The sequence below is a fragment of the Aulonocara sp. 'chitande type north' Nkhata Bay genome, linkage group LG20 (genome assembly GCF_057382095.1).
Source record: "Aulonocara sp. 'chitande type north' Nkhata Bay isolate Kocher_YH1m ecotype deep benthic linkage group LG20, A_spYH_male_GT1.1, whole genome shotgun sequence".
Lineage (NCBI taxonomy): Eukaryota > Metazoa > Chordata > Actinopteri > Cichliformes > Cichlidae > Aulonocara > Aulonocara sp. 'chitande type north' Nkhata Bay.
This window is the reverse complement of record NC_141363.1, coordinates 28268031-28412209: the sequence shown is the minus strand read 5'-3', so window position 1 is coordinate 28412209 and position 144179 is coordinate 28268031. Positions and strand designations below refer to the sequence as shown.

General features: G+C 42.0%; 3 protein-coding genes across 8 annotated transcripts; 1 reads left to right on the top strand and 2 right to left on the bottom strand.

Annotated features, from left to right (window-relative positions):
• The first annotated feature begins 46626 nt into the window (after window positions 1-46626).
• On the top strand, window positions 46627-54553 carry pex10 (peroxisomal biogenesis factor 10). Its single transcript, XM_086276748.1, has 6 exons — window positions 46627-46983; window positions 51422-51502; window positions 51577-51980; window positions 52219-52385; window positions 52561-52696; window positions 54331-54553. The coding sequence occupies exons 1-6, from the start codon at window positions 46872-46874 to the stop codon at window positions 54397-54399; spliced, it is 969 nt and encodes a 322-aa protein (XP_086132874.1). The 5' UTR covers window positions 46627-46871; the 3' UTR covers window positions 54400-54553.
• A 305-nt stretch (window positions 54554-54858) lies between these two features.
• Window positions 54859-75048, bottom strand: LOC147305849 (serine/threonine-protein kinase 38). Of its 2 annotated transcripts, none has more exons than XM_086276746.1 (14): window positions 74896-75048; window positions 66296-66433; window positions 65799-65850; window positions 64755-64877; window positions 63359-63442; window positions 63158-63281; window positions 62672-62826; window positions 62334-62445; window positions 60176-60237; window positions 59283-59400; window positions 59066-59189; window positions 58799-58894; window positions 57390-57484; window positions 54859-57301 (listed from the first exon to the last, which is right to left on the bottom strand). In XM_086276746.1, exons 2-14 carry the CDS (start codon window positions 66424-66426, stop codon window positions 57165-57167), a joined length of 1413 nt encoding a protein of 470 aa, XP_086132872.1. In that variant the 5' UTR covers window positions 66427-66433; window positions 74896-75048; the 3' UTR covers window positions 54859-57164. The 2 variants fall into 2 exon arrangements, with proteins under 2 accessions (XP_086132872.1, XP_086132873.1); XM_086276747.1 differs by having other exon boundaries at window positions 62343-62445.
• Window positions 75049-84919: 9871 nt separating this feature from the next.
• On the bottom strand, window positions 84920-118419 carry dennd2da (DENN/MADD domain containing 2Da). 5 transcript variants are annotated; one of them, XM_086277387.1, is made up of 18 exons: window positions 118217-118419; window positions 109935-110001; window positions 109744-109827; window positions 108706-108771; window positions 98565-98612; window positions 98162-98254; window positions 95511-95686; window positions 94967-95107; window positions 93865-93977; window positions 93686-93755; window positions 93525-93602; window positions 90941-91081; window positions 89180-89328; window positions 88146-88317; window positions 87987-88037; window positions 87814-87895; window positions 87487-87732; window positions 84920-85724 (listed from the first exon to the last, which is right to left on the bottom strand). In XM_086277387.1, exons 1-18 carry the CDS (start codon window positions 118244-118246, stop codon window positions 85657-85659), a joined length of 1875 nt encoding a protein of 624 aa, XP_086133513.1. In that variant the 5' UTR covers window positions 118247-118419; the 3' UTR covers window positions 84920-85656. The 5 variants fall into 5 exon arrangements, with proteins under 5 accessions (XP_086133513.1, XP_086133515.1, XP_086133516.1 ...); XM_086277389.1 differs by having other exon boundaries at window positions 118220-118419; XM_086277390.1 differs by lacking the exon at window positions 94967-95107 and having other exon boundaries at window positions 84921-85724.
• Window positions 118420-144179: the final 25760 nt, after the last annotated feature.

Here is a 144179-nt window from a genome sequence, read left to right as displayed (position 1 = left end):
TTATCCAAGAAGAAATGAATATTGACATTCATTCAATATCACTACTGAAAGAAACCCAGCAGACCATGGAGCTCCAGCTGCTGTGACTCTGAAAAGCATCAACTGGTTTACTGGACTATCATTTCTATTAAAACATCCACAAGTTCATATTTCTCAGACTTGTGTTTTTGAGCTGCTACATCCAAATATGGATGCAGAAGTTCACCCCTGAAATAGCAACCTTTAGCACAATGATTAAGGAAAGTTGGACTAAAAAGGTTTCATGACTACACGGGAGGGCATACTGAAAGTAAACGATGGGCCATTATATTCACTTGTATGAGCACTCGAGCTGTGCACATTGAGGTTATAGAGACCATGAACGCTGTGAGCCTGGTCAGTTGTCTCAGATGTTTCATTGCCATAAAAGGGCCGGATGAACAAATTTCACTGGATCCTGTAATGAAGGCAGATGCGACACAGCAGATCCTTAGTTAAAAATTTATCATAAAGACAACAAGTGCACCTGGATATTCAACCCTCCTCACTCTTCCCACATGGATGGAGTGTGGGAGAGGATGATTTGCATCGCTTATACATATTTTAAATGCTCTTCTTCTCAATTTGAATCCATTGCATCTTACAAATGAGAACCTAGTCACTCTGATGGTGGAGGTTCCTGCCATTATGAACTCAAGACTGTTGTCCCAGTGTCCTCTCACCCAGAATCACCCCATCAGTGTTGTTGACACAGGATGGGGATTTTAACATTAACAACCTTTCCAACAAGATGGAGAAAGGAGTATGTGACAATGCTTCAAAAAGAGAGAAAGCGGAATCAAGTTAAGCCCAATCTTCAAGTGGAAGTTGTGCTGTTGAAGGACTCACAAGTGAAAAGAACTAAGAGGACCTTTAGTAGCCAAGGCAGTAAAGTATAGTCAATGCAGTCAAACACGACACTCCTAAGTTTGTGGCTGGTTTCAGAGATAATTTTACTATTCCATTGAGAAATTGATAGTGTTATAATAAATTATACCTGATGGGGAGTGTGTGGTTTGTTTACTCAAGTTTATATAGTAAAAATGGTCAAAGTTAATAGAATCTATGCAAGTATGAAAGTATGAGTATATTCTGAGTTTACAAAAGGGGATAAAGGGGGGAGGAGTTATCTGTTCCTGGACTGGCCAGTGAAATGGAGGTATTTTGTTTCTTATCCTGTGTACAATAAAAAGACAGAGTTTTCTCTTGCTGAGCCAACCTGTTCAACATCTGATTTTAGTGAGCCAGCAACTGCAAAGTATGAAGTGGATTTATCTGAACTGAGTCAGCAGATTTTTGTTTCAACTTGTTTTGTTTCCCTGTTGTGAAAAGATGTTTGGTGTTTCTGAGGCTGCTGGAAAAGATTTTTTGCTTCTGAACTAGAAACTAAAAGGATTATGTCTTATGTGGATGAGCCCTTTGCTTCCCAGACGGCACACTGAAAGACTGTATGTTCAGAACCCACCTCATTCTTTGAATTAGCTGGCAACCCCTAACCTACTCAAGTAAACTTAAGTAAATGTAAGTGTTTGGAAAAATGTACTTCAGTTCTTTTATTGCATCATGTTCATTCATTAATGAGCTGCTGTAACATGAATCAAATGGCTGAACTGCCACCTCAGCATGCAGTCATGTTCTATAGTCTTGCTAATTTTATGCAGGTGTGTTGCCGTAGGAACACACCTGACAGGCCCCAGTCTGTCCCCATGGGAGTACAGGATTGCCGCAGGGCTGTGTGCTCAGTCCACTGCTGTTCACCCTGCTAACACATGACTATACTGCACACTACAGCTCAAATCACATCATCAAGTTTGCAGATAACACAACAGTTGTGGGTGTCATCACCAGCAACAATGAGTCTGAATACAGAGAGGAGGTACAACACCTGGTGGACTGGTGTCAGAATAACAACCTGTCTCTAAATGTTCAGAAGACTAAAGAGATGGTTGGTAACTTCAGGTAGAGCTCAACGACCCACACCCCACTGCACATCATCGGATCTGCTGTTGAGATGGTCAACAGTGTGAAGTTCCTGGGTGTGCACATATCAGCTGACCTCTCCTGGAACCTGAACACCACCGCCATCAAGCCCAACAACATCTTCACTTTCTTAGGAAACTGAAGAACGTCTCCCTCCTCCCATCCTCCCATCATTTTACCAGGGAACCACTGAGAGCATCCTCTGTTACTGCATCACTATCTGGTACGGGAACTGCACCCTCGCTGAAAAGAAGTCTCTGCAGACTAGTGAGGACAGCAGAGGGGATCATTGGAGGCCCTCTTCCACCCATCTCCCAACTCTACGACAGACACATCATCCGATGTGTGAACAGCATACTGAAGGCCACTTTCCACCCCTCACATGCACTGTTCTCCCTCCTTCCATCTGGCAGACGGTTTCACAGCATCAAAACAGTAACGACCAGACACTGCAAGAGCTTCTTCCCCCAAGTAGTCAGAGCCCTCAACTCACTACCACAAAAGGACTGATATACACATACACCTTTACAAACACCTACAATACTCATCAAAAGACTCAAAGCAACAAAAACTTCCACAAATCCACTACAAACTGGACCTGGGAACAATATGCTTATTTGCACACTCAGTCACATCTAAATTATACTACATTTGCACATTTTGCATCGTGCACATGTCTTTGCCCTGTCTCGTCTACAATGCCCTGACCATAACTTGAACCTGGTATTCAATACAATAATCTCACTTTACTGTAATTGCACATGGCCACTTTGCATTGTCTCTGTCCTGTCTTTGTTTATTGTACATAGATATAATTAGTAATAGTACCTTTTCTCTCTTAACCTTACCCAAAGTTAGTGAGTTATTATTCATTTGTGATTCTAGTCTCATATCTCTTGGAGATATATTTTTTTTATTCTTATAAATGAAACGGCATTCCGGTAAGAGATACTGTGTATATTGACAATAAAGACCTTGAATCTTGAATAGTTTCAGGACTCCGGCCTTTGAGGACTGGAGTTCAAAGAGCGTGGATATAATTGTCCGGTGTATTGGTTTGACAGTGTGAGCAGTTGTTGGTAGACGTAAAGCCTATCTTGAACATCCGATGACCTGTATAGTGCACTCTATGTAGTATTTTGTATTGAATTAATTGAAGACTGGGATTTCTAATTAAATGAAAGGTTTTTAAGCATATCTGAGACCAGAAGTTTTGGAGTAAGCAGTACTAGTGTGTGTGTGTGCGTGTGTGTGGGTGGGTGTGTGTGCATGCATGTGTGTGTGTGTGTGTGTGTGTGGGGGGGGTGTCTGAAGAAAAGTCTGGAGAAAAGATAGATACAGGAAATCCTATTAGAGTAAAGGAGGAGATAAAATAAGCCTTTGTGATGCTGTGGATCTCTGTTCAGCAATAACACTTCAATAACTGTAGCCCATCACTGTAGCTGTAATGCAAGTTTCAGGTATACAATCGCATTCCAGATTGTAAACAAACAACCTGCAAAAAAATATGATCAAAAACCAAGTGCTATAAAAATGCTCAAAATTACAAGTATGGTTATTATCGAAGATCACTTAACTTGAAAACTGTCACATCATGAGCAGGTGTGCAGGACTCAGAAGCGGACTTGCATGTAAAGATTCAGAAGGTTTATTTACAGGCAATGAAACAACACAAAAGTCAGCAGAATGTTTCTCAAAGGGAGGGAAGGTGAGGGAGGAAATTGGCACGTTCAATCCAAAAAAAAACCCCACACAACTCTCTCTTTACAGGAAGGCTCTGTCTCACCATTCACCAGGGACAGAACACCGGTGAAGCCCTCTGCACAGGGAAACACACAATTAACTGCCAGAAGTTGCAGGGAGCACAGTCTGTGAGATCAGCCAGGGTGTAACTAACGGGGTAGGCCAACAATCTAGCGATGAATGACTATCAGCCACCACCTGTAGAAGGATGGGTGACTATCCACAGGTGAGCAGGGTGGGGACTCAGTCTGAGTCCACGACCATCACAAACAGAGAGAGGGAGAGAGAGAGAGATCTGTGGGAAGGGCTGGGACCATGACGAAAATTCACCACCAGATGACACTAAATGCTGCACCAACATAAAAAAAACAACTTAATCACTAACTACTTTGGTATTGTAGCCTAGGGTCTTTAAAATTGATTAAAAAAAAACAACAGTAGATAAAATCAGAACAGCAGATAAAATCAGTAGTTAAAATGTAAGTTTTGAAATAGTTACTATCTTACCCAAGGATATTATACATACAGGTTGGATCAGCCAAGATCAGGGGCCACTTACCTTACAAAAAGATGACCTGATCTACTACCTGAGCCACAGCCACCCCTTGCCCCAATACCTGCATAACCTACCCTTCTGGCAACATGTTTATAGCCAGTAATAATGTGGCAGCCACAATATTTGCATTTGTTCCCATGCTTGACTGCAGCTGTAGTAGTCATGTAGGTTCACATGGCGCTGGTAAAGGTTTTGTGGGGATAGGGTTAAAGAACAGTACCACCTGGTGATAACAGGCCTTGTGATAACAGGCCAGGTGGATTTGACAGTTAACCAGTGACATTCAGTCAGGACAAGCAAAGCAAGCAGTGCTTGCCTCGTCAAATGTAAAAATAGACATAAATAAAAATGTACCAATGAAAAGTGATCTGGGAGAGCGCTGCCATAAAGCTCATTGCCTGCCACGTATTTATTATGTAAATCTCTTCTTTACATTGCTGTCATCTTGTGGCCTCAGACAGATATTGTTGCTAAAAGCTTTGCTTATTTCAATCATAACATATTAATACTATTATAGCAGGAATAATATGTTACAATTCTTCATTCAGCCAGGAAAGAGTACAGAAAGATGTCCGTGCAGACATCAGATTAAAGGATCATATTGAAACAGTATGCTTTAATCTGATCCATTTTGTCTCATTAGATTGGTAAATAGTGGAGGAAGTTGTTTTTATTTATGTCTGTAATGGGCTGCAGGAGTGGGTGGCGTCTCTTTCTGTAAAAATCACCACACACCACTGCAATGAACCCAGCAGAAGAAATATGTCCTGTTGGAAATATGTGTTGATCCAAAAAAATGTCATAAGTCTTATTATTATTGTTTTGTAGCTCCGATAGACCCCACAATATGACTTTTACATTTTGGTGACTACTTGACCTTATTTTAGCACAGTAAGTAACACAAACTGTGTCAATAACTGCTACGAATTTAACTGAAAATATTCATGTTTGGAAGGACACTTTCAATTTGGGAACATTTATGTTTTTCATTTCAGTGTTTGTTACCTATATTTTCCAGTGTTAATTTTAACAATAGTTTTAATAATTGGATTATAAAGACTATGATACCAGAACAACATAAAAACAAAGATCTACTGTTGCAAGTGTTGTCCCACATTTCTCTGACATGTTACTTAAACCACGCCATGCTAAATCACGATGATACAATTCCACAGAATGGCCGTCACACAGTCTCCAAGCAGCCAGTGAACTGACTGAGACAGGTTAGGTTTGCAAATGTAATGACGAAAAACCATGATCACATGAAACAGGGAATAAAGGAGCAAAAACTGACAATCTGACAATCATCCAAGCATCTGAAGTATAAAATTAATAAAATCACATTAGCTCAAATTTACAGCCCCAGGGACCCCAGGGGCTATGTTGTTGTGGGGCTTTTGCCCCCTGGTAGGGTCACCCACGGCAAGCTGGTCCTGGTTGAGGGACCAGACAAAGACTGATTCAAAAGACCCTTATGAGTAGAACATCGAGGGAACAGTTCACCCTGCCCAGGATAGAGTTAGCCAGGCCTGGGGAAGGTGCCCGATGGTGAGCGCCTGTTGGCGAGGCCTTAGTCCATGGGGCCTGGCCAGGCACGGCCTGAAAAAGGGACATGGGCCCATCCTCCTGCACCTACAGCAGGTGCCGTAGGGGTCGGGTGCAATGTGTGTTAGGCGGAGGCCAGGAACAGAGGCCCTGGCAGACCGATCCCCGACTACCAAAGCTAGTGATTTGGACATGGAACGTCACCTCTGTGCCTGAGTTAGTCTGTGAGGCTGAGAGGTACCAGCTAGATATAGTCGGGCTCACCTCAACGTACAGCTTGGGCTCTGAAACCAGTCTCCTGGAGAGGGGCTGAACTCTGTCTCAGTCTGGAGTTGCCCTTGGTGAGAGGCAGTGAGCTGGGGTGGGTATCCCCTCAGCTTGCTGCCTGTACATCGGGGTTTCTCCAGGTGAATGAGAGGGTTTGTTCCCTGACACGAAGGGGCAGGGAAAGGGTCCTGACTGTTTTCTGTGCTTATGCACAGACAGAATTTGTAGGTGTAGCCAAGTGGCAGAAAGCTCACACTGAGGTGGTCTCAGAATCTCATTTCTGATTTTTGCAGATGTTGTGGTTCTGTTGGCTTCATCTGGTGATGGCCTCAATCACACTAGAATGGTTCACAGCCAAGTCTGAAGCGGTGGGAATGAATGTGAAGCCAAATCTGAGGCCATGGTCCTCGTGGAAAAGGGTGGAGTGCCCGCTCCGTGGAGTAGTTTAAGTATCTCTGGGTCTTGTTTACGAGTGGTGGGAGAAGGGAGTGGGAGGTTGACAGACGGATTGGTGCCGCAGCTGCAGTGATGCGGACGCCGTACCAGTCTGTCGAGGTGAAGAGGGAGCTGCATGTAAAAGTGAAGCTCTCAATTTACCGGTCAATCTACGTCGCTACCCTCACCTAGGGTCACGAGTTGTGAATAGTGACCAAAAGAACGAGATCGCAGCAGAAATGGGCTTACTCTGAAGGGTGACTGCCTTCTCCCTTAGAGATAGGGAACACCTTGGTGTTCCCTAGGGAGAGAGAGGTCTGGGCATGTCTGCTTAGGCTGCTGCCCCTGCGACCTGGCCCCGGATAAGTGGAAGAAGATGGATGGATGGAAGTTAGAAAAGGTATTAATAATAATTTTACTAATGGTATAGGGATGTGCTGTCTTGCTTTCTCTCTTAGTGATGCATTCAGGCCATTGGAGTCCTGTTTTCTTCCCCTGACTGCCTCAGCCTGCCTAAATGTTCTACTAGAGTGATTAGAACATGCTGTAGGTATTACAGGTACTGTACTGCAGTGGTTTGTATCATATCTATCTAATAGACTCCAATTTGTTCATGTAAATGGAGAGTCCTCTTCACACACTGAGGTTAATTATGGTGTTCCACAGGGTTCAGTGCTAGGACCAATTCTGTTTACATTATACATGCTTCCCTTAGGCAGCATCATTAGAAGACATAGCATACATTTTCACTGCTATGCAGATGACACCCAGCTCTATCGGTCCATGAAGCCAGATAACACACACCAATTATTTAAACTGCAGGAATGTCTTAAAGACATAAAGACCTGGATGGCTGCTAACTTTCTGCTTCTTAATTCAGATAAAACTGAGGTTATTGTACTCGGCCCTGAAAAGCCTAGAAATATGGTATCTAACCAGATTCTTACTCTGGATGGCATTACCTTGGCCTCCAGTAACACTGTGAGGAACCTTGGAGTCATTTTTGACCAGGACATGTCCTTCAATGCACATATTAAACAAATATGTAAGACTGCGTTCTTCCATTTGCGCAACATCTCTAAAATTAGAAATATCCTGTCTCAGAGTGACGCTGAAAAACTAGTTCATGCATTTATTACTTCCAGGCTGGACGACTGTAATTCATTATTATCAGGATGTCCAAAAAACTCACTGAAAAGCCTTCAGCTAATCCAAAATGCTGCAGCAACAGTCCTGACAGGGACTAGAAAGAGAGAGCATATTTCTCCTGTTTTGGCTTCCCTTCATTGGCTTCCTGTTAAATCCAGAATTGAATTCAAAATCCTGCTCCTCACATACAAGGTCTTAAATAATCAGGCCCCATCTTATCTTAATGACCTTGTAGTACCATATCACCCTATTAGAGCATTTCGCTCTCGCTCTGCAGGCCTACTTGTTGTTCCTAGAGTATTTAAAAGTAGAATGGGAGGCAGAGCCTTCAGTTTTCAGGCCCCTCTTCTGTGGAACCAGCTTCCAGTTTGGATTCAGGAGACAGACACTATCTCTACTTTCAAGATTAGGCTTCAAACTTTCCTTTTTGCTAAAGCATATAGTTAGGGCTGCACCAGGTGACCCTGAATCCTCCCTTAGTTATGCTGCAATAGACATAGGCTGCCGGGGGATTCCCATGATGCATTGAGTTTTTCCTTTCCAGTCACCTTTCTCACTCACTATGTATTAACAGACCTCTCTGCATTGAATCATATCTGTTGTTAACCTCTGTCTCTCTTCCACAGCATGTCTTTTATCCTGTCTTCCTTCTCTCACCCCAACTGGTCGCAGCAGATGGCCCCGCCCCTCCCTGAGCCTGGTTCTGCCAGAGGTTTCTTCCTGTTAAAAGGGAGTTTTTCCTTCCGACTGTTGCCAAAGTGCTTGCTCATAGGGGGTCATATGATTGTTGGGTTTTTCTCTGTATCTATGAAGCGCCTTGAGGCGACTGATGTTGTGATTTGGCACTATATAAATAAAATTGAATTGAATTGAACTAATCTGCTCTGTAAACTTGGCTGGACCACTTTAACCAGCCAGCAGAAGACAAAAGAAGATCATGTTTAATGGGGCTGGCAAAGTATTATGAGCACATTAAAATGTAATGAAGACCAGTACACCACCATTGTTGAGGAAATAATCCACATAAAGTAAATTAATTTTATGTTAGAGTTGGGGAACCTACACACTGAATGAACCAGCGATGGGGCAGCTTAGCCCCGTAGCTGTACTCCAGCAGATGACTGCAGATGTGTGAAGACTAAGCATAGCCCAAAACAGAAGATTGTGTTGCTGACGAAGGGAAGATTACTTAAGATTGAGGCATTTCAACAGATTATTTTAGGTACCCTAACACTGACTATGAACACTATAGCACCAGTCCAACATAGTTCTGTAAATACACCACAGTACAAGCTAAACTATGTACTCTGCACTGAACTGCCAAGTATTTTCATGCAACCTTTGAATAATACAAAGTTAGTACACTTCAGTTTGTTTGAATGACATTTCACAGTATGAGAATACATCATTTATCAAAATCTGAAATCTTCTGAAACCCAATATCCGATTTTATAAAGATTGCATTACATATGAGCTTTAGATTTCTAGGTTATCAGATGTTACTGAACAGTCGTTATATCTAAATGCAACCTCTCTTCTCTCGCTCCTGTCCTACCTTTCTTGCATTCGTTGTTCCTTGTCTCTCCCTTAGAAATGCAGCAGCTAGAACTGTGAGACAAAATGCACAAAACATTTGTGTGTTTGCTGATATTCACTGAACTGTTAGAAATTGCTGGCCACCCCATATGGAAAAGAAATAGTAAAAACATATATGATTTACTCATGAAAGTGGCCACTTTCTCATTACTTTCATATATTTTTTTAGTAAGTATACAAAACATAAAAGTTTCATTATATAATTTTTCAAGGGATCTTATATGTGTTTTCACTCTTGTATGCTTTTCATACAAGTTTCATACAAGACAGATACAAACTTTATAAGATTTATATATATCTTTTCCATATGGGACAACACATTACTCCATTTATGCTGGTGCCTCATCGAACACTAGCTAGATGTTGAAGTAATACAACCAAAACTTACAGACATCTGCACACATCCTGGTCCACTTTAACCCCTGGATATAGTGCTATTAATGATACGGAATGACAGAAGATACACCAGTAAGACCAGTAAGCATTTCTGTGTCACTGTTCCCTCCAGTTAGACTCAAAACAGTTTGATGTTTGAAGGCACATAGGGATTTGAAATATCAAATAACTTAAAAGTTTTAAATTGTCTTAAACAGATATTTGTGCAATTTCTTGCTGGTAAAAGTGAAATGTTGTCAAAAAATACTCAAGTACAAACGTTTGTATGAGTATCCACAGTAAGACTCTGTTGGACTCTGAGGACATAGCGCGCATACAGACTTATCATTATCACTTCACTTCAGAAGACAATAACTCTTTGTAAATGTAATAAAAGTCACATTAAATAATCCCTGGTTCAGTGTTTGGCAGCGTGTGGGACAGTTTTCTCAGCTCTGGCCTGAGACAATGATATGGTACTGATCCTGAAAACTCTAAAGGATCCTCTCCAAAAGGTGAAGTTCTGCACTTGCAGTGTTATGCAATCACAAGTATTAACCCCCAGAACAGCACCCAGGAAAACTGGTGGTAATGTCTTATGAATCCACCAGGGGGAGCAGTGTGGAGTTTTGACATTACCTGACGGATGGCATTACTGCCGCTAATCCTGGGATATTAAATTTGTGTGATTCAGTTTCATACTCTGTTTCAGAAATGTTGATCTATGAAAGGGACAATGCAAATGCAACAACGGACACATGTCCCACAATATAGGGTCCAACCTGCTGCAGTAGTTTGTTTGTTAGCAACGAAAATCACGTGCTGACTATGCAATCAATAGTTTATTAACAACTGATGTTGATTTTATACATTTTGGTATCGTTTTTTGGGATTGTGGAATCAAAGCAACATCATCATATGGATGTAGAGGGTGTAAATCCTGCAAAATGTATGACAAACTATGTCTTAAAATGCAGGAACTGGCTGTCCATCCAGGCTTTCTTCAGACTGACAATAAATAAATAAACAACAGTATTAATGGCAGGATTTGTAACATGTATTGCGTAGCTGTCTTAACAGCTGTTTTATTAATAGTGTAAAGACTGCATTATTTTAAAATGCAGTAAATTCCCAGCTGTGAATCCCTTGTATTTTCTTCTTCTTCCACACTCTGCACATCTCTGGTGAATCGCTGGAGTAAAAAACAAGTTTTGAACACGGGTAAGAAAGCCGGCCAGCGTCCAAAGAACAACTCTGAAACACCTTCATAAAGCTTCACATAATAAATGACAGTAGTTGTATTTTAGTATTGATTGGTGGCTTAAGGCTTTTGCACAATTATTGTGCACGATTTCCACAATTTAAAAGTTTAAATATTAAGTTGTAACCTAAAATAAAAATTGTAGGTCATGCTCATAATTCGTTATGGTGAAGAGAGAACTGAGCGTAAAAGTGAAGCAGAGATGCCTCCTGGGTACTTTTCTGTGAGTCCCTTCTGGCCCTGAGGAGGCCTCCGGGCAAACCCAGGAGGCGATGCAGAGATTACACCTCTCACCTGACCTGGGAACGCCTCGCTGTATCCCCGCATGGCAATGTTGGCATGGAAGAGGGGGCTGGAGACAGGGAGGTCTGCTGCCTCAGCAACCCAGCCTCAGATAAGCAATAGAAGATAAACGGATTTATTGCATTTCTTTCTCGTGATGTTGCTTTTTCTTCCAAAATCTTTTCCAGTTATGTCTTTCTTTCTTTTTTTTAGTAGGATAAGAATGGGATGATACTGCTCCTTTAAACAAATTAGAGAAGTGTTCAGATATGATTATTTTTTTAATGAAGAATATCCACTCCCTCTTTAAAACATGATTAAAGTCAGAGATGTGTTATAGCAGCATCTGGCGGTTGATTTTTGTTGGAGCTTTTTACTGAGCTTAAAAGAGACCAGGAGCACGACCGTTTATTGTTCCTGAGTGGATCTGTGTTTGTGATATATCTGGGTAAAAAGAACTGCTGGTTAACTAAACTTCTTTCAGGCAGAACCAGGCTCAGTGAGGGACAGGCATCTGTGACAACTGGCTGAGGGTAAGAGGAAGAGAAGATGACAAAATAGCAAGAAAAAATATTCACAAATCCCAACTTAGGCTGTATAAGAAGTTTTGAAGCTTTACCAGATAAAACTAGAGAGAAATATAAATGCTTATCCTTATCAGGATCACGGAAATAAAATCCAAGAAGTAAATAATTCTATTGACCCAACAAACTGTCCAATTCAGGATTAAGGCTGAGATAAAATGTGACTCGTTGAGTCTATGGCAGGGCTAATAGAGACAGAGAAATGCTCAAACAGACATTCACACACCTAGAGGCAATTCAGAAAAACCAATTAAGTCCACAGACATGCACATTAGATTATTTCTTTGGTCTGTGCGAAGAAGCCAGAGAAGACCACAGAGACACAAGAAGACCGACATCTCGCTGTGAGATACGTGCTAAACACCCTGGTGGCATTGCTAATTTAATTTCCCTTCCTCCACTACATAGTGCCAGCTATATGGATGCAACATGTTTTAAATTCTCTAAAACGTGGTACTCTACGTGCTTGTGGCTTATGGTGCAGTTTTCACACCGATAGTTTATTTACTTTGGTCAGAATCAGTTGATGAATTTTTAAACTTGTAGCTTTTCCTCATGATTTCATTTCTTTTCACACAGAAAAATCCAAGTGAACTCCTAGAAAACCAAAAAGCATGGTCCCATGGCTGAAGGGTGAGAGTCTCAGAGAACCAAAGGCCAGCCACCCAGCACCTGCCGTGAACACAGTTCTAGTGCCCCAGGTGCTCGAGACCTGCCCCCTACACCAAAGAGGCCCAAGGGAGCTGGTCATCACCCACACCAGAACATCCAGTCACACGCCTGAACTGGGTGGGGCAGCAACATCCAGAAGGGTGTGGTAGGGACCATAACCATGCCCCAAAAAAGGGCCAAGCTCAGCATCAGTCCTTTGTCTTGCAGCATAAAGAAGTATGTAATTATTAGTTAACACAAACGTTTGGATATCAGAAGCCGTAGTCGCGTCTCCAGGCCTATCTATCTGGACTCATACGTGTCAACTTGCATTGAATTTCCATAAATCTAAAGTGAATTCCCCTGCTGGGCAAAGTCTTCAGTTGACATGCTTACTGTTCTGTCCTGATAGACCTTTATGTTCTGTTGTTGGGGTTGCTGACAGTAATGCTCTTTGTGGTCTTTCAAAGATTGAGAGCCGTCCATTACCGAAAGCAGAGTCAGAGTCAGGAGCTACAAAGGGAGCAAACAGTGTGTCTCTTAGAAACCTTTAGGCTTTTATCAGTGTCTAAAAGTTGCATCAGCATATTGTGGTTGTTTTTACTGCTGCACCACAGGGTTCATGGGTGCCGAGGGTTCGGTGTCTTTCAACTCTGAGGTCGTTTGAACTTAGACAGGAGCGCACAACACAACAGAAATCTGCATGCTCAAAGCTGTGGTTTCAAACACTGTGATCAAATGAAACCTGTTTTTCAAAACTGAGCAAAGTGTCTTCAGTTTTCAGGATGCTCTCGTCCATTTTAAAGCTACCATGATTCCAACACTCACTGTGCAGTACGATGAGCTGTTCAGACTGTTACTGATCATTACGTTATGTGCTAATGTCTTGCAGTTTACTGGCCTTCTTTCGCTACATAGCATTCAAGCTGAATTTGACAGAGATGTGAGTAAATATACAAACCTGTTTCCAAAGTAAGCTGAGAAACTGAATAAAATGTCATTGAAAAGTAGAATGCACTGATTTACAACTTAGAGCAAACAAACACAGTATAGCCAGTATCAGAACTGAGAATTACACAGAACACAGATTTTCAGAGCTGCTTAAAAATATTTTTTTAAACATATATATAATCTTTTTTAATTAGTGATAGCTGTGAACTCTAGGCAGACTCTGAAACTGAGAAAAGCCTGTGACGTGTGGCATCACAGTTTAGTATAAATAGCTTTAAAGCGTTTGAACTTCGATGGGGCGATAAACCTGCTCATGCAGTGATTTCATATTCTGTTTTTTATGCAGTGGTATTAGAGGCGAATTCATGTTTTTGGACTTTTTGGCCCCTAAATTCTTGAACTATTCACACGTAGAGCCTTACACAGAGCAGCCTGCAGCTTCCCATCATTAGTTCTGAAAGACTCGGGTTCTCTGGGGTACTTAACTAAACAATCTTACTAAGAAACCAAGAAAAGATAATCTTGATTGATTTTTAGCAGTCCATACCTGTGTCACTAGGATCAAATTCAAACTCACGATTGTTTGTTTGTTCTTAAATTAACAAAAAAAACAATACAATTTCTCAGTTTCAATATCTCATGTGCTGTCTTTGTGGGAAAATGGAAATTTCCATCGATTAACTTGATGATTTGCAAGTTATACTGCTACTTACATCTTTGCACAGCTATTTTCAGAATTTTATTTTACACAACAGGTATAGCAGCACATAAAAAATGCTAAATTACATACCTCAACCCTTTGGCATAATGTGGCAACGAGAAAACCTGTTTTACAAGCAGTGGGCAGAAGTTACTGTTCACAGAAACTAACTTAAAGATTGCAACATGACATGATTGTGCGTTAGTAAATCCCCTTGTTTTGATTTTTGCATTATTAAGCAAACACAGAATATTATCATGAAATAAGGTTGAAAGATCAGATAAAGGTTAGTGTATGTTGGTCAAAATAAGAGTTAGTAATTGTAAAAATCATTATTGTATGGCCATCAACAGCCACAGCGAAAAAGTAATCTTAACAGAAAATTCTTTTACTGGCAAAAAAGGTTGCAAACACTTGAAAGTGGCGACAGAATGCCAGACATCTTTATAATGAACAATCCGGTCTTTAAGTCTGACGTCATCAGCTGTTTCCGGGTCCAAACGCTGCTTCAGGTCCCAAAGTCAAACAAACACTGCTGCATCACTGCGAGTTAAAAACTGTCCACAAACTTTCATCATAAACTGATCAGCGTTGCTTCTTTACCAGGTGTAAGAGTTATGTTTAACATCCAGGCATCCGTGAAAACAGAATTTATGAAGTTTAACAGAGTTAGAATTTAACAGGAAGTTAGCTCGCTAGTTTCCACTGTTCCACTGTGTTACTGTTCACAACTGCGGTGACACAGAGTCTAACACAAAACTGCATTTGATTGGTTTCCTGTCTCAATCGTTTCAATTCCTAACTGAAATGGAATCACACATAGTGCATAATAGTTTTGGGGGGCAATGGAAGGTACAGAATACTGTAACCAGAAAACTGATACTGGAGAGATTTGGCAGCCAAAGCTGCTTGCTGGTCTTTACATACAAATAAAGAACCTTGAGTTAACAGTTGTAGTGATTTTGTGCTATAGAAATAAAAGTCATGGCTCTCTGTTTTATCCTTGGATCACAGGAGAATAATAGTAAATCCTGTATGTGCTTGTGCAGAGAAGAAGATTTTATTGGTATTCAAAACAAATCATCAAATATTTAAACTGGGAAAATGTACCAGTGGAAAGATTTGGTAATTTTTAATCTGATGGCAGCAACACTTCTCACAAAATCTTGGACATTTTCTCACGGTGCACCCTCTCCTTCAACAACAATCTTTAAATGTTATAATTTTCATCTTTACTCCTGAGAAACTCTCTAACGTGCTCTTTTCTATACCCTGTCTTCTTAATGACCTGATGTTTCTTGTTAGCACCACTACTTTGTTCCACCTTGTTGTTTTTTGAGATGTGTTACTGTCAAAGTCAAAAGGTCCTAATATTTTTCATGACATAATAAAATGTTGCAGGTTAAACAAATTAACCTGATACATTCTGTTTGTTATGTTTTAATAAAATGCACATTTTAAACTGAGCTTGTATGTCCTGCTCTTCACTGTCACTTGATGACCAGTTTGTCATATTAAAGCCATTTAGCATTCTTGCTCTCAGTCGAACACCTGTACTCTGTGACTCCAGTTTGTCTGCCTCAGCCCGACTCCTGTTTCACTGCAGCTCTAACTGTCTTCCTAACGGTCCCTCTGGTCCTTCATTGTTTTCGCTCTCTAGAATAATGATCCTAAGGCAGCTGGCGCCTCCATTAAGGATGTGCTTCCTTTCAAGCCTGACTTTAGTTGTGTTGAAATCTACTGGTGAGCATATTACAAAGACTGCTGTACAGTTATCCAAAAGGCCATAGGGTCCTGTGGGAAATACACTTATCAGGCAACATTTATCATCAGCCTTTTTCAGATCTGTCGTAGTTTAATCATTTAGTGAAAAACAGAATAATCACATTAGTGCCCACTCTGATGTTGATGGTGCTACAGGAACAGAAGGGTTCAACAAGGGTTCGATCCTGTCAGTCTTGTCTCTGTGTTTCATTCTTTAGCGTCCCCCTCCCCTCCTCTTACACTCACTTTAGTGTCTTCCATGTTAAATCTGTCATGTGTCCGTGATTGCTACCTTCAGTCTTCCGAGCCCATCATGTCGCGGTGTCTCTCTCTTTCCCTGTCTTAAGTCTGGGTCTCTGTTTGTTGTTTCCTGTCCTATTCTGATCCTCGTTCCTTGTTATTATGTTCAGTTTTGCTTCAGTTTTTGCTTCCCCTGTCTCATTATGTCCAATTTTGTGCCCCCCCTTCCCTGATGTCTTTTGTCACAGTGTCTGTGCACTTGCCCTTGTGTCTCCAGGTTTCAGCGGGCCTAGTTTTCTATTTTTCCAAGAGGTTAAAAAGGGTACCTCTCATCACAGGACACTGATGGATCCTGCTCACACTGGACTGAGTTAGAACTGGATATATTCAAATGAAAAGATATGCCCATCCCCCTAAAGTCATTCTTTTAATTTAACAGCCACACTCGCATGAATGGCTTTCATGGTAAATGGCCTGTATTTATATAGTGCTTTACTAGTCCCTAAGGACCCCAAAGCGCTTTTCACATCCAGTCATCCAAACAACTGGTGATGGCAAGCTACATTGTAGCCACAGCCACTCTGGGGCGCACTGACAGAGGCGAGGCTGCCGGACACTGGTGCCACTGGGCCCTCTGACCACAACCAGTAGGCAACGTGTGAAGTGTCTTGCCCAAAGACACAACGACCGAGACTGTTGGAGCCAGGGCTCGAACCGGCAACCTTCAGATTACAAGGCGAACTCCCAACTCTTGAGCCACGTTCAAGGATGTCAGAGCCACAACACAAAGACTAAGTTAAAACTGGAGCCTCTGAGACTGAATAATAAAAATCACTGTGTGGAAACAGAAATATGAGTAATTTCTGTGTCTGCGTGACTCAGTCAATGTCAGAGAGAACGCCAACATTACATCATTTGTTCTTAAACTGAGTTTAAGTGCTTGCAATCCATCCTGCCTTTTTATGTAACACAAAACTCACCTGTTTCATCTGTATAGTTTGTTATCAGAGTATACTGTCCATGTAGACAAATGAATGTTTTTAATTTATGAGTCTGTTGTTATATAAGATGTGTGCCAGCTCTGAGAAACCTATGATGTGAAAGAGCATGGATAATATTCCATGTGGCTTTTAAATGTGGGACATGGTTGCATGTTGCCAGCTGAGCCAGCTTTGCACAGAGAGCATCTGCAAACCACACACTCGTGCTCGGTGCTGGAGCCTTGAGCTCTGTCACCTTCTGTCTCCAAGGGTCATGTAGTCAGAACAGGTTAGGTCCCACAGTGGGAAATGTTTGCTGCACACAGAGGACACATTGGGGGTTGTACCAAGGCCCAGTAAAAAATAAATGAGGATTATTTTGAATTGTGAATCATGCAGATATATAAGTCCACATATAAAAGAAACTGATCTAAAAATGAGCAGAATACAACCTGTTTAAGTACGTTTTGATTCAGAGTCTGTGTGGCCAAACTTGGACTGACTAGTTTCTCCATTTCTTTGGCATTATGAGTATGATTTGAAAAGTGTTTTGACTCCTACTCATCTGGATGGGACATCTCAGATTGCAGCAATTATTCTTGAATCAGCCCTGCACACATGCAGCTATGTGAAAAGCAACAATTTAAAAAAAAATCACAAAAAAGTCAAAAGCATTTGTCTGCTTTCTGATTTTCTTGTTTTTCTTAGTTTTTGCATATTTCTCACACTAAACTGTATCAGATAATTCAAAACATACTAATACTACACAAAGACATCCTGAGTCATCTCAATCTGATTTTAGTGTGGACTCCAAAATCATAATTTTTTTTTTTTTTTTTTAATGTTTTAGCCATTTAGAGGCGGACTTGTGTTTATTGATCACTGTCCTGCTGCATAACCCAAGTGAGTTTGCGTTTCACGGGATGAATTGATGACCCGACATTCTTATTCAAGAGATTCTGGTCGAGACCAGAAGTCATGGTTCCATTAATTACGACAAGTCATTCCTGAAGCAGCAAAGCAGCTCCAGGCCATCACACCACCATCACCATTTCTGACTGATATCATTTAGTTGCTGTCGTTAGTTTAATGCTAGATCTTTTTTTTTTTTTTTTTTTTTTTTTTTTTCTTCCTAAATGACATCAGAAACAGCAGTATGCGACATTACGTGATGGCAGAGCTTCAGTTCATCCTTTGTCTTTTTTTTTTTTTTTTTTTTTTTTTTAATAAATAGGACAGGGGGAATGAATGAGAGAAAGAGGGGGAGAGAAAAAAAGAAAACCAAAGGGGAGAAGAGACGGTGAGAAGGGGGGGGAAGAGAGAGAAAAAAAAAAAAAAAGAACTCCTGGGTCACCTGTATGGAGAAAAAAAAAAAACAAACAAAAAAAACAAACAGAGGAGACAGCAAACAACAAAGAGCAACATAATAATAGAGAAAACAAAGCACCATCACAATAAACTAGCTAGTCCTAGATATCAATATTTACTAAATAATAAACGATATTGTGCAGCACGCAAGATAGACAGCGCACAGTGTGCTTTGAGGCAGCAGCCAAGAAAGCTTTAGTCCGCGTCTGTGTGCATACCTGTGTGGATCAGCATGCTTGCATTCCAAAGGTTTCTCCATGTAATGATCTGCTAGGGAGTGTGGGGGGGCCACAGCCCCGTCCTCCAGGGTGTGAAGCAGGTATGGAGGAGATCAAAACTCCAGACATCCAGAGGCCCCCAGAACACAAGAGACCATGGAAGACCAACAGAGGGGCAGCCGCGCCACTGTTCCAGTAAGAGCTGAGGAGAGTCCCAGATGAGGGCTCGCCCAGCAGCCGCGGAGCAGAAGTCAGGGGGAGTTGCAGTGACGCGCCCGTGAGCTCCGCCGGCCCCCAGCTGTGCCTGAGTGACCGAGCCCCAGGCCGAGAGGCCGGGGGCACCCCACCTCCAAAGGGGCCCGAGCGAGCCCCAGGCCCCAGGCCCCGACAAGCGGCCGCCAAGGAGTGAGCCGGTGTGTACCCGGACGCCCACCCCCAGACACAAAGAACCACCAACACACCGACACCTGAGGGAGTCCGCCACCGGCAGGGGAAGTGGTGGTGGGTGGAGATAGGCCTCCAATTAATGCTAGATCTAAAGGACATGAACTCTGGAAAAACTTCAACTTTTGTCCACAGAGTGTTTTTCCAATAGTCTTGGGCATCATTGTGTTTCAGGAAGTGTGAGAATACCCTGTGTGTCCTTTTGGGTGCAGCAGTGGTTTTCACTTTGAACATTAACACGAAGAAACAAGTGTTTAAAGTTTTAAAAATAAGCCATCTTCTGTCAGTATGGAGGGTGATGTTACGTGTGGTTGGTTGCGGTTGCAGGGCCCAAAGAAGCCGTTGTATTATTAATCCAGGATAATTAACCTAGGGCTTGGCATCCACATATGTGGACATCACATTTTGGGTTGTCTGTCAATTTTGACATATATATATATATATATATATATATATATATATATATATATATATATATATATATATATATATATATATATATATATATATGTATATATATATATATATATATATAAATATATATATATATATATATATATATATATATATATATATATATATATATATTCATAAGTCTTGTTAATGATCTCACTGAGGGGGTTCAGGCCTATGCAGAACAGAACAGAGGAGAAGTGTAGTCGGATGGTAACAAAGAGAGGGAAGGTAGTCAGGACTGAGGGCATTGAACTACCAGAAGGCAACATTGCAGACATAGAGGACAGTTACAAGTACCTGGGGATCCCGCAGGCAAATGGGAACCATGAAGAGGCCGCTAGAAAAGCTGCAACCACCAAGTACCTGCAGAGGGTCAGGCAAGTCCTGAGGAGTCAGCTGAATGGTAAGAACAAGATCCGGGCCATCAACACGTACGCCCTGCCCGTGATCAGGTACCCTGCTGGGGTAATAGGCTGGCCAAAGGAGGAGATAGAAGCCACTGACATAAAGACAAGAAAGCTCCTTACCATGCATGGAGGGTTTCACCCCAAGTCCAGCACCCTGAGGCTGTACGCTAAGCGGAAGGAAGGGGGCCGGGGACTGGTGAGTATCAGCACCACAGTCCAGGATGAGACAACGAACATCCAAGAATACATTGGGAAGATGGCCCCAACTGACCGAGTGCTCAGTGAATACCTCAGGCAGCAGAAACCCAAGAAAGAGGAGGGAGACGAGGAACCATCATGGAAGGACAGGCCCCTGCACGGTATGTACCACCGGCAGATAGAGGAGGTGGCTGATATCCAGAAATCCTACCAGTGGCTGGACAAAGCTGGACTGAAAGACAGCACAGAGGCACTAATCGTGGCAGCACAAGAACAAGCTCTGAGCACAAGATCCATAGAGGCTGGGGTCTATCACACCAGGCAAGACCCCAGGTGCAGGCTGTGTAAAGATGCCCCAGAGACAATCCAGCACATAACCGCAGGGTGCAAGATGCTAGCAGGCAAGGCATACATGGAACGCCATAACCAAGTGGCCGGCATAGTGTACAGGAACATCTGTGCCGAGTATAACCTGGAAGTCCCGAGGTCAAAATGGGAGATGCCCCCAAGGGTGGTGGAGAATGACCGAGCTAAGATCCTGTGGGACTTCCAGATACAGACGGACAAAATGGTGGTGGCTAACCAACCGGACATAGTGGTGGTAGACAAACAGAAGAAGACGGCCGTAGTGATCGATGTAGCGGTTCCCAATGACAGCAATATCAGGAAGAAGGAACACGAGAAGCTGGAGAAATACCAAGGGCTCAGAGAAGCGCTCGAGAAGATGTGGAGGGTGAAGGTGATGGTGGTCCCCGTGGTAATCAGAGCACTAGGTGCGGTGACTCCCAAGCTAGGCGAGTGGCTCCAGCAGATCCCGGGAACAACATCGGAGATCTCTGTCCAGAAGAGCGCAGTCCTGGGAACAGCTAAGATACTGCGCAGGACCCTCAAGCTCCCAGGCCTCTGGTAGAGGACCCGAGCTTGAAGGATAAACCGCCCGCAGGGGCGTGCTGGGTGTTTTTTTTGGTTTTTTTTCATAATAATCTGACAATACTATAATATTGGCCATATTATATTTACATTGCCACAGTGAGTTGACTTTAGTCTCATGAACAACATTAACTAATTGTTATTTACTAACTAATCTTAAATGACTGTTCAGCACAGAAATGAAGCCCAACTATCATGTTTTACAGTCCTGTGGTCTCAGCCTCAGATACTCAACTAATCAAAGTGATGTCATGACAAAAATGAATGACCAACAAAACATTTTTCTCCTTCATTTCTGTCAAACAAAGCTGTATGTAACGTGTCTCGCGGTTAGTATCATGGTTGCTAGGCAACCTGAACAGCGCAACGAAGCGTATACCGTCCCATTTCACAAGCCTCTCACTTCCGCACTTCTCGTACTTATAGTACGCACCGTACGTAGTACGTGTAGTGCACGTACTTCAAGTGTGCAGTCTCTTAATTGGGACACAGCCTCTGTGTTTCATGCAGTCTGTGTCGCGTCGTCTGTGTTCCCACCTCCATGTTTTCACGGTCAGTCTTTGCAGTTATCACCATAGTCTCTGAGTCTTCTTAGTTTGTCACAGTACTAGTTTTCCCAGTTTAGTTATAGTCTAGTTAGTCACGCTATCCCTGCTGTGTTTGTACACTTTGTCTTCAGCCATAATAAAGGCTCGCTTTCTGTTAAGTTCACTCCTGTCTACTCACTTGTGTACGCACCTGGGTCCATCACACACACCACCACACGGCCTGTCTCCGCAGACCGTGACAGAAATACTCCAAGCAGAACTCTGAGGTCAGCTGATTGTTGCTTCTGATTGTTCCTAGAAGCAGACTGAAACACAGAGCGGCCTCTTCAAGTGAGGATCTGTCCAACACTCGACATCTTTGAATCCCGTCTGAAAACTTTTAATTGGGACTGAGTTTTTGTTTTGTGTTTGCTTTACTTTTTACTTTGTACAGCACTTTGGTCAACTTGTGTTGTTTTTAAATGTGCTCATAAATGCATTGATTGATTGATGATTTTTATGAGATTGAGCTGATGAAAGTCAGGTTGATGGACATAGAAAAGGAGAAAATGTAATGAAGTGATTTTTAATGTTTGGGCATAGCTTTAAATCATGTATGAGAAAGGTGACACAGAGAGAGAAGCAACAGTGTACGACCTGATGTAGATGTAAAATTTCAAATTTCAACAGAGACACCAGAGGGATCGAGCGCTGCCAAAACTGTGCACTTACAACTTTTATCCTGGTCATTTTTGCTGTATTCAATTATAAATTTAAGAGGATTTGGATTTCCATTGGTTTCCCAGAGGATGGAATTTTCAGTTGATGCTGGTTTCCTGTAGGACTGTATCTACATGGAACACAGATTAGTGTGTCTAGAGTAGGTAACAACTACTGGAAAAGTGCATAAGGAAGAAAATGAGGAAAACCATTGTGCCCCATACCATACCATTCAGGTATGGTTTCATACAATGCCACGAACATTTCAACATTTTTCCAATAATTCAATGCACTCCTGCACTGATTATCCACAAAAACAAAAGGAGTAATATATTTCTTACTTTCCTGTATTAATGTTTTATTTTATGTGTCAGTGCAGATGAAGAGCTTATACGGGTAAAATAGTCATTTCTGGCAAAAACAATTTTACATCATGTACAACATCAGGTGCTGCACAGCCCGTCCAAATCACTTCATACTACAAACAACTTTGTTTAAATTATGTAAGAGGAGGAAAAAAAGAGGCAGAACGATTCCGAGCTACAGTTTTCCACTTCATTAAAATTTTGCAGTGAGCTCCTAACAAAGACTAAACCACAATTTCTGATCTCATCATCCACTGAACATAGAACTCGTGTAGAAGATCAAGAGGAGGCAGTAGAGCATTTCCTTTACTGTCGTACACAAGAGAAAAGGACTGGAAGCCTTCAGAGCTCTCCATTTTATCAACAGAATTGTGTAAACGAACTTCCAAAGCATCGCAGTTAGCTTTTTAAATCTTTCTGCAGAGAACTAGGAAAAAATAATAGGACTGCTCTTTAATGGAGTTTTTCCCCCCACTGTATGTCTTTCCCTTAGACTGCTGTATAAATGAATGCCAGATTAACTTTAGGACTAATTCTGCATCTTACACACTCGCTCATTATGCCATTCCAACTGAACACAGCGCTTTCAAACAGTGTGGCAGCTCCTTCCCACTAGGCGTTCAGATGTTAATGTCATTTGCTAACTTAGCATTCGATGAATCAATTGCCTATACAGCTTCTGCTGCTAATGTGGAAAATATAACCGTCAGGTGGTAAACCTCTGTGTATACGTCTATGAATGCATACTCCTGCAGACCACAGTTGGATTGAGACACAGGTTTTCAGGATCTGAATAATAATCGGAACCCATCTTATCTTAAAGACCTCAAAGTCCTATAATACCCCAATAGAGCACTTCACTCTCAGACAGCAGGACTACTGTAATTCATTATTATCAGGAAGTCCTAAAAACTCCCTGAAAAGCCTTCAGTTAATCCAAAATGCTGCAGCAAGAGTCCTGACAGGGACTAGAAAGAGAGAGCAGATATCGCCTGTATTGGCTTCCCTTCATTGGCTTCCTGTTAAATCCAGAATCAAATTTAATATCCTTCTCATTACATATGAGGTCTTGAATAATCGGGCTGTACTTTATCTTAAGGATCTCATTCAATTCAATTTAATTCCATTCAATTTATTTGTACAGCGCCAATACACAACAACAGTTGCATCAAGGTGCTTTATAATATAAGGTGGACCCTACAATAATACATACAGAGAAAAACCCAACAATCATATGACCCCCAATGATCAAACACTTTGGCAACAGTGGGAAGGAAAAACTCCCTTTTAACAGGAAGAAACCTCCAGCAGAACCAGGCTCAGGGAGGGGCGGCTATGTGTTTATTATGTGCGTTGAAGGACATATCCTGGTCAAAAATGACTCCAAAGTGTTACTGGAGGCCAAGGTAATGCCATCCAGAGTAAGAATCTGGTTAGATACCATATTTCTAAGATTTTCAGTACAATAACCTCAGTTTTATCTGAATTAAGAAGCAGAAAGTTAGCGGCCATCCAGGTCTTTATGTCTTTAAGACATTCCTGCAGTTTAACTAATTGGTGTGTGTTATCTGGCTTCATGGACAGATAGAGCTGGGTGTCATCTGCATAGCAGTGAAAATGTATGGTATGTCTTCTAATGATACTGCCTAGGGGAAGCATGTATAGTGTAAACAGAATTGGTCCTAGCACTGAACCCTGTGGAACTCCATAATTAACCTCAGTGTGTGAAGAGGACTCTCCATTTACATGCTCAAATTGGAGTCTATTAGATAGATATGATACAAACCACAGCAGTGCAGTACCTGTAATACCTACAACGTGCTCTAATCACTCTAACAGGATATTATGGTCAACAGTATCGAAGGCTGCACTGAGGTCCATCAGGACAAGCACAGAGATGAGTCCACTGTCAGAGGCCATAAGAAGATCATTTGTAACCTTCACTAAAGCTGTTTCTGTGCTGTGATGAGCTCTGAAACCTGACTGAAACTCTTCAAATAAGTCATTCCTCTGCAGATGATCTGTTAGCTGTTTGACAACTACTCTTTCAAGGATTTTTGATATGAAAGGAAGGTTAGAGATTGGCCTGTAATTAGCTAAGACTGCTGGGTCTAGAGATGGCTTTTTGAGTAAAGGTTTAACTACAGCCAGCTTGAAGGCCTGTGGTACATAGCCGATTATTAGAGATAGGTTGATCATATTTAAGATTGAAGCATTAATTAATGGCAGGACTTCTTTGAGCAGTTTTGTAGGAATGGGGTCTAAAAGACATGTTGATGGTTTGGAGGAAGTAATTGTTGAAGTTAACTCAGAAAGATCAATTGGAGAAAAAGAGTCTAACTTAACATCAATGGTACTAAGAGTAGCTGTAGATAATATTACATCTGTGGGATGATTATTGGTAATTTTTTCTCAAATGATAAAAAATTTTATTTGTGAAGAAGTTCATGAAGTCATTACTAGTTAACGTTAAAGGGATTGTTGGCTCAAAAGAGCTCTGACTTTTTGTCAGCCTGGCTACAGTGCTGAAGAGAAACCTGGGGTTGTTCTTATTTTCTTCAATCAGTGACGAATAGTAAGATGTTCGGCTTTGCGGAGGGCTTTCTTATAAAGCAACAAACTATTTCTCCAGGCTAAATGATGATCTTCTAAATTTGTGACACGCCATTTCCTCTCCAGATTACGAGTCATCTGCTTTAGGCTACGTGTTTGAGAATTATACCACGGAATCAGGTACTTCTGATTTGAGGCCTTAGTTTTCACCAGAGCTACAGTATCCAGAGTCGTACGTAGTGAGGAGGTAAAATTATTAACAAGATGATCGACCTCTGTTGGAGTAGCATTCAGGTAGCTGCTCTGCTCTGTGTTGGTACAGGGCATTGAAGATGATAAAGAAGTTATCATCTTCATAAGTTTTCAGGAAACACTGTTAAATGTTCCGTTTCTATGCCATATGTTAAAACAAGATCTAGAGTGTGATTAAAGTGATGGGTGGGTTCTTTTACATTTTGAGAGAAACCAATTGAGTCTAATAACAGATTAAATGCCATGTTGAGGCTGTCAACATGGCAAAATCACCCACAATAATTATTTTATCTGAGCTGAGCACTAAATCAGATAAAAAGTCTGAGAAATCAGACATAGTAAGATGTCACTTCAAAGGAGCACTTCGCTCATGCTGCGGGCTTACTTGTGGTCCCGAGGACATGAGATCCAAAGCCTTCAGGCCCCTCTTCTGTGGTACCAACATCTCCAAGATGGCGCGGGCTCTTGAGGCCAAAACAATAGTGAGAAGCTGCACGGTGGATTTTGAGCAGAAATGTCCCCAGCTTCTGACAGACAGTTTGTAAAATTGACAAAGTTGATGTTCCAGTTCATAAGTTTAACCTGGTTTCAAATAAGTTCATTAATTAAATGAAATAAACCAGTTAAAGAAAAACAGGAAAATGTAAAATAACAACAAAGAATACATTAAATTGGACTGACTAAATGAATAGGCTCACACATAATAAATCGTGTTTGTTTTGTTGATAACAACAACAATGTTGATATTAAATATAAAAAATTACATCATAAATGTAAATTTCCTGCACCTGTCATCGATGTCCACATGACGTCCAACAAAATTACCCAGTCCAAAGGTCAAATGTTGAGTTGGGTCATGGTTGGACGTCCAAATTGTGGACCTGGTTTGGAATCGTATAGACATCTAGAATTGTTCATTAAGCAACAGAACCAATACAGATGTGATGTGCATGTTTCACGTCCTGTGTTTAGTGGGATATTACTAAATCACATAAAACCAGTACTGTCCTGGTTCTGATACATGTCTCTGCTGTCAGGCCAGGGTTGAATTCATTATGCAGCTATCACTGAAGCACAATGAGGAGTGAGAGCAATCACCCTGACTGTCAAATGAAGGCGACCTTAGCTGGCCTGGTCAAAGACCAGCAAGTTGGCCTTTGAAGGTTCAGATTTAGTTTTCTGTGACGTAGTGGATGATGGAGTCGACAAATACTTCACCATCACTGTTAATTTTCTTTATTAATTACTAATGTTTGGTGCATTTACTCTGCTGTGTAACTTTATGACTGGGTTATCTGCTTCATATACAGGGAGTTCAGAATTATTAGGCAAGTTGTATTTTTGAGGAATAATGTTATTATTGAACAACAACCATGTTCTCAATGAACCCAAAAAACTCGTTAATATCAAAGCTGAATGTTTTTGGAAGTAGTTTTTAGTTTGTTTTTAGTTTTAGCTATTTTAGGGGGATATCTGTGTGTGCAGGTGACTATTACTGTGCATAATTATTAGGCAACTTAACAAAAAACAAATATACACCCATTTCAATTATTTATTTTTACCAGTGAAACCAATATAACATCTCCACATTCACAAATATACATTTCTGACATTCAAAAACAAAACAAAAACAAATCAGCGACCAATATAGCCACCTTTCTTTGCAAGGACACTCAAAAGCCTGCCATCCATGGATTCTGTCAGTGTTTTGATCTGTTCACCATCAACATTGCGTGCAGCAGCAACCACAGCCTCCCAGACACTGTTCAGAGAGGTGTACTGTTTTCCTTCCTTGTAAATCTCACATTTGATGATGGACCACAGGTTTTCAATGGGGTTCAGATCAGGTGAACAAGGTGGCCATGTCATTAGTTTTTCTTCTTTTATACCCTTTCTTGCCAGCCACGCTGTGGAGTACTTGGACGCGTGTGATGGAGCATTGTCCTGCATGAAAATCATGTTTTTCTTGAAGGATGAAGACTTCTTCCTGTACCACTGCTTGAAGAAGGTGTCTTCCAGAAACTGGCAGTAGGACTGGGAGTTGAGCTTGACTCCATCCTCAACCCGAAAAGGCCCCACAAGCTCATCTTTGATGATACCAGCCCAAACCAGTACTCCACCTCCACCTTGCTGGCGTCTGAGTCGGACTGGAGCTCTCTGCCCTTTACCAATCCAGCCACGGGCCCATCCATCTGGCCCATCAAGACTCACTCTCATTTCATCAGTCCATAAAACCTTAGAAAAATCAGTCTTGAGATATTTCTTGGCCCAGTCTTGACGTTTCAGCTTGTGTGTCTTGTTCAGTGGTGGTCGTCTTTCAGCCTTTCTTACCTTGGCCATGTCTCTGAGTATTGCACACCTTGTGCTTTTGGGCACTCCAGTGATGTTGCAGCTCTGAAATATGGCCAAACTGGTGGCAAGTGGCATCTTGGCAGCTGCACGCTTGACTTTTCTCAGTTCATGGGCAGTTATTTTGCGCCTTGGTTTTTCCACACGCTTCTTGCGACCCTGTTGACTATTTTGAATGAAACGCTTGATTGTTCGATGATCACGCTTCAGAAGCTTTGCAATTTTGAGACTGCTGCATCCCTCTGCAAGATATCTCACTATTTTTGACTTTTCTGAGCCTGTCAAGTCCTTCTTTTGACCCATTTTGCCAAAGGAAAGGACGTTGCCTAATAATTATGCACATCTGATATAGGGTGTTGATGTCATTAGACCACACCCCTTCTCATTACAGAGATGCATATCACCTAATATGCTTAATTGGTAGTAGGCTGTCGAGCCTATACAGCTTGGAGTAAGACAACATGCATGAAGAGGATGATGTGGACAAAATACTCATTTGCCTAATAATTCTGCACTCCCTGTAGACTGCTGGAACAAACCAGGAACACAAAGACAACAGTGATCCAGAAGAATCTGCTAATACAGAGAATATTCTTCCAGCTGTATGAAAACCACATGAAGTGCCCTATGGAGGGTTATCTCTCTATGGTCAGGTGACACAATGCCACCAACTAATCTGAACAGAATAACACAGTCTGTCTGGTGCTAAGGGGCTTACATACAGGAGACTGTTCCACAGAAACCCACAGAAATACTCATGAATAATTTACTGTGATAGTAAGGTCTATTTAAGAGACTATGTTTCCCATTTTGCAGTTGAGTAAGGAAGGTTTTGTGTAAATGTTTTGTTTGTTATTACAATATTCAGACCTCTGTATTGGGTGTACAACTGCATTCTGGGAAATGAAAGGTAGGACAGCTTGATCCCGTCATGTGTGCTTCACGTTGTTTCTTTGTTTTATTCCTGTCACTCAAACTAAATCATCTCTCTACAGCAGCGGTTTCCAACCTTTTTTGCACCATGGACCGGTTTATGCCCGACAATATTTTCACAGACCGGCCTTTAAGGTGTCGCGGATAAATACAACAAAATAAAACTAGTACCAGTACCAAAAAAAAGATTTATTTATAACACACGTGAAAAGACCCAGGAAAACCGAGTTAACGATAAAAACGATAACAAAATAGCGCTGAAAACCGATAAAAACCCTGAAAACCACACATTTCACACCTGAGCCTCTACTCTTGCGGCCTGGTACCAAACGACTCACGGACCGGTACCGGTCCGAGGCCCGGGGGTTGGGGACCACTGCTCTACAGTATTGTCAAGTGTGGTCCTGTCCCTGAGGTAACATTCATCTGGGCTGATTCTACTTAAATAACACTGAAACAGATAAATATGTAGTATCTCATTACAATAGAAGCATTACTCACAATAGAAAAAGTGTTTGAAATTGTGTGTTTAAGGTTACTGAGGTGAGAATTGAGCTGACCCAAAACGTGAAACAGTTGCATTACATTTTACCTCTGGACTCCTGAACTGTACTGGACCCAAAACAATTTCAAATAAAATTCTCCCAAACCCGACAGAGCTGACCCAAACAGATCCAGGAAACCAAAACAAACACCAAAAGCACCCTGATGCATCATCATTATGATTCATTTAATTTAATAAATAATTCATGATGAGATACATGGGGATATAACACTACTGCTACTGCTTCTAGTAACAATAATAACATCCTCTTCCAGCTTGTCCAAGGTGTTCACAAGCCAACCGAGAGATATAATGATCTAAATAACAATTTAAAAATCGAATTATTAATTAGATTTTTACTAATATAATCTAATAATGTAAAGAAAAAGTCATATTTCCCACCCTATTTTATTTGATTTCAGGAAAATAAACAAAACAAAACAGAGGTTTCTTCAGTAAACCAGTTTTGTAAAAGTCAACATCCCAGCAGGACGCTTCAAGCTTCTGCAGAACATCCAGCGAGTAAAGCTGATTAAGATAAGATAAGATAAGATAAGATAGAACTTTATTAATCCCTCGGGTGGGTTCCTCTGGGAAATTCGACACTTTCGAAATTCGATTACTTTGTGTGAAAGAAATGAGAGAACTGCACCATAACTGTGTTATATATATCTGTGTGTGTTATAATGCTCAAACACCACATTGAACTGGGTTTGGGTTGGGGGTGGGGTGGGGGCATCTTCAGAGCATCTTTAATACTGCCATTGTGCCATCATTTGCATCATCCATCCTTCCATTAACACATTATCTTCTTCATCTGTCACTTATCTTTTCACCCATCCATTATTAGAACTTCTTTCTGCTAACTCAGTCTCCAAAGACTAACCTTCGTCATTTCTCCCCCACTCTGTCTCTGCCATCATCTCATCAGTGGGCTTGAGACTGATGTAATATCAAACCTCTCTACATCCAATAAAGCTCATCTCCTTCTCTGCCTCTTTGTCAAACAGATCAACACTCCATCAGAAACACATACAAGGTGGAAAAGACCTTTGACCTTTGTGACCTGCACAGCACAGTGTGGTCTTCACTGCGTACTGCCATCTAAAACTGAGCTCAGTGTCACTGCTGTCTGTTTTTAAACCACAGTGTTACTTGGTGTCAGTGATCAGTGCTGATTAGCGTGAGGCTAGAGCAGGGGTCAGTAACCCTGGGCACGGGTTAACTGATGGCATGGCCATAGCTGGACTGGCCATTGGGCCACCGGGTATTTGCTCGGTGGCCTGATGATTTTTGTTTGTTTGGTTTTTTTGGGGGGTTTTTGTAACGGTATAAACAATGAAAGGTGTTGGATTGGCCAGATGCTGGCCGGTGTGTAAAAATAACTCAGTTGTTTGGTGGTGGCATCGCGGAGGTTCCACAGATTCAGTAAAATTAATAAGTGGTGGAGGCCAGCAGGTGGATGAGGGAGATCGGAGGCAGGAGGAGCAGAGACCCAAGGCGGCCTCCGGTCCAAGTGTCAGGTGAACTGAACTTCAGGTAAGAAGTTATGACCTGCAGTCTGTCTGGGTCAGATATAAATCAAGTTTAGGTGGAGTTTATTTTCATTGTGCTGACTTTTACAGTCAGTTACAATAACTCATACTGCATACTAGCTAGCATGATGGAGTTTCTATACAGCTGGGTGGGTGCTTTGATGTTACTGATGTTGAACTTTATTTAATTCATAAGGTTAGTTAGTAGAGTTGCCAACCGTCCCGTAAAAAGACGGAATCGTCTCGCATTCAGAGAAATCATTATGTTTCGTGTTTTTGCTGAGAGGGGACGCAGTTTGTCCCGGACTTCAGCTAGAATGAAAAAGACACAAAGGTGGAGTTATTCTTTGTCTTTGCTGCACAGCTGCCTCTTCTTCTCTCATTCTCTCCCCTCTCTCGCCTGTTGCTACTTTAATCATGAAACTGATCAATGATCAGCTGATTGGCTTTTCTCTCTTGTTTGTTTATCGCCCACTTTGCGCCAGAAAGAGTCAACCAGCGGATGTCGCACTAAACAACAGCAGCACGTTTAAGCTTGATCAGCTGTTATTAGAATTTATTTAATATTAATTTCTAGTATCAGCTGATTTTTGCTGGAGCCACAGCTGCAAAAAAGCTGCTGGTCATGATGTCGGTTTGGTTATCTGGTGGATACCAGGAGATGTTCTTACTGAATCATCAGAGCTGAACAGGTGATGGAGAAACAGGTTTACCTTTTAGGTGACATGAATGAGTTGAAGGGACGTTATGAACTGTTTCTGAGAGACAAATAACACCAGGATCCTTTTCTAAATAGCTGACAGCTGGTAACTGTGCAGGGGCGGGTCTAGCAAAGTGTTGCCAGGGGGCCAGGTAGGGCATTAACAGGGAAAGGGGGGCACAAAGAAATACTTTCTTATTTTCATTTAAAATGTCTGGCTGTTATTAAATAATTATCTGAAGCTTACAAACAAAGTTTTTATCTGATGTAAAATGTATAGAAATCATATATATATCAACAAGACTGTACATCACAGTCACAACAGCATTTGTTTTCATTCAAAGGCTTTATGGCTTTAATACCTGGTGGGCCGGTCTTTAGTCAAAATGCCCTGACTGTTTTTTTGTCCAAGTCCAGCCCTGTGCATGACACGCAGTGAATTAATCTGAGAAGGTGCATCAAAAAATAAATGGCCGTGCCAGCGGTGCACATTGCAAATCAGCTCGCATAGACACATTAGTTGTGCCTCTTCTTAATGACGGTATCTTAACTAACAACCCCAAGTACCAGATTCAATTCAATTCAATTTTATTTATATAGCGCCAAATCACAACAAAAGTCGCCTCAAGGCGCTTCATAGATACAGAGAAAAACCCAACAATCATATGACCCCCTATGAGCAAGCACTTTGGCGACAGTGGGAAGGAAAAACTCCCTTTTAACAGGAAGAAACCTCCGGCAGAACCAGGCTCAGGGAGGGGCGGCCATCTGCTGCAACCGTTGGGGTGAGATTCAACTTGTAATTGGCTAAAAATAACTTGGCCTACTGGTAAGAGGGACGTTGTTAGCTTTCCACATTCCGACACTTCAAAAGCTTCAGGAGCTTTCCGCTCAGCACATCATCAGCACCACAGAGAGACACGGATACATCCGTAGACTTGACACACAATGCATTTTTGGGACTTTCAGGCGTATGGACCAATGTTTTATTTTCTGATCAAACCAGAAATCTTTAATGAGCAGCTGGATTTGTCTCGCATTAACTGACTGAGTTAAAGCCAGTTAATGCAACATCGAAGCAGCTGGAATCCACAGCTGTGCGTGTTCATGGAGCTGCATTTTCACCTGCTGGACATCACTACCTGACAAGTTTAACTGTCTTCAGAACATTGCAGAGGCCTTATTGACAGTATTTGGCTCTACATATCTGTGTGAGCAGATTTTCTCTCACATGAGTGTCCTCAGGTAGCCGTCTGAATGCTGGACACTCGGAGACCTGTGTCTCTGAGTGGGAGACCAGAGATCAGAGTGTATTAACAAACATGCCATATTGGCCCAGTTTATTTTTCTTATCATTCTTGTGAGGAGACCATAAATAGCATCTGTATTTCCTGTCTACAGTCCATTTGCTGTTATGGAGTTCTTGTTATGGATAAAAAGTGTCTTTTTTTGTTTCAAAATAGCTGATAAACTATTCACTGATAGCTGCCAACATCTGCGAACAAATATAATTCTATAAAGTGGTTCTATATAATGTATAACTGTTATCATAGAGCGTTATTAAATTTATTGCTAATGCAATCATGACACACTGACCTCTGAGGAAATTTTAAATGGCACTTGCCATCAGAAAGATTGCCTACCCCTGGGCTAGAGTAATGTTTGGACTGTTTCTTTGTGTCATGATGGGCTCACACTGAGCTCTGGACTGACAGTCAGCATATGCTTATACTACATGTGTATTTGCTAAGCCTTCTGCTCTTCAGCTGCAAGCAAACATTTCACTTTTGGGTCCCAAATTTTTGTAAAATTAGTTGATTTTTCTTTCAAATCGATTTAAAAAAAGTTTGAGTCTTAAACGTTAAACTGTGTATGTCTTTATATTCAGATAATTCATAATTCAGAGGATGAATATAACTGAAAAAAGACCTTTACACAACCAAAGAGAGAAGCAAAAGGCAAGCCTCCGCCTAACCTCATGCTGAAGCTCAGCAGGCTGAAGACATAATGAGCAAGTGATGGATTCATCAGAAATGTATGAATCTCCATTCGTCTGCACATTCTCTCTCTGCCTCTCTCAGTTTTAGGTCATTACTAGATTGGAGGCAGGAGTAGACTGTACACATCTGATGTACTGACACGGATAAATGAGCATGAATGGTAACACATGAAAAAGAACTGCAGCCAACCAAAATCTTCCACAGCATCAGCCAGTTTTCTGATGTTAACAATCAAACATAATAATTAGACATCTCAACCATCATGTTACTGTTTAAGCACACCGATAACTTTTCATTATGCCACGCAGCCCCAGTAAACCAGTCCAACCAATTAAATTGTAGCCAAATGCTTCAAATCAAGTACAAATTATATCTGACTGCTTGATGAGCCATAAAAGGAGCAGCAAACAGAACCAGGAGCAGAAAAGAGGAGCAAAGGCTTACTTACTGAATCTCTGAGGCTCCAGCTCCATGCTGCCTGCTGCTGTGGCACTGAGACAACTGACACCAAAACAGACTGAAAGCTCTACGTAGCTCCCTCCCTCACTCGCTCGCTTGCTCGCTCTCCCTTTGTGTGTCTGTTGTGGTCAATGACTTCTGCCATGATAGCACAAAGCTCATTTTTCTCTCTTTTTCATTTTGCGTCCCTGACTGCATTGAGGCTTCTTCACAGCTCTCCTTACTCCCCATCACCGCCCTTCATCTCTCTGTACTCTTCTCTTTCTCATCTCTCTCCAGCCTTGGTTGCTATGCTCACTAGCTGTGTGTAAAATCTGCATACTCCCATGTTACAAGTGGCAAACAGAAGAAGAGTTAATACAACATTCCAGTTGTTATGTGCAATGTTTAACTAATCGTGGCTCAAAGATTTGGCAGTTCGTCTTGTAACCGGAAGGTTGCCGGTTTGAGCCCCGGCTCAGACAGTCTCGGTCGTTGTGTCCTTGGGCAAGACACTTCACCTACCGCCTACTGGTGATGGCCAGAGGGGCCGATGGCATGATATGGCAGCCTCGCTTCTGTCAGTCTGCCCCAGGGCAGCTGTGGCTACAACTGTAGCTTGCCTCCACCAGTGTGTGAATGAATAGTGGAATTGTAAAGCGCTTTAAGGGCCCTGAAAAGCGCTATATAAAAGCAATCCATTAATTTATTAGACCACCTGTAAACAGTGTGTAATACATTTATTAGACCTTCTGTCATAACAACAAGAAAACACAGCTACTTATTCTCAGAGGATGCTGTGCTGTAGTAACACAAGATGAACCTTGAGAGGATTGAATATGGTGTTGAGCGACTGATTACAAATATTTCACTCATTAGTTCTCTCCTTTAATTTCTAGAAAGCCTTAAAGGAACAGAATTCCAATAAGGACAGATCATTGGAAGGAACTGCACATGATTTATTGATATACAGAATTCAGTTATGCTGTCTGGCGATTACATTCTGATAACCCATCCCAGTGGTGATAGGAGCCTACACCCCCAGAGTCTAGATGCTGAAAAGGAAAAGAACTGGAGGAACGAGAGGAAGCAGACAGCACAGACACTAGTAGATGAAAAACTACACCAGTTAGCTCTGTATAAAGCACTGTAAATCAAGTACAGCACATCATTTAATGCTTCGAGCATGAGTCGTACTTCCACAGTGGTGCTGAAACCCAGTCCAGTGAGGGATGACAGAGCAGTGACCAGCACAGCATGTAGAGGTGCTGGCCCAGATGGTGGCAGAGCTTCTCTCTGTTTGTGCTTAGCGAAGTTCCAGGTGGAGGCTAGCCATTGTTGGAAGACTGAATTATGCCGGCTTTAAATTGTGACCCATCCGAACCGGCAGCCGCGCCTACTTCCTGCTTCCAAACAAGCTGTGCATTTAGCCCTGTGTCTTGTGGTGTGCTGCGTGAACAAGTTTACCTTTTGAAATTAATAAAATATCTGGTTGTTGTGAAACTGCAATCCTGTGGCAGCTTTGGTTTTTTTCCTTGGGAACAGGGAGCGGGCACGTTATCCTTCCTTCTTTTTTTGTTTCCCCTAGGCCGGGGTGTAACAGGGATATACACAAATATCCCACAGTGCTGCTAGAAAAAAAAGTTTAAGGGCAAAACACATAGAGTCAAGGCTGCAATTGGCTTAGCGATGTGCGTCATTGGTGCGCGTCCTTCCAGCAGTCTCAGCTAGTGAACCAGCTGACCATTCCAAGCTCTTTTGCACTATTACTGTTAATGGAGGTCCCTTTGAGTGCATTGGCAAGACCTTATCACTTTGATTTAGTTCTGCTGGATTATGCAACACAATATCCTGAGGCAGTGCCATGGCACTAGTTTTCCAAGTCGGCATTCCTAAAAAGATACTGACTGACCGCGTCTCTTAATTCATGTCTCGCACAATAAAGGCGCACCTGTCATAGACGCCCACATGACATCCCAAAAAACTACCTAGTCCAAAGTTCAAATGTTGAACCTCATGTTGACGTCCATGTTGGTCATGGTTGAACATCCAAATTGTGGACCTAGTTTGTACCTGGAACGAAGGACCAAGTACAGACATGGTCTGCAAGTCTATCCAACATCCGGTGTTTAGAGTGGCCAAATTGAAAAGCTAAACATTCTGAATATGTCTATTTTTAGCATAATAAATAATTTTACTGTACTTTAAATATATGTTCATTGTAAACCTTTGTACTGTTATGGCAAATGTTAGTATTATGACCTTTGCGTAAAACAGTTATTCAATACAAAACCATTTTTCATATAACACGATTGTACCAGGAAACATGGTAGAACCTGAAAATTGTAGCAACTGCTTTATGCAAAACAGTTTCTGTACAGTTTCTCTTTGGTCTTGAAAACCTCCATGTTTGTGTCTTTGTACACATGAATTTCTTTTTATTTACTCAAATCTTTCCTTTGGGACTTTTTACACAAGAGTGTATGACACTTTTCCTCATAGACAACCTCAAGAATAGCAATGTACTACTCTCTGTTTTACAAGACCTTAGGAGTTTTTATTCAATGAATGAATACATCCCATTTGCAATAACTGCTGTTACAAAATCAGAGACACCTCTGATAACTAAAACCTGCATGGCCACACCGACAGCTCTGATAATCCATTCATGGTTTTGCTGGTGGGTGGATCAGCAGGGACACCTGTGCTTGTGGTTCAGACTGAAGAATTTTGGTGTGACTGACTTGTTTAACTTTCAGTGGTTTTCTAAGCTGTTTGAGGAAGAAAGACGTGCATACATAAACAGACACACAGCAATGATTGTTCAGTTCAGGACTGAAATTCATTAAATTCATTTGAGAAATGGGATAGTCACTTCATATATCAGGAGCTAGATGTTATAAACCCAAAACCAAAGCAAAGAAACACCATGGCTCTTTCTTTCTTTCCCAATCCCCCTGCCAACCACACAGCACATGCAGACGTGATGGCATCCACTGAATACACCAAAGTTCAAAATGTTTCATGAAAGTGTCCCTCACATAGTGTGGTGCATTACTCTGTCCCTCCAGTTTCATCGTCTCTGTCATGACCCTGTGCCTTCTCGGCTGACTCTGTATGGCTACAAGTGTTTTTGTTGTGCTGCATCTCTCTCCCCTCCCGCACACTGCGCTCTACCGGGGCGGAGTCATGACGGCTCCAGCCCCTGGCTCGGACAACTGCAAACAATCATCTCATCCACTTCTTAAGGCGGCTGCTGAGAGTGCTTCTTCGCTGGATTATTGTGTAACACTCGTCAGTGTCATCGCTAATCTGAGCTTTTTCCCGAGTTTCCTCCCTGTGTCAGATTTCTCGCCAACCTGAGGACCGCCGTTTGGTGAGCTAAAAGCCGGAGTCCGAGCTACCTGAGCTTCAGTGAAGGATTGTGTACTTAGCCATCCCCTTCCCGTGCCTGTGTTCCCCGGAGACCCTCTTCCTGTGCCCCCTCGCCTGTATATATCCGCACCTGGTGTCTGTGTGTAAATGAATTGTGAACTGAAGTGACGGACTGCCTCCGAGTCTCTCCTGAGCCTGACAGAATAATCCAGCCATCGCTATGGACTCGGCAGACCCAGCCTCGGCAGCGACAGCCCCCAAAGCTTCTTCAAGCTACTGCCGTCAGGGAGGAGACTGCGGAGTCTCCAGGCCAGGACCAGCAGACTGAAGGACAGCTTCATCCATCAGGCTGTCAGGAAGCTTAACTCCCTCCCGATTCTGCCCCCTCTCCCCTCTTCTCCTCCATGGTCTCACTGAACTCTGTCACATACACACACACACACACACACACACACACACACACTCTGGCTCACTCACTGGCCTGCACCAGTTACCAGTCACTTTGTGGAGCATTGGACTGCCACTACCTCATAAGACTTTGTTGTTATACTATCTCTTACTGTACATTACTAAATCTCCATTTGCACTATTTGCCTATTTGCACTACTCTGCCTGGTTTACACTCAATGTCATTTACCCTTACCTGAATACTGTATATTGTATATTGTATAGCTTTCTTGTTAATTTGTATTGTATTTATTTAAATTTTTACTTTTTAATTATTTTATTTGCATTTTTTAATCACTCTCTTATATTTAAATGTTCATTGCTATTTCATCTAGGGTTTGAGAGTAACGAAATTTCTATTCTCTGTATGTCCTGTACATGTGGCAGACTTGACAAATAAAGTTGACTTTGACTTTGACTTTGATGTCTCTGGAGGAGCTTCTGCACCGACACGAACAAATGCTAGTAAGGCTCAGCGGAGAAGTGGCATCTCTAACTCAGGCTTTCGCCCAACGGACTCCACTGGCCGACGATCCGCTTCCTGCGGCTCCTCCCCAGGTAACACACGCTCCTGCCGTCACTACAGCAGCCACAGCTACTCCGGCTGCTAGCGCAGTAGCTTCAGTAGCCTCCGCGGTTTCGCTGGATAAGCTTTTACCTTCACCTGAGGTTTTTTCTGGGGAGATGGGAAAATGTGCGGGATTTTTGTTGCAGTGTTCCATGCAGTTTCAATTACTACCTCATGTGTTTGTTACTGACGGGGTTAAGATCGCTTACGTCACCCAGCTACTACGTGACCGAGCCCTGGCCTGGGCCCAGGCCCAGCTGCAGGCTTGCCCCGGAATGTCTTACGATGACTTCCTGTCTCGCTTCAAGTCGGTGTTTGATAAAGGCTCTAGTACGGAGGCTGCCGGCTATCGTTTGATTAATCTGAAGCAAGGTAGGCGGAGCATGGCTGACTTTTCTGTTGATTTCTGGACCCTAGCTGCGCAGACCAAGTGGGGACCTGAGGCCCTGAAGACCACTCTGCTAAATAATATCCGCGAAGAGCTCAAGGATGAGATAATGATGCGGGAGCTTCCTGCTTCTCTAAATGCTTTAATGTCCCTGTGTATTCAGGTGGATGATCGCCTGCGGGCGCGCCAGAGCTCACGAAGACAGCAGTTTCGTGAGCCCCTGGCTTCTCGGGAGCCCCAACCCGACGCACGAGAGGCTAGAGCTTTTGGAACTGAGGAGGAGGTACCCATGCAGCTGGGACGTTCTCGACTCACTCCTGCGGAGCGACAACGCCGGTTTTCCGCGGGTGAGTGTTTGTATTGCGGTCGCATGGGGCATTTCATCTCTGCCTGCCCGGCGCTGGCAAAAGGAGGCGCCCGCCAGTAATTTAGAGGGTACTGGTGGGCGACCTGTCCAGCAACAAGCCTCTTCCCCGTCTCTTGCTGTCTGCAAAACTCACCCTCCGGTCGTTGTCCCATTCCCTCCCTGCGTTAATTGACTCTGGTGCAGAACAAAATTTCATTGATGCGTCGCTAGTCTCAAAGTTCAACATTGGCACACGGCCACTGCCTCATCCTCTCCGCGTGTCCGCCCTGTCCGGTCACCGGTTGCCTGACATAACGCACATCACCCTACCTGTCACACTCACTCTCTCCGGTAACCACGTTGAGAACATTTGTTTCTGTGTGTTTAAGGCACCAGTGACCCCGCTCGTACTAGGTTATCCATGGCTTTCACAACACAACCCACACATCGACTGGAAGAAAGAGCAAGTTATGGGGTGGAGTATGGGCTGCCACATGACCTGCCTTCGGGCCGCCACGCCTTCTGCCCTTTCTTCCCTCCCCGGGAAGCCTTCAAAGTCGCCGGAGCTATCTTCGGTTCCTTCCGTCTATCATGACCTCGCAGCAGTTTTTAGTAAGGATGAGGCGAGCTCTCTTCCACCACACCGGCCCTATGACTGTGCCATCGATCTTCTCCCTTGGGCGCCTCTCCCCTCTGGCCGCCTCTACAGCCTCACACAGCCCGAAAGGGAAACCATGGAGAGATACGTCAATGACTCTCTGGCTGCTGGGATAATTCGCCCGTCATCTTCCCCGGTGGGGGCAGGTTTCTTCTTTGTTGATAAAAAAGACAAGACGCTCCGGCCGTGTATTGATTACCGCGGCCTCAACAAGATCACTGTAAAGAACAAGTACCCTCTTCCCCTCCTGAATTCAGCTTTCGAGCTACTCCAGGGGGCCACGGTGTTCAGCAAACTAGACCTGCGAAACGCTTACCACCTGGTGAGAATCCGGGAAGGAGATGAGTGGAAGACTGCTTTCAACACGCATATTGGACACTTTGAGTATCTCGTCATGCCCTTTGGCTTAACCAATGCGCCCGCGGTCTTCCAGGCCCTAGTTAACGATGTTCTGAGGGATTTTATTAATCGATGTGCTTTTGTGTACCTAGATGACATTCTCATTTTCTCTAAGTCCCAGGCGGAGCACGAGAGTCACGTGAGGCAGGTCCTGCAGCGCCTCCTGGAGAACCGGCTGTTCGTGAAAGCAGAGAAATGTGAATTTCACGTCGACACGGTGGCCTTCCTTGGCTATATCATCTCTCGGGGGGGATCTCAAACCTGACCCTGAGAAGGTCCGGGCCGTGGTGGACTGGCCTCAACCGCCGAACCGCCAGAGGATTCGCCAACTTCCACCGACACTTCATAAAGGACTACAGTAAGGTTGCCTCACCTCTCACTGCACTTACCTCCCCCAAAGTTCCTTTTCAGTGGGACCTCTCTGCTCAGAAGGCCTTTTCCCTACTAAAGGAGAAGTTCACTACCGCCCCCATCCTCCGTCAGCCCAACCTCAGGCAACCGTTCGTGGTGGAGGTGGATGCTTCGGACTCTGGAGTGGGAGCAGTTCTGTCACAGCGATTTGAAGGTACGCTCCATCCCTGTGCGTTCTTTTCTCGTCGTCTCTCACCCACAGAACAGAACTACGGCATCGGTGATCGGGAGTTGCTAGCGGTCAAACTGGCCCTGGAGGAGTGGAGGCACTGGCTTGAGGGCACGGAACACCCGTTCATCGTGTGGACCGACCATAAAAACCTTGAGTACATCCGGTCCGCCAAACTCCTAAATTCACGACAAGCCAGGTGGGCCCTCTTCTTCACTAGATTCAATTTCTCCATCACTTACAGACCAGGGTCGCGCAATGTGAAACCCAATGCACTCTCCCGTCAGTTTTCCAGTACGGAGGGGGACTCCGATCCAGAACCGATTCTTCCAGCTACCTGTGTTATTGGAGCTGTCACATGGGAGATCGAAGCTCTCGTGCGAGAGGCCCAGGATACTGACCCCGACCTGGGCACGGGCCCCCCTCGTCGGTTGTTTGTCCCTGCTGCTGTCTGACCCAAAGTGCTCCACTGGGGCCACACTGCCCGGTTCACCTGTCATCCAGGAGCCCGCCGCACCATCACCTTCCTCCAGCAGTTTTTCTGGTGGCCTTCCTTGGACAAGGACGCCAGGGAGTACGTTATGGCGTGCGCCACATGTGCCCGGAACAAACGTCCCAACCAACCACCTGCCGGGCTTCTTCAACCGCTCCCCACGCCAGGACGGCCCTGGTCCCACATAGCGCTGGACTTCATTACGGGGCTCCCACCGTCATCAGGTAACACCACCATCCTCACTATCGTTGATCGTTTTTCTAAGGCAGCTCATTTCATCGCCCTCCCGAAGCTCCCTACGGCCCTGGAGACCGCCCGGCTGCTCACCACCCACGTCTTCCGGCTTCATGGCATTCCAATGGATATCGTTTCCGACCGGGGACCCCAATTTACCTCTCGGGCTTGGAAGGAGTTCTGCACGCAGATCGGCGCCACGGTCAGTCTCTCTTCGGGCTTCCACCCTCAGAGCAATGGACAGGCCGAGGGTACCAACCAAGAGCTCGAAGCAGCACTCCGCTGTGTCGTCTCTCTCAACCAGACCACTTGGAGCGAGCAGCTCCCCTGGGTTGAGTACGCCCACAACTGCCTGACCTCATCAGCCACTGGACTGTCGCCGTTCGACGCCTCATTGGGCTACCAACCACCCCTGTTCCCGGCCGTGGAAGGTGAGCATACCGTCCCATCAGTACAACATCATTTCCGCAGGTGCCGCCGGGCCTGGCGGTCCACCCAAGCCGCTCTGCTGCGGACGGCGGAGCGCAATAAGGCGCTCGCCGACCGCCGGCGGGTCCCTGCACCTGCCTATACGGTTGGGCAACAGGTATGGCTCTCCTCACGCTTCGTTCCCATTCGTGTTGAGTCAAAGAAGCTTTCCCCGGCATTCATCGGTCCGTTCGAGATCGAGGCCCTGGTCAATCCGGTATCTGTCCGTCTGAAGTTGCCTCGCAACATGCGTATCCATAATGTTTTCCATGTCTCCCAGGTCAAACCCGTGCTCTCCAGCCCGTTGTGCCCTCCTTCCAGGCCCCCTCCGACCCGCCCGGCTCGTGGCTGGGCAGGAAGTGTTTGACATCGCCCGCATTATGGACTCTCGGCGGCGGGGGAGGGGCGTTCAGTACCTGGTGGACTGGGAGGGCTACTGGCCAGAGGAACGTTCCTGGGTGCCCCGGTCGGCGGTTCTGGCTCCTGGTCTGCTCCGCGAGTTTCACCGGCGGCATCCGGGTAAGCCGGGTGGGTCGCCGAGAGGCTCCCGTTGAGGGGGGTACTGTCATGACCCTGTGCCTTCTCGGCTGACTCTGTATGGCTACAAGTGTTTTTGTTGTGCTGCATCTCTCTCCCCTCCCGCACACTGCGCTCTACCGGGGCGGAGTCATGACGGCTCCAGCCCCCGGCTCGGACACCTGCAAACAATCATCTCATCCACTTCTTAAGGCGGCTGCTGAGAGTGCTTCTTCGCTGGATTATTGTGTAACACTCGTCAGTGTCATCGCTAATCTGAGCTTTTTCCCAAGTTTCTTTCGTGCCGCAACTTACCTTTTTTCCTCCCTGTGTTAGATTTCTCGCCAGCCTGAGGACCGCCGTTTGGTGAGCTAAAAGCCGGAGTCCGAGCTACCTGAGCTTCAGTGAAGGATTGTGTACTTAGCCATCCCCTTCCCGTGCCTGTGTTCCCCGGAGACCCTCTTCCTGTGCCCCCTCACCTGTATATATCCGCACATGGTGTCTGTGTGTAAATAAATTGTGAACTGAAGTGACGGACTGCCTCCGAGTCTCTCCTGAGCCTGACAGTCTCATTGTTTGTTTTTTAATGAACAAACATTTTCCCCTCAGGCACTTTAATCAAGTCTTCCTCCCTCAGTGTCACTGTTATCACAGATAAAGTGCCTGTTTTCAGTGCTGTTACTGTCAGTCTCGTCTGAACTGAGCTGAAAACAAGCACCAAGGTAAAAAACAACAACAACAAGCTTTTACAAAGGTACAGCTCCTTTCCCAGCAAACATTGTGATGATGATGAAAAACTATGTTTGTTATGTTCTGTGCCGTGAGGTCACTTTGAAAATGTTGGCCGTTTGCTGTTCAGTCTGTTTCACAGTGAGTGCTCTCTTTTTATTTCTTCTTTATTTCACCAAATAAAACCCATTATTCAAAAAAACTTTTAACTTTTCATAAAGTTCTTCTTCTGTAACGAAACGATTTACATGTGTTAGTTTTTGTGTTATATGTTGTTGCCTTTGTTTATTTTGTTTGTTCTAATGTGTAACTTTACTTCATAACGCCTAAAAATTCAACTTAAATTCTTGTTTTGTTAAATCTGATGAAAATTAACAACCTTTTCAGGTAATAGCATCTCTGCCATTTGTTGCAGGACATTGTCAGTCTGGCCTAATGTCAAATGTGCTGTCCTGTTACTACTTATTATTCCGTCATGACTTAGATTGATATGACAGGTTTGTTCTGTTATGTGAGATGACAGCAACATCAGTGTTACGGAGGCATAGCTAAGGTTGTTGCAAGTGAAGCAGGAAGGGAACACTGATCATTCATTTCACATCTCCCGACAAATGAAACAGCACCAAATATTTGAATCAGTCACGTCACCTCTGGTGTTTCGTAGCCTTAGCGTCGTCGGTCATGTGATTACAAAGATCTGACATAAGCCCCGGCACAGTGAGACGAGACGCTTCGGCTGAGATGAAACAAGCTTCAGAGTCTCAGTGTCAAACATCTTTAATGACGCCTCGTGGACTGTAGCACGTTCCTCTTACTGCATCCACATTGTGTTGGCAAGATGTTGATGTGTCGCTCAGTTGTGCCATCTGCTGGTTGCAAAAAATATTGCAGGCGACCCGGTTAAAAAGCGCTGTGGAGACTAAACTCTGTTCATTCATTCTGACATCTGGACACCAAATGAGTGATAAGGCATTATGCATAAACAAGAATGATGTGCATCATATTTGTGTGTGCAGTGTATGATTTGCAGGTGTGATCATCACATGACAGAAAGTGCTTTAAGTGCTCAAAGTGTTTGTTTTTAGGGCAGAAAGCACAGAATACAAAGAAAAAACTAAAAACCAGCTTATAGCAGGACTTCACATATACTGTAGTGTGCATCCATGTGGGTTTACTGGATATAAATACAGGCTCCATATTTATGCAAAGGTGTAAAGAAGGTTGGTTTTAGGAGTGATTTATGAGGTCAGCCGCTGATGTTGGACAGTCGGGCTTGCATTCTCCACTGGAATTTATCCCAGAGGTGTTCTATCAGGTTAATGTCTGAGTGGGTGAGTGATTACTTTTGGCAGTACAGTTTAAGGTTATGACATATTGTATCACAACTTTTTGGCAGCTGGGCAGACATACCAGTGTGTAATATTACAGAAAAACCAAGGTGAAAGAGAATCGATTGAACTGATTGTCCTGAATTCCCTTCTTTGGTTGTATTCAGTATTTTATTTTATTTTTTTGGGCCCATTGGTGTACCCAGAATAAAGTTGTGCAATATCACCTGTGCAACAGCAGTAGCATGTACAATTGGACTGCTAAATGAACTAGTCGGCCAGTTGAAGGATTTTTCCTTTTTTACAATTGTCGTGTTGTAATCTGGTCAGCTTTTGCTGTTTTACATTTCGAATTCTTGGCATGTGATTTAAAGATCAGCCTGTGAGTGAATATGAAGGGAACTCATTTCTGAATCCAGTGTTCAGAGAATATCCTGCATATACTGAACTCAGTAAAAACTGTTTGACATGCAAAATGACCTCAGTCTTTTTTTATCGCCCTCATGTGAACTGACCAGTGTCAAAGTCTTTACTCAGTAACAGTAAAGTATTACTCATTACTTTACTCTTTACTTTTAAAGTAATGCAGTATGTTCTTTACTATCACCAATGTGAGTCACAGATAACATGTCTAACAGTCACGTGTGCTTGCTCAGGCATTGTACGGTGAATGCAAACACCTTCTTTTGATCCATGATGCCATTAAAACCTTCACCTTCACTGAGTCGCCTGTAAGCTGTATTATATAATTTGACTGTCAGAGAACAGATCTGTGCATTTATGAATCTTCAGCTCATTGACTGAGCCATCATACACTGTGCACTGTCTCAGAAACCTGTTTGTACACAAACACGAGGTTCGTGAAACATGACATGTTTCTGTTGTAACTGTGAAATCTCAGCCTCTCTTTGTGTACTGCTAATGATTTACTCCTTCTCACACCTTCCTCTTTCTATCAGCAATATAGTGATGCTATTAAAAAGGTTGTTGTAGTTTAAAAATGAAAATCTTTCCCTTTAAAGATTAGATGAGGCCAATTTGGCATCCAGACTCATATATTTCAGCATTAATGGTGCTTTCACAAATGTGTAAGTAACTCATGCCGCATGTCTGTGAAGGTTCTCAGTCAGCCAGGTCACCGTAGTCTAAAGCAGCGGTCCCCAACCTTTTTTGCGCCACGGACCGGTTTATGCCCGACAATATTTTCACGGACCGGCCTTTAAGGTGTCGCGGATAAATACAACAAAATAAAACTAGTACCGGTACCGGAAAAAAAGAAGATTTATTCATAACACAGGTGAAAAGACCCAGGAAAACCGAGTTAACGATCAAAACGATAACAAAATAATGCTGAAAACCGATAAAAACCCTGAAAACCATACATTTCACACCTGAGCCTCAACTCTTGCGGCCCGGTCCCAAACGACTCACGGACCGGTACCGGTCCGAGGCCTGGGGCTTGGGGACCACTGGTCTAAAGAGCTTGGAAAGAAGTCCAGAAGTCCTTTCTTTCCAAGCTTCTTAGACTAACTCATGCCAAAATATACACATTAGCACGAATGTTGGCTTTTGAACTATGCTATGATAACTAGATGGATGGTCACCCATATTTTTAGCTTATATAGCACAGCATCCATGGTTTCCAGAGGATATGTCTAACTGTGCCCGAGTCCATCAGTGAGTCACGTGTTCCTTCAGTCAGACCTGTAAGTACTTTCACTGTGTCTAACTCATCTGTTTGATGTGCACACACAGATCTCTACAATATCAGCTTTTTAGAATTTTGATTGTTTCCTTCAGTTGTTTCCACCCTGTACATGAGCACTACAATGCACACTGGCTCTTCTGAACATGTGCTTTCTGTTGCTCAGTTTACAGGGTCAGGTGGTCTTTTACTGAGTTTTTGGCTGTCATGGTTTGGTTAGGAGTGTATGTTTTAAAAGCTGAACACATAATATAAGACGACAGCTTGATACCTTGTTAAACACAATCATATGAAATCCAAACCTTGTGCGCTTGTAATGCTCCTCCCTGCCCCTGAGAGGCGCTGTGAGTTATAGTGTTGGCTGTCTGTCTCCAGTAATGTTTCCTGGAGCGGCTCAAAACTCCGCAGCTACTCTGAACACTCTCAGTGGATGTTAGTGGACGCGAGAGTGTGCAAAATGCAGCCCAGATAAGAACAAGCGCTGTTAAGTTTGTTTTCAGCCCAGTCACGTTTTATCTCGTGTAGTGACCGGACGACTGGACATCAGCCTGCGTGTGAATGAAGAGCAGTCCACTGGACGGTGATATCTCGGTGTCACAGCGTGTGACCGGCTGTACCGGACGATGCCCCTGGCTCCTGCGACTCGGGCTCAGCTGATTCGGTCCAGTCAGAAGGACGACTACTATCGAAGCTCTCTGAGAAACAGCGCTAACGACGCCTTCCAGACTCTGGCCGGTAAGAGAAGCACAGCTAAGCTGGCACTCAGTCATTCTGGTATAAGGAGGACTGAAAGTCTTCTTTTTAACTCAGTTCACTTTTGGGCTCGTCCTGCGATGCGACAGGTGTTTGTCTCCCGGTGTAATCACGGTCTGCGACTTCAGGTGCTTCTGATGTCTTTACTTTTATAGGGAAACAGCCTTTAGTGAGCAGGATTATTTACAAAGGGGTTTTATATAAACTGTAGATATAAACGGTATCTTTATGACTCTGGGATATTTTAACTACATTGTAACCAATCCAGTCTTTTTTGGCCTCTTAAAATATCTTCATAGATCTGTGGTTATAGTTGTTGGCCAGATCACTCTTAATATGTATATATGTATATGTGTATATGTGTGTGTGTATATATATGTGTGTATATGTATGTATGTATGTATGTGTGTATGTGTGTGTGTGTGTGTGTGTATGTATATATGTGTGTGTGTGTTAGGGCTGAACGATTATGGAAAATAATCTAATTGCGATTTTTTGCCCCAATATTGCGATGCGATTATTTTTTAAGGTCTTTGTCTTCTGTATTATTAAACAAAGACAAGCAATACATCATATAGTATGGCCAATACTATATTACATTAATTTTAAACTGTTCTTTCCTGGAAGACAGACCTCTGTTATGATGACATGAGGTGATGCATGAATTGATGACTGACATTTTTATTTAACTTCTTCAATCACAACAGTATATTTGAACATACACAATAGTTTATTTTTAGCTTACAAACATCTGAGCATAAAGTGCTGACAAGGAACCCTGGTGTAAACATTAAAATGAAAGTCAGTACAATGTGCAGATTGCAGAAATATACATAAACAAAATCAGTGGCTTTACCACACTCAGTTTTTCGACATCTGTGAACTACTAGACAGTCATTCAATTAAAAAATAATATTAAATAAATAAAACTAATAAATAAAAAATACACACATCTTACTGATCTCTGCAGTCAGTAACATTACACATAAAGTGCAAACATAATAGCAGTTGTATAAACACACACACAAACACGCCTTTAAAATTTAAAGGCGTGAAATTGGACGGTCTAGTTCTGATTAGCGTCACCGCTGTCTCGGTGGAGTTTAATAAACTCGGCCGTCTGCTTCTTGCTATCTAAAATATAACCAGACACTGGTGTAAATTCTCGACTGTCTCATACTTCTGTTTAATAAGTTTTCTGTTTGACGTTTAGTCAGCTGTGTGAAAACCAAGGAGGAACCCACCCGGGGGATTAATAAAGTTTTATTTTATCTAATCTAATAACTTTAATCTCAGCCAAACCGATTTACTCACGAACAAACAAAACACTGAAAAAAGCCCAACAATAACATTTTTAGGTTGTCTAAGTGACTTATATATTACGTTTAACCCGAGCAGCGAAACTCCGCGGTGATCTGAAAATGATGTGCCGGGAGTTGTGCCGTTCTCGGCCGCATCAGTAACCCTCGAGCTCCCGGCTAGCTGTCGAGCTGGTGGGTAGCAGACGCCTCTGAAAACGTCGAAGCACTTTTGCAAATATGGGATATCTTGATAAACCGAGCAGATATTTGATGTTTACACAACTACTTTCTCGCCTGAAAATATTTTAAAAGTTTATTTTGTGACCCAGAAAGATTAGTATGAGTAATTTTAAAACTTAGTAGAGGCCGCCATTGTTGGAAACTGGAGTTTGGCTGGGCCGCGCTATGAATTCTGGGATATGGTAGTAATTTGGACAGCCTTCGGCGCGTCGCTGTGACGTAATCGGTCTACAAATGCGGCCTCAGGAGGATGCAGCCCATGAATTTGGACATGTCCAGAGTATAATCGCAGCCTTTGCGGTTAGAAAATTGCACTTGATCATGTCGCGATATTATCGCAAATGCGATATATCGTTCAGCCCTAGTGTGTGTGTGTGTGTGTGTGTGTGTGTGTGTGTGTGTGTATATATGTGTATATATATATATATATATATATACACACGTGTGTGTGTGTGTGTGTGTGTATATGTATGTATGTGTATATATATATATATATATATATATTTTTTTTTTTTTTTAGGGGTGCAACGATATTCGTATCGATATTGAACCGTTCGATACAGTGTATCGAACAATACAATTTTTTTTCAATTTTTTTTTTTCAATTTTTTTTTTTTTTTTTTTGTGTCCCGTTTGGATCTATAGCCATCAGAATTGTTGTCTTGAGGCCAAGAAAGATGCCAAGAGGATTTATTTTAAGTGGATCATCATATTGGTCCATTTGATTGACCTTTATTATAATTATGAATTTATTTTATTTTCAGTTGCAAACGGGACAGACATGACTGTGGGATAGGACAGGGGGAAAGAATGAAAGAAAGAGGGGGAGAGAAAGAAAGAAAACCAAAGGGGAGAAAAAAAAAAGAACAATACAAAATTTGTAATTTATTTTATCAACTTTCCTTCTGACGATGCTGTCTGTGTTGAGCGCTCAGTGAATCTGCATTTGACTACTCCGCCTAGGCTCGAGAGTGCAGCCTAGGCGGAGTAGTCGAACGCAGATTCACTGAGCGCTCAACACAGACAGCATGGTCAGAAGGAAGAGCGCAGGGCAAGCTAGCGAGACAGAAGTGGACCTCCCCACTCTCATTCAGATCTGGCGTTTGGAATTATTTTGGTTTTCATGTGACGTATGACCCTGAAGGTAAGCGAGTCATGGACTAAAGTAAAACAGTATGTTGGATGTGCCATGCAATGCTCAATTACATTGGTGTGAACTAGTGTGTTAGCGCAGTTAGCTCGTTAACGTGTTGGCCGTCTAGCCCCTCTGTATAGGGTAGCTCGTTAACGGAGATTTGCCATGTTGTGGCGTTAAGGTTATTTCAACGAGATTAACCTGAAAGCACTAGTGGGAACACAACGAATATGACTGCACATTTACGCCGACAAGCATGCATGCTACAAACTTTAGCCGAGTCATTTAGACAGCTGTTAGCACAGGATTCTCCTTATGGAGACCGGATATGTTTAATATGCTGCTGAGAATATAGCCCAGAAGAAGCGGATAGTATAGCTTTTATTTTGGAAAGAGACATTTCTCTGTAATAAACTCTCTTTTCCAAAGATGAGTGATTCCTCAATCAGATACAGGGCTCGCAATATCGCTAGCCCGACGTCCCGGGGCTATCTCTCCCCTGCCCGTCGGGCTATTGTAGGAAGGAAAAATATATGTCAATGCTTTTGCATTCTTTCAGAAATGTAGCTGGGTAATTATGTCATTGGCATCGGTGAGCCACTGTCAATATGTGACATATTGAAATCGTGTTTGAATTTGCGCTTGTTTTTTTGCTTTCACTTTGCAATCGCGCGAACTGTGTATAGAGAGCGACAGCACTGATCTGTGAGTGATGATAATTTGTGCACCAATTCCTCTGACATCGTCTTATTAATCGTTAGCTTACTATGCAAACATGACAAGTGAAATCTCCCGCAGCTTAAACATGTGAGAGGTTGATCGCGCAGAGAATCGCTGAGCTTATGTGAGTGCGGCAGGATATATATTTCACTACGATGACCTGGATGATTGAGAACCTTCACAGACAGATATATATTTTAGTTCTGCTGAGCCAAATAAGACAGGTCAGGGTGAAGAAGTGACAGCCAAAGAAAAGCTTACCACAAAACGGAGAAGTTATGACAAATCAGACTATAAGGCAAAAAGAAAGTGCAGCTTTATGGTTTCATGGACAAAAGAATTTCTGTGGCTGCAATATGACGAGCTAAAAAACAACACGCACAAGGGTTAGGGTTAAATTTAAAAACTGTACTTTTGTGTTAAAATATATATTTATAATTTTAATAAATGACAAATTAAAAAGGCATGAACATTTTTTTTTTGTATCGAAAAAATACCGAACCGAACCGTGAATTTTGTGTATCGTTGCACCCCTAATAAATATATATATATATATATATATATATATATATATATACACACACACACACACACACACACACACACACATATGTATGTATGTGTATATATACTGCTGCACATGTGTGTGTTTTGACGTAAGCGTTTGGTGTTTGTATCGTCTCTGCTCTGTTGGACTGTTTAGCCAAAATCAGCCCATCTGACCTAAAACTGTTATGATATAGTGAGATTTTCTCATCCAATAAAGGAATATTTAATTTATAATCTACTCTTTATTTGATCAGAAACATGCAGCTTGTGAGTTTTCTTTTTACCCATGTAAGCAGAAGCTGAAGCTGTCGGACAAATACAAGTTTGTCTCCGTGTATAATCCATGTGTATATGCACTGTAAAGATATTTGTCTGTGGGATGATATTAATCAAACATATTTCATGCTGGGCATTATATGATATTGCCAAAGTGAGGTGACTGTAGCCTCCGTATGTTTTCTTCATCTCCCTGTAGGATCCAGACGATGGCTGGAGTGGAGGAAGGAGATCGAGCTGTTGTCAGATCTTGCATATTTTGGCCTAACAACATTTTTGGGTAGTCACCATAAACCATGTTTAGTTAAGGCATTTAGCAGATTTCCTGTTTTGATCGATGGTTCTCCTCTCCAGGCTATCAGACTCTGGGTGAGGAATATGTTAACATTGTCCAAGTGGATCCCACTAAACGTCAGATCCCCTCTCCAGCCAGACGAGGTGTGTTTGTCCTCTGCCACGCCTTCGTTCCTTATCTGTTGGACAAGCTGCTGGTGTGTCTGGAGAACGAGCTTGAAGGCGGGCAGGAGAGCCGCCGTCGGCAGCAGGTGGGGTCTGTGCCATGGAGCCTCGAGTCTTGGCTGAGGAGATGGGTCCAGAAAGCGGCGGCGCTGTGTTCAGAGCCCCAGAGGAGGGCGTGTCTGAACGCTGTGTTTGTCCTCCAGCAGAGCCTGACCCTCCTCTATCGCCTCCACTCGGCTCTGTTTTACGTCAGCGGGTCGTTCCATCACCTGTCCAAGAGAGTGGCTGATATTAGTTATGTAGGTAATTTAAAAAAATCCAGTGCTGTAGGAAATATTTGTCCCTGATTTCTTTCGTTTTGTTGATTTTTGCATATTTGTCATACTTAGACGCATCAGATCATCTTTGGTATCACTGTGGATGAATTCTGTGCTACTCTTCTTCGCAGAATTGTGACCCTGATTTTACTTGGAGTCCAATGAAAGTGACATTTCATCCTACAGCTCGTATCTTCATGAATGTGTGTGTGTGTTTTAGATGCGTGTGGTAGGGCTGAACAGTAACGACAGCACCGTCGGGAGCAGTTACAGGTTACTGGGAGTCATGTCCCTCCTCCAGCTGCTCATCACTGTGTGTCTGCAACTCAACAACTTCAGACAGAGACAGAGAGCCAGGCAGGAGTGGAGTCTCCACAGGAAGCTCAGGTACACACTGGTGTGACAGCTTAAATCCCAGCACCATGTGCTCATGTCGGGGCATCGTTCCTGTTCCAGCAAGATTTAATCTACAAAAAACGCATTCTAGAAATAAAACCTGATGAAATTCATGTCTTTATAAAAAAACAAAAAACAAACATTTAATTGAAGTATGTCTGTGTAGTCCACAGCACAGACAGAGCTCCGGTCCCAGAGCTGCCCTCTGCATCCTCTGCCTGGAGGAGAGGAGACACTCCACCTCCACCCCCTGTGGACACCTGTTTTGCTGGGAGTGCATCACAGAGTGGTGCAACACCAAGGTCAGTGTGCACCATCTTCAGTGTTATTGGACAAACAGCAGTGTCAGCTGTCATTAAGTTCCTGTTGCCGTCTTGTCAAAATAAAGTAAGAAAGAACCAAAATGCTTACTAGATTACTGACACTAATGGTATTTGTAGCCAAGCCAATGTCCTTTTACTGGCTTCTGACATGTTTGATAATTAATGAAACGCACTGTAAGCGCACATTTTTAATAACTTGAACATTAAAATGGGCAGAAATAACTGATCGAAAATTTTGAAACTTTGAATGTAGACATTTTCCAGTCTGCCCACAGTGATGCCAGTTCAGTCGTGGTGGGCAGCGTTGCTTACATTTACACCAGTAAGACACTTAACAGCTGATTAAATCTACAAGCTAGCTTGTTTAACCAATGAACACAGGGGAATCCTGGAACAGGAGTACAGGTAGTTTTTGAGGGTCAGCATCCCGGTGTACCCTGGACGGTCTCTGCAGATGTTGTTCCTATAACAGGAATTCTGCTGATTTGTGGTGTGTGGTCGTGCTATGCTCCTCCCACAGCTGGCTTTCACAGACGGCTGCCCCTCCCTGAATGTTCTTCATGATGCTCATCAGAGATTGTTGAGATTTTCTTTTAATATAAAGTCTTACAATACTTGACAACTAAAATAAAAAGCAAGTGACCAAGTTTTACAGCAGAAAGAATGCAGTTTTCTTTCTGACGTGAGTCCTTTCTGTCCTCTGGAGGTGCCTAAGTGCAAGTCTTACTTTTCTATCTAATTAAAAGATAGAAACAAGAAATGGGGGAAAAAAGATACATTTAATTTTTAATTCCTTTTTTTGGGCACGTCATCCAACGGATAGTCCTATAAACTGAAAGTAGGCAAAGACAGACACCAACTGCTCCACCATGCTTCCTTCCTGTTGGGCTGCCTTCCTGTGGCACCGTCGGCTTCACACCTTCAGCTACTAATGCAGGCTTGCTTGCGGTTTGTGGGTGTATATAAAAAGAGGCACTGTGGTGACCTGGTACCGTGGGGCATGGTTATTCAAGACCTTGTGTGGGAGCAGATGTTAAGATTTAACAGGGAGCCAATGAAGAGGAGCCAGTATAGGAGAAACACGCTGTCTCTACTCACTGCAGCATTTTTTACCTGCCCTCTGAGACAACCTGATAATAACTCGTAGTTCATTGTTATCAGTCCAGCCAGAAGTAATCATTATATGAACTCGTTTTTTTCAGCATCACTCTATATTGTGCAGTCTTACATATTTACACATCGTGGTCGTTAAAGCCATCCAGAGTGTAGTTAGACAAAAGGTTTCTTAACATCATCTGAGTTTAGACATCAACTGACATCAAGGCCTTTGTCTTTGCTATGTAATGAAAATGTGTGCTTCTGCATGCAAGAGCTTTCTGTAAACCTTTCAGTCTGCTGTTTCACAGCACAGGAGTCTCTTTGAAATAGAAACTAAAGGCCTGAGATCGGTCCATAACTGGCTAAGCTAGGCTGGTCAACTGACATCTTAAATCTATGTTTAATTACCAGTAAGTGCAGTACATGGCCATGATTAAAGATAGACTGATGATACTTAATGTTGAAGCATTAATAGATGGTAGAGCAGTCTTCACCTGACCTCATGTGTTTTACAGGCAGAGTGCCCCCTGTGTCGGGACAAGTTCCAGCCTCACAGACTGGTGTACCTGAGGAACTACAGCTAGAACCACAGAGCCTCCACTGTAATCAACTCAACTGCAGAAAACACAACTTGTTCTTTTTTCTTTTCTTTTTTTTTTTTGCATTATTAAAAGAAAATTGAAAATATGTTACCAATAAACATTAAGTATTAAAATATGAATACAAACATGTACATGATTTGTGTTGCAGCCTCTGTTTCTGTTAGTTTTTGCATTTCTGTAGTAGCACGCTCCTCGGATAAAACGTAGCAGCTGATCCAGTGACAGGTGTCAGATGAGCCGTATCCTGCTCATATTTTGGAATAAGGCTGCAAATATGACGAGACACGGAACCAGTGAAGGGCTCTACATACTCTATGGCTGAAAAAAAAAAAACGACCAGTCTATGATGGAGCTTAGTGTCTGTGGTCTTTGCTTCGATTCTAGTTGTGCAAGACTTCTCGAAGAATATGCAGTATTAATACTGCAAACCTGGGCCCATAATACTCTTGCAAAATACTTTTTTTAATTACCAAGAGGTTCACTTCTTGGTTAAAAGTAGATAAATAAATAAAAATATAATGCTACAGAGTTCAGAAGCAATACAGGAAGTGCAGAATAATTAATTGTCAAATATTAGAAAACGTACAACAGCAAACAGTGGTATATAAATATTGTACATCCACCTTCTCCAAAGCCCTTATCTGACTCAGACGACATGCAGAGCATAATGACGAGCACAGCATCTGCAAACATTGCTGGTTTAAAAAAAAAAACAAAAAACAAAAAAAAAACAACCATGCGCGCGCGCACACACACCCAATAAAACAAGTCATTCTACATCAGTTTCTTTAAGCCACCACATCTACGGTTTGGTTAAAGCATGCAGAGCTGGAGCATCATAACAGACTGTTAAAAAAATGGAACCCAGCCATTCAAATAAAAGGAGCACTGTATCCTAAAATGTACTGAGATTTATCTACCCACTACCTGTATATACTATATTACATAGAAAAGTCAAATCTTTGATTTAAGACTCGCAGAAGACCATTCCAGCAGAAACATGAGAAACAAACCAAACATTTAGTTTTCACAAACCAGTCTAACATCCGTGATATCTTTGGATACAGCTTCAACTATACGAGCAGAGTTTCATCTTGGAAATATTACATCTGATCATTTAAAAACACAGCATTAATCTGATCAAAATACAATTTAACAACATTGCTAAGAGTTTGGAGTCGCTGAAGTTAAAAAGAGGGGGGGGGGGGGGGGGGAGGTCTACACCTCATTCAAACAAACAGCATTTTGAAACTACTGTGGCAAAAAGCACTTTCCCACAATTCCAAAAAAGTTCATTTACATTCACTTTAAATGACAGCATTCTGGATATTGTGTTCACTGAAGAATCATTCAGCCCTCAATGTGGATGGACCGACTCCCCACTGGTCCTGTCTGCTCTTTAGTGGAGACAAACTCATGTTCAAGCCATTTCACCACCTCTTTATCACATCAAATAGATTTCAAGCTGCAGCAAACCAGTTTGAAGGAAAATCAAACCAGTCCAAAGTGCTTTGAAAGCAGTGATAAGCGCAGAGGTGGCAAAGAACCATTAACAGAGCTGGAGCACAATCCTGGGGTCAAAGTGTTAACACCATTTAAAGCTACATATTAATGGACCAATAATCATGTCTTAAAACCCTCACTTTTATGCATAATACAAAAGTTTCTGAAATTGTTAACCGACTAGTGTCTGGTAACAACTAGTCAGTCGCACATCCATCATAAGACTGTTAGTCAATCACTCAAACAATTATTCATTCTTCAATTTAATCTTATAATCCATTTTAATTAAAATATATTCCCCTTTAACTAAAGATGCTTGCTGGTTGGCTCTCCTGAACATTTGTAACATTTGTCTCTATAACTCTGAAAACAAGTCACCAATTCAAAATGATTAGTTGCACATTAAATAATGAGCACAGCCATTAGTGGGCGTTTCCTTCCCCTGCCCTGTCAAACCCAAACTATTATTTTAAGCACGCAATATAAGGAGCTGGAGGCTTGATTATACTACAGCGACATCCACATCATTTAAGGTGCAGAAGGCAGACATGATGGGGTCAAATGTCACATGATCTGTGTGTGTTTGTTCCATAAAATTCATAATTCTCAAATATGCACGCTTTAACCTAAACAAGCACAACAGAGTTAGTGGAAGTGAAGAAATGGAGAGATCAAACATTCAGTTCAGTCTTTGGTTTGATCTTAAGAAGCCAGCAGCACTTTAGACAAGCCCAGAAAAAGGAAACATAAGAAGGGAATCCCTGAAAAGCATCTATTTCATGTCACGTGACGATTTGATGCCATCTTCAAGTTGACATGTTTAAAAAAATAATTTCAAGGAGGGGGATGTGCTGGTTTGGAAAGACAAGAGCACTTGGTAAGTCCAACAACCGTGTGCTCATTTTACACACAGGGAACATCAATGGTGCTATCAGGAGTGAAGAAAACCATCTGCAGCCACTGGTGGAAAATACAAGTGGACATATTATTCCCAGTTCAGTGTCATTGTGAGCAGGAAGTAGAGAAGTACCCTCGGAAGCATTAGATAGAGCGAACAGCTGCAGAATGATTGCAGCAGTTCCTACTAGTGAAACGAAACATTCCTGTGGAAAGCAACAGAGGAAAAGTAGTCCCCTTTTTATTTGCAAAGAGCTGTGTGACACCACACAGACAGTTCTTTCAGGACTCGAGACAGCTCCTTCAGGATTCATGGAGGAGTTGGACAAGCACCCGTGTGGTGGTGTTCATCTTTTCCCCGACTTCATGTAGGACGGGATGGCACCTCGAGCCGTCAGGCCTTCGAAGCGTTTGTAGGTGTAGTTTATGAAGACCCAGTCCTTGTTCTTCAGATCAGCTTCAGCCTGATTGGACACCTGAGTGGCTGGAGTAACACAACAAGTAGTAAGGCATTTTAATAATCTGAGATTTCACAACAAAGCATGAAATATTTGGAGCTACACTGTATGTACCTGTAGGTGTGAGGATATCTGAATCAGGGAATTCGTCAAAGTTTGAGGTGTCGTCAATGCTTCTGATATTTATGGGAATGGCAGCAGGCCTCTCCCTGGAAACATCAGTAAAGTTACAAAACGAATGTCAAAGTTTGCATTTGAAAACAGAATCAGCAAATTGCCTGAATGGCTAACGGTCCTCTCCACAAATCGCCGCATTACTTTGTTGGAGGGTTTTGTGTGTCCCAGTGATCCCAAGGGCCATGCTGACCTCTGGTAGGATCTCCCAAGGCAAACGATGAAGAGCGATTCAATTGACCCCTACTGATAAAAGATGACCAAGGCACCAGTGTACCCTGTCCGGGATAGAGTTACGGGGGCCCCGCCCTATGGAGCCAGGCCTGGGGAAGAAACTGGAGAGAGAGCGTTTGGTGGCTGTGCCCAGCTTGGGCTACCCTCTTTTAGGCCCAGCACCTACAGGTGGCGCAGTAGCATCAAATGAAGTGTGTGTGTCGGTGGCAGAGGCCCGAGGTCCGATCCCTAGATACAGAGACTGGCTATCGGGAAGTGGAACGTCAACCTTCCTGCGTGGAAGGAGCCTGAGCTAGCGTGTGAGTTTGAGAGATGTCGGCTCAGTTGCGCTAACCTCAACGCATGGCTTGGGCTCTGGAACCAGACTTGTAGAGAGGGCCTTGACTCTATTTCAATCTGCAGTCAAATATAAGGATGTCCATAAGTGCACATGGCACCACAACACCCTAGGGCACAGGTCGATGATCGATTTTGGAATTCTTTCATCGGATCTGTGGCTGTATGTTCTGAACCTTCACGTAAAGAGAGAGACTGACAGGGTGCACCCAAGTGTATAGTGAGGGATCACTGGGAACGTGTTGCAGAGGCCGAAAGTATGTCTGTAATCCCACTGACACGCTTTCTATAGAGGAAACAGCGTCTCGGGATGAGGGGAGGGTGACCCTAATCCTTGGCTGACATGCCTCTGAAATGTCACGTGGAGATCTGGGGAGGTGCCTCCGGACTGACAGACTGGGGTAGTGGTTCCTATGTTTAAGAAAGGGGACTCGAGCGCCTGCCTGTCAGGGAAGGTGTACGCCAAGGTTTGCCTGTTAGTCAAACCTTAGATACGGGATAAATAATGTGGGGTTTTTTGTCCTGGTCACAAAACAGTGGACCAGGGTCTTCATCCTCAAGGACATCTGAGGGTGCACAGGACTCCAGCCAGACAAAGATCATCTAATGAAACTCATTTTTAAATGCCTTCCTGTTGACCTGTAGGCACATTCACAACTCTCAGAGATTCTGGGTTCTTCTGTTTATGTTAAGTTGATTATTACAATTTAAAATGAAGACATTTGAGAATTCAACATGTCAGCACAACCATCTTTAACGTGCGTGGCAAGTATGCCCACCTGATATGGTCGTAGTCTACGCCCTCAAAGAAAGGATTGGACTTGATCTCCTCCACGCCCGAAGCCCCAATCCTGTGCTCCTCCTCACAGCAGAACCTGTAAACTCACGATCAGTTAGTACAATGCAATACAAACACCTCAGGTGTTAGAAGCCATTAGAAAGTTGACATTTTTGAAACCTCCATGGTCCGCATACAAAACAAGAGTGACAACAGCATGAACTACTATGACAGGATGGGAGATGAAGGAAAGCAGAGGTGCACTTGCCTGAGAATGAGGTCTTTGGCCTTCTCCGATATAGGCACCTCTGGAGGAAAGACGAGTGTTTCTCTCCAGTTCATCACTTTTCTGTACGTCTCCTGTGGCGTCTCTGAGCAAAATGGAGGATAACCTGCACAGACCAAAAAACAGGAATCAGATATTATAAAAGTCCATCTTATAATAACCTCAAAAGGTGAATAAGATTCATTTCCTGAAAAATTACCTATCAGCATCTCATACATGATCACACCCAGGCTCCACCAGTCACACAGTTTGTTGTATCCATTTTGCATGAAGACCTCTGGAGCAATGTAGTCCGGTGTTCCCACTGTGGAGAATGCCTGATGGATAAAGGAAGGGGGTCAATACATAGGATGAAAGGATGGGAAAAGCTACCACCTTTGTTTAAATGTTACACTTCCCACAGACAGGCTTCACAAAGACATTGCTTTGTCTGCACCGGGTAAGATCAAGATTTAACTCAGGGCTGATCTAATCAAAACAAAAGGAAGTGAGATTGTAATTCTAGCCACACAATGTCATGCTTCCTTTGTGCCATACATTTACATTATTATAATAAATGAATATGAGCTTTATATGTCGGTAACATGCAGGACTTTATTGACCGTGAAAAGCATAACACTGTGCTTTCATCCTTCAAATGCTGCTGTCGTCATAAGTTTCAAGAAGAGCACATTATTACACTTTTTCTGTAGATTCAATGAATTAATAGTTTAAATAATGAGCATTTCATTACAGCGGGGGCAGAGGAGTGAGGGGAAGACATGCGGGGTGGACTCGAACCCGGCCGTCCGCTCTCAGCCTTATGGCATGTGGTCGCCCGCTCCACGCACTGAGCATTTCTTTTTTACATTTCAAATTGTACAATCAAATACTCCCGTGGGTTTCTCTTTTTATTCACAACTAGTAACATTTGGCTCTGGGGTTTATCGTGAGCCCCTGACTGTGGCGCCATGTACGATTTCTAACAACTATCCCAATGACAAAAATATTTCCATTAACATTGTTTTTGTGGTGTTACCAAATCCAATCGAGCACAATACCAAATAGCAGACATTTTCTACACTTTCTAATCACATGTGTGTTCAAACCTACCAGCTGCCTCCTGTTCCTCTTCCAGGTCTCTGCTTTCCTCTTAGAGTTCATGTTCTGGGATGCTGTGTAGGCAAGACAACTCCATATTAAAAGCTACGACTCCATCACTGTGCATACAAACAGCGAGGCTCTCATCAGTCATTGAATACATAACATTTGTGCCACTGAAGGTGAGTGCAAGTCTTCCTCACGGTCAGGCCTGCTGTTTCAGCATGATGTCTATGATCACTGTGTGAACACAACTGTGAAAAGGCTGAGGTGTGCCAAACTATACAAGAACCAGACTGAAACCAGTCACAACAGCTCATGTTTTGAGGCTGCACTTCAGCCAATGCTTCAATACACAGAAATGTACCATCTGGAAAGTATCTGATTGCCAGTGGCTTAATTTGTCCAGCATGACAATGATTTCACCCACACTGCCAAAGCAGTGAAACCATTCTTGGATAGACAAACACACAATGGAATACACTCAGACTGGCCTGCCCAGATCCCAGCATTATGGAGGCAGAGTGGGATCACGCTGAAAGGATGATACAAATGGGCAGCCATCATCCAAATAAGAGCTTTAGAGTGTTCAGGAGAAGTACTCCTGAAGACTCCTTACAGAAATAATTAAAGAGCGAGAGAGAGCGAGAGAGAGAGAGCGAGAGAGAGCGCGCGCACCTGTGCTGAGGAATAAAAGTGTCCGACTTTCAAGTAAGGCTGCAGCGATTCATCAAGTATTTGGAATAATTCAACACATTTGGAGCTAAAAACAAACCTGCAATAGAAACGTATTTAGAAGCAGCGCGTGAATAAAACGTATAACGAGCCCACACAGCCGCTAGTTTTAAACAAAAACACTGATGAATATGATGCTGTCATAGTTTGATCACACACACACACAAACACAAAGAGGTGGAGTCCTTACAGACAGTGAGTGAAAGAAAGTGTTTGTCGTCCAAAACAGCAGCGCTGCTCCTGCGATCACCATTAAAACCTTTACTTTGAAAAAGTAAGTGTCCTTCATCAAAGCAGCTGATCAACAAACTCCAACATGAAGAAAAGCAAACTCAGCAGCTGCTGTTTGTTTCACACAGAAATCTGCAGTAAGCCTCCAGAGATTGCATTTAAACCTGCAGATGAACTGCTAACTTAGCCTGTTTGTACAGCAGCTGTCCTATTTGATGCCTGCAGCAAACGGGGGGAGTCTAAAGGGGGGCATTGGGTGTACTAAACCATATTAAGCCTTTGTAACACTTTTCAGATTAAAAGTGTTAATTGAAATGAATTAAACATTAATATTTAAAAATAAATAAACACCTTTTCACAAGCCAGTAAAACTAAGACACTGAGCCAAGCAATTTTAGGTTGTTATCAGAATGAATGAACATCTGCATCATAACATCTGTTTCAGCAGCACAGCAAACTGGCCTTCCTTCACTGCAGCCAGCACACGCTCCGTGTAAGGCTTACAGTCACTGGCTGCACACAAACCCACACACAAACACTGAACATGTGCACACCAGATACCTCATCCACGAGATAAAACACTGTCAGAGAGAACTTTAGAGCATTTATAGATTTTGGCACTTAAGGAAGTGTTTTCTTTTAAAATTTTAATGTAATATTTTATATAAAAACAGCCTAAGGGTTGAGTTAATGTTACAGTTTCTAAAATGGAAACCACTGAGCAGTTCATTTTAAAAGACCCGTGTTTATTCTCTTTGTATATTAAATATTTATTATTGCAAAGCTATTTCTTATACGATTCATCGATGGAATAATCGATAGATTACTCAATTACTAAAATAATCAATCGCTGCAGCCTGACTTTCATCCTTACTAGAACTGTACAAATTCTGTTGTGTGCACATTTTAATAAAAGTCTTTTGTACAGTACTGTAGGCCCAGATATTATAGTCACCATGTCAAATGTGACTGCAAACACTCAGACACTGTGTAGAAACATCCAACTTATAGCAGTATTCCTAGCAATCCTGCACATTTCCTGTCATCTGATTTATGGAAAACTGAGCAGAGGAGGAAGTCTGCTCACACTGACCGTGGTCAAACTTCTGAGCTGTGAGCACTGTTTTTAAGGAAACAAGTTAAATGCAAGCAAGTGACGGGGGCTGCATGCAAGCCATATTTGAATTAAATGAACTTTGCTGACTTTGCTTACTGAGGTCATTGGGCAGGCTGTGGTTCAGGTTCTTGTAGAACTCAGTCCGATGAGCCCTCTTTAAGCCTGTGCACAGCCCAAAGTCAGACAGCTTCACGTGACCCTGAAACCAAGAGCACAACATTACACATAGCAGCAAAGTATGACGTCATACCAGGGTCACAAAACCAGACGTGTGCCCCACTGTGACCAAAGGTCAAAGTTCCTCATAGATAAACAGACCAAACAGAAACTCAGTCTAGCTATGGTCACATGTTCCAATCATTTTAAAAAAAAATGGTGTTTCCACAGAAAACGTGAGTGTAGTAAAAACGAGAGCTCGGACGCACCCTGGAGTCCAGCAGCAGGTTGTCTGGTTTGATGTCTCTGTGGATGAAGCCCAACTGGTGGATGGAGTCAATGGCCAGCACCGTCTCTGCTATGTAGAACTGCGTAGCCTCTTCTGACAGAGTGTCCTTCTTCATCAGCAGGGTCATCATGTCGCCTGCACCACAGCAGCAGAGAACAGTCATTCTACAGGACGGATGAATACGGTTTCCAGCACATTTAAGCGGGTTTATTTTACTAATTAGCATCAACGTCTGTGCAATGCATCGAAAAAACAAAAACAAACAAAACACAGAGACATGAGAGTGTTGTTAATGTGAAGCAACAGGATGACTAGTTTTTTCCCCTAAACTGTTTTTGACTGTGAGTGATGAAATCATAACTGACTGCCAGACTTATAGAGGGGTGCAGCTACAGTACTATTGAAGATGACAACAGCATTCTTGTGTCACAGCAGTTTTTCATGCTGAGCAGCGCCCCGTTCGTACCTCCAGGTAGAAACTCCATGATGAGGTAAAGGTTCAGCTTATCCTGGAAACTGTAGAACATTTTGACCACCCACAGACTGTCGGCCTCGACCAGAATGTCTCGTTCAGCACGGATGTGACCAACCTGTACATGGACAGGAAGAAGGGGTTACACACAGATGTCAAAGGGCAGCACTCCAGGGTGTGTATCCTGTAGCTCACCTGTTCTTTCTCAAGCATATCAGCTTTGCGGAGGATCTTCATAGCATAAACATGACCGGTGTCTTTCTTCTGCACCAAGCGTACCTGCAAGTAGAAATCAAGAGTGCTCATCAAAAAGCTGATGATGGGTGTGGGAGCTTCTCCTGCCCAGAAGTTAGCCTCTCTTCTTCTTTCACTGATTGACTGCAGGATGGATGGAGAGGACTATGGAAACCCGTTTTTGCCACTAAAAAAAATGTATCCTTAACTCCAAATTTTGAGTTATTTTCTCAAAAATTTCACTTATTAACTCGAAATTTCGAGTTAGCTCTGCCAATCTGCGTGAACGAAGTCATTTTCTTGTTAAGAAGCATATGGCGCAGAGTAATGCGCACTCAAAACCGGACCGCAACAGAGTTTTCGAGAGTACGTTTGCTGATTTTAACGCCATGTGATTCAGCTAATAACACAAGGATTTCATCATTTGTGAAGCCTGGCTGAAAATACTCAGCAATTCATTCATGTGCATTCATGACTGGCTGTAATACTGGTAGCTTAGCTGTAGCAGTACTTGAGGGCTTTAACTTCCGGGTAACAAGGAAATGACATCATTAACGTAGATTACTGATTGGCAGAGCTAACTCGAAATTTTGAGTTACTTTTCTGAAAATTTCGAGTTAATAAGTCAAAATTTCGAGAAAATAATGTGAAAATTCGAGTTATGGATACTTTTTTTTTTTAGTGGTGGAAATGGGCTTCCATAGAGGACAGATCTACTAATGAAGCAGAGATTCTTTAAATGATGGAATTTTTTTTCTAATCAACCAGGTGAAGCGAGTGCACTACACTCTGCAGTGATATGCTGAGGGACCAGCACTGGAGCTAGTAACATGAGGAATCAGCAACATGTAACAGTCAAGACGTGGTTACTTGTTACATTTGGTTTTTTTAAATGCTGTAACAAAAAATATCTCAAATGTGGACAAAAATAAAGTATTTCTTATCTCATGTTCCGTTGGAGTAAAGTTCTATGTTCACTGAACCTTTAAAGCAACAGTTTAAATCAGAATGAGCTCCCCTCAGTCTCCTAGCATAGACCAGCTACAGTATCAGTTTCAAAATCCCATGTGGGCTTTTTGCCTAGCTATTGCATTCACAAGATTTTTACAAGACTTGACGTCTAACCTTCACCCTGAGGTTTAGGTCACCGACATTTAAACTCATCTGAAATTTTCAGCAGATACACCTACACTATCAATTTGAAACTTCGTCACCTCATTTTAGAGTTATTGCATTAGCAAACTTCAACGTGTACGTCAAAATTGTAATTGGTGCATTTCTACACAGTGATGAGCAGAGTTAGAATTGTTTCCGTTTTTTTCCATGTTTCAAAACAACAGCATCAAATGCTTTTTACCTCTCCGAAAGCTCCTCGGCCAATCACCTTCAGGGATTCAAAGTCCTCCAGACCCAGTCGAGTACGTTTCAAACGCAGAAATTCGGTCTCCTTCCTTGCATGCTCAGAGCGCCGGATACGTTTCTGCAGAGGACACAGCACTTTAAATACACTATACTGTTTAATTCACACTTCAGAGGTGTCTTATTTTAAAGCAATAATTAAAATTTACTGTTAAGCAAATTAAGATGTAAGAAAGAAAAATGACTTCCAACAGCCCAGCTTAGATTACTGTCTGGTGGATTTTCAGTGCTTCTAGCTAAAAGAATGAAGAACTGTTTACTGTTTAAGGGACTGCCAGTGAAAGTGGACGGTATAGCCATGATTTTTTAAACATAAAGCTCATTGTTGCAGCCCGAGGTAGCACAAAGGTGATCCCTTAGACTGGTTTATAGTTGAAATCCCCCCGTGTTATTGGTTCTGTTACCAGTTAGTTAACATAAACAAATGGAAGTCTACTGACCAAAAGCAACCAGACTCATTTTTAAAACTTTAAGTTCCGATTTCTTTTTTAAATGCAGCTACAGAGGCTGTTTGAGAGCAGGGCTCCATGCTGTAAATTAGCCTTTGTACATGAAGCGTTTCATGTCCACTGTGAGACTTTATTATACTCTGGAGCAGACACAGACAGCTGGAGATACAACAGCTGATTGGTTGTTCCTGTTACACTCTTTGAGTATAACATTTGAGTGCACTGATTCTTATATAGTGTTTGTCTACTCTCCCGGAGTACTCAAAGCGCTCTATACAACATGCCTCATGCCAATAACACTCATTCATACAAGCACTTTCTTCTATACTTTAGTGCTGTGTAGCTAACATTCATACTCAGATGGTTAGTATCTTGCCCAAGGATATTTGGCAATCCCTGGTAGGGCCAGGGATCGAACCACCAACCTTCCAATCAGTAGCTGACCTGCTCTACCTGACCTACACCAACACGGAGATTACACACACTGTGACATAAGTCTCCAGAACACACGGGTCAGTAAACACCTTACTCACCTCTTCATCAGCCAAGCCCTCCTGATCCATAACTTTCTCCAGCTTCTGCTGCCTGAAACCACAGCACAGCTTATTACTGGTTACAGGCATAAGTTATTATGTTTCTTTATTAAACACATGACAAACACAGAACAAAGCTTTAGTGCACTTTTACTACCCTATCATTTTCATATAGCAAAAACGTTCTGTACTAAAAATGCAATAAACCAGTCAGGACGAGGTTATGACTATACTGTACTGTGAATGTCACAACAGGAAGTGACCCCTCCTCAGTGTAATACTGACAGGAGCCACATCCTGATGAACCAAAACAAACAAAGTGGGTTGTCCATGCATTAGCCATCAGGTTCAGCTGTGCTGCGAATTCAGTGGTTAGTTGTTTTATTTGGAGGACAAATTAATCGGCCCACTGTTTTTTTTTGTAGCTCATAACTAAAGCTAAAATGGCAACGTTAGCCTTTGTTCATGTAAGAAGCACTAAAGCTTGTGAGCGTTACCTCATCTCTCTCTCCTCATGCTGAGCGATGAGGTTACTATAGAAGTTCTCCAGGGTCACTTTGGCCATGGTGACCCTCTCTTTGGTGTGGTTACTCATGGAGGGGTACGAGGTCTGGCTGGTCATTGCCATGCTTTACCTGAGACAATAAAAAGAGCAAAGAGTTGTGCACTGAAGGATGCAGAGAAGACATCTGCTCTATTAAAACATGTTTCGTGTTATGGTAATCTCAGATTTCCCACATCTAAAAATACTAAACTATGAAATAAGAAGACCGTTGGTCCACAGAAAGAGGAAGGAAAGTAGCAGGCTCTGCTGCCTGTGACAATGCTGCTATGAAGAAACAATGAGGAAATCTAACATGTAAAAAAACTGACACCAGACCAGAGGAGGATATTTTAAATATTATGTGGAAGGGCTGGGTTAGAGTTGCATTTAAGTCAGGAAATTGAGCAACTGTTGATTATTGTGCTTTAACACAACTGTGCAAAAGCCTTTTCCCACATGTCACTTTATGTTTTGCTAGGAAACAGTTTGGACCATTTGAACAAGCTTGAACAGTCATACTGATACAACCAGGTATCTATATTACCTTTGAAAACAGCCTGAACTCTCTTAAGCAAGCTTCCAACTATTTCTCTCAGTCATCTTCAGGTTTATCAGGCTTCCTGATGAATATTCCAAAAGCTTTCTTTGGATGATGTCTGCTAGTGATGTGCGCGACTAGTGGACTAGATGATCGTGGACGGTAGGGCAGGGCGATATGGCCAAAAATATATATCATGATATATATTTGAAAATTTGCGATAACGATATAATTTCTGCGAGACAAAATACAACTCCACAACTTTACTAACGCAAAAAAAAAAAAAAGCTCATCCATTTATTTTACTTAAACAAGCAGCTGGGTTTTTGTTTTTTTTTTGTTTTTTTAAATGTGCATTAAAGCTATATAAACATTTAACAGTGCAAACGCAAATTCCAAGTTTAACCAAAATGCATTTCCAGTAGAAATGGGCTGAGATATCCTGAGCATAACCATGTATAATATCCACTTAAGTTAAAAAAAAAAAGAGGTGCTTTGCTACATTAAACTGCAGTGTGCCAAATAAAAAAGTCAAATACGTATTTTTAGGGCTGCCACAAACGATTATTTTGATAGTCGACTAGTAGGGCTGCTGAATTAATCGAATTTTAATCACGATTACGATCTGGGCTTTCAACGATCATTAAAAATGACTGCGCCGATTATTTGCACCTCCCTCGTGCTTTACTCTCGCGCTGCTTGGGCAAATCAAGCGCACCTCTCTGCATTTCGAACACGCGTCACAACAATTAAGAGAACCCAAGCAAAGCTCGGAAAGCTAAGCAGAAGTTATTTGGAGAGGAGAGAGTGACTGCTGTTGGTTGAAAAGAGAGGTATAAAAAAAAAAAAAAAAAAAAAAAAACAACACTTCAGTGGTGTGGAAACATTATGGGTTCGCGGAGTTAGACGTGGATCAAGTAGACACAGTGTGTAAACTTTGCTGCAGTGTAGCTGGACCACAGAGCAACACTGCAAAGTTAACTAAACATAGATGTTTAAATTTTTCATTTATTTCTTATATTGCAAACATTTGCACTGTATTTGCAAAGTATTTGCACACTATTTTATATTATTTTTTTAAAGTCATTATTCAATACATTGTTATTGTTAACCCTTTAAAGCCGGTCAGAGCAGCACGCTCCGTTTTGCGTAACTATTTTTAAATCCCTGTAGAACCGGAACCGCGCAAGCTAGCGCAATAATTTTTTTGCATATGAAACCGGAGTTGTTGTACTTACATCTTATGCCATCAGCTTGTCCTCGGTCACGGTTTCCTTCCACATATAGCTTTGCAAAAATTTTATAAAAAGCGCTTGCAGGAACAAAAACATAATATTCCAGAAACACGCTTTGCCGATCCGATCAGCTGTTCGTAACACTTCCCACATTGAAAAAGACGTCAGCGCGAACTATCGCATGTCCGCCATTTCCTGCCCGAAACCGGAAGTGACGTCATTTTCGCGGAAAATGTAGGTTTTTTACTTGTAGGCCTTAAAAGCCTATACTGGTGTTTTTATAAGTCATGTTTGACTCTATACTTTTCTGAATAGTTTCTGGGATGCTTAGAACTTCAATTGCACTGCTGGAAAAGTTTATTTTGATGCACCTGCTGTTTTCTTTGCACATTTGCATCATAGGATTGTTTTTCCTGCAGTATATAAAAATTGCTATATCTCCAAAAAAAACTATGAAGACACTCAAAATAAATTTCCTGTTGTTGTAAACTATTTTTTGCAACTTTTTTGTATTTAAAGTTTTGAGGGATAAACCTCTTAAATTTCTCTAACTAGAAATGTATGTAAAAAAACAAAACAAACGATTTTCAATTTTTTTGTAGTTTATTGCACTTTTTTGCAATTAATGTAGTTACTGTGGACTTAATGCATACATATCATTAAAATATGGGTTATAACAGTTGTATTGATGTATAGCAACTTGAAATGCTCCCACAAATGGCACTACAACATGTAAAAAAATAATATAAGCTCTGGCGGACTTGGTTCTATAGTAGGTCTTAAAGGGTTAAATAAATATCGTCAAATAATCGAGATCTCAATTTCAGTGAAAATAATCGTGATTATCATTTTTGCCATAATCGAGCAGCCCTATCGACTAGTCACCGATTATTTTTGCGATTAGTCGACTAATCAGATCATGCATCCATTGGACGTAAAACGTACAGCTTATTGCACCAGCAGCATCTGCTCTTATATAACTATCATTAGCTTACAGCTTTAAGTGTTTAAGGTCTGTGCTAACTAAAAATAAAGACAAGATGATAGTTTATTACATTTTAATGAAATTTGCAGATTGTTTCCGTGAAGTTTAATAAACTCCTTGCTATCTAAAATATAACAGGACACCGGAGTATATTCTCGAGCATCTCACACTTCTGATAATCAGTTGTCTGCTTGATTCAGCTGTGTAAAAACTTTAATCTCAGACAAACCGATTTACTCAGGAACAAATAAAACACTGGAAAAAGCCAAACAATAACATTTTTAAATGGTAGACGGCCTGCATTTGTATAGCGCTTTTCTAGTCCATAGGACCCCAAAGCGCTTTACACTATTCAGTCATTCACCCATTCACACACACATTCACACACTGGCGATAGCAAGCTACATTGTAGCCACAGCTGCCCTGGGGCGCACTGACAGAGGCGAGGCTGCCGGACACAGGCGCCACCGGGCCCTCTGACCACCACCAGTAGGCAAACATGGGGTTAGTATCTTGCCCAAGGATATTTGGCATGCAGCCAGGATGCAGCCTGGGATCGAACCACCGACCTTCTGATTAGTGGCTGACCTGCTCTGCCACCTGAGCTACAGCCAGGTTTAAGTTATCTAAGTGACTTATATATGTTTAACCTGAGTAGCGAAAGATGGCGGTGGGTTTGAAAACTATTTGCCGGGAGTCCGGTGTTCTCACCGGCTCTAGTGAGCCTTGCCCCCGGCGAGCTATCGAGCTAGTGGGTAACAGATGTCTCCGAAAACGTCGGAGCGCTTTTGAAAATATGTGTTCTTGATAAACTGAGCAGATATTTGAGGTTTACACAGCTACATTCTCGCCTGAAAATATGTTAAACGTTTATTTTGTGACCCAGAAAGAATAATAAGAGTAATATTAAAACTAACTAGCTGCCGCCATTGTTGGAAACTGAGCTGGGCTGCGCTATAAATTCTGGGACACAGCTTCTTCTTCTTCTTCTGGGTTTAACGGCAGCTGGCATCCTTGTACACGCAGTGCTGCCATCTTCTGTTTCAGTCCGTTATTACACTCTTAAATCCCACTACTTATTCCTGCGTCTTTTGTGACCTTACAAAGCTTCAAACGACGCGTCGACTATTAAATCAGTCGTCTGCGATTTTGATAATCGACATAATCGTGACTAGTCGACTAATCATGGCAGCCCTAGTATTTTTCGGACTATAAGGTGCACGGGGTTATAAGGCACATTAAGCGAAACAAAGCAGTCAGATAAATCAAACTTTATTCAATTCATTCTTCTTGCTTCCTCCACTTCTGTACCATTGATTCGTTAATGCTGTATTCTATCACAGCTGCTCTATTCCCATGTTGTTGTAGTATATTAATGACTAACTTCGTATTGTGGCTCAGAATAGAGCTGCTCCTCTAAGGAGACAGGAGGCAGTCGAGGAGGTCGCCTCCTGGGTAAAGTATTCCAAAAAAATCCCAAAATCCCGAACACCGCTGAAATGGAGCCTCAAACCATGACAGACACTCCACCGTGTTTACAGTTCGCTGTAGACACTCTGAACAACTATTTCTTTAGATTCATTGTACAATCAGACTTGTTGCCACTGATTTTTAGTCTAGTTTTTGTGTAATTTGGCACAGCTCAGCCTTTTCTCCATGTTTCCTTTACTTGAGAATGGCTACTTGACAGCCTACTCTTTCATTCATGCCTGTGCATCTCGCAGGTGCTATGTTAGGGCTTTGGTAGGTCTTTTAGATAATGTTCATCTGTAGACAGTTTTGTCATACTGGGGTTTTTTTTTGTGTGTCTTATCAAGTTTCCTCAAATTTTTAAGGAAAATCTGCAAACCTCGCTGAGATTGTGAGTTTTTGAGAATCAAAAGTCAATCAAAAATACTATTTCATTCCTGCCAAACTGTTATGGCTGACGTACAGCTAAAGAAGAAAATAAATCATACATTTGTGACATAGGCTGCTAGTGGAAAAAAAAAAAAAAAAAAAAAAAAAAAAGAGCCATACAATTTAAAATTGCATTCAAGTTGTTTGGTATGTGTAGATGAAACACTGGTTCATCCCTTTTGTTTATGATTGAATGATTCATAGGTCAGTTTGTGACACACTGGACCTAAAAAAAAAAAAAAAATGCAGCTAACATGTTTCATGAATCACTGTTATGACCTGAAATCCAAATATAAAACTGTCATATTCAAATGTCATGCAGCAGTTATATACAACCATTTATATTAAAATGCATTAAAATGCTGACAATGCCTTGTGAGTTTTTGGGAAACAAAAGAAACAACTAGACTGCACACCAACTACACACTCCAAACACATTAAATGTCACAAATCTCGCCACTGTCACAACTTTCCTCAGCAAACAAATGTCACATAATTTATTTGTTGGGTTTGCGAGCACAATCAGCTTGCCTCCAGTATTTCCTTAGACTATCGCCTTTTTATTGTTTCTTTCTGCGCGTATTATTAGAATCAGGATTGTCGTTATTTAGCCAAGTTTGTGCACACGGACAAGGAACCTGACTCCAGTTCACACTTTGCTCTTCTGCAAGGAAGAAGACTCTAAAGATGTAAAATTATTGCATATACTGCTTATTTATTTATTAATTTATTAATTAGGGATGTTCAACGTTTCCTCAGATCTCTTAGTCTACTACACGAGGAAAAAATTTTTTGACTAACTGACTAGTCTAAAAACCAAGAAACACGCAGGTATTAGGTTGAATTTGATACGCAAGTAATGGAAAGTGTCAAACTAACAAAGGCACCTGACACCATGAATCACATTCTTCAATAATGAATCATGCTGCTTAAATGCACAGCACCTCACATCACGCCTTGCCAACACTGCACACTTACTGCAGACCGACAACGCAGAAGAAAAATGATGAAAACAAATCGACGTTTAACATGACATGAAAACACAGAACGCGTTCACGCATTACTAAAATATGACATCCGAAAAACGAATGAACTGTGTAGTGTGGTGCTTAGTGCTGTGCACACTGTTTGAATGTTCATGACAGCCACTGAATTAAAAGTTTAAATCTAAAATAACAAAATAATAAATCATCCGCTTATCTGATGTCGGGTTGCAGGGCAGCAGGGAAGCCCAAATCTCCCTCTGCCACCTCCTCCAACTTATCCGGAGAAACATTGAAGAGTTCCCAGGCCAGCCAATCGATATAAGCTTCCCAGTGTGTCCCAGGTCTACGCTGCGGCCTCCTCCAAGTAGGACATGCTTGGTCTAAACACTTTACCGAGGAGGACACAGCTTTAGCCGTGTCCTTTCAATGTGGAGGAGTAGTGGGTCTACTCTGAATCCCTCCCAAATGACTGAACTCTTTATCTGAGGGAGAGCTCATCCACCTTTTGGACAAAGCCAATTTGTATCCGCAATCTAATTCTAATATTGTTAACAAAAAGATTACGCCTACATTTACAGATTCATGGTGTTTCTCAACAACAATGTGTCATCTGGAGGCAGATGGCTAACATTCATGACACAATAATATATCGAATCGTTAGTCTGCCTGCCTGTTGATTCTTGCACTCTCACTACGATCAGCTGATTTCAGTTTGGATATGGACATTAGCTTTATTGCACAAAAGGATGAGAGCGCAATGGTAAAGTGGAGGACAGATACAAATCCCTCATACTGTTAACACAACTTTGGCTCTTTGAAAGCACCTGCACAGCAAGCATGCTAACGCTAAGCCGAGAGCCCACAGTGATGTTAAAGCTGAGTAAATGCTGACCCCAGACCAGCACCGTGATAAAGTGAGCCACAGCTGAACATCAACAGGTAACAAACTGATGAACAGCCAGGCTGCAGCTTCCGTTCTACCTGTTCATGTTCCTACAGTAGAATCTCTGTGGATCACTTTAAAGTGTCTTATATTTGATTTGTGCCATCAGCTCTGTTTTCATACCTAAATGCTCTGAGAAAGCTCAGGTGTGTCCTCATTAGGACAGGGATTTGTGTTGGTTGTAGCCTCGGGTCTATATTGTTAATTGGTCATTATGAGACAGTATTTCAGATCATTCAACATGAAAGTAATGTAACAAATCCTAGGTGTAATCAAGTAACCTACTGCATTACCTTCAAGGAAAGTGTTCTGTGTAATATGTGCATTAATTACTTATTTGAGTAATGACAGGAACACTGATCACAACAAAGAGTGGCAACACCTCCAACATGCACAAACATGCAATTCATTTGCATGAATATGATGACTTTGATATGCTGCTTAGAGATGGTGGTGACTCAAAGTGGAGCCAATGAGAATTGATAAGTGATATCTATAATGGAGTAGAAACTGCTCACTTCTTCCCCATCCCTGATGATTACAGGACCAGTGCTGCTGTTTTGGATGCTGGAAACATGTTTCTCACTCAGCGTCTCAGTAACAGCTCAGCCTCTTTGCTCTTAGTGGTGTGCACGCTCCATGTGACAACATCATATTCACTATGTTATCAGTGTTTTTGTTTATAACTGGGGGCTGTGTGGGCATAATGTTGTTATTCTTTTTATTCACACGCTGCCCCTAAATACTGTTGCAGGTCAGTTTTTAGTCGCACATGTGGGTGAAGCACTCATGCTACAGAGTGGCACATCATTGAAGCAAAACCTTTTACAATTGAATTACTTGATGAATTGTACACTATACTGTTACATAGTTTGTGACAAAGGATTCAAATATGTATAAAGAAGGAACTTATACATTGGACTGTTTAACAATTTGTTAGGAAAGCACACAGGCTTCCACTGTGGGAAATCAGCACATTTCCAACCTCCAAACCACCACTAATCCCTAAGAACCACAAGTATTATCTCACCAAGTTTATAATGGTAGACTGACAATGTCATGATCCCCTGCAGCCTGTACAGCTAACATTAGTAACTTTAGTTACATTTGGTGCGTGGGAGAGTAAATTATTTTTTATGTGTAGTAAACAAATTCTATGAAATTATGAACCACGTAACACAATTAGAGAAAAACAGGGGGGGCTATGTCATGTTTTGTCAGACGTTTATGACGTTTCACTGAAGTCCACACCGTCTGCCTTTTTCCGCAAGTTGCATCTGCTCAAAGTTTTATGATCTCAGATAAACAAGTGCATTAAAAGAGGAAATAAATAAAACGCGACGGTCAAGAAATAGCATTTAAACCCGACAGGAGCCAACAACACGTAGTTCCGGACGCACGCAGTGCCGAAAGAGTAAAGTATTACGGATAGAGAATGACTTAAGCCAACACTCACGATCCTTCCTCATTCTCTTGAAGTTTAGAACTTTAAATTTACAAAGTTTCATTAATCTCACTCTACTACACTAACTTGCTATCATTAGTTAGCTAGCTAGTTTGCTATTAAAGTTCCTGCCAGCGTAAAGTCAGCGAGGGAAAACATAAGCGATACCCAATACTTCCTTCAAAATAAAACGGCCCTTTTTCGAGGAAATGTTTCGCCTCAGCTTTGAATGTATGCGTCTTTATTTTTTTAAAACCTTGACCAGAAAACACCGGCCTTCGTATCCACTGCTTTACAACTTGACTTGAAGTTCTCCAAACCAAACAGCTAAGTGAAAGTTAGCTAGTTAACGTTAGCTACTTATCTGCTCAAAGCGCCCCAGTCGTTTGTCACAAGTACAATAAGGAACAAAAAAACATATTCGTTACTTGTTTCACAAGGCAGCGAAAAAAAGAAAGCAGCTACTACAGCAACTTGTCGTCGTTTAATTCCACGTTTTTAGAGTTACTCTTTGTTCGCTTACCTTGGTCGAAGGTGCGGTAGCTGTCGCCTCTTGCTCTGCTTTGCGATGAGCGTTGCGTCACCAGCAGTTTGAACTCAGCGGACACCTAGCGGCGCATCATGCCCTCCTCCGTGAGCCAGCACAGGAAAGAGTGGATTTCTCCACTGCTCGTCACATACATGACACTTTGAGCGTTCACTCAAACACGTGGCGACATGTTAATAATTTGATTCTCATAAGACGACCGAGAAACAGCTCAACGGCATTACTGCACTGTACTGTAAGCTAGCAACATTATTTGACAGCAGTAACAAAGCTCTTTATAGAAAATAACAATTTTAAAGGAATATAAAAATAATAATACACATTTAAAGGAAATCAAGAAAGCTTTAAACTCAGCAAACAATAAAGTTACAGCTATAAAATAATAGGCTATTCTCTGCATAAAGAGAAATGAGTGGCCTCAAGTTTCGCAATAATATTTATTTTTGCTCTGTCCGGTATTTAAAGACTCCCTGTGGCCTCTTTTGGATCCTCAAAGTCCAATTTCAGGATAATGTATTGCTGGTAATGCTGGGAAAAGTTTCACACAAGTGTAAATGGATAATTAAAGATTCATAGTTAACTGTATAATTAACCATGAAAAAGTTCGGCTGCAAAGTTTTATTAGAAATCAACCAAGAGTTATTTTTAGGTTTAGTATCACTCACAGCACATGTATGTAGGGTAGACCTCTTGTTACACTATCTACGCATGAATTGCTAATAATTGATAAGTCTTTCAATAATCATTTCTTCATTAAATCAGAGCTTAAGGTGCTGCCTCCAAATGGGAAATGTTTTCATTTTTGCATTTAATTGGAACTAAAAGCCATTACCGTCAACAACAGTCTGATACATTGTATTGTAAGTTTCTGAGAGTTAATAGCTTGAGTGATAGGCGGCTCACAGGACAACTCCAATTCTTTATTTGTACTATCCTTTCATTTCAGAGTGCAATGAGACATCAAACTTCATAATTTTCAATAAAAGAAAAACTGGAAAAATTGGGGTGTTGTTTAAATTTTGACCATAAAAAAATTATTAAATTATTTATGTATGTTTTTCAGATAGAGATGTCAATAAGTTTAAAAATGAACACCACCTAATGCCCCCATGAATTTGAAGCAGTGCTAAATATTATGAAATATTTTACATACAAGCAGTGAAAGGAATGAATTTACAGTACTATATAGCTATTGTTAAAGCCAAAAAACCCAACTGTGGACAGATTCCAAATTCCATGGCTGTATTTTTTGTATTTCTAACTGATGTGTCATTGATATCATTTTAAAGGAAAGAGGTTCCCTACATCTTTTTTGCAAGATTGAGAATAAAAATGAAACACGTCAATATTAAACTGAACTACTCTCCATTTTAAAATCTTGATGCTCAATCATCCAGGTAAGGAACGTCTTATGTTCTCTATTTAAAGGTTGCTAGTCTTGATCCAGTAACTCTATACAGTAACTCACTCAAAGTCACACAAGTCAGTTCTGACCCTGGATTTCCAGGAGTACAATCTCTGTGAGATCAGTTTTGGCAGACAACACATCTAAGCCATTCTTCCTTCTGCTGGCTGTTTGTTTATGGTTTAACACAAACTATTGTGCCAAGACATAAAGAAACAAAAACCCACTGCCTTTCCCCATGCCCTCTTGATAAACATTTGAACCTAGCTAACATATGGCTTTAGCTTTTAATAACTGCCCTTAAAAAAAGAGACTAATATTGTGTTATCTTTTAATATAACAACAACAAGGTGAAAAAAGACCCTGACCCATAAAAAGTACAAAGTACTTTCTCTCCTCAAACTTTTGTGTTTTCCACAAACTGACCACTCGAAAACACAGACAGACTGTCAGGTCAACAGTGTCCTCTAATGTGGCATCCAACCCAACTCTACCCCACAGTGTCGGTGTCCTGCATAGGCCAGTTTAGACTAGGCCTGGGTATCGTCACTGATTTCTAGAATCGATTCAATTCCGATTCACAAGGTCCCGAATCGATTCGATCCACGATTCGATTTAATTCGATTCGATTCGATTTAAATCTGGGAAATTTTGACAGTCAGAAATATTATAATTCAGATCAGTACATTTACATATTTTTGTATCAATAAAAAGGAAGCTGACACACGCAAGACTTTATCACAGGTGTAAGCGTCACAGCAGAGGCCTTTGTGTCAAAGTAGCTGAAGATAAAACACAGAAAAACATGAAGGAGATTTTCCTGGCCTGGGATTTTATAAAAATATTCTGCAGTACATCAAAAACGAAAGAAAACCATTAATCAACATATGAACATTACCTCTGAAGTTACAGCGGTTTTATTAGAGACACGGCTAAGCGTTTTGCATTTTGAATAATTTTAAAAAGTTTAAATTTGTTCAGTATTGAACAGCAGAAATGAGGTTTTCTTTTCGGAAGAATGTAAAAGGGAAAAAAACAGCGGCTGACAGCGCTGTAAACAACAGTAGACTTGTGCATAACAAGCAAGCGAATAATGAAGAAAGCGAAACTGTTCTTGAAGTACAGAGAGAGAGAGAGAGAGAGAGAGGGAGAGAGAGAGAGAAAGAGAGAGAGGGGGAGGGAGAGAGAGAGAGAGCTGTGCATCGTGGTGGAAGCAAAACAGTAAAAGTCAGAGTGAATTCATGACGATGTTTATTCAATATTGTTTGGAGAGAGATCAAACTAACAGCTTTAGAATCAGCGCATAAAGGGCGTGAACACAAAGCGCGGACCCGCCGACAGATCAGAATCAGCGAGCTGTCGGCTTTCAGCCCCGACCGTGAGAAAGGTGACATCTAACTGATTCTGATCGAATTCGGGTCGCGCTGTGTTTAAGTCTATGTGCAGAATCCGTGTACCTGCTCTCATTTACTGTCTTAACTGTTTGGTGGTTCTTGAAATTTTGTGAGGTTTCACCAGAGATTCTGGCATTTCGGGTAAAATAAATTTATATTAAAAAAATCGATTCAGGATTTTAATGAATCGATTTTACGTTATCCAAGCCAGAATCGATTTTAATCGATGAATCGATTTTAAAAACCCACCCCTAGTTTAGACCCTTCTTTGGGTGCTGAAGTGCCCCCAAATTGTATCACAGCACACCTAAAAATAACTATCAGTAGTAACAGTAATGTATAGTATTAATTTCTGGCTTTGTGTTCACCTACAGGATAGAAAGAAAACAGGTTTAACGATCCCCTGTTGTTGGTGTCATAGTGTTACAGTGCGCTCACACAGAGGTGTTTTGGTTGCATTTATTATCTCTTGAGTTTCAGATTCATTTTTCTTTCCCTACTCTTGTTTCTACCAGACAGACTGTTAGGGCAAATATGTGATATCACAGAATTACACAGTACTCTCTAATGTGGCAGTAACAAGCAATGTGACGACTGACCCAGGTCAATCATCCTCCAAGCTCTAGTGTCTGCTTATTTCCTCTCCTCTAATACAGAACTGCTCAAACCTGGGACTGGTGCTTGTCTTCTTTTTTATCTTTGTCTCTTACCAGTGAAAACCTCTGACAGGGACATGCATCACAATACACACAAGTATATTCTTATAATGTTTCTTCACATTGCTCTGCAGCATACATTTATTATACCAGCAGAGGTCGCTGTACACCCTCCTCATGTACTGTGTGCTGCATTGATTGAAATGTAAATAATCCATATTTGATTTTTAATTGTTTATTGTGATGTCATGATATTTGCTGTAAATCTGTTCCAAATGTTTTTTTCTTCTTTTTCAGCAAACAAAAAAAACTTTGAGGAATTGATTTTAACATTTTAGAACCTTTCATGTCATGAACCTTTCAAGTTCTTCATGTCTTGGTTTCAAAAATATACTAGAACTGCTTTTCCTGTACAGACCCGCAAATCCTGGACCTGCTTAGGGACAAATGAGCTTGAAAGACATTTCATTCTTAATCTATAGCAGGGGTGGGCAACTCTAGGCCTCGAGGGCCAGTGTCCTGCAGGTTTTAGATCTCACCCTGTGTCAACACACCTGAATCAAAGGATTAGTTCATTACCAGGCCTCTGGAGAACTTCAGGACATGTTGGCTGTGTCCCAATTAAGAGACTGCACGCTTGAAGTACGCATTTTAAGTGCTTCAAATGCATGCTCCAAATGCGCCGTCGATTTCCCCAAATATCAAGCATGGTCCGGTGCACGTTTCGTGGTCCCATATATCCCACAATTCATAACGCGGCGGTGGGTGTGGATAATTTTGCCGCAAAATACGGCAGACGGGAGCAGCTGAAGAGGTTGTTTTTTTTCCCCAAACTTTATTGAAACCATAAAGCAAACAGTCAGTCATTCCAGTTCAGTTTGTACAGTAGACATACACGGCAAATAAGAGTAACAATATACAGTACAATGAAATAAGAAGGATAAATAAATAAAGGATAAAAAAAGAAGAAAGGGGGGAATGTGACAGACTTCATAACAACTTTGTATTTGAAAGTTGTGACAGCTCATTCGTTAAACATTTCTGAATGAATTTCAATCAATGACAAACCTTTTTTATTGGAAGTTAATTTAAGAGAGTTAAAGTACTATTCAGTTTCAATCAAAAACAAATTAAATGATGGGGTTGAGTTTTGAAATTTACATTTATGTATATGGAATTTCCCTAATAAGATGGAGCGGCCGAAGAGTGAACTGTCAAAAGTACTGAATATGACGTCACTTATTTATGTGCGAATGTGTAATAATTAAAGTCAGTCATATATCCACAAACACAACAAGCTGAAAGTCAGTGATATATATATATATATATATATATATATACACTCAACAAAAATATAAACGCAACACTTTTGTTTTTGCTCCCATTCCCCATGGGATGGACTTAGAGACCTAAAATTCATTCCAGATACACAATATAACCATCCCTCCCAAACAGTGGTCACAAATCAGTCCAAATGTGTGGTAGTGGGCACATCTGCTATATTGAGATAATCCATCCCACCTCACAGGTGTGCCACATCAGGATGCTGATCTGACATCATGAGTAGTGCACAGGTGTACCTCAGACTGCCCACAACAAAAGGCCACCCTGGAATGTGCAGTTTTGTCTCACAGCAAAATGCCACAGATGCCACAAGCAATGAGGGAGCGTGCAATTGGCATGCTGACAGCAGGAATGTCAACCAGATCTGTCGCCCGTGCATTGAATGTTCATTTCTCAACCATAAGCCGTCTCCACAGGCGTTTCAGAGAATATGGCAGCACATCCAACCGGCCTCACAACCGCAGACCTCGTGTAACCACACCAGCCCAGGACCTCCACATCCAGCAGGTTCACCTCCAAGATCGTCTGAGACCAGCCACCCAGACAGCTGCTGGAACAATTGGTTTGCACAACCAAACAATTTCTGCACAAACTGTCAGAAACCGTCTCAGGGACGCTCAACTGCATGCCCGTCGTCCTCATCGGGGTCTTGACCTGACTCCAGCTCGTCGCCGTAACAGACTTGTGTGGGCAAATGCTCACATTCGATGGCGTCTGGCATGTTGGAGAGGTGTGCGCTTCACGGATGAATCATGGTTCACATTGTTCAGGGCAGATGGCAGCTGAGAATGTCCCAGTTCTTGCATGGCCAGCATACTCACCGGACATGTCACCCATTGAGCATGTTCAGGATGTGCTTGACCGGCGTATACGACAGCGTGTACCAGTTCCCACGAATATCCAACAACCTCGCACAGCCATTGAAGTGGAGTGGACCAACATTCCACAGGCCACAATTGACAATCTGATAGACTCCATGCGACGATGTGTTGCACTGCATGAGGCAAATGGTGGTCACACCAGATACTGACCGGTTCTGGGTCCCCAGACCCCCAATAGAACAAAAAACTGTAAACTTCCAGGGTGGCCTTTTGTTGTGGGCAGTCTGAGGTACACCTGTGGACTACTCATGGTGTCAGATCAGCATCCTGATGTGGCACACCTGTGAGGTGGGATGGATTATCTCAATATAGCAGATGTGCCCACTACCACACATTTGGACTGATTTGTGACCACTGTTTGGGAGGGATGGTTATATTGTGTATCTGGAATGAATTTTAGGTCTCTACGTCCATCCCATGGGGAATGGGAGCAAAAACAAAAGTGTTGCGTTTATATTTTTGTTCAGTGTATATATATATATATATATATATATATATATATATATATATATATATCAATCATAATAATCTGACAATACTATAATATTGGCCATATTATATTTACATTGCCACAGTGAGATGACTTTAGTCTCATGAACAACATTAACTAATTGTTATTTACTAACTAATCTTAAATGACTGTTCAGCACAGAAATGAAGCCCAACAATCATGTTTTACAGTCCTGTGGTCTCAGCCTCAGATACTCAACTAATCAAAGTGATGTAATGACAAAACTGAATGACCAACAAAACATTTTTCTCCTTCATTTCTGTCAAACAATGCTGTATGTAACGTGTCTCGCGGTTAGTATCATGGTTGCTAGGCAACCTGAACAGCGCGACGATGCGTATACCGTCCCATTTCACAAGCCTCTCACTTCCGCACTTCTCGTACTTATAGTACACACCGTACGTAGTACGCGTAGTGCGCGTACTTCAAGCGTGCAGTCTCTTAATTAGGACACAGCCGTTGAGGAGGTCATTTAGCCATTTAAATCAGCTGTGTTGGATCAAGGACTCATCTAAAACCTGCAGGACACTGGCCCTCGAGGCCTGGAGTTGCCTACCCCTGCTCTATAGGGTTTAATAAGATGCTGGCTCACCCTTTTTCATGTATAACAGCTTCAAGTCTTTTGGGAAGGCTTTCCACAAGGTTGGAGAGTGTTTAGATAATCTTTGAGCATCTGCCAGAAGCGTATTTGTGAGGTCAGACACTAATTTTGGATGAGAAGGCCTCGTTTGCAGTTTAAGCTCTAATTCATCCCAAAGGTGTCCTGGCAGGTTGAGGCCAGGACTCAGGCCGCACACCAAACCCACCCGTCTTCATTGACCTTGCTTTTTTGCATTAGTGCACAATCATGTGTAAACAGGATGGGGCCATCCCTAAACCTGTCACGGTCCTGGGTCTCCTGACCCAGCGTTTTTAGTTCTTTGTGATTTTCGTATTATTGTACTTGTGTGTGATTTATTCTATGGCTTCTAGTTTTGATCCCTTGCCCTTCATGTCTCCCTGTGTGCCCCTCTGTGTATCTGTGAGCCCTCGTCTCTCCTTATGTTTTATTCCATGCTTCCCCTGCCCATTATGTCTAAGTTCTCCCCGTGCTCTCTCTTCCCCCTGTGTGCCCTCTATGTATTTATGAGCCCTCGTCCCCTTTCGTGTTTATTCCATGTCTCCCCTGCCTGTTACGTTGGTGTTCTACTCGTGCTCTCTCTCCTCCTGTACTTCCTGTTTCACCTCTCCCGTCAGTGTTCAGTTCACCCCGCCCTGTCTCGTTATGATTATCAGTGTCACCTGTGTTCCCCGTGTGTTCCCACTTCCCTCGTTAACCCTCTGTGTATTTCTGTCTGCGTCTCCCTCTGTTCAGTGTGACGTCGTCCCTCATGTTGTGTGGATCTCCCTGTGTCTCTTTGCGTATGTTAGTTTACTTTTCCCAGTTTAGTTTTGTATTTCCTATGTTCGGCCATTCCAGCATTAAAGCTGTGATTTTGAGTTCATCCCCGTGTCTGTGAGTTTTGCGTTTGGGTCCTCCTCCTGCCTGCCACACAGCCGAGCCTTGACAAAACCATAAAGTTGGGAGCATGAAATTGTCCCAAATGTCTTGGTGTGCTGCATCCGACACTTTGCATTTGATGATGTTAGGCTTGTATGCAGCTGCTCGTCCATGGAAACCCATTCCATGAAACTTTCTAAACATTGTTCTTGAGCCAATCTGGAGGTTACATGAAGTTTGGAGGCCTGTAGGGATCGACTGCAGACAGTTTGTGACCTCTGCATATCCCTCAGCATCCGCTGACCCTGCTGTCATTCTCAGTCACTTCCACTTTGTTAAAATACTACGAACAGCTGCCTTTGGAATATTTAGCAGCAATGATAACTGGACTTGTTGCACAGGTGGCATCCTATCATGGTACCACGCTGGAACTGACTGAGCTGCTGAGAGCACTGTGGGAGTGTATATAAAAATATATAAACGTTCATATATGTACATACATGGATTTTTTATGTTAAATTTCAGTTATTCACTAAAAATCGGAATCATTTTATATCTTATTCTAATTGTGATATTGCACAGGAGTCTTGATTTAGTCTTAATTTTTTATTTACGTTTCTGGGAAGCATGAGGCAAATCAGTGGAGCTGATTCAAAACACGTTACCTAAAACGTTAGCAACCACAATACTGATACTACAGTTAACATGACTTACAAACTGCCTGCTCGTGTACGTTTGCCCACTAAATTAGTGATGTGTCGGTCGCGAACGAAACGGCTTAGAGCCGGGTCTTTGATGTGAACGACGCGAGCCAGCTCCTTATCGCAAGCCGAGGGTTTTTGTTTTTTTCTTTCTCTCACCCGCTCTCTCACACTTTTTTCTGCTTTACTCCTCATACCAGCCTTGTGCTTTGCGCTGGGAAGAGGGGGGAGGGGCAGGAGTTACACTCTCAGTAGCACAGGAACATACAGAGCAGGAGGGAGAGACAGGTATAGTAATCATCCACAACTATTTTCAGTTGCAGCTGATAAAGGATTTAGAAAGTTTATTCATGCAGGCCCATATGACAGAGAATGTGCATCTTCTTTTTGTTTTATATTTTAATTTACTTAATTGTGTTGTGGTTTGCTGTGTTTTGTGTTGTTTCATTTTAAATTTGTTTAAAAGGAAAAAGCTGAAAATTTAAATAGTTAAAAGTTAAAATGTGAATATTTTGTTTTTGTATTATATGATTTATTTATTACATTTTATGTGGAGTGAATAAATAAAAGTATATTTACGGTGGCCCCTAGAGACAAAGCACGTACAAACTCCAAAACACGTAAAAACTCCGAAGCACGTAAAAACACCAAAACACGTACAAAGGACAACAGAAGTGCTCAAGGATGCTAGGGGCAGTGTTGAGCTTTTGTTACCTAGTGTGGTAGTAACAGGTAAATGAACTTTTTTTTTTAATTATTTGAATATATATGAGTGCTTGTGTATAAATACACAAACAATACACATATGCTTTCAATTGTGTAATTTAAGTGATCTAGGTAGCTCTGTTTTGGAAGTTCAGTTAACGCTAGAAATGTGTTTTGGAGTTTGTACATGCTTTTTGGAGTTTTTGGAGCTGGTTCGGAGCCGAAAGAGTTGTCTTTTTAGTGAGCCGAGCCGAAAGAGCCGGTTCTCTAAAAAGAGCCGGAAAGCCCATCACTACACTAAATAGAGTTAAAATGATTCCTAACACCGGCTGGATCACTAGCTATCATTAGCTAATTTTAGCTTTCAGAACTGCTAGTGTGGTACAGCCCGAGTTCCAGCACTAGCCAAGGAGCCCATATTCAGTTATAATCTGTTCTAAACTTTACTGTCAATGATGTTTCACCTTTTACAAAGACAGAGAGCGAGCAGGGAGGAGAGCGGTAAGAGGTGAGAGTTGGCACATAGTCAAAGTGAACACTGCAGTTATAATGCTAAGCTAGGTTTAGCATTATAACTGCAGTGTTTGTGCGTTTGTGGCAGTGCAAAGATGAAACAAGGACGAAGGAGAGACAGGAGACACACTGAGGTGGAAAAATAAATGTTGAACAAAAAATGTAAAAAAAAAAAAAAAAAAAAAAAAAAAAAAAATCACAAAATAATTTGAACATGCATTTCATGGATGCTTCACTGCACAGTGAACAATCTACATAGAAGCATCCATGGATATGATCAGTAGCCATTAACAGGATTCACTGCACTCCAAACACAGCTGGAATACAATGGAAAAGTGGGGAAATCGATTTCCCCACTTTTGGATACGGTGTACCCACTGCCCCGCGTTAGTCTGCACAATAAAGTGAGAGTCTGTGTGAATCTGAAAACTTTAATTTAATAAATGTAATGAATGTAATATCTTAACAAGGAATGGAAGCAATTTCTCCAAACTGACAAAAATCAAAGATCCACTTCACAGTGACATTGTGTGTTTTGTGAAGAGGCCATTACTAAACAGATGTAAAATCACAAAGCAGCTAATTATTAATCATTTGATAATTTATTCTGTACAACACTGGCTGATGGTTTCTGACTGTCTCTGTAAAAATAAAATAAAGGTTGGGTCAAATGGATCTGACTACAAACAGGTAGAGCAGTCCCCGCCAACAGCACATCCCTAAAAACAGACATATATACACTATGCATAAAGACATATGTACTCTTTTTCCTGTGCATGCGTTGGGAGTACATGTCTACTTTGAACATTATGCAGAGACAGCCACAGTGTTGGATACAAACTGCTGCTCCACCCAAATATACATCTTCTATCAGTAGCCTTAAAAACAAACTGCAGGTTCATGAACTTAAAAAGCTCGTCTTTATTTGAAATGAGTTCCTGATTATCAGAAAGGCTAAAAACCACCACAGAGAATTTAAGTCCTGCATTCTGCCAGTGTTTCACATTGTGAGGAGCAGTCACACAGACATACAGTAATTCACACATGAGAACATAATTAATATACTCCAAACTACACAACACAGAAAACACAGTGCAATATTCACATCTATATACCCCTTTATACAGCCATATTTCTATGCAGACAGCTAGTGTTTCTTTGTCTTCTCCTTTTTCTTCTTCTCTTGATATTCAAGGATCTTTTTGTGAAATATTCCTGCAGGACAAAGGAAATGCAAATCAGGTTGGACTTTTACTGCAGCACAATTACCAAAGAAGTCAAGTGCATGACTTAACATAAGTCACAAATGTGAGGACTTGCTTGACTAATCTTAAATAAAGACTTGACTTTGTATTCATAGCACAATATTTCTCTGTTTTATTATTGGAAAGCACTTTGGTCAACTTTGTTGTTTTTAAAAGTGCTATATAAATAAAGTTGGATTGGATTGGAATATTTGGGCATCAGACAGACTTTAACTTTCCACCATTTCAAATAAAGAGCTACAAACTTTAAATGAATTATATGCTTAACCAGAAGGAGAGTGACGGAGCCTAATGATCAGAGAGCAATCCTGTACACACACACACAGATTATATATCTACATGTCAGGAACTCAGTGGGGATGTGGCGTACAACACTAGAGGCCAACTTCAAGCCCATAGCGCAAGTCACCATCAAGTGTGGGATCTACCAATGAGACGCTCTATCATGTCATCATTTCGTCCTTTATTTTGCTCAGACTTCTAACACACTGGTGTACATGGTTGTGGGTGTTGCACCCAACCTCATGTGGCTCTTACTCTATTCCAATCAAATGACTGGTTCAGTGAAGCACACAGGCCTTTCCCTCTCCTCCTGTCATTTGTTCTTGAATTGTTGACTGGATTCTGGTGGCGGTGCTCTCACTTGGGTATTGTATCACTTCCTTGTTATCACTGTATCATTTATACTCCAGGGTTAAACTGGGCAGAACAGTTCAGGTGTCCATGTTACATTTGTGGTAGTTCAGCATCAAGCTAGTGCTACTGAAGAGAAACAAGCATGAAAAGAGTCAGGGGTTTTTTAAATTTCAAAGCAAAGTTTCACAAAAAGCTCAACAAACATCAGCAAACACACACTGTGTGTTTGCAGACGTGTCCCTCCCTCACTTTTATGCTCATTGTGTCAGATGTTTAGCTACTCCTCGGCCTCATTTACTAATAACAAAAAGTTGAAGCCTATTTGCAGCTCTGGAGGCCAGGATTAGTGACTTGACCCGGCTTAGCACCCTGGAATATCCTGTGGTAGCCAGGCCCATGTAGTCAGTGGGGTCAAAGGTAGCTGTGGCAGGGGTGTGGTCTCTGACCCGCTGCAGTGAGCTCATCGGGCGGTGCCGGGATGACAGAGGGACAGGTGATTACGATGGGACTAATGACTCTCTACCCTTTTATAGTAAATGGCCTGGTAAATGGCCTGTATTTATATAGCGCTTTACTAGTCCCTAAGGACCCCAAAGCGCTTTACATATCCAGTCATCCACCCATTCACGCACACATTCACACACTGGTGAGAGAGCAGTGTGCAGTGGAGGAAGCCACAAGGGCACCACAAATGTGATAATCTGGAAAAAAAGAAGTAAGCCTAAGGGATTAAATGTTCCACTAGAGAAGTCTTGTGCTGCTACGCTCAGCCTTTGACCAAGTGACAGATATTGTCACTTGGTCAAAGGCTGAGTGCACCCTGGTGCACCCTGAAGTCATGCAGGCACTGTTTTAGGTCGTCTCCCGGGTATCCCGAAAGAAATACTGAGAGCACGTCGTTCATGTCTCACACACTGAAAGAACTGCACGAATAAGTGGGCATTAAAGACTGTAGACTGAAATTATACAATCACAGCTCATATATTTAACAAAACATGCACAGTGAAAAGTGTAGAGTGTGAGTCCCTGGGATTGGGATTACTTCCTTTATTTACGAGCTGTAGTTGAGTACTAACCTTGCTGTGGTCCAGGCTGCTGCTGCTCCACCTCCTGGATAAACAAGTCAAACATCTGCGTCTGAATGAACTTCTTGACAAAGTGTCGAGTGACCTTGGGCTCGATTGCCTTGTAGAAGCTTCTCTTATCAAACACCCCACCTTCTCCAGCTCGTGCGTATTTTACATATGAGGCATAATGGCCAACTGTTTTCACGAAGAATTGCAGGAAGGCTTCAGAAACCACTCGGTTTAGCTCCTCCCCCACTGAAGGAGAGGACAGAAAGCATTTAAGAATGATTGAAGAAACACTGTGCTACATGTGTTCATGTGCTGCTGTTCACCCACCTGATGCATTTTGTCTTGTACTTAGAGCCACTAATATTTCAGCCTGGAGCTTTGGAGGCAGGATAGTGCCTTCATCACCAATCTGCAATTGTGACAGAAGCCCTTTTGTTAGCTACAAATCCTGACCTAAGGACTTTAACATTTTAGGTTTTTCATCATTTGACAACTCTTACTGAAACAATGAATGGGTCCTTTTTATCCTCAGACAAATCAACCACCAGCAGCTGTGTTATACACAAAAAAGGACCAGAGTAAGGACAGAGTGCCAATATTAACACCGTAATATTAACACCATCTTTTTGGTTGTTTTTATGGTCTCCATGTTAACTCACATCAGTCTGGTCAGTGACTTGGTCCAGCAGGCGCTTCTGGACTCCCAGTAGATAGGGGGTAGGTGCCATCACTACATCGATGAGGATTTCTGGAACAATGGAGATGAAGGTATGCTGCCAGGTGAAAGGGTAGAGCAGGGCTGCTACTGCATGAATGACCTGAGACAATGTGCTGCAGACAGACAGAGTCGACATCAGAGGTGGTATCGCGATGGTAACACATGTTTGTGATTAAAAAAACAATTTTTCTCTTCTTCTTTTATAGCTTAAGTACACGTAGCTGCGCCTCACTCAATGTTTTAATATGTTAAGCAGTAATACTGACTGAAAGGTGTAGATACAAAAACACACTGCTTCATGTATTTATACGAGTTTTCTTTTCAAACAATAAACATGTATTATTATTTGAAATTTTGTATCCGATGCAACAAGAACTAAGATGTCAGGGATGGGTTAAAGCTGTGATTGGCTCTGTCCAGTCCCAGTGTTTTCACACAGCAATGCTAGAATCTAATGTAAGAGTGGGATGTAAAGTGGTGCATCAGAGGTGCATAGATACCAGAGACACTAAACTGAGCAGTTGGCAGTGTTTCGTGTTGTGTAATCAAACTGAGCACAGATCAGTTAATTATAAAATCTACAAAGAGCATTCGGTAGTGAACACAAACATAACATTTGTCAACAAGAATCTATCACCCAGAGAGATCTTTGTGTCTGTGGTTAATATCTAAATGTTCGGACTACGGTCGTTTCAGATTTTGGAGAAACTATAAAATTCATTCCTTTGACTTTAGTCTCACATAACATGGCCCAGGATCTTCTTCTGCACATCCTGAACTGTTACTACTATTACACTGTTGGTAAATTACCCACAAATCTTTCTAATCCAGTCGTTTTTGCAGCTGCAGGCCTTACACTGACTTCCCCTGTTTATAGAGTGGTACGACCGGGGCTACGCTGTGCAGTAAATGACATAAAAGTATACCTTGGTATGATTAAAGTATGTGTCTGAGTGTATAGACGATGTGATCTACCCAAGTTCATCTGCGATGAAAATGATCCGTCTCTCCAAGACAGCCGCTGCAAACACCAGCAGCACTTGCTGGTCCGTCAGGCAGCTAAAGAGCGTGGCAAAGTTGACGTGTTCCAGCCAGGAATCCAGCGGCCGGGTCAGACTGATGATCTGGTGGAAAGTCACCACTGTCACAAATATGTCAACAGTGGTGCCAGCATGTCATCACTCAACTGACAGGGCTCTGCTTTTCAGCTCTTTCTATATCACCGTTTCTTTATATTTATTCTTCTTCCACTTTAAAAAACTGCCCATAAAAATGTCTTTACAAAGCCAGAGAACCATGTTGTCCCCCACCCTGAGGTCTGGTCACAAAAAATGACCACCATCAGTGAATACCTGAGATGACTGTGAGCTGTTGAAACATGGTCTATGACAGGTGTCAGGTTTCTGCTCTGAGACAGAGGCTGGGTAATGCAAAACATGTTCAGACAAGTCCTCAGAAACATGCCAGCCTGAGGGATCTCTTATAGTCCCTGGGTTACTGCTCTGTGTGACCTGCCTAATGTAGTTTTAATACCTTTAACTGCTCAACATATATATTATTTTACAGATGGAGGTGTGTGGTTAGTGGGTTTTTCGGCTCTTTGATGTGTGTCGTTTCGTTGTTGATATTGAGACATCTACTCGACGACTGTAAAAATCTCCTTGATCACTGCAGAGGGCGTTCCTACCAGCATGCATCATTTTAGGCTGTCTGCAGTTTGCTTCCAGACATCGTTTACTGCTGCTTTGTCTCTAAATGCTTACTGCCACACTGACACTTATTTTCAGTGCACAGGGGGCTTACATGACGTGGCTATATTAAAAGCACTTCAGATCACTCATTACAATCAATTTAGCTGTGAACTCTTGTCATTTCTTGACCTCAACATTCACATTTTGGCTACAAAAAGAAAAAAGGAAGTTTTTTTTTCTCAGCACTAATAATGCTACGAATGCTAGGTATGTGGTTAAATTATTTGAAGACGCTGACATTATATGAAATCACTAAAATGTTTGTGAGGTCTGAACTTTTGCCAATTTTAATAACAACGAATGCTACGTTAGTCACATTTGTTGTCTTTGTCCCAAGTTTAACAAGTAACACCTGTTGAAGTTACGGAATTCAGTCCTGAACAGTTTACATGTCTTTAGGCAGTTCCAACAGCATTGCACTGAATATACCTCAAAGCTGAGAGAGAAGCTCTAACAGGGCATGAAAACAAACAGTCCAATGTCAACACATAGGCTTACTTCTTTCTTTCCAGATTATCAAAACCGTTTACATCAGGTGTGGGAAACGAGTCAAACAGCACGTGATGTACGTCATTATGTGACACGACCACAGAGTGACCAGGAGAATATTACACGCGAGTTTTCTGGTGAGTTAATAGCCAAGAAGCTGAAACCTCAGACTTTTTTTGGTTTTTCCTTTTTGCATCCCTAGTTATGTGTCCGTAACAGTATGGCCCTCGGAGAACAATATAAAAATTTAAATGGCCCTTCACATGAAAAAGGTTCCTCAGCCCTGATTTAAACAGATGAAGAACTGAAATGAACCAGAAAACACAGATAACAAACTCACAGACATGACAACCTGAGCTACACACATTTTAAAGGATCGTTGTACTGTGTTTTGAACAAAAAGAGATATTCTGAGTCTAAATTTACTAATGGAGTTAGAAGATGAGATAAATGAGAGTCTTTTCTTAATAGACATCAAAGAGGCGCTCACTCTGACCTCAGTGCCCGACTCAGGAATGAAGCTCTTAATCTCCACTGTGTTCCCTGGTGCTGGGAATTGAGCTTCTCTAAGTTTCTGCATGAATGGATAGATCATGGCCATGGAGATCTGCCGGCGCTTCTCCACCTCGTCGAATATCTGCACACATGGGAGAGAATAGTCACAAACTCAAAGTACGACATATGCTAAAGCAAGATTATTTTATTTTACTTGTGTTGTTATTGACTTAAATATCTAATTTCAATTTGTTCCGTTTTATGGACAAGCTGTCTCAAATCCTCACAGTCAGTAACACAATTAGTTAATCATTTAGTTTCTACTTTCACACTTGAACATATGACATACTTCTGCTTTGGCTCTCGGAGGAGGTGGACGCGTCTTTCACCCCCTCCTTCCCTTATTTTCCCTGCTGCTGCCTCTATGTCCTTGTCTGGTCTCGTCTGACTCTAACCCCGAGAGAGCCTCTCATTCTCGCTCTTGTTCTCTAAAAACTAAAGAAGAAGAACTATGGATTTGATCAACTGGTCCCTGAATGCAATTGACACTCTATTCTCGACGAGAAGCCTGGGTTCGGGAGAGCCTGAGTGTCCTGGAGGGACATTCCCTGCAGGATACACGATGGAAAAGATCTGGGAGGAGCTCACAGCTCTTAAACGGGAGATACACCTGGAGACCAGTGATGGACACTAAGAACAACTGTCTGTTCGTTCTAAAACAACATATCCATCATCTTTCATGCAGCTACCCTCCCCCCATCCGATGTGGACAGTGGCTCAGCCGGAGGCACGATCGCGAGATTGCAGCGTCCCAGATGCAGCTGTGCACACTGGCATACTCCCCCATGTTGCTTGTCTTGTGTTTTTATGGTGCGGTGATATTTCTGTTTTTCATGTGCTAGAGTTTTTGTCTTCTCCTCATGCCGACTCCTTTGGGGATCAGTATGAGCAGACATTCTTTTTCTCTCCTGATCTGCCCTTTTGTGTTACATATTTTGTTGTTTTTTCCTTTTGCGCCCTATCCTGACCTGTCTCCCCAATGTGAAGTTTGTGTATTGTATGTACGGTCGGCGAGGTCTGTCATCTACTTCCCATTAACACTGTTGGCATCTTCTGTCGTTGATGGAGAATGAAATGTAAAAACAAAGCTAACTTTCCAGTTTAGATGATTTATCAGCAACACCTTCCCAAGATACTGTAACTTGCTACCTTGTATCCTCGCTGTGTTGATACTGGTACACATGAAATCCCATCTCATCCCAACCTTTGTCTTTTATAGGAATGCCATAATTACGAAGCAGGATTTCATCTTCAAATTCAGGGTTCATTCTGGGTTTTTCTGTACCGAACACGTTTCTCTTCTTCCTCACTACCGGGTATATCGCCATGGTAACTCATGCTGCAACCATAACCTATTGCGGAGCAGATTATGTTCCAGATTAGAGGTCAACAGGTATGAAATCACTGACTACTGACCAGTAATTTCTCTGGAAACTAGTATCAGCAATCCTATAAGACAGTACTGTAGTATAATATATAGTATATAGTAGGATAGTAAGAGGGGCTAAAGTCTTTATAGTCTCTTAATATTTTGTTGTTTCCCAGGTGATCTGTAAAAAAATATAAATTCTTAAGCACAACTTTATTGATTTTTTTCCAGCTGGCTACAAACTATTGTTCTATAATAAAAGGACAATAAAGCAATAAAACACAGAACATCAGCTCATCTGATGTTCTGTGATTATAAAACATCTGTTTGTGGATGACCTAATATCACATTTGCATGTTGAATAAGCTGCTTTTAGATTTTTATTTCTACTGCAGCTGCAGCTCAAAGAATACAAACTAAAACGACTGTTTAAAATCAGTTTCAATGAAAAATTTCAGATTCACACATATGTATAAATACAGAGTTGTGATATTGATTAGTCAGCTTTCTTTCTTGGCTTCAAATAGCTAACATTTATTAAAACAGCACCGGCCTTTTTAACCAAAGCATGTTGCTTTCAGACTATGGGTTTAACTTCCTCATGTATTTCCAACAGTATAGTTTTATCTTGCTTCATATAAGCAGTTGCTTTACTGAAAGTAATAATAATAATAATAATAATAATAATAATAATGGATTGGATTTATATAGCGCTTTTCAAGGCACTCAAAGTGCTTTACAATTCCACTATTCATTCACTCTCACATTCACACACTGGTGGAGGCAGCTACAGTTGTAGCCACATAAGTACACATAACTGTGATTGAATTGAACTGAATTTGACCAATTTAATTTATAACCGCACCAAATCACAACAACAGCCACCTCAAGGCCCTAAACCCCAACCCCAACACTACCCCTTTCATGTGAATACACAGGGAAATCCATAATGATAACCAGCATTGTGTGACCGTGTATTCTGACTGCGGATGTTAGGATGATGCCCTGGGTGTGTTTAACCTGCTTACAGGGCTTGGTGCCAACTAAACCAAGTACTATTAACTGCTACCAAAGTAATCTGACTACGCACAACCTCTGCAACAAGTTTCCTAAAATTCAGCCAATTTTTCTTCCAGAGCTGTTGTGCTGAACTCACCTTGGAGAAGAGCCCAAAACAAGCCAGTGTACTAATGATGCAGTAAGCCTCAGGTGGTCGCGCTCCTCTCCCTCCTGGCTGTGGATCAGAGAGTGAAACAAATATCAAACAGCAGTTTCCAAATGAGGACACTCTGCAAAGGACAGCTTCTGAACACTGACCAATAATCTCCTGCAGTATCCATTTCTTCTGCTGCCATCGATCTCAGTCAGAACAAAGGAGAAGGTCTCACTGAAAATGGACAACAACAACTGAAAACAGGGGCTGTAGGCTGGTTTACACAGAACAGAACCCTGAATACTGCTCAAAGGTTAAAGACCACCTGATTGACATGCATTACCTGTGGTACTCTGTCAAAGGAGCCCAGTTGATGCCTTCTGGGAAACAAAAAAGTGTGATTGCCTTTAAAGTCTTCTCCTCCTCCTCCTTCTGAGATCTCGCCATTCCATCTCTCTGCAAGTAAATATAAAAGTTTAAATCACTGTTTCCAAATAGATACATACATCATATGTACAACTGATTATAACTGTACAATTGTACAAAACAAAATTAAAGGAATACTTTTTAATCAGAGTATATCATTACGTTAACTGAACCTCTCTGATATAGATTTGGACAGTTAAGTAGCAGAGCAGGTCGTTTCAGCTGCTTTGGTGTTCATTAAATTAATGCAACAATTCCCAGAACAGACATAGTTTTTTTTCACTAGTTTTGCATTTAGCCAGGGTCAGTGTCAGCACTGTTAGCATGTCAGAGAGAATATTATGCTGCCAGTAAAATGACCAAGTGATGGTCTGGCACGCATATTCATGGAGGGACACACAGACCGCCAGAGGCTAGGCAGCGCCACCCCTGACTACTATTAGGTATCAGAATGAAATCCATGGATCCACTGTCAGAACCCTGCTTTGGTGCTCTCCTTAACCAAATCCAAAATAACTCCAGTGAGAGACAAATATATTTTGAATGACTGCTCTATCTACCAGTGGATAGTTTTGCCCCTCTGGTGTTGGTGCCAATTCTTTTCTGGGTCCTTCTCATGTATTGCCATTCCATATACCTGTTCATCTTATCTGCTATAATGGCTGATGTTAGCTTCCATGTTGTGCTGAGACAGATTTTAGCCGGTAGTTGGAAAAGACGGGACCCCTCTGTGGGGATCAGGACTGTCCGGGCTTTCAGTTAGACATTGGGTTCATGCTCATTTGGGCTGTCAGATGTTCATGGAGTGCAGTTAGTTTTGCCGCATGATGTTAGAGGCAGTGCTGTCCCTTCTCTCAAATCCTTTCTGAGTATCTTCAAAATATACACAGCAATGACATTAGAATGTCATTCGGAGGCCGGGGACTGTGAGTGTCAGCACCACAGTCCAGGATGAGACAACAAACATCCACAAGTACATCAGTAAGATGGCCCCAACTGACCGCATGCTCAGTGAATACCTCAGGCAGCAGAAACCCAAGAAAGAGGAGGAAGAGGAGGAACCATCGTGGAAGGACAGGCCCCTGCACGGTATGCACCAGCGGCAGATAGAGGAAGTGGCTGATATTCAGAAATCCTACCAGTGGCTGGACAAAGCTGGACTGAAAGACAGCACAGAGGCACTAATCATGGCAGCACAGGAACAAGCTCTGAGTACAAGATCCATTGAGGCTGGGGTCTATCACACCAGGCAAGACCCCAGGTGCAGGCTGTGTAAAGATGCCCCTGAGACAATCCAGCACATAACAGCAGGTTGCAAGATGCTAGCAGGCAGGGCATACATGGAACGCCATAACCAAGTGGCCGGCATAGTGTACAGGAACATCTGTGTCGAGTATAACCTGGAAGTCCCGATGTCAAAATGGGAGACGCCCCCAAGGGTGGTGGAGAATGACTGAGCTAAGATCCTGTGGGACTTCCAGATACAGACGGACAAAATGGTGGTGGCTAACCAACCAGACATAGTGGTGGACAAGCATATTTGGCCTTCACAATCATACTGACCTTGGGAAACTGGTAGGTAATCTGAGGTTCGTAGGTATTGCTGTCCTTGGCCTTCTTGAGGCTGACCACCACCAGATACTCAAAGAAGTACTGACCACTGGCATAGCGGTGCTGCCTGGTTGTGTTCTCTGCTGCCTCCAGACCAGGTGGCTCTGTAAGCTCAGGCTCTTTGACTCCTATGTGAAGATAAAAAAGAAAACACAAACACATTTAGTGTGCTTGATCATGCATTTCCCAATAGTTCTTATTTGTATGAATACAACACACCAGTTAGAAATTGGAGAAGTTACAACATTAAAGACCATATATGATACACACAAACACACTAATGAGAGATATAAGAGAGAGAAATGCGAAACACCAGCTACTGTTAGACAGAGCAGTTCCTTGAGACTATAAGAGTAGACTGACGACCCTATTCAACCTATGACTTGATGCCTCACACATGGTACCTGGAATGTCTAGAACTACAGTCTAAAGAGCTTGGAAAAAAAAGTGTCTGGACTGACCTGACTGAGGGGTTCAGGCCTGTACAGAAAAGCAGTGGGGACAGAGCAGCTCCTCCTTACTAAATCCTGCATTTCATGCAGAGTTGTGCTATTGAAGTTGGCCTGTAGTGTTGTTCGCCCCATCCCAGTCTGATGAAAGCTCTTAGATCATGTATAGTTCTAGTCATTCCAGGATTTATGTTTGTGACACAGAGTCATAAGCTTTCTTGTAGTTAATCTAGGTTGTGCACAGTTGGTCAGTCTGGTCTAAAAGTCTAAAGTGACTTTTCTATCTACCAGAAGTAGTTGATAAGTAAAATGCTTGACCTTGTCTTCAGCAGTCAGTTATATCAGTGGATACTGGATTTTCTCAGTGACAGTCCACAGATGGCAAGACTTGTGCCCCACACCCCACTGGTGGTACTCATCTCAAATAGGAATAAGGTGAGGTGCACAGTCTGAGGGGTGCTCCCATAACAACTTCTCCCTAAATCATCATTGCTTTGAAGTAGCAGAGATGGAGCATTGTGAAGGACATCACACTGTCACAATCTTTTCACCCAGCTCCCCTCTGACAAACAGTATAGCTTAGCAAATCCACGAACTGCCAGGTTCATGAGGAACAGTTTTTATCCAACAGCCATCACTAAACTGAACTCTGCCCATCACCCTGTGACACCAAAAACAACTCTCTCCATCAGTATAGATTTTTTAGACATTGTGATTCTGTTGTATGCAACACATGCAATGACAATAAATGTATTGTATTCTACTGGCTGGTAGCTGAACTGGACTTAAGCACTTCGAGGCGTCTGTTGTTGTGATCTGGCGCCATATAAATCAAATTTAATTTAATTCATTTTTAATCATTGTCACTGTTTCCATCTTCTCAAACTTACATTGGAAAAAATAGAAGCTCCTTTCTATAACATTTTATTCACATCCTCACTTTGCAACTACTTTTAGTCCATCCATCCATTCGCTTCAGCTTATCCTTTTCAGGTTCACGGGGGGCACCGGAGCTTATCCCAGCTGGGGTATGTCACACAGTGGAAATTTGTATCTATCTTTTATATTGGACCTGATTTTAGTGTTTACTTCTGAGTGTAGTTTTTATTTGCATGATTTTATGATGTTCCACTGTGGACCTGCTGGGTATGGGACAATTAGCTGATAGTGATCACCTGCTGAGGCATGGGTGTGTCCAGATGTGGCCTATCAGCTGTTTAAAAGACCTATTAAAAGGAAGCTAGGTGAGCACTGGGGGGAGAGAGGCCCCAGAAGGCCAGCGTGGAAAAGAGGGACCTGCTGCCTGATCGTGGGGGTGTGACGACTCATTTGGAGACCGATCTGTCAGCATAATGTGGCGACCCAGTGCCGACAGCGGGAATGGCGCCAGCAGGGCACCTCTGCATGCATTTGTGAGTAGTGTCTCCACTGCTGTTCAAAAAAGGGAAATGCTAAATGGACTGGTTCTTTGGTTCTTATGTAGTGCTTTTCTACTCTGCTTCAGCACTCCAAGCACTTTAAACAACACGCTACATTCACCCATTCATACAACACTTAAGTGCTTTCTATCTAAGATTTACACATACTGAACACATCAGGAAACAACCTTCAAAACTGGATTCAGTCTCTGGCTGCAGACTGAGGGAGCCAGAGGTTGAACCACCTGGCTGTAATGACAGTGTTCAGGCTCAAACATAAAACAGCTGCTCTGATGCTGAAAACCTTTAAATGTCTCATTTTTAAACAATAGCCTTGTATGTACAATTAATAATGGCTTTAAAATTATAATCATTCTATTATTAATTATTCAATTATACTTAAATATTATAATAAATATAGAAACATTTCACTGCCCTGATGTCTGGTGGAGACTGTACTGCACAATATTAAAATCTCTGCCCTTGATGCACTGGGTTATTTAACCAGTACTTCCTGTGTTGTCACAACAAATGCGCGAGAGGAAACGAGATTTAACGCTGGCCAAAAAAGACCTAGCATCTGCAACAGAACACTGCTCACATCAGCTCAGCGGTGCACGTGAGGTCAACCACGACTACAGTCACACATTTGGAAACTGTGTTGACATCTAATCACGACGTGTCCAAATGTCCAGCGGCACCTTCAAAAATCAGTTTTCAACAGGATAATACTCACTGTCCCTTTTGCCTTTGCGGAAGGAGGACCAGATGGCACTAATCCTCTTGAAGGGCCCTTGTCGTCCGTCATCTTCGCCTGATGGAATGGCACCTGGAGAAACCAGCAGCTGCTCAGTACTGAAAACATACGTCGGTGCTCACTTCCCCATACCTCCTCTGCTCGTTTAAAGCCTCATAAATCTCTGTCCTCTTTTCCAGCACTCTAGCTTATCAGATTTCTGTTCAGGTTAAGTCCATTAACACCATTATGCCTGAAATAAATGTGAAACTGTGACTAACATGTCCTATGAGTAGACTATAAAACTCACAAGGCAGTTGTTTTAGTTGAGCATTCTTTAAGACTGACTTTCAGTTATGAAACCATTACTCGAGTACCCAAAGGAAAGATGATCTGCACTTACCATGCTTCTCAGAAACATCCGTGATGATGTTACCCATGGGTTGTTCACCTAAACAACACAACAGAATACGTGAATGAAGATGTCCGAGTCAGCTTCTGTCTATGTTCTGTGCACGTACACAAAAAAATGACAGCTACAGGTATTTGGATTGTATTAATTAAAGTATAAGAATGCAGTGCACTACAACAGTGAGACGTTAGAAACCAATGAGCTGGAATTGAGCCCTTTAGACCCCACGCCTTAAGTCGCCCTGTGTAAATAACAAGCGTAGCTTTATGATTAGCAGCTACGATGTACTGAGACAACAGCCCCTAACATGTTTCTGTTACCTAGCAACAAAGCTTTTGCTACATAGGTCCTCTTTATTAATCCCGTGTTTATACTGCAGCGCTGACAGTCTGCTGAATCATCTGTTTGTTTTACACTCTGAGGAAGGAATTTCCCCCAACTTGTGCTTCACATCATCTCAGAATCAAAAACACTGGAGAGCAAGCCTTTTTGGTAAATAGACAGCATCAACAACAATGTGTTAAATACCATTTAAACTGTACATCACTTAAGAACTTGGTGATAGGCTGGTTTCTATCACCAAGACAAACAAAGACAAAGCTCAAGTTTATCAGTTTGTTTCAAAATCAAAAAGTATTAAAGAGGCAATCAAAGGCAGGGAAAGAAGTGCTTCGGACAACAAAATACATTTAAATATATAGTTAAACAACATTTTGTCCTACAAACTTTGGAAGCTTATCTATCTCACATCCACAGCCAAATAAAAGTGAAAGTCAACTATACCAGTGTTATTTCTGTGGGGTTTTCTTTCTATATTAAATAGATCCATCACCAAGTAAGCAGTTACCATAAAATAAGTAAATCTTTGTGTCTAAAACACAAATAATCATTGCATGGAAGACAGTTAAAGTAAGTCAGAGACATCAGCATCCGAACAAAGACTTAAATTAGTTCCCAGTGGGTTTGTAGTCAGCGGCTCTAAACACCAGTCTTTGTCGCTCCTAAGCTCCCATCTAGTGTTTTTAAGCTGCTAACCCAAACATAGCAGGCTAGATACAACCCTGTTTCCATGCACAACTGGCAGACTAAAGACAAAGGCCAAAAAGAGAAGCCCTGGCTGCAGCAGGGTCACTTGCCTTGGGAGACCAGCACAGCAGCCATACGACGACGAGTGATCGAGATGTGAACCTGCCAGCTGGTCAAAAAATAGAAAAGTAGACAGACTGTCTACTGGCTCACCTATGAAACCATGAAAGTATCACTTCCTCTAAATAGATGGTGTTCACTGAAGGGTCCCTGAGCTCAGATAAACAGAGTGAATTTGGCTCTTTTCTAATCACACTAACCACTCACAGTACTTCAAACCACTGTTTGACCATACAATGAAACTGAGTTTTGTCCCGGAAACTTAAAGTTATCCAAGTTTATCTACCTCACATCCACAGCCAACAATTAGAATAGTATCTGGAAAAAACTCACATGCACAAGGCGATCGTGTAAACTACCAACTGAAACCCCCAGCCAATCAGAGTGTTCAAGCCCTGAACCATTTCTGTCAGTCAAAAACACTAAGTCACATAAAGAGGGGGGCTCTCAGCAGGGAGCAGGTGCTTCAAGAGTCAAGTTGCCAGCTGAACTCAAGACTTCAGGAAGTAACTAGTTTCTATCTTAAGCAAAAAAGTAAAAGTAAAGTTAAAATTAATACATCCATTATAATTCCCAGTCTCTCACACACGCATATTATTATTATTATTATTATTATTATTATTATTATTATTACATGCCAACTTTAAGCCAATTGCACAAGTCACCATGAACTGTGGAAGCGATAGATCGATAGATATACACATAATGCAATTAAATAATCATTTTGAAAACATATCACATCATATCAGGAGGCTAAAGTATACGCTGACTGTGTGGTTGGTGGAAAAACAGAAACAAACAAAAACAAACCAAAGACAGTTTCTAGGTTAGATTCAATCGATCCGTCTGAGCTGAACTCTGTTAAACCAAAGTTCACTTTGAACACCACAGCTCTTCTAAATCATTTTGAGCTAACTCGTTTGTGGTTGTCACTCCACTCTTTGCTGCATGTACATGTTGAGCGACCACACTCCACACACAGACAAATTGCAGCCAGAGCAGATTAAATAAGCAGCTGCAGGACACAGTCCAGGTTTCACTTCAGTCTGGCCAAGTCCCTGACAATGTTTACTGAGTCTGCAGTACACAACTTTGGCATTTGCAATCTGTTGTCCTGTGTAAACACCAGTGGCAGTGCCTTCCTACTCAGTAACTTGCAGAACTGTGCTGAATGAGCCCGCGGGACAAAAACACGTCTCAGGTTGTGTTTTAGTGTCAGTTTGACTCTTTCTTGACCCTACACACTGCTGCGTTTTTGAGCTACTTCTTTTCAGCTCTGATGTGATGTGGGTGTAAAAAAAAAACAAAAAAAAAAAAACAGCCCTCCCTCGGGCCCACAGGGTCTTAAACATGTTATAACAAGATGCTGTCAAGTCAAAGGAGGTGATTAAAGCAAGACTAACTAAAGCTGCCTGATATCCTGTTTCCATGTTCTTGTTCATTCCTGCAGCCTTTATATCACAAATCTGCCAATTTATCTGTTTACCCAATGGAAAGTTTTATCCATGATATAGACTGTTTCCCTTCATAAGCACCATGTGTTTTCCACCTAAGCCTGCGCTGAAAAGGTGTTCTTCCAGCAGCTAATGCAGCTAAAAGCAGCCTTTCAAACTGGCTGTCATTTCACCTCCTGAGGCTACAAGGCAATCTACAGCAACATCCACAACATGCGCACAGTAGATGAACTAAAACAGATGTGAGGGCAAGCTTACAGACCATCACAGTTCAAGCTGACCACAAGCTAAATGATCATATGTGCACCTGACACAGCCCCAAACAACATTTTAGGCTCATACCATGAACACAGCATCACGACAAGCTCAACAAGTTTCATGTCACGGACTGTAAACACATCACAGAGGTCAAGTATTTAGGTCGTAACCTCCACGCTGCACTTTATGTCAGCTGTAAATGAACAGCAGAGGTTTCCCTACAATGAAGTGGAAAAACACCGATACACACATGGGCGCAACCTGTTCGAGATAAGTTACTTCAGCAAGTTTCGGCAGGTACCGTGTTTGTCGAGAAACTACACCGCTCAGTAACATCATGATAATAACTTAGGTGGACTCGGGTTATCCAGCGGTAAGACTTCTCTAATATCCAGTACTCACTCCATCTGTTTTTGGGGTTCGTCAGTCGGACTCCTTTCCGTCTCTTCTTCACAGTCTCACTCATTGCTGCCGCTCTACTGTCGGGGGTTCCTATCAGCACACTCAGTAACAGCACGGCAGTATTTTACCATCGTCATCCCGCTGCATGCTACACACATAGCATTTTAACCTCGCGCTCAACTACTATGTACGCTGAAGTAGGTTACCGCTGTAGGTGCTGCGTTCGCGTTATGTGGGACAAACGAAGTGTTGCGTGTTTCGTTCGGTTCTTCGCGGTTTTATCGTCCCACTCTTGAGGACCTGATTTGCTTCTAGAAACTACCGAGCCAAGAATAAAAAGCCAACAAAAATACCATAAAATAAGTAGAAGAAAGTTAATGAGCGGATGTTGGAGTCATGTTGTCGCAACAAACCCGATATTCATGAACGCAGCACTAGAGCCCTCAAACATTGCTTCATTTAGTTATTTTTCGACGGAAGCGGTTAGCTCTTCCAGCTGTATGCAGCAAGCAGGCGGTGACTTGAAACAGCAGCGTGCCAACTCAACTCCAACTCAAACTCACAAAGCACAGTCAGGCCTCCTTAATTGGTTTTCTGTCAGAGACATGATGAGACTGGATGACACCTCTGAGAAATACTGTTTGTTAGTGAGGGCGCCTACGGGAATTAGTGATCAGGTCAGGTACAATTAAATACGACCTACTCTTTTAAAGAATTCAGAACGCTCTAAAACTGAAAATTGCTCTTTCCACAGGATGAATCCATTTTAGATCAAAAGTGTACAACCACACCATGGTACTATGTCAATTTCAAGTCATTCTGATTTTGCCTTCCAAAATAATGGCCTGTTGAAAATGCCCATAACTTACCTAACTTTCAATGATTTCAGAATGCTCTAAAAAGGAAATTTTCTGTTTCCACAGAATAATTTCACTTTAAATCAACAGGATACAACCTCACGATGTTACCATGTCAATTTCAAGTCATTCTGATTTTGCTTTCCAAAATAAAAGCCTTTTCAAAGTCAAGGCTGGCTTGACACAAGTGGGAAAACTGGGATGTTGTGAAACACAAAATATAAATGTTTTAATCACAGGGAATGTTATCTTCTGACTGTAATCATTGAGCTTCATGCCAATATGTCGTGTATGAACTATCGTATTTGTCTGAAGGATTGTGTATAGTCCGTGTAATAACGATGCAACCGTAAAATATAAACATTAGTACGCTTCGTTATATTTAATATTACTGTAGGCATAAGGATAAATTATGTTACAGGCTCCTGGGACGAGTTAAAGCTGGATATAATGTACATCAACAAATGAGAAACTTTAGGACATGTTTTACTCAATTACCTGCAGTGTTGGGGAGTAACGGAATACATGTACCGCCGTTACGTATTTAAAATACAAAATATGAGTAACTGTATTTTAATTTTATTCTGCAACCTAGACATCCACATTACTCACTCTCACGTAACACATACTGTACATATAGGGCCTTGGGGGTGGACACGTTTTACAGCATCCAGAGGATGGTCGGTGTACTCCAACCCACCTCTGGCGCTGGTGCCCTACCCTCAATTTTAAATGCATTTAGACACTAAGGGTTTTCGGGAAGAGCTGTGCTGCTCTCTGAGAGGAAGCAGGAACCATGCTCTCCTGAGTTTTAAATGCACTTTAGAACAGCACACATCAACACTACATATGAGCGGGCGTAGGGAGGTTTGAGGTCTTCACTCACCCCGGTTCTGTTAGCCGTCAGGGCTGGGGGGCTGGGAGGAGGTGCTGGCCGTCAGACTGGGGTCTGGGATGTGGGGCCTCCCTGCTACTGCAGATAAGGAGGTGGTTCGCTTGCCTCCACCCCAGAGAGAAGGGTTACATCTCCTGGGTCTAGGTGCGGCTTGCCCCTCTGAGGGCGGGGGTACCTGGACCTGGGATATAGAGTATGTTTGGGGAGTGCGACTGTCTGTGCAGTGTCTATTTGTGTCTGTCTACACGTTGGGTGAGTGCCGAGTATTTGGTTGTGCATATGGGGTGAGAATGCACGTCTGTGTCCGCGTGTGCCTGTTCGTCTGTGTCTATATGTCAGGTTGGGTCTTAGACTCAACCTCTCTGGGTACATCTCAGGCCCTCTAAAGTACGGAGGCCTATCTCCCCTCACCACACTCCCTGCCGGTGGCTGATGCCCTCAGACGTTGGTGTGTTGGTGGTCCTTGTCGTCTGGGGCTGGGCGCTCATGTATGTATCGGCTCACTCCTGGTGGCCGATTGGTGGGGCCGGGCGCCTGTGGCCCAGCTGGGCTCCTTCCGGGGGGTGGGATGCCGTCAGGCCTCTGGCCTCTGGGCCTGAAGCTCGGTCCTCTCTGGCACAGCTGGCTGCCGGCAGAGCCCGCGGGCACGCCACTGCAACCCCCTCTGGCCTCTGTAGCTGCGGGGTGACCTCTCCTTTGGGGCTCTACTCAGCTATTCCCAGGAGGGTGGCATGGTTCCCCCCCCTTTGGTGGTCCTCCTCGGGTCCTTGTACTCTGGGGCCTCTGGATATCTGGGGCCTGGATCTCCTCCATACCTGCTTCATACCCTGGTGGACAGGGCTATGGCTCCCCACACTCCCTAGCAGATCGTTACATGGAGAAACCTTTGGAATACAAGCATGCTGATCCACACAGGTGTACACACGGGTGTTCACAGACGCGGACTACAGCTTTCTTGGCTGCTGCCTCAAAGCACATCGTGCGCTGTCTATCTTGCGTGCTGCACAATATCGTTTATTATTTAGTATCTACTGTTATCTACTGCTAGCTAGTTTATTGTGATGGTGCTGTTTTTTTTATTATGTTGCTCTTTGTTGTTTGCTTTCTCTTCTGTTTTTTTTCTCCATACAGGTGATCCAGGTGTTTTGTTTGTTTGTTTTTTCTTCTCTCTCTTCCCCCCCTTTCTCACCGTCTCTTCTCCCCTTTGGTTTTCTTTCTCCCTGTCCTATCCCCCAGTCATGTCTGTCCCGTTTCACAGCAAAATCTCCAGTGTTAAATTAACACTAGAGAGTGTCTATATGGGTCCACACCTCTGAGTGTTAAATACAACACTGTTGAGTGTTAAATTAACACTTTTGACAGTGTTATATGTTTAAAAGTAATGGAATACATTTTAAAAGTAACCTTTCCAACACTGATTACCTGTCATATTCAAAAATACGTGATTTTAAAAGTTAAAATAAATTGATATTCAGTAAACTTTCACGTATTAGTTTGATCTGGTTTACGATGGTTTACTTATCTACAAATGCCCTGTCATGCAAAGAAGAAGCCCGGTGTGAATGCGGCGTCTCCTCTGGGCTGAAGTAGAAAACTCTTCTGACTACAGGCGAAATTTTGCTGTTTGTATTAAAGAGGAGAGAGACCACCCGGCTCGTTCTCAGCGCTCACTTAAAAAACCTGCATCTCTGGTGTGGGTATGCATCAGTGCATCAGTGACTGTAGAATTGTCCACTGAAAGATATATACATGTTTCAGAGCAACGTATCCTCCCATTCAGTTTGTCTGTTTGAAGGAAGGACTGGCAGATTTCAGCAAGATAATGCTAAACTGCACACTGTATCTCTCACAGCAGCACGGCTTCATAATTTTTAATGCACAGGTACAATACACAATCTTCACTTTTCTAATTATTCTAAATATTCTTTGCTATTTAAACATCTTTCAGTAACCTGCTCTGCTCTGTTTGCACACTACAACCTGGGTTTGCCACTTATCTGCACTCTAATTTTAATAACTGTACAGTACTCTGCTTTGGTAACTATTGTCCACGATGTAAATATGTAAAAATTGTGTTTCTGTTCTGTGTCCTGTTCTGTTTGTATATGTGTGTGGGGTTTTTTGTTTTTGTTTTTTTTGGGGGGGGGGGGGGGGTTTGCTGCTGATACAACCAAATTTCCCCTTGTGGAACAATTAAAGGATTATTCTATTCTTTATTTGGTTTAGATCTACATTTTACAGTGTCGCAACACGAGCTTTGTATTTATTTTAATCTAATCTGACACTCTGTCTGGTTCCAATTAGCTTTTAAGCATTGTCCACAAATTTTCACATTCGTCTGCCAGTCAGCAATTGCCAGCCGCCTCCCTCCTTAGGGACTCCATCTGTATGGCCTCCTGAAGACCTCTGTCTTCTCAGTCACCACCAGCCTGTTAGCCAGAGGGTTTGTCTTTTATTCTGTCATCACCAGCCCGGGCACCTAAGGAGTCCTGTCACTTCCACAAAAGTAGCCCTCCTTGGCCTTTCTTCCATTTATGGTTTTCTAAGGGGTCCTATCCCCTTTGCCGATGCCAGCCTCCAACCAAACCACTGGAGGTCTTTTTCATCTACACCAGTTGGCCACCTGTGCGGCTCCCAGAACACCTCCTCCGTTGGGCTCCTGGCCGACCCGTCGAGCTGCTCAACTCTTGTCATGGATTATCTAGCCATCACCTGAACTCTTTTTCTGCCTTGGTTTTGTATACGTCTGTTACCTGTTTTTCATTTTGTGTTTTGGTTTCAGTTTTGGTCATTTGACTTTCTCCATTAGTTTCAGCAGTGCTGCCAGGTTTCCCCTCCCCCCCGCGTTGTCTCCTCTTCTTTGTGATGTCCGTCCTCGAGGTTGTTTGTTTTCCCACCCTGCGGTTCCCTGGTGTTGACCTGCATTTGTCTTGGACTTTTTGTAACTTTGTGAATAATCAGCATTAAAACTACATTTCTATCATTTACACCTGGTTTCCTGAGTTCTGCATGTATGCTCACCACACAGCCATTTCCTGACAGCGTCCTCCTTAGAGGGAGTGGATTTGTTGAAAATAGGTCAACCTTGTTTTATGATGATTCATGAAACAAGACCTTTCACATTGTTTTCACTTCTTTTTAAAAATGACTTTCATTTTCATTCTGTATCCGAAAGCTTTTTCTTAGATTCAAACCACCAGTATTTGTGTTATTTGTCTAACTGTGTCTGAACACATCTGGAGAGAAATGCTGACAACACAGCTGCAGTACTTTTGAGGATTGTCTTTATCCACAAGAATTACAACCAAAAGTAACAAGCAAGGCCATTTTTATATACTTTATATAGTCCAGGCTGTTTAAAGACAGTGTTTGAGTGCCATGAGTTTACATTACTGACTCTGCATATTAATGGGGAACCTCTTAGATCAAAATTCCCAAATAAATTGGCTATTTAGGAATACTGCTCACCTTTGTCGGTGAGCAGTATGTTTGAGCTCAGTCATACCTAGCTAAATTTCATCAACAAGAATGACGAGTACCAGAAGCAGTCATGCATGCTCAGTCAACTAAGCATGGGGGAATCATGTGACTACATGATCTCATCTAGTCACATGACTACTTGACTCCTCCATATTTCACACATGAACTGGAAGTATTTGGGTTGTTGCTATGTCCCTTCTTTCCCCACCTTTGGCTTTCTTGGTAAAGATTTTGGTGTTTCTTCACACCTGCATGTTTACCTTGCTTCAGTGTGAGCAATGACATTTCATCTAAAATTCCCTATTTACTGTGTGTGAATAAAATTTTGTATTGTAGAAGTAGTTTAAAGTGTAAATAAAAAAAATTGTCACACACTGCATCTGCAGACGACTCTTTAAGTCAGCTGGTAGTAAGCAGTGTTGGTCAAGTTACTTGAAAAAAGTAATCATTAACTAATTACTGATTACTTCCTCAAAGTAATCCCGTTACTTTACTGATTACTTATTTTCAAAAGTAATTAATTACTTAGTTACTTTTTAAAAACACGATTTACAACCTGAATAGGTGATAAAGTGATAGATCTTTCAGCCCAATTCTACTTTTTCTACATAATCCATCATACAAAATGTAATCAAATGGAAAAGTCTCTTTTTAAAACTTGTTTTATTAGTTTTAATCTTTTAACTTTATGCATCAAGCAAAAATTTAATTATATGCAACATTCTCTGACTGGAAGAAATTTGTTTAATATTTAAACCGATTTTCTGCACATTCCAGCATATAAAACATATCTTTTTTTGTGTGTTTACACTCACTCTTTCAAATAGATGCAAGTAAAACACAGCAGAAAATAAATAAAGTCAAAGACTCAGTGGTCCTTTTGCTCTATTTGCACCTGCAAAGCAGGAGTAGGGTAGGCGGAGGTTTACCCTGGTGCAGGTGTGCCGCAGTGGTCAGTGGAAGAATCCACGAGTTTCTCTGAGTTTCCCCATTACGTCATAGCTACTCGGTGCTTGCTCGGAAGTTCAGGGTTTTTTTTCGCTGTAAAAGAAGTTTTCTTCCCACGCACAACGGACGCTAATGTTTTGTCACTTTTTATGGAATCAAACTCAAAGTAAGGCCAGTACTTCCACGCTTTAAACGCTGCACGCTCATACTCTCTCCCGCACTAAATACATGATCCATTGTTGATCTGCACACAGCTGTTGTCACGAACGTCGCACTTGCTTACGTCACTGTCGTGAGACATTCTCGCAAAAAAAAAAAATCACGATTTTAGTAACGCAGCGTTCCTACGGGAAAGTAACGGTAATCTAATTACCATTTTGCAATAGTAATCCATTACTTTACTTGTTACTTGAAAAAGTAATTGGATTACAGTAACCCATCTCTGGTAGTAAGTGAAGGAGGTTATTGTGGAGTGTGATAAACCGCTGATGGTGATTAGCCAGTTCTGGGCACATGAAGATGCACAGGTGTTGAAATATCCATGGGAACAATACTGAACACAGAGCTGCCCCAGTGAGTCCATCACAGTGTGAACATTAGCTAGAACTTGTAGTAGAAGGAGCTTTGCATGTTTGAGTAGAAAGGTGTTATATTAGTACCAGTCCACATTAGCATTCATGTTAAACACATACCTGTCTTCATCATGTGTTTCTCACCACCTGAGAGCTGTGAGTCCCCATCATCATCTGGAACAGATTCTGGGATTGGAAATGAGTTTGGAGATTATTATTTATTATAAAACATAAAATCAATCAATCAACCCTGACTCAGTTTCATTCTTTACAATGTAATGTCTTGGCACTATCCTATGGATGCTGCAGTTTGATTTGGACTTGGTTTCTCGTCTCGGGCTGACTGTTTTTTCTTTTTCATCTAATCTTTTTTAACATCAGCATTGATTCTGGTTTTCCCTTCATGAGTGAATGTCTGAGGGGAAATGTCACTTTTATGTAGTTGGACCTAAAACACTCTTATTGAAGTTTTTACAGTTACCTTTCTTTGTTTGTTTTTGCCTTAAGGGCGCATGCTTCTCTTTTACAGCATTGTCACTGCTTCACCTCCAGGCAAAGGTGTTTCCTTATTTAGAGAAATGTGACTGTTCTTATATGCAGGTGGTATGCCACTTGGTTTATTTAACTCTGATTTACTAACACAGGTATGATGGGCAGGTGTGATAGATTCTTCCTTAGCCTCCCCTCGTGTGACTGAACTGCCACTGCCAGAAGGTAAGCCTGTGTAAACCTTTATTTGTGAGTTACACTGCTCTTGCTAGAATGCTGGTGATTGTTTAAATGAACAATCTTCATCTTTGTTTGTTTATACACTTCTAAATTGTACACTTTGACCAGTTTAGTGATGTAAGTATGTTGGCTGAGAGACACTGTTTGTTCACTGTGGGCCCCTCAGGCTGGGGCCTATCAGTAACACTAACTCCGATGTACACAACAACAGATGGCAACAGATTAGTGATATTACTGATTTATTACAGTTAATTGGTACATTATCAAACATGGATTGATTTAATTGTCAACTTGAAAGGGCTCAGAAAACACTGTTTTCTTTTAGTGCTGTGACACTGTAAATATAAGGCCTTATTTATGAGAATATCTGTGCCTGTGTTTGCATAATGCTGCATGATGGTAGTCAGACTAGCACAACAGGTTTCTGACCTTTTCTTGATGACTCTCGCGTCGATGAAAAAGACCTGAGGCCCCTTCGCCGTGTAAATCCACCGTCTTCACTGTTGATCCTTTCTGGAGGCACAATACAAACCGACTCAATGAAAAAGTTATTACTAAGCTGAACAGAACATTCTTGATTACATGAACACATCTATGAATTTGTATCATCACTGTCCTACTTTTGACTCGGAGAGACGAGAAACCAAAGCTCCTCCTTGTGTTTGTAGACAGTTGCTGCTCCAACTTCTATAAAAAAAAATCAAATGACAACTAAGAAGAAACGACATCTTTGTAAATGTTCAGTACATTCACATTAATGCAGGAGCTGTCAGTGATGACCTGTAATAGTGCAGTAACAGAAGTCAACATGTAATAAGTTTGTGGTGTGTTGCTGAAACATCTTCAGTACGCTCTTGAGGAATGAGGTTTGTGGCACTTTTGTCTTCCTGCAAGTCCTCTGCAGACATCTGTGTATACGTAAGTGCACAACATGTCACTTTGGGGTCATCTAACTAATGAATGTATTTCTCATGTTTTAGTTACAATGACTACTGTAGAGGGAGAGGATGACACACATGCACACAGCTATCTGTGTTTGGCAATCTTTGTGAGATATTTGCTGCCATTGTTAAGTATAAGTCTAACAGCTCAGTGCCAAACTCATTCCTTACCAAGACTTTATTTAACCTGAAGCAAATCTCGACACTCAAACAAGACTTTTAAGGGGCGTAAAAAATTTAAAAACTTCCAACTCTTATATTTCAAACACTATTATTATTGAAAACAAAGATATTTAGATATATTTATAAATAAATTGCCTCACTCTAGAGCAGTGGTTCTTAACCTTGTTAGAGGTACCGAACCCCACCAGTTTCATATGCGCAGTCACTGAACCCCTCTTTAGTGAAAAATAAAATATGATTTTTTTTCAAATTCAGATATGTTTTTTTACTGGTGCGCAAAATAAGCCGTGCATGTCATGGCAGAGGCTCTGCCGAACCCCTGAGACCAACTCACCAAACCCCTAGGGTTTGATCGAACCCAGGTTTGCTCTAGAGAAAGCTGCAACCTGCAATCAGCCATTCTGCATTGCTTTTTACTTTTTATTTTGCAAGCACTGAAACTCTGGGTGTATGTGTTTGGTTTGTTTCTGTGTGTAGATAACTGTTTTAAACTACAGATTAGGGGTGGGTTTTGGTTATCGATTTATCTATTAAAATCGATTCTAGCTTGGATAACATGATATCGATTCATTAAAATCCTGAATTGATTTTTAAATATAAATTTATTTTGCCCGAAACGCCAGAATCTCAGGTTAAACTTCACGAAATTTCAACAACCACCAAACAGCTAAAACAGTAAATGAGAGCAGTTACACGGATTCTGCACAAAGATGTAAAAGCACGGACCCCACGAAACATCAGAATCAGTGAGATGTCGCCTTTCTCACCCGACAGCACGGGCACGGTCGGGGCTGAAAGCCGACAGCTCACTGATTCTGATGTTTCGGCGGTTCCATGCTTTGTGTTTGCGCCCTTTCTGAAACTGCAGGTTTTTATCTCTCTCCAAACAATATTGACTGAACCAGCAGCAAAAGAAGATCCAAACTATGGATCACAATTCGCTTCACATAAACATCGTCATGAATTTCCTCTAACTTTTGCTGTTTTGCTTCCACCACGATAAAATCACACTTCCTGCACAGCTCTCTCTCTCTGTACTTCAAGAACAGTTTCCCATCTCAAATCTCTGTTTTCTGCATTATTCGCTGCGCTGTCGGCCGCTGTCTTTTTTTTTTTTTTTTTTATAACTTAAATGACCTTGGACAAGAGAGACTAATTTCTGCTGTTCAGTACTGAAGAAATGTAAACTTTTTAAAATTATGTAAAATTGCAGAATATGTTTAAGGTTACCTGCTATAAAAAACCGGGCCAGGAAAATCTCCTTCATGTTTTTCTGTCTGTTATCTTCAGTTACTTTGACACAAAGGCATCTGCTGTGATGCTCACTTTTGATAAAGTCTCGCAAGTGTCAGCTTTCTTTTTATAGATATAATAATAATATGGAAATGTACTGATACGTGATCAGAATTATAATATTTCTGACTGTCTGAGGCAAAATTTCTCCGAATTGAATTGTGGATCGAATCGATTCAGGACCTTGTGATCGTCACTCGAATCTAATCGATCGATTCGATTTGAATCGATTCTAGAAATCAGTGACGATGCCCAGTCCTACTACAGATCCTGGGTATCTTCATTGGGATATACATTTTGAGAGACAAGCTTGCTTATAGGATATTAAGATTCATCCTTCAGTTAATCCAAAATGCTGCAGCAAGAGTCCTGACAGGGACTAGAAAGAGAGAGCAGATTTCTCCTGTTTTGGCTTCCATTCATTGGCTCCCTGTTAAATCCAGAATTCAAAATCCTGCTCCTCACATACAAGGTCTTAAATAATCAGGCCCCATCTTATCTTAATGACCTTGTAGTACCATATCACCCTATTAGAGCACTTCGCTCTCGCACTGCAGGCCTACTTGTTGTTCCTAGAGTATTTAAAAGTAGAATGGGAGGCAGAGCCTTCAGTTTTCAGGCCCCTCTTCTGTGGAACCAGCTTCCAGTTTGGATTCGGGAGACAGACACTATCTCTACTTTTAAGATTAGGCTTAAAACTTTCCTTTTTGCTAAAGCATATAGATAGGGCTGGACCAGGTGACCCTGAATCCTCCCTTAATTATGCTGCAATAGACGTAGGCTGCCGGGGGATTCCCATGATGCATTGAGTTTTTCCTTTCCAGTCACCTTTCTCACTCACTATGTATTAACAGACCTCTCTGCATTGAATCATATCTGTTATTAACCTCTGTCTCTCTTCCACAGCATGTCTTTATCCTGTCTTCCTTCTCTCACCCCAACTGGTCGCAGCAGATGGCCCCGCCCCTCCCTGAGCCTGGTTCTGCTGGAGGTTTCTTCCTGTTAAAAGGGAGTTTTTCCTTCCCACTGTCGCTAAAGTGCTTGCTCATAGGGGGTCATATTATTGTTGTGTTTTTCTGCATATGTATTATTGTAGGGTCTCCCTTACAATATAAAGAGCCTTGAGGCAACTGTTGTTGTGATTTGGCGCTATATAAATAAAACTAATTGGACTGAATTATAGCCATCTGGCTGCAGTACACAGTAACCCACCCCAGGTTTTAAAAAATTATTGAAGAAGAAGATGATGAATGGATTGTCCATTTTTGGCTGCCATTTGGAACATTACTTGGAATTCTTCAGGTACTAAGGTGAAAATATAAACTTTGTACAGTATTCGATGTAGACTGACCGCCATGTTTTGTCCTTCTATGTAGCAAGTTTCCAAAAATAGCACCTTAAGTGGTATTTATGTTTAACACTTGTGCGTGTGTGCGTGTGTGTGTGTGTGTGTGCGTGTGTGTGCGTGTGTGCGCGCGCGTGCGCGTGTGAATAGTAAACTGTCACTACTGAATCCCAGTTGTTGATGAGTTTTTCTGACTGTCGACTGAACATACTCAGCTGAGCTGCACATACTGCATGAACATTACTGGTCCTGCATGGAAAGACAGCCACTATTTATAACAGAGCAAAATGACAGGACATGATTAGGCCCTATGGGAAAACTCCCCGGCAATATAAACCACATGTGTAGAAAGGAATGCATCGCAGTAGGATCAGTGGAGCATGGTGGAAAATATTTGAAAAATTAGGTTGCAGCAGTAAAACACAGGTGTTTTTCTTCTTTTGCCAGTAGTCGAAATGATCCCTTATTAAGCTCTGCAGCAGAATGTCCAGGAAGGCTGTTCAGACTGGGGATGATACACAAAGGCAATCAGTGCTTATTTATTATGAATAATTAGAGCTAATGCATAAAGGTGGAAATACAAGTTGGAATTTTGCTTTTTAAAAACAGCTTCTGAATCAAATTGTCACATTTAGCTGACTCACTGATCCTCTTCAGTATAAATATGTGCAATTAATCCAAACATGGTCTCCTCTTTATTTTATTACTTTATGTAGGAGGCAGTAAAGGTCTGTTCAAAGTCTAGAACAAGTCCTGCTAACATCTGTAAAGCTAACAATTACCTTTATCTTTACAATCTATTTTGTTTGATATGTACACAAGCTCCAGCATAAATGTCTATATCTCTCTTTCTCCAGTGTTAGTTTCACATCTGTTTCTCTTTGGCTTTTTATGTTTAAAGTTCAATTTAAAAGCCTTACAGTCTCGAATGATCGAGTCCTTTCATATCTAGTTCTCATGGTACCATATTATCCTGACAGAACACTTTACTGTGAGAGTGAAGGTGCACATGTGGGTTCATGAGTGTCCAATATGGCAGGCTTTCAACTATCAGCCCAACGTGTCAATGCACACATCAAGCAAATATCTCTAAAATTAGAAACATCCTGTCTCAGAGTGACGCTGAAAAACTAGTTCATGCATTCATTACGTCCAGGCTGGACTACTGTAATTCATTATTATCAGGAAGTCCTAAAATCTCCCTGAAAAGCCTTCAGTTAATCCAAAATGCTGCAGCCAGAGTGCTGACAGGGACTAGAAAGAGAGCATATTTCTCCTGTATTGGCTTCCCTTCATTGGCTTCCTGTTAAATCCAGAATTCAAAATCCTGCTCCTCACATACAAGGTCTTAAATAATCAGGCCCCATCTTATCTTAATGACCTCACCGTACTGTATCACCCTGTGAGAGCTTGTGGCTCTCAGAGGCAGAGCCTTCAGCGTTTAGCTCTTCTGGGGAATCGGTTCCTAGTTTGCATTTGGGAAACAGACACAATCTCTGCTTTAAAAATGATTAAATGTTTTTTTATGAATATATAACATCTGCAAGGTATTGTGCGGTAATTTCACAGATAGTGTATTTTATTTGACCAAAATTGCTAAAAAAAATGACAGAAAAAAATAGAAATGTATAATTTATATTATTCTTAAGATATCCACAAACTTGATGACTGTGAAAAAGAAATGCCTGTGAAATTACAGGCTTACTTCATTCAAAATATAATCAGTATTAGTTTATATTACTTTATTTACTTTAATTACTTAGTTTTTGTACTATAAAAAATGTTAGTAAGAAGGCAAAGGGTTAAATTACAAAGCTTCCTGCAACCAATTTTACATTTGTGCAGGGCGGGCACTCAACACTGTTTTTATCAGCAGTTATCTTTCAAATCAGCACAGACACACATTGCACGTTATTCTACAAGGATACACTGTGGAATTTCCAACCTTTTGAAAGAGAAGCTGAAGACTTTTGTTCAATAACAGCAACAAGAGAAAATTCAGAGGAGGAAAACTTTATAGTTTGTACCAGGTGAAGAATGAGAAAGGGACCAGACTAAGCAGTGATATAAGCACCACGGACACTCGAACACTATAAAGTTCTTGCAAAAACACCAACAATTATTTTGAGGGAGGACGAAGACCACTCACAGTGTGCAGCAGGTACCACGGTACATGTTGCATCTGTAACCAACTGTAACACACTCAAGCTAAATAGCAATAGCATGCTAACATAACACAGTGTCTTTACGCCAGCTTGGCACCAAATCGTTGTGACCCGTCATATTACACAAATTTAACAAAGGTGTCAACTAACGTTTATTAAACTGTTGAACCAACTCATCCCTCTCATGAAATTAAGATCAGAGTGGGCTCGTTGTTTTTCCAGCCACCTGTACAGCACCAGTGGTAATAATTAGGCTAACGGAATTAAAAGTAGCAGCACAGGAAGTGCTTTTTTTTCGATTTTTTTTTCTTTTAGATGTTTTTAAGGACAAGGGTAGCCCTGCGACAGACTGGCGACCTGTCCAGGGTGTACCCCGCCTTTCGCCCTATGACAGCTGGGATAGGCTCCAGCGCCCCCCGCGACCCTGAAAAGGATAAGCGGAAGCGAATGGATGGATGGATGGATGTTTTTAAGGAGAAATATAGCAAAGTGAACTGTGTTGTTGTTGTATTACAGCAGTACTATGGTACTATAAGTGTAGCTAGTGTTTTATTAAGCTCTATTACAGCTCTATCTTAAGCTCTTAAGCTCAATATTCAAATCCATCAGTATGTGCATCTATAATTAACAGTATATTGTTTACTATTACATTTTATGGATATTTAAAAAATGATAATTCCATTATGTTTATGTCAGACTATACATAAAAACCATTATACAGTTGATACAATAAACGGTAATGAACAGTAGATACTAGTTTAATAAAAGTATTTTTACTATTTTTTTTATTTTAGTTTCATAGGCGCTGTATCATATTATTACAATCACTATGAAATAAACAACATGAATGACATAATAAGCCCCACTAAAGAGGACCTTTCAGTGATTTTAGGCCTGAGTAATTATACCAGGACAGTGTTCGACCACATTATTGGATCATTTCATTGTTTTAACACATCTAAGTACATTTTATTTTGTAAATACAGAAACTTTTGAGACTGTTTGGCCTCCCAGTGTATGTATACAAAACACCGTAACAACAAACTCTGCTAACACCCTTATTATGCCACTAAACATATGTCTTTAAAGAACACATAGAAGCTTTGAATAAACACACCTGATCCAGCCCTAACTATATACTTTTTCAAAAAGGACAGTTGTAAGGGAGAGAGGGTGTCTGTCTCCCCAGTCCAAACTGGAAGCTGGCCCCATAGAATAAGGGACCGAAGGCTCTGCCTCCCTTTCTCCTGTTACGTACACTAGGAGCCACAACAAGCTCGCCGTCTGAGAGCCACGGGTTCTCAGGGATGATGCGGTGCTATAAGATTATTACGATAACATGGGTCTGATTAGTGAAGACCGTGTATGTGAGGAGCAGGATTCTGACAGAAACTGAACAGTATTCCTGAAAAACTCTGTTTTTGTCTGATCATTTCTTAATAACAAGTAATGAGCACGTCACTAATTTTATATAGTATATGCAAGGAAATCCGACCATAAATTATATGTAATAATCACAAATGACTTTCATCTCTGCTACAAAATACGTACACTGAAGGGGGTTAAATTTGTCCTCAAGAAACAAACTGAAAAAGAATGAAGTTGACATCAAGGCGTAATGAGTTGGTTGTAAACATGTAAGACTCCATTCAGTCCCCACGAGAAGGCGGCAGCAGGGAGAATCTCAGGGTTTGACTCAGGAACTGAAGCTGTATGACGACTGTTGTACATATTTCAGGATGTCGGTGTGGCAGTTTGAGCTCCAGCTGATCTGGCTGTCTGGGGTATTAATGCTTAATATCTGGAGTTAAGAGCACACTTGTTGCCAAAAGCTGTGATTTAATTGGTCAGATCTGTTCATTTGCATCAGCAGAATCTGATAAAACTAAGATTAGTTAATAAATAAATAAATAAATGCAAAAGTAACAAAATTTTTTCACAGATTTTATACAGCCACCGTAGCCAGGCTGATAAGTATTAGTCAATCATTAGTGAAGATCTGCTTATGTCCACAGTATTTTATAGAAATATTTCATAAGAGATTAGAACACGCCCGGGTGGTAAACTTTGAATTATAACTATGTAACTTGGTGCAGCATGGTGGCCCTGTTTGCCTCACAGCAGGAAGGTCCTGGGCACAAATCCACTATATGCCTGTGTGGGTTCTCTCTGGGTATAATGGCTTCCTCTCACAGTCCAAAGACATGCACTTAGTTTGTTAATAGTAGGTTAACTAGTGATATTAAATAGGTGTGAATGATTGTCAGTCTGTGTTGGCCCTGCAACAGGTTGGTGACCTGTCCAAGGTGTGCCCTGCCTCTTCCCTTGGACCTGAACCTTTTTAATAAAGTATGGCTGTTGAAAATCTCTACCACAACAAGGTAGTAAAATATATGCACTGCGTACATGTACTTTAATGTATAACAGCTCCGTTTTTTCAGACACTAACCACCATTTAATACATAAACATTATACAGGAAGTGGCAGAAATAAGGGTTAATAAGTTCTCCAGGCTGCACCTGTCGTGATACTGCAGGTTGTTACAATACAAAGTCATCAAAGGTGGTTTTTAGTCAGTGAAAGGACAGTGTAAGCAGGGTAAAAGTCAAACCTATAACATTATTGCTGTACCAAGCAGCTTTATAGTAAAAAGCAAGTAAAAAGTTGTAGTGTAAAAGCTGATAGCTGAAGTTAAATATAAATATTTTGTGGCTTCAAAAGTCGCAGACACTCAGTCAAAAACCTTGCAGGCGACTGGTGTGTTATTGTGATGTAATTCATGATTGTCAAGGTCAAGATTTGATTTATTTATTTAAACCTTATATATCACCCGTCTTTTCCCCCAGCCGGAAACAGACTACATTTAATCTTGTGCAAAATTAGCCTGAAAATGTCAGGTTAATCAAAAACAGCCACACAAGTGTTGCAGTCCTTGAACTTTAGACACAAAGACGTAATGGAAGTAACAAACTCACCACCTGCGTTTGCTGGGATATCTCGTCCATTTTTCCTGATTTATCCACTGCTAATATTAGGTCTCTGACATACGGTTGATTTTATTTCTTCCCCGGTAAACAAGAAAATGCTCCTCTTGACAGCATATGTGTCAAACAGTAATGAAACAGCAAGTGCACATGCATGAGGAAGTGCAGCTGTTGAAACGTGTGGTTGACGGACTTCACTCTCAGACTGGGATTTCCTCTTTCAGTGTTAAACCACGGTACAGTGACGCAAGCAGCACAATGCTGTTGTGTGCCGTGCAGTCAAACCTGTTCTTTAACTGTATAACTGGTTAAGCGTTGTATTTCTTGGAACATTTATTTTAAGAGCGTGTATAGACCTGCCAGGGTTGTAATCTAATACTGCACAATCTGTCGGCGAGCTTTACGGGCCTGGTGAATGTTGTTTGTTGTAAAAAGTGCTTTGACTTCTCTGAATGAGCCGAAAAGTGCAACAGGAATTTTACTTGTACAGCACATGTCATTATGTTCAAATCGAGGTAACTTAAGGCAGCTTCAAACAAACTTGGATCTAGTTCTAGGACTAGGTGGGACAAAATGTACAGGGTTCAAACCACAGAGCTTTGTGAATTTATACAAAGATTTGAAAAGCATTTCTTAAGGCATTGGAGGCAAAAGAAGAGAACTCAGTGCTGAGGTAACATGGTCACATTTCTGTGAACCTGTAAGCACTCTGGCTGGTGCTGATGATGAGTCCTGCAAAAAGTGCATTTTCTGTCCCTCTTTTTCTGTTGATGTAAAGATCAACTGCAATTTGAGATTTTTTGATATTAGCAAAATATTCTAAAATGAATTTCTCAAAATGCACTATGGTGACAAAAGCATTTGCTCATCTGCCTTCACATGCGTATGAATTTGAACGATATCCTGTTCTTAATCTGCAGGGTTTAATAAGATTTTGTTCCAAGCTTTGCAGATATAACAACTCCAACTGTTCTGGAAAGGCTTTCCACAATGTTCAGGAGAATTTCTGGCCATTATGCCAGAAGCGCATTTGTGTCATCAGACACTGATGTTGGATGAGAGGGCCTGGCTCGCAGTCTCGTCCCCATCGTGTTCTACGGGATTGAGGCTGTGCAGCTCCGTCAGTTCTTCCACACTAATCTCACTCATTCATGTTGTTTTGGACAGCTTTGTGGACTGGTGCGTAGTTATGCTGGTGCAGGAAGGGGCCAACCCCAAATTATTCCCACTAAACTGTCCATGGTGGTTCGATCCCTGGCCTCTTCAGTTTGTATGCCAAATATCTTAGGGCATGATACTAACCTCAGGTTGCTCTCTGATGCATCCATTGGAGTATAAATATGGCATGGTATGAATGGCTAGTAGTGAAAGGTGCCTTGCTTGCTCAGGTACAGTAGAGAAGAGCTATATAAGGTCCATTTACCATTGATCTTGGTATGCTGGTAAGCACCGACCATTTTGCTCGCTGTGTCAGACGCTGATCATGACCCTCACCTATGGTCACAAGTTGTGGGTAGTGACCGAAAGAACAAGATCGGGGATACGAGCAGCAGAAATGGGTTTCCTCTGAAGGTTGGCTGGCCTCTCCCTTAGAGATAGGGTGAGGAGTTCGGCCATCCGGGAGGGGCTCAGAGTAGAGCCGTTCTCCTTCACATCGAACGGAGCCAGTTGAGATGGTTCGGGCATCTGACAAGGATGCCTCCTGGGTGAGGTGTTCCGGGCATGTCCCACCGGGAGGAGGCCCCGGGGCAGACCCAGGACACGCTGGAGAGATTATATCTCTCGGCTGGGAATGCCTTGGTGTTTCTCCAGACAAGCTGGAGGAGGTGGCAGGGGAGAGAGAGGTCTGGGCTTCTCTGCTTGGGCTGCTGCCCCCACGACCCCGCCCCGGCTAAGCAGAAGAAAATTGATGGATGGATCATGTGTCTTTGTGGTTGGTCATGCAGTTCTAGATTTTTGTAACCTGGCACATTGCACCGCGGCCGGGTTGAAGACACGGGCGTATGATCGTGTCAGTTTTTCCCAGCATTTTATGATGTTCCAGTACAGAAATGTAGATACATACAGATATACAGAGGGAGACGTTGGAACAGTTTGAAAACTTGAGTTTGTGTCACGGTCTGGGGGGCAGACCGTGGGGAGATGGGGAAATAGGACCCAAACGCTGGACTTAATGGAATGAACAGTGGGTTTATTTACAGTGAGGTAATGGTACACCACACATTGAATCTCCAAAAGTGCTCCCTCGACTCCCGTGACGTGTCTTCTCCCAAGTGCTGGTATCCCGTGCTCTCTGCCCCTGTGCCTTCACACACCCCGTGTGTCTTGCAGTCCTGTGTTCCGCTGTCCTCCTGGGGAAAAACACAGACACAGCCGTTATGGCACCAACTCCGGCAGGCATACACTTTAACAACACTAGAAACACTGACATGGAGTCTAACTCAACGATCCTGCGCCGGAGGAAGCTCCATCGCTCTGTTAAGTAGCTCCCCCGTAGCTTCAGTTCATCTCAGAATGGTTAAAACATACCTTCTTAGTTGAGCCCTGGCTAGATGTTGAACAGGCACAAGGATCTAGAGATTTCAGACCTACCATTTATTAGCTCAAACATCAAAAGACATGAATGCTTTAAAAGTATCAACATCAGCTTTTCTCTAACAGCATGGTGGGAGTTTCTAAAAATAACGGAGTCTTCATTAATCCCATGCAAACGTACACCTATCTGGAATAACCCTGACATATTACAAAACAATAATATGATTAATTTCCCAGAATGGAGTTGTAAAGGAATTAAATACTTAGAACATATATTAGAGGGAACAGAATTTATTCCATTTGACAGACTAGTTGAACAATATGGGATCAACAAGACAAGGTTTTTAGAATATCAACAAATTAAATCCATAGTAAAAAAGAAATTTAACCTCAGTCAAGTTGAATTACAAACACCACTAAGTGCGGCACATTTTCTTACTCTTAAATCCCCCAAATTATTATCTAAAATATACAGAACACTTTCTAAATTAGATGAATCAATATCCCTTCCTACTGCAAAGTGGGAAGCAGATTTATCAGTCAACCTAGACCAAAACTTCTGGTCTCAGATTTGCTTAAAAACTTTTAAATTAATTAAAAATCCCAGTCTGCAATTAATACAATACAAAATACTTCATAGAGTGCACTATACAGGTCATCGGATGTTCAAGATGGGCTTTACATTTTCCAACAACTGCTCACACTGTCAAGGCAATACACCAGACAATTACATCCACGCTCTTTGGTTCTGTCCACCAGTGCAAAAGTTTTGGCGCGAGATATGTGAAGACTTATCAAAGTGTCTGAAATGTAACATTCCAACTTCCCCCTTAGTGTGTTTGTTGGGCAGCTTAGATAATGTCACTTCAGAAAAGAATATAGCCCATATGATCTTCACTGCCCTATGCATAGCCAAGAAAACAGTCCTCATGAACTGGAAAAATAAAAATAATCTTAATTCTAACCAATATAGAAATTATCTATTAGATTACATTAGTCTTGACACAGCCTCTGCCACCACATTAGATCAATTGCTCTGGGCCCCTTTTATCAGCTCCATCACCTAGTGGGGGTGGGGGGTCATAGTTTGGTCCCGCCTTCACTGTTGTGATTGGTGAGGGGGTAGGGACAGGCTTAGGGCGTCGGGGGGTTCCCCGGAGGCATCTTCCTTGGGGGGCTCAACCCGGGGTAGCGGTCACGTCCGGTTGAGGGCTCTGTTGGCTCTCAGGTGACTGTTTCCTCGCGGCTGCGTGCAGCGGGGCTAGGGGAGGGTCTGTGCTGACGGACGCGGGTTACTGACCTGGCAACCTGGCTGCCCCTGGGTGGGTCCGGGATGGGCGTGAGGTTCTGGGGGCGCTCCGTCTCTGGGCTGGGGCCCGGGCCGGGCCTCGGGGGCTCGGGTCCTGGTTGGTGTGTTGCCGGGGTTGTGGGCGGGTGGGTGCATGGGGGCCCGGCCCTGGAGCAGGGTGCCGCCGGTGCATCGAGCCGCCTGGGGGGCTCTTCAACTGGTGGGGGGGATGGTCACATCTTGCAGGAGCTTTCTTCTCTCAGGAACTCTCTGCAGGAGGGGGAGATACAGGAGAGGTGGAGGAAGATCTCAGCCTGGGCGTTTACCGTCTTATGTAGTCTGGAAGATGTGTGGTTGGTGGGGTGGGTGCAGTTTTCTCTGTGGTGGGGTTGGGTGGACTGTCCAGGGCTCTGTGGAGCCGGGGGGCGCTACTGCACTGGGCCCCGGTCTGATGGGCCTGGGCCCCCCTTCCCTGGCGGGTCGCGGAGGGTGGGAGTGCCTACTGGGGTCAGCGGGGGAGCTGGCCCCAGGGAGGGGTTACCTGCCCCTCCCTTCCTTCCCTCCCCATCTCCAGCTGCCTCCCTCTTCCCGCTCCTCCACAACCACCCACACATGCAGGGCCTTGGAGTGGGGGTATGTCACCAGGGTGCAGAGGAGGCTACCCCCCCCCCCCCCCCCCCCCCCCGTCCCCTTCTGGCTGCCTCTGCCTCAATTTTATCCCACAACTTAGACATTCACATTATTCACACTCTCATTACACATACATATAGGATCTTGGGGGTGGGCACAATCACGGAGTCCAAATCACCATCAGGGTGTATACCTCACCCCTGACGTCGTTGCCCACCTCTCAATTTTAAATACACTTAGTCATTGAGGGTTAGCAGGAGGGACTATGCGCTTACCTGCTGCTCCTTGGCAGGTAGCTCCATGCCCTCCTGGGTTTTAATTGCACCTTAGAACACATATGCATCAACACTACAATGAGCGGGTGGAGGGAGGTTTGGAGTCTTCTCCCACCCCCATTCTCTGCGGCCTGCTGGAGCGGGAGGGCTAGTAGGAGGAGTTGGCCGTCCGACTGCGGTCTGGGGTGTGGGGCCTCCCTGCTGCTGCGGAGTCGGGGCGGTCTGCCTCTCCCCACCGCAGGGAAAAGGGTAACACCACCTGGGTCTGGGTGCAATTCCCCCCTCCAGGGGCAAGGGTACCTAGACCCGGTTTGTAGAGTACGCTTGGGGAGTGTGATTGTGTGTACAGCGTCTCTTTATGTCTGTCTCCACGTTGGTTGAGTGTGGAGTGAGTGCATATGAGAGCATGAGGGTGGGAATGGATGTTTGTGTCTGTGTGTGCCTGTATGTCTGTGTCTATATGTCAGGTTGGGTATCAGACGTCACCTCTCTGGGGACACCTCAGGCCCTCCAAGGTTTGGAGGCCTATCTCCACCCACCACCACTTCCCCTGCCGGTGGCGGACTCCCTCAGGTGTCGGTGTGTTGGTGGTTCTTTGTGTCTGGGGGTGGGCGTCCGGGTACACACCGGCTCACTCCTTGGCGGCCGCTTGTCGGGGCCTGGGGCTCGCTCGGGCCCCTTTGGAGGTGGGGTGCCCCCGGCCTCTCGGCCTAGGGCTCGGTCACTCAGGCGCAGCTGGGGGCCGGCGGAGCTCACGGGCGAGTCACTGCAACTCCCCCTGACTTCTGCTCCGCGGCTGCTGGGCGAGCCCTCATCTGGGACTCTCCTCAGCTCTTACTGGGACAGTGGCGCGGCTGCCCCTCTGTTGGTCTTCCATGGTCTCTTGTGTTCTGGGGGCCTCTGGATGTCTGGAGTTTTGATCTCCTCCATACCCGCTTCACACCCTGGAGGACGGGGCTGTGGCCCCCCCACACTCCCTAGCAGATCATTACATGGAGAAACCTTTGGAATGCAAGCATGCTGATCCACACAGGTATGCACACATGGGTATTCACAGACGCGGACTAAAGCTTTCTTGGCTGCTGCCTCAAAGCACACTGTGCGCTGTCTATCTTGCGTGCTGCACAATATCGTTTATTACTTAGTAAATACTGATATCTATGACTAGCTAGTTTATTGTGATGGTGCTTTGTTTTCTCTATTATTATGTTGCTCTTTGTTGTTTGCTGTCTCCTCTGTTTGTTTTTGTTTGTTTGTTTGTTTGTTTTTTTTCTCCATACAGGTGACCCAGGAGTTCTTTTTTGTTTTTTTTTGTCTCTCTTCCCCCCCCTTCTCACCGTCTCTTCTCCCCTTTGGTTTTCTTTCTTTCTCTCCCCCTCTCTCTCTCATTCATTCCCCCTGTCCTATTTATTAAAAAAAAAAAAAAAAAAATGACAAAGGATGAACTGAAGCTCTGCCATCACGTAATGTCGCATACTGCTGTTTCTGATGTCATTTAGAAGAAAAAAAAAAAAAAATAAGTAGCTCCCCCGACGATCCTGATCAGAAGCAGGTGTGTGGTAAGCTAGGCGTGACCAGCAGCTGGCAGGGCCACACCCATCAGGCCTGCAGGTGGCTGTCCTTCATCCTCCAGCCTCACACACATACACACACCAGCATTGAACACAAGAACACAGTGCAGCAAACATACATCCAATACACTAATAACAATAAAGGTCCACACTGTTCACGAACCCCGAGTCCCCGGAACCGGGTCCGTGACAGTTTGTAAAAAAAAAATGTAACAAAGTCTTGGTTTGTGTTTTAACTTCCTCTCCTCCCATATCATTGCTTATGTGGCATCTAAATGGTGACAACAGAGGCTTCCTTCCTTAACGGCAGGTGTAAGTACAAGTGACTGTGAAACGAGGTTGTGGTGGCGAGCAACCGTTGTGGCGGGATTTCCTTTCACTCCAAATTCACTGCCAATACTGAAAAACATCGCCACACCATAAGTCCCCCTCTACCAAACTTGACAGTTGGCACAGTGCAGTCAGACACGTTCTGTTCTCCTGGCAGCCACCAAACCCACACTGGATTCGTCAGTCCAGAGAACCATGGCTCGAGAATCCAATGGCGGTGACATAAGCACAGGATGCAATGGCTGCAGCTGAAAGTGACTTCTATCAGGTAAACATGTTTGCTGAGGGCTTTTTTGGTGCATGAATACAAAATTACAAGTTCTCCATAAAGTGACTTGTGCTGCTGTTAAGCCATTAATAATTGAAAAAACTTTGGCAAAAATGTATTTTATCTACTGAGTGAGACCTCGTACAAATCCGTAACACATATATTATGATTTTTTTTTTTTTTTAAAAACCCAAAAAACTAGTTTGCACACGCTGGGGTTAGCGTGACACTATAACTAAAAGAATGTAATTTCTATATATACATTTCTAATATACATGAAATTCTCTCTTACATTCATGATAAATAAAAAAAGAATAGGGTCAGCTTATATTTCCTTCTAATCATTTATTGGATTGTGTTGCAGTCTGAAAAATGTGGAAGTTGCAAACACACTTCAGTCAGATCATTAAGACGATTAACAGAGAGGGACTTTTTACTGATGATGTGATGCTTTCAAGTATTAATGATTATTGTGGTGTGCTTCATATGGTATTCGTGGTTAGCACATCCTGGCCAGGCGGTTCTCATGTTCTCATGGCCTCCTTGTGGTGCTCTCCAGTTTAGTCCCAGAGTCCAAAAATATGGCAGGGTAAGTGATGGTTCTAACGTTAATGTGAGCTTAAATGATTGTCTGTGTCTGCCTCTCACTCTGTGGCAGCTGAGATGTCACTATGAAAGAGAAGGGTGCAAATTAAGCATTTATTTCATTTTGTTTTTAATATAATTATTTTAGCTAGATTCATATTTTTGGTATGTTCCAAACACAAACATGTCTTGCAAAAATACCTTAAAACTGGTGAAAATTAAACACAGATGAAGGATAGCTGGTTCCTCCATACACAGATAGCTACCACAGAATTTGATTCACTGCAACTGAAGCATGAACCTATCACAGCAAGGCATTTTTTATCAACCCAGTATCCAGAGCAATGAGTTATATGTGTGTGTGTGTGTGTATATATATATATATATATATTTTTTTTTTTTTTTTTTAAAGCTGAGTTGCTTTGGAACCAGCCTGAATGGCAGCTGGATGACAGATGGTTTTTGCATGTCACCTTCATTCTGTATGGATTCTGGATGTAGACACTTAGTCAAGCACATAGTTAAGTTACTCAGAGCATCTCCATTACATCAGGATTTCTTCACTAATACTGTAAATACTGGTGATATATATCCCGCACAAAACAGTGAATCAGCAGATTTAGTTTTTAGTATTATAATTTTATCACTATCTCATTATTTGGGACGTTACTTTAGGGAGTAGCAACATCCAATAAGTTCATGAACTGACCAATCAGTATTGTCCAGACCATAAAATATACAGTGGCTTGCAAAAGTATTCAGCCCCCTTGAACAGCCTTGAAACAGAATTCCACGTGAAAGACCAACACAAAGTGGTGTACACGTGAGAAGTGGAACGAAAAAGATACATGATTCCAAACATTTTTTGCAAATAAATAACTGCAAAGTGGGGTGTGCGTAATTATTCAGCCCCCTTTGGTCTGAGTGCAGTCAGTTGCCCATAGACATTGCCTGATGAGTGCTAATGACTAAATAGAGTGCACCTGTGTGTAATCTAATGTCAGTACAAATACAGCTGCTCTGTGACGGCCTCAGAGGTTGTCTAAGAGGATATTGGGAGCAACAACACCATAAAGTCCAAAGAACACACCAGACAGGTCAGGGATAAAGTTATTGAGAAATTTAAAGCAGGCTTAGGCTATAAAAAGATTTCCCAAGCCTTGAACATCCCACGGAGCACTGTTCAAGCTATCATTCAGAAATGGAAGGAGTATGGCACAACTGTAAACTTACCAAGACAAGGCCGTCCACCTAAACTCACAGGCCGAACAAGGAGAGCGCTGATCAGAAATGCAGCCAAGAGGCCCATGGTGACTCTGGACGAGCTGCAGAGATCTATAGCTCAGGTGGGGGAATCTGTCCATAGGACAACTATTAGTCGTGCACTGCACAAAGTTGGCCTTTATGGAAGAGTGGAAGAGTTTGCAGTTTGCCACAAGCCATGTGGGGGACACAGCAAACATGTGGAAGAAGGTGCTCTGGTCAGATGAGACCAAAATGGAACTTTTTGGCCAAAATGCAAAACGCTATGTGTGGCAGAAAACTAACACTGCACATAACTCTGAACACACCATCCCCACTGTCAAATATGGTGGTGGCAGCATCATGCTTCTCTTCAGCAGGGACAGGGAAGCTGGTCAGAGTGGATGGGAAGATGGATGGAGCCAAATACAAGGCAATCTTGGAAGAAAACCTCTTGGAATCTAGAGACATACCCTAAAAGACTGGCAGCTGGAATTGCAGCAAAAGGTGGTTCTACAAAGTATTGACTCTGGGGGCTGAATAATTACGCACACCCCACTTTGCAATTATTTATACGTAAAAAATGTTTGGAATCATGTATGATTTTTGTTCCACTTCTCACATGTGCACCACTTTGTGTTGGTCTTTCACGTGGAATTCCAATAAAATTGATTCATGTTTGTGGCTGTAATGTGACAAAATGTGGAAAAGTTCAAGGGGGCCGAATACTTTTGCAAGCCACTGTATACAGAGTAAATACATAATAGTGTCTTAAACCCTACATTCTCTTGTTTCTTTGGCCAAGTGTTTCTGTTGACTAATGATAGAGCATGTTCTTTTCTGTCACTCAGCAAACACACATCTGTTTATGGAGTTAAAAACTACATGTAGCTTATTTTAAATGTGCTACTTTCTCCAAACAGTGTGTGTCTGATGCAATATTTAATACTATTAAATAATGCAAAGCTTACCCTTTCCTCTCTAAATTTGTCACACACTTATCACATCTGCCACCACATCCTGTTCATCAGGCATTTTAAAGTCTTGTGTTCTGTGTTGCATTATTGGCACTGTGGCTTTATAAAAGCTCTTCACCCTGTGAAAGATGGAACTGTTTCTCTCTTCATTCTGACTTTGACACTGGACGTTTTGTCTTTTAAACTAACCACAATAGATGATAGCGTGCCAATAAGGTGATGGGTAGCAAATGTATTATGATGCATAATTTGCATTTTCTTTGGAGCAGATCTGTTGGTATGATACAGGAAGTTATGTAAATGACGAGTTGTTGCAACTATGAGATGGGTGGGTGTGCCTGGGTATGTGCTGTGTGCGTTTATATGTTACACATCTCTGACTTTGTGCTGCTACACTTTACAGCAAACAATGTCATTGCTCAGCCTGTACCAAACATGATGAGTGCTGCCAGAGAGTAGAGCTGTTCTAAAGTTTTACATGGTGGATAATATATCAAGCACATTGTTTGTAGAAAGATTTTTAAAACAACTGGTTTCAGTCTAAAGTGTTTTATCCTCTAATGATCTAGAGTTTAGTAAGCTTTTTCTCAGTGGTAAGGAATATAAGGTCCCACTTTATGTGACGTCTGTGTGATATTTACTAGTCCATGATTGAGATGGAGATCTGAGTACAGTGAGCTCACTGTTATGTTCTAGAGACCAGCTTGAAATGTTATGAGTTTTGTGACATGATGTACATGTAAATGGAGAGTCCTCTTCACATGCTGAGGTTAATTATGGAGTTCCACAGGCTTCAGTGCTAGGACCAATTCTGTTCACATTACACATGCTTCCCATAGTATATACAACCATGAAGCTAGATAACACACATCAATTAGTTACACTGCAGGAATGTCTTAAAGACATAAAGACCTGGATGGCCGCTAACTTTCTGCTTCTTGATTCAGCTCAAACAGAGGTTATTGTACTCGGCCCTAAATATCTTACAGATATGGAATCTAACCAGATTCTTACTCTGGATGGCATTATCTTGGCCTCCAGTAACACTGTGATGAACCTTGGAGTCATTTTTGACCAGGATATGTCCTTCAATGCACATATTATACAAACTAAACCCTTTGACACAAGCCAGGATGGGTCAATGCCTTCATGTTTTTTTACGACAAAATTCTGACCCTACCATCCAAATATTCTAGAGCAGATACAAAACAGTTATTAGGCTTTTAAGTAAGTTATTAATTAACAGAAAACCCCCTCAAAAGTTTAATAAGCTAAACCTTTATTATTTGTGTTAGCTTATAATTTTTGTTTCTATTAGTTGTACACAGTCTAGTAAGAATATTAACTTCACAAACTTCACAAAACATCCCCCTGCTTAGCCTACATAATATATTGATTGCCAGTGATAACAAAGCAGATTTTTAATATTTGGTGATTAATCCTGTATTACCGTATTTTTTGGACCATAAGGCCCTCCAGATTATGAAGCACATTAAGCAAAACAAAACAGTCAGATAAGTAAAACTTTACTCAACTCATTCCTCATTGATTCAATAATGTTGAATTCTCTGGCAGCTGCTCTATTCCCATGTTGTTGTAGTATATTAATGACTAACCTCGTATTGTGGATGGATTATCTCAGTTGTTCTGCTGACTGAAGTTTGGTCCATTTACAGCATCCTGCCATGCGATTGCATTTGTCCCTAACCATCGGGAACCCTCACGTTAACTTTTATCGAGTAGAAAAAAGTTAGCGTTCATCCTCCAGCTTCACTATGTTTATGTTATGCTAGAGCTAGCGATCACATAGCACAGCGGTCCCCAACCCCCGGGCCTCAGACCGGTACCGGTCCGTGAGTCATTTGGTACCGGGCCGCGAGAGTTGAGGCTCAGGTGTGAAATGTATGGTTTTCAGGATTTTTATCGGTTTTCAGCGTTATTTTGTTATCGTTTTTATTGTTAACTCAGTTTTCCTGGGTCTTTTCACGTGTGTTATGAATAAATCTTCTTTTTTTTCGGTGTCGCGGATAAATACAACAAAATAAAACTAGTACCGGTACCGAAAAAAAGAAGATTTATTCATAACACACGTGAAAAGACCCAGGAAAACTGAGTTAACGAAAAAAACGCTAAAAACCCTGAAAACCATGCATTTCACACCCGAGTCTCAACTCTCGCGGCCCAGTACCAAATGACTCATGGACCGGTCCGAGGCCCGGGGGTTGGGGACCGCTGGTCTAGACCACAATACTAAATTTTGCTCTACAAGGGCCTAATATCCACTTTTCAGAAACTACATTAGGTAAAAAGATAATTCTTTGTTTTTATATTCATCAGCCCAAATAGCAAAGAGAAATTAAATATGCATGCCATGAAAGAGTTCAGGCCTTATGAGGTTCAATGACACATGATGAAAATACTCATGTTAGTGTTTAATTTTAAAAAAAATCATCTGATTAGAAAAATAATAATCTCTTTCAAGTTGTTTTGTTCACCATAGGTTCACAGCCCATCACACTCAAATGTCCACATCTTTTAAGACTCCCCAGCTGAATAGGCTGTGCCTGTTGACCCTAGCTGGCTGTTTATCCCAGATTAGCGTCTCCTCAAACATGGTGAGAACCTCCTCACAGAAAGGCCCCCGCCACATGGTTGAGTCAGACTCAGGAACTTCTTGGCGTGAGACAGTAGTGCTAACCCCTGCACCACCGCAGAGTCATGGGATAAGTACCTTTAAAAAAAGCCCCTAAATATTAGCCTCAAATCTCAAACATGTTTCTTTTACAGTAGTAGGGGGAAACTACAGCTCAGTACATTTCTTTGACTTTGTCTCAGGCTGCCCTATCCATTATGGGTTTGGGGTACCAGAGAAGCTATAAAGATGGTCACTGTGTAAGAAAGTTTTTCACGCTGAAGGAAACTATGATTTAGTAGCCTGAATAAAGGATTTTGCCCCACGCACAATACACAATGATTGGGAAAAACACCAATCATAACCCTATGAAACATATAAGACAAAACACACACACACTTAAAGTCTATGCTTTTTACAAAGAAAATGACATAAAAGTGTACCAGCAACTCACAAACTATCATTAGATTCTGATTCAGATGTTGATCAGAGCTTGCTGCTGCACATTTTGTCAGCTTGTCTTTTCATGCTTCTTTATAGCAGGAAGTGTTGAATGTAAAGAAGCTAGGTATTTGTTCACTTTGTTTGACACTTAATAACTTAACAACATGAAGCTGTAAGCTATGATGCTCTATGAAGAGCCTTTAATTTCAAAAATTCAACTGATCCTCCAAGCAAAGTGTTAAAGTTTTGATAACCTTAGAGAGCTAATCCAATTTCAGAAGGTGAATATAAGATGGAGACCCCTGGTGGCTCAATCTGGCACTTTCCCCTGACTATGCAACAATCTTTTTCCTCACAATCTGCTGGATTTATTCCTTCAATCATCTGTATACATGTCTAAGGAGCTTGAAAAGAAAAGTGTCTGGACTTCTTTAAATGTCTTGAAAACTTTTCATCCAAGAAGCTTCTTCAGTTCTAACAACAACTGGTGAAGAGTCCCTGATTTTATGTCCTATTGGGAGTGTTCCTCCAGAGGGTTGTCGACCCAGTATTGATCATGTGCCTAATCACATGAGCATAGGTGTAAACAGGTGCAACAGCTGTTGCAAAGATTCTTGTTTTTTCGTACCCTTTCTTCCTCACACTCCCTCACCTCACCAGATTCACCTTGTTTCCTTTTCTCACCTTTGATTGGCTTTGGAGTTTGCCCTTAATTGCACTCACCTATCACACACTGACTATCAGCCAAGGTTTTGGGTTAAGATGGCTTCTTTCACTTCTTTTTCAAACATTCTGTCTTTTCTGTCCAACATGTGAACATTGGCGTCCTCAAAGAGTGACCTTTGACCTTTAAATGCAGCTTGACAGCCGAGTCTTGCACTCTTCACTACACTGCACAGCTACGCTGTGTTGTTTACTTTGTGTTTAGGATGAACCAGCATGTGTCTGAAGTACACTGAGATGTCGTGCTTGGAGAAGAGTTTCCTGAGATTCTCTGATAAACCTGAGATAAGGAATGACGATGTTGTTCCATTTGTCCTTCTGTTTCTCCCTAATTGATGTGTGACCAATACGTATTAGCTCATCCTGTTCTATTCTATTTCAGATCTGATGATTCTGAGACGTACTATTTGCTAATCATTCCAAGATGGATCCAGAAGGCTTTTGTTCGCTGGAGTTGGACTCAGTGCACATACTTCACCCTGACTGTTTGATCACACAGATCTGTGTAATTTGATTGTTATGTTTAATTAATCTATCTGTATACCTCACGATATCAGATTAACAATATAGCTTCTCACAGGACCTGCTGTTTTTCCTGCTATCTTTTAAACTGCATTGAAACAAATCCCACAGTTCATGTTGACCTGCTGTTGCTTTCACACACTTTGTCTTCCTTTTATGTACCTGAAATCACTGACTCTGTTTGAAGTGCAGTTTTTGGCACTTTGCTCAGGGCTATATTTTTCAGCTACTGAAGCTGCTGCCTGCATACACTACTGACAAGAGAAGAAAATAAAATCAGCCACAGAAAAGCAGTAAAATTAACTGGTTTCGATTTACTCTCCGTCTTCTGGTTTCAGTCCAGCAAAACACAAAGGTGGTGCTGTAACCAGTATCTGTTTTGTTTGCTGTGTGACATGTAAAAACACATTGTGTCAGAGATGATTAAACAACAGATAAAACAGAAGTCGGAGACAAAATGGTTCTGAATGTTTGTAATGTAACACTCTCCTGGATACGCTAAACAATGATCTTCTTGTTTATGTAGGTAGCGTTCTGTACAGTGCAGCCCAGCACTCCCATTTTAGATCATCACAGGCCTTTTGATCCTTTCTGTAATAGAACATCGAACATCTTTGCTCTCATCAGTTTTAGTTTTTGTCTCTTTTGATGATATCCTTCTCTGGTTTTCTCAGTTTTCAGTAGTTTTATTATTTTTATCAATAGTATTCCTTTAATTTAAGTTTTCTTTTCTCCCCTCTGTTTCCATGGTTAAGACTGTCTCTGTTGGATATTGTCATGTGTCATGTGTACATGACATTTAGCTTCCTCTGTCTCATCATCTTTGATCTCTTTCAGATCTGTCTTGTTACCTTGGTGTTTCCCATCTCCCTGAATTCCAACTGTATTTACGCCCACAGTTTACCTTAAACTTTGTTGATTGAAACTGGTGGGAGGAGAGATGCTGACGGTGTTGGGAGTATGTGGCGTGAAGTTTCTTCAGTTTGATTAACTATAAAAAATTGGACTTGATTTGGATAATGGTTATTAGATTTGATAAACTGTACAGGAGGACAAGAGGAGGCGGGCAGGTTTCAGCCAAAGGCCTGTACAGGCCTGGTAAACCACAAACTCATGGCCTACCTCTTGGCCTCGGTTATCGTTCAGGAAGTATTAAGAAACTGCAAACAAGAAGCCACCACTGCCATCATTGTGTACTATCAGAGCCAGCCTCATGCCTGCAGCTGGTGAGTGGAATTTGGGAGGGTGGAGCAGAGGCAAAAGGAAAGAGTGTGGAGATGCTTCTCCAGATAGTGAGAATCTACCTCAAAACAAGGAGGAGGGATTTAAAGTGTTTGTTAACGTAAAAGAAGGTGGCAGGTTCTCTTCTGCCAATCCTTTGAAGTTTGTATGGGTAAGAGAGCGAATGGTAGAGGGTCTACCCCAGTACTCCTCACCTTTAAAGATGGTTTTTTACCAAAATAATGCTGGCATACAGAAGCTTCACTGTGAAAGAGTGTGAGAAGGAGGTAAAGCAGACTGCAGACAGTGTGACAGTGTGACAAACAGCGGCTACTCCAACTCTCTATACGACGGGTGGCCCAGTTGATATGGGGATTGTGGCGCTTGAACCAAGGATAACCCAAGACTTTGAGAAATCAGGGGATGCGAAAACAAGAAACCGGAGAAATTCGCGATGATTGCCCGAGAGAATTAATGAGACCGGTTCCATTTCATGGGTGACCGAGGGCAAGGGCTGACCATTGAGGGCAACAACTGAAACAGGGACCTTTAGAAGCCGTGTTTTAATACCAAGGAGACGTACCAGACCGCTGCCAATCAAATTTTGTTCAGCCTCGGAGTCTAAAAGAGCTTGAATAGAGTAGGTCTTGGTGTTATTAGACAAGACAGTGGAGAGCTGCATGCGGGGAACCTGAGACCAAGAAAAGGTGCCACCCACCAGTTACTGGTGGGCCCCGCCTTTTAACCGAAGCTGGCAGGACCATCGCGTTCAGTTACAGAGTCGGTGTGTCCACGGTGTGCCAGATCACCCCCCAGGTAGCGACGGCCATCTGGGACTGTCTAGTGGACAACTTCATGGCTGTGCCTTCACCTGGAGACTGGCGGTCCATCGCAGAGGGATTTCAGGAGCGCTGGAACTTCCCTCTCTGCTGTGGAGCTCTGGATGGGAAGCACGTCCAGACAAAGGCACCCCATGTATCATATAGGAGACACACACATTGATATACACTAAATATTTATTCCATTTCTTTTTTGTGGTGCCCAAATGTATGCACCTGCTTCATTTTGTTTAAACAATTATTGCACACTTTTTGTAAATCCAGTAAACTTCTTTTCACTTCTCAAATATCACTGTGTGTGTCTCCTGTATGATATTTAACTGACATTTTTTATTGTAACAACAATTTATACAGGAAAATAATGTCTATTAACAATGTTGCCCAAACTTTTGCATCCCACTGTATTAGTATGTTTTGTCATTAGTATAATATGAAATAAATTCTACATGTGTCAAGTCATGTGCCAACATTTGCTGTGTAGTAGAACTGAGACATTAGTCATTATAAAAATTTATTTGAAAAAATATTAAAATTCTCACACAGACAAACATTAAACATAAATATATAAAATATAAGTATTTACAGAGAGACAGGAATAAAAAGGACCAGCTGCTCTCCAGAGCAGGAACAAGGCTGAGGAGGAAATGCTCCATTGGAGACTGATGTGGCCTCTTCAGGGACACCAGGATGGCCAGCTCCACCACCGATGGACCGTCCTGGGACCCGTCCCTCATCTGTGTCGGAGCTGTCCTCCTCTGTGGGCCTGTAAAACAGCACAAAACACAAAGAAATGAGAAGACTGCTACTAGATTTTAATTTCAACATCGAAAAAAAAAACAAAAAACAGGATATAATCAGATTGGTTGTAGATATTTAGTAATGGTGATCACCGAGTAAAAAGCTATCAGTGCTTGCTGTACATACCTGTGGGTGCGCAGCAGGAGCTCAGGGACTGGGGAGCCAGGAGAAGCAACAGGGGATGCTCTGCTGCAGAATCAGTTGGTTCTATCAAGACTGTATTACAGTTTTTTTCAATCGCTAACAAGCGCCTACCCATACTTCAGATACTTTTTCTAAACTCTTAACACAGACTCACACCTACAAAACACAATTGGCCAAATTGATAATTTTCTTCTCAAAAATACATTTTGTTAAATATATACTACCTCTTCATTTCAAAATAGAACACATCTTTCTCTGCACACACTACCTGTACAAAAACACTATAAATCTGACTCAAAATGAAATTAGTCTGTCAAAGAATAACACTTGTTTTCACTTCACAAGGTACATGCAGTCAATCAAAGTACACCAGGTTTCAAAATACTGGCTATTATTGACATTACAAAAACTGCATAGACTTTTATGTTTCAGTTTTACAGGTATTTGCATGCGAAACATGCAATCCACCATTTTGACACCAGAAATGTCTTGGTTGGTAACTGTATGTCCACATGTACAGTAATGTTCACATTCAAAAGCATTCCAGTAAAAAGCAAACAAGTTTCTGTTTCTTCACTGTTTACTACAGGAGGTACAGTAGAAACACGGTATGATAGGACAGAGAAAGTTTTACAGTATTGCTTACAGTGAACAAAATATCCATGAAGCACACAAGAGCATTCTGAACAAAAAAACAACAGCAAAAAGCCAAGATAAAAAGGGGGGGAGGGGGGCTAAAAAAAGGCAAAAAATTTGCATCTAATCTCTGCGATCTTCAGGGTTAGGCCACATGTTTTCATCAACATCACATCTGATGTTATCCAAGTCGATGCACCTGGGATAAAACCGCCTGGTATGTCGGATCCACCCTTGGCAATCGTCAACTGTGATGTCCCTGGAGCCAGCATCCATGGCTTCAAGGAGGGACATCTGGTTATGTGGCTGATAGTCATAAACCTTCCACCTCCATGCAGAAAAGAACTCCTCTATGGGGTTGAGGAAAGGTGAATAGGGTGGAAGGAAGAGACTTACCAGTCTTGGGTGGACTTCAAACCATGTTGTTATTGCTTGCGAGTGATGGAAAGCCACATTGTCCCAGGTAATTACAAAGGTCCTCATGTTTTCACCCTCCGGACCCTGCTCTGGAACCAGGCGCTGGTGGAGATCATTGAGAAAGGCAAGCAAGCGCTCTGTATTATAGGGTCCAACCTGACATCTGTGAAGGAGTAATCCTGCATTTGCAATTGCTGCACACATGGTAATGTTTGCCCCTCTCTGTCCTGGCACATCAACTGTGGCCCTTTTTCCAATTACATTTCGTCCACGTCGACGCCTTTTGGCCAGATTGAATCCTGCCTCATCGATGTATATGAATTCATGAGGGGCCTGGTTGGCCTCCAATTCCATAACTCTCTGAAACAAAGTTTATGTAAGTCATGTTATTACTGTATACCATACTGTACTGTAACCTAGTATTGTGTAGGTTACCTACTTGCAAAGTGCAAAGCTTATAGAACTGGACATTGGATTGAATATACACTATACCTGGACATATTGTCGTCGTAGCTCCTTGACCCTCTCACTGTTCCTCTCAAAGGGAACAGTGTAGAGCTGCTTCATCCGCACTCTGTGTTTGGACAATGTCCGCGTAATGGTTGTGAGGCTGATTCTATCGATATTGTCAAATATCTCATGGTCCGCCACAATTCTAGTTTGAATTTCACGCAGTTTTATTGCATTATTTGCAGTAACCATTTCTACAATGGCAAGCTCCTGATCATTACTGAGGAGCTTTCCTCTTCCCCCAGAGGGTGGAAGACGTTGCATTCTTTAGAAAGACAAAAAATTCAACATATGCATTACTGTATGACCATATTGACATGTCAAGTGAGAATAGAAACAATCCATGTAAAATGCAATACTTACCTGTTGGTTTGTTGAAAGATGCGTGTAAGGAAGAGAACTCCCTTACTGCATTTATTTATATTATATGTATAGCACTTTAGAGCACACCTTTCACTTCATTAAAAGCACCTTATCAAGCACTTTATTTAGCATTGCACTTTAAGCATGGATTTGCACACAAGAAGTTTAAATATTTATTGACTATTTATTGGGAATTTTAAAATCAGTTGGTGGCCTCGTTTCAGATCCTGCACAGCTGCTCCTCATCAAGGAATGTGGTGGTTGTCTGTCAGGAGAGAAGAATGGTGATTGAGATTGTGATTAAGGTTTACCAATAAGGAAAACTAAGGCAAATGTGTGTGTGAAATCTAGGGATAAAAGTGGTGCAAATAAGTGTTTGTAAGTTAATGATTACTCACCTTTCTTGCCTGTGTCCTCTTCAAGGTGTTTGGGCAAATGTTTCCCCGGGGGTCCAGACACCATTTAAAGGTTCCGGGAGAGTCCATTGGTAAAGAGAGTGTGGTGAATCTTGTTGTGCTTGGGTTTCTGGGTTTTTATAATATTGGGTTTGGTGTAACATTAAGTGTGAAATATTTATTAATATGTAAATGTGAAAATGTATTTATGTATTTATTTATTCTTATTGATATATTGTATACTGTGGTGGAAGGTTGGGATTTAAGAATTTACCTGAGAGTGGAATAATGGTTAAGTCTGTGACAGCTGAACATATTTAAGGCTGCCAGTTGTCATTAGAGGGGGATTTTTGTGCTGTGAAGAAGCTCGACAAATTAATTGTTGTAAGGAGAGCTGTATAGCAAATAAATACTTTGTTCCACTACACTTGCCTTGGTCCATCTCACTGTGTTTCCAGCCGCTAAGGGCCGCCCTGTTACAATGCGTATAATGGAGGCAACCATTGACCGCCTCAAATTGGGCTGCACTCTTTCACCAGCCTCTCTTAGTGAAAGACCATGGTTGATTACATGGTCAATGATAGTGGCACGAATTTCATCACTGACTACTGTTCTTGCAGCCCTTGGAATGCCACCACCACGCATTCTTACACCTTTACCTTGCCCTCTCCTTGGGCCTTCTCTTCTCCCTGGGCCCCTTGCTCTTACTCTTCCTCGACCAGACATTACAGTGTTTGTCTTTTTTTTGTTTCCAAAAACATCACTCCTCAAGGTCTTGCCTTATAAACCCCACTGAGTCTAAGCCAGAATGGAAGAAGCTGTGGTTGGCCCAATTTACCCAACATAAATCAGCTGTGTGTCAATTATTCAATTGTTTGTTTATTATCAGCTGAGATATATTTTTGATATTGATATTGTTTTTGTACTGATATCATTGCAGAAGCAGAGGTTTTTATACTGTATCTAAGGTTTGGAATATTGTTTTTGCTATTGTGGGATGTTGTGTGTTAACATTCGTAGATACTACAAAAACAGTCCATAATTTTGTTGGGAGGTATAGCTTGTCTGTTAAGAAAATGTAAGCATTGTGGAAATGTGTTCACTGACTGCATATTGGGTGAACACGACATGAAATGTGTGAATGGTATGGCCACAACAGACCGATGCTGTGCTAATTGTGTTTAGAGTTTTGCAAATGTGACAACTGTTTGGACAAACGCTTGTTAGCGACTGAAAAAAACTGTAAATGTTAACAGGTTGAATATAATAATCATAGAGTAGACAGTGGTCCCTCATTTATTGCAGCAGGGGTTCTCAGAATAACTAGCCCCTCGCCACGGACTTTATACACTTTTTTCCCCACAAACATGAACATTGGTCACAGTTCTCACAAGTTGATTCTCAAAGTGCAAACCTTTGTAGATTGCAAAACGTAAAAGTATTATTGTGCCGCGTTTTGTCTTCATCTGCCTGCCACTTTCGTGCACCTTTTTCCCTCGCGGTGCATGTACATGTCAACATATCTCACAGTGTCCATATCACACTGGTTTGTAGGGAAATGATCCTTTGTTGAAAATCCTCCTGCTGTACTGTGTTGAGCAGAAAAAAATGATAGTGTGCAAAATGTGAGGCTGTTATCCAAGCCAAGTGTAGGAAACACACATTCAGTTTCATAATAAGACAATGGTAATCATAAACAAATGAGACCTGGCAAAGCTGAATGTATCCCATCACTGTGTGACCAGCATCTTCCCGTAGTTAAAACTGAACTGAACCTGATGCATCTGGTTTCATTACAGGAAAAAGGAGTCGGAGAAATGTAATGTAACACGAGTATTTAGGAATGTAATTCAAACAGGAAGACCGGGTATGTTCTCATGGATATTAACCAGATTACCCATCATAAAGATTCCTGTGGTTTATATACAACATCCACTGTCTGAAATGAAGGGTAATGCTTAATGTCAATGTCCGTGACTGTATGAAAACTAATAGAAACACACCTTTATCCAGTGGCATTCTGTTAGGATGAACAGTGAAAGCAGTGCTTGTCTCATCAAATCTAATAATAGAGATAAATTCAAACATTTAAAGTAAAGTGTTCTCTCTCCTTTCTTCTCAGTCAGTGCTGTCATAAAGCTCCTCGACTGTTTCCATTCTTTACATTACTGCCATCTCGTGGCTGCAGTCATGACTAACTCACTACCCTGGTGGGCAAAACATTACTAAACATTATTATTAATCCTGTAGGACAAAAGTGTTGTTGTTTTTTTCACTTGTCTGGAAAAGGGTTCTAGTAATACAAACTCTGACAGAGAGGCTCGGACCATGTCTGGTTCAAGAAAACAGGACCAGACCCAGGTGCAGGCTCAGACAGCGCTTTCAGATTACCATCTATGAGAAATCACTAGCTTGACTCAATGTAAAATGCTTAACTCCTTAACACTGAGTGTATCATATTTGATACATACAGTTTTTTGAGAGTTTGTGAGACTTTGATGTCATCAGTATGATTTCTTTCCCCCATGACATGTCCTTGTCTAGGGGCAAAGGAGGGCAACACAATGGTAAGCAAGGGTGTCCCCACCAAAACTGAAAGCATAAAATCAAGGGTGAGCAAAGGTAAAGAAAAAACAAACAAACAAACAAAAAAAAAAAAAACAAAAGAAGGTATTCCAAAGAAATGCTACCTAAGCCCTGCGTGAAACAAAAACCAAAAGACAAGCACTACACCTTGTGATGTTACGTCTGACACTGAAGACCCGAGGCCTGTGTTGAGTGCAAATGAAGCTCGTGTCCAGGCCCGCATCAGCCTTCAGAATATCACGTGACCAAAGATCAACAAGTTAATGGTTAATGTGAACTGGATCTGAGGTGATTCTGAGGATTGTAACGACCAGATTGTAAACACATTATGGAGCCACCAAATAGTATCAGGAGTTAAGGAGCATTTTGAAACACTATCACAAATCTTAATTCAGTCTGGTAGTTAGGGGTGTGTATGTATATTTATATATATCCAGGACCTCATGTAGGTAATCTGCTACTGACAACATGGTTACATATCCACTGGTATTTAGCCCACATTTGGCTGCTGTACATCGAATGACCAGCAGATGTCAGTACTTCCAAACGAGCTGTTTAACTGAGCTTTGTGTGATCTGCCTTTTAATGAAGTAATTAACCGGGAAGATTCGACACATTCATGGGGCTTCATCACACCATCACTAACTACACCTCCCTAATTTAATTAACAAGACAAAACATACAAAAAATAAATACCTTCTTCTTCAGAAGGGGTGGACAAGACTACTTACCATCAAAAACAGCCCAAAACAGCTCCCCAATCAGAAGGAGGACCTGTAGAGACTCTTAAAGGCACAGAACACAGTAGAGACATACTCACACACTCATTTAAAATGTGACCAGGGCTGTAACACCCCAGAAAAAAAGTAAATAAAATTGCACAATACCTTTTTTTTTTTTTTTAGCAATTATAAAAAACTAAAAAACCAAAAACAGATGTAACAAATCTGATTTAAATTTAACGTAATATATGGAAATCATGGAAATTTTGAACCAAGTAAGTTCCAGTGATCCATGTCATTGGTCTGCTTGTCTGCAGCAAAGTGTTTGCAGACTTTCTTGTTCATCATATTTAGAAGAGGCTTCTTTCTGGGACGACAGCCATGCGATGCAGTGTGTGGTGTATGGTCTGTGCACTGACAGACTGACACCCTACTCTTCAACCTCTGCAGTGAGGTGGCTGTGGCTCAATTGGTAGAGCTACTACCTGGAAGGTTGGTGGTTTGATCCTTGGCTTCCCCAGTCTGCATGCCAAGTATCCTTGGGCAAGATACTAACCCCAAGTTGCTCTCTGATGCGTCCATCGGAGTGTGAATGTGTGTGAATGCTGGTTAGATTGCCATTAAATATAGAAGGAACTGCTTGTATGAGTGGGTAAATGAGGCATGTTGTATACAGCGCTTTGAGTACTCCATGAGAGTAGAAAAGCGCTATATAAGAATCAGTCCATTTACCATTTAATACTGGCAGCACTATCTATTTTCAAAAGACAACCTCTGGATATGACGCTGAGCACGTGCACTCAGCTTCTCTGCTCGACCATGGCGAGGCCTGTCCTGAGTGGATCCTGTTTCAGGCTGTTGGGAATCTTCTTATAGCCTAGGCCATCTTTATGTAACAGATGTATCTTTACCATGATGTGCCAGGTTAAACTTCCAGTGACCAGTATGAGACAGTGTAAACAATAACACCAAATTTAACACACCTCCTCTCCATTCACGCCTGAGGTTTTGTTATGCTAACGCGTTATTGTTTTCTATATTGTCCTCTGTTGTCCATTCTTGTTGTCATTGTTTGCTCTAATATGATGTGATCACTGTTTTTGTCCTTGTCTCTATATACAAGGTCTATAAATAGTGTCTCAGTATGTTGCTATTAACTTGTGTGTAACATCAACCTGCCAGAGGGTCTACATATGGAAATTAGCCTAAGGCTATAATCTGGCATATTTACATTTGTTAAAATGTTCATTAATAGGTATTGTCCCTCTTTCTGATAAAAAAGGAAATATAATATAACGAGTCACATGACACTGGAGAGGAAAAATGGCAAACTGGGCACAATTTGGACCTTTTCACTTAGGAGTGTACTCACTTTTTTGCCAGGGGTTTAGACATTAATGTCTGTGTGTTGAGTTATTTAGAGGGGACATCAAATTTACACTGTTATCAGAATCAAACTCTTGTAAGGTTCCCTCAGACAGCCAGGTTGAAGGAACCTGTTGCTGAAACTGCTTTTGTCCAGTGTGTTATGGAGGAGGCCATTGTTATACAAGCTGAACACTGATTACTTTACATTATATCAGTGTCATAGCTTCAGTGATGTCACATGAACGGATATGATAAGATATTTACAAAAATGTGTATGATGCTGTAAAATAGTTGTGTTCATCTACATTTCACACAGCAGACTTGGGTTTGAAATTTCCACGTTCATTTTTCTCATTTCAGTTTTTTTGGCCTTTATTGATAACAAAGAGCTGACAGGAGAGCAGAGGGAGAGACAGGAAGGCCGCGGGTCAGTCGCTCTCAGCCACATGGCTCATCGCAGCGAGCTAAACTAACGCCCATATCTGTTTATAAAGATTTAATTTGAGTTCAGTTCAGTGATTCGTTATTATGGTATGATTTTAAGAAGTTTAGACAAAAACATAATACAACAATAAATATTTTGAATAAATAAATGTAGCCAGAGAGAGAGAGAGAGAGAGAGAGAGAGAAATCTGAAACCCTTTAAAAATATTTTGCTCAGTGAAACACTGAAAAAAACTTTTATTGTGCTCTTCAAGTATAGCAGTGGTTCTTAACCTGGGTTCGATTGAACCCTAGGGGTTTGGTGAGTCGATCTTGGCACGGCTCATTTTGTGCACCAGTAAAAAACATATCTATGTCTTGAATTTGAAAAACATATTTTATTTTTCACTAAAGAGGGGTTCAGTGACTGCGCATATGAAACTGGTGGGGTTCGGTACCTCCAACAAGGTTAAGAACCACTGAAGTATAGCAATGTTTCTGTGACCACTTCTTACTGCTGCAGATGTGTGAGATGTCTGTTGGTCACACACATGTCCACTGTGTAAAATGTCACAAATAAATCGTCTTCCACTCACAAAAACAGCTCCCTCATGACCATGAGAATCAAATCAAACAGGCGGCCTGGGAAGAGATGGGACCGAATATCGTTATCTGTCAGTGACGCAGGTTACAAGGAGAATGCGCTCCCTCCATGTCTTATCAGGCCGACTGTGAACAACTGTTACTGTGTTATGATGTCAAAAGGTCACAAACACACTCCTATCTGAAAAAAGAAGCGTACTTGCTAGCACCTGCTGTAGTAACAATACAGTTCTCTGAATTTAACAATATTTAATAGATTGTGAGCACTGACAGAATTAGAAACTATAGCCACTCCAGCACATACCATGATACATTTTCAAGCTAAATGTTGCATAACCGAGGTTTATTTATTATTAGATACTACAAATATTGATATAGTTGTTGAATTGTTTAATAAATAATACTATTTTACTTTACTTCTACTACTGTTTGTATCAGACTGTGTTTGGAACAGTTTCCATGAGCCAAGCACACAAAAAACTGTCAAACCTGTAAATGATCAAAATGTTTGAAGATGTTTGTTCTGCACCATCTGCAGGTCAGCAAGTTCACTGAAGCACTGACCATGGTAACTAAATCCATCCACTCTCTTCCACTTACCCTTCTGGGGAGACACGGGGGGCTGGAGCCTGTCCCAGATCCATTGTGACTCATTTGAACAAACTTTAACATCGTCTTGAGTGTTACTTCTACTACAGTGAATCCACTCAGAGGTTTAAACCCACCTATTCAAATCAAATTTTAACTATTTATTTATTCTATAATAGAAGACCACAAAAAATTGGTTTAATTATCTATTTAAGTTTCCAGCAAAATATTTGCTACTGTAGCCTTTTCTCACACACGCACATGTTTCTAAGAAGGCAGTGCCAAACTGAATCAGTTGCATCAAATACAGGGTTACAGC

Excerpts from the sequence above, each read along its gene's own strand:
- pex10 (XM_086276748.1), top strand. The coding sequence starts at position 46,872 with ATGCCCCTGGCTCCTGCGACTCGGGCTCAGCTGATTCGGTCCAGTCAG. Across the intron at positions 51,981-52,218 it reads GAGTGGCTGATATTAGTTAT|ATGCGTGTGGTAGGGCTGAA; the intron begins GTAGGTAATTTA and ends TGTGTGTTTTAG. Across the intron at positions 52,697-54,330 it reads CAGAGTGGTGCAACACCAAG|GCAGAGTGCCCCCTGTGTCG; the intron begins GTCAGTGTGCAC and ends TGTGTTTTACAG.
- LOC147305849 (XM_086276746.1), bottom strand. The coding sequence starts at position 66,426 with ATGGCAATGACCAGCCAGACCTCGTACCCCTCCATGAGTAACCACACC. Across the intron at positions 65,851-66,295 it reads CATGAGGAGAGAGAGATGAG|GCAGCAGAAGCTGGAGAAAG; the intron begins GTAACGCTCACA and ends CTGTGGTTTCAG. Across the intron at positions 62,827-63,157 it reads CATGGAGTTTCTACCTGGAG|GCGACATGATGACCCTGCTG; the intron begins GTACGAACGGGG and ends GCTGTGGTGCAG.
- dennd2da (XM_086277387.1), bottom strand. The coding sequence starts at position 118,246 with ATGGACGAGATATCCCAGCAAACGCAGGTG. Across the intron at positions 109,828-109,934 it reads CTCGTCTCTCCGAGTCAAAA|AAAGGATCAACAGTGAAGAC; the intron begins GTAGGACAGTGA and ends TTGTGCCTCCAG. Across the intron at positions 85,725-87,486 it reads GCAGCCTGGACCACAGCAAG|GAATATTTCACAAAAAGATC; the intron begins GTTAGTACTCAA and ends TTTGTCCTGCAG.